General features: G+C 43.1%; 2 protein-coding genes and 1 long non-coding RNA gene across 6 annotated transcripts in view; 2 read left to right on the top strand and 1 right to left on the bottom strand.

Moving 5' to 3' along the window:
- The first annotated feature begins 13,493 nt into the window (after positions 1 to 13,493).
- On the top strand, positions 13,494 to 76,658 carry NIM1K (NIM1 serine/threonine protein kinase). 2 transcript variants are annotated; one of them, XM_025867327.2, is made up of 4 exons: positions 13,494 to 13,678; positions 58,561 to 59,575; positions 73,449 to 73,717; positions 75,789 to 76,658. In XM_025867327.2, exons 2-4 carry the CDS (start codon positions 59,284 to 59,286, stop codon positions 76,536 to 76,538), a joined length of 1,311 nt encoding a protein of 436 aa, XP_025723112.1. In that variant the 5' UTR covers positions 13,494 to 13,678; positions 58,561 to 59,283; the 3' UTR covers positions 76,539 to 76,658. The 2 variants fall into 2 exon arrangements, with proteins under 2 accessions (XP_025723112.1, XP_025723114.1); XM_025867329.2 differs by lacking the exon at positions 13,494 to 13,678 and adding an exon at positions 13,951 to 14,263.
- An 8,817-nt stretch (positions 76,659 to 85,475) lies between these two features.
- HMGCS1 (3-hydroxy-3-methylglutaryl-CoA synthase 1) lies at positions 85,476 to 105,433 on the bottom strand. 2 transcript variants are annotated; one of them, XM_025867326.2, is made up of 11 exons: positions 105,291 to 105,433; positions 99,627 to 99,687; positions 94,136 to 94,593; positions 93,697 to 93,822; positions 93,000 to 93,164; positions 91,717 to 91,882; positions 90,745 to 90,915; positions 89,967 to 90,073; positions 88,796 to 88,921; positions 88,405 to 88,568; positions 85,476 to 87,258 (listed from the first exon to the last, which is right to left on the bottom strand). In XM_025867326.2, exons 3-11 carry the CDS (start codon positions 94,581 to 94,583, stop codon positions 87,169 to 87,171), a joined length of 1,563 nt encoding a protein of 520 aa, XP_025723111.1. In that variant the 5' UTR covers positions 94,584 to 94,593; positions 99,627 to 99,687; positions 105,291 to 105,433; the 3' UTR covers positions 85,476 to 87,168. The 2 variants fall into 2 exon arrangements, with proteins under 2 accessions (XP_025723111.1, XP_025723110.1); XM_025867325.2 differs by lacking the exon at positions 99,627 to 99,687 and having other exon boundaries at positions 105,291 to 105,419.
- A 336-nt stretch (positions 105,434 to 105,769) lies between these two features.
- The window catches only part of LOC112820243 (uncharacterized), a 20,096-nt gene continuing 7,110 nt past the window's right edge, over positions 105,770 to 118,755 (top strand). The window contains exons 1-2 of one of the 2 annotated variants that reach the window (XR_012377593.1): positions 105,770 to 105,962; positions 116,415 to 116,706. This is a non-coding gene — a long non-coding RNA (uncharacterized lncRNA). Of the gene's footprint in view, positions 105,963 to 115,512; positions 115,618 to 116,414; positions 116,707 to 118,755 lie in introns of those variants that run through there. The other variant, XR_012377592.1, reaches the window with a different exon arrangement.

The following is a 118,755-nucleotide window of genomic DNA, read 5'->3' as shown; positions in this document are numbered from 1 at the left end:
AGGATACCTGCACTTCTGCCCTGACAACTACAAATGAGGGGTTCCCACCCTTGTCAGGTTCAATACACTAGAACAACTCAGACGTGAGGGAAGCACTAGTATAGTTTTATTATAAAGGATACAACCCAGGGGTGCCTGGCTGGCTCAGTTGGTAAAGCATGCAACTCTTGATCCCTGGGTTGTAAGTTCCAGCCCCACGTTGTGTGTAGGAATTACTTTAAAATCTCTTAAAAAAAAAACAACACCCAGGAACAGCCAAATGGAAGAGATGTCCAGGGCAAAGGGAGTGGGGGGAAGTGGGCAGAGCTTCCATGACCTCTTGATGCTCCACCCTCCTGCACATGGATGTGTTCACCAACCTGGAAGCTCTCTTAACCCCTTACTTTGTTTACTAAAGTTTCATTACCTAGATGTGATTGATTACATCATTGGCCATTGATTATTGAACTCACTCTCCAGCCGTTCCTTCCCTGGATATCTTGGGGTGTGGCTGATCGTTCTAGCCCTCTAATCATGTGGTTGGTTCCTCTGGTGACCAGTGCCAAGATCACCTCATGAGCATAAACTCGGGTATGCGCAAAAAGCTTACGACAAAAGACATCACTTGGAATTCCAAGGATTTTAAGAGCTCTGTGCCAAGAACCAGGGACAAGACTGAATACATATATATTTTTTTTATTATACCACATCTAAAATCAGATTCAAAGGAGAACTAAACCGCACCCTAATGGGAATACACTTAAAACCCAGAAGTCTTTTGAATTATGTATGAAAACAGAAGACTCTTACAGTCTTACTAGTTTAAACAGGCTGCCCTCAGTGTTCCTCGGGTCAGTCTGTTAGGTGTCTGCCTTTGGTTCAGGTCATGATCCCAGGGTCCTGGGATCGAGCCCCGCATCAGGCTCTCTGCTCGGAGGAAAGCCTGCTTCTCCCTCTCCCACTCCCCCTGCTTGTGTTCCCTCTCTCGCTGTGTCTCTCTCTGTAAAATAAATAAATAAAATCTTTAAAAAAAAAGTAAATAAAAAGGTTGCCATCCTCATACACTCCTGAAGGTGGGAATATTTTTGTGGAAATACTTGTTTCTGCTACATTCAACTTGAAATTAATCACTTTATAACTGGAATAAGCCAACAGTACTGAGGCCTAAATGTAGATAAAGTCTATACCAGAAAATCAAGCCCGTTTTAATGTACATCTTCAATTTAACATGGGTTATTTTAAACCCATGATCAGATAGATGGTCATTAACATGTTCACATGGAAACAATGTTTTATAACTATGCCATGCAAAATTATAAGGAAATGCCTGACCTTAAAAGCTTAGCCTGATTCTGTTGGAGAAAACTTAATAGCCTTGCATTCATTAGGTTACCACTGTAGTTACATTAAAAGAGGGGGGAACCTAAGCTCAACGTTTTTAAGATATAATGCGCTGAGTTGTGCTATGGCTCTTACACAGTTTGTCATAAAAGATTTAAATGAGAAGCAGCAGGAATTAAAACTTAAACCCTCACCACCACCACTAATTAATAGGATCCTTTGTAGTTGGAGGCCTAGAAGTGTACTGCTTTAAAATGCTAAACACAGAGACTGCCATTATAAATGTATCCTGACCTTATGGGGATATCTTCAAATTACTGTGTTGTATAAACATTACTTCATTAATCCTGTCGACATGATAAATAGGAAGGCAGGCTGTGAATTCAATATTTTTCTCTTCTCACCTTTCCTAAAACCTAATAGCACATAATTATGCACCTGAAGCAATGCCCACCTTGTTGGGCATTGTACCAAAACACAGCCTAGGATAGAAAAATCTCGTGACATGATAGCATCATTTATGAATCACTTATCATATCCTGAACATTGAATATTTTAATCCTCTCAATGACCTCCTGAGGTAAATATAAATGGGGGAAAGTAAGGGATGGAGGAAATGAGAAACCACTGGTAAAGAATAGAGCCAGTATTTGAAACCAGGGAACTGGACTCCACAGACTACAGCCTTGATCACTGAAATACAGTTAACCTTTGTATGAGATCTCTTTGTGGTTGACAACATTGGATTGCACAGAGCAAAAGCTAAACATCCATTTTTTCAGCATCCACATCAGCCCCTCTTGATGGGGTTTGGGGTGCAGGGAATGGGAGATCAGAAAAGCTGGCAAGATACATGCAGCAAATTGTCTTTTGATGTCTCCTTGCCATCTCCTGGCCCTAAGACAACACCATCTAGGCAATGGTTCTCCAACTTAGTGTGCATCAGGATCTTGTTAAGACATTGCTAGACGCCCCCACTCTGAGTTGCTGATTCAACTGGCCTGGATTAGGGCCCCCAAAAGTTCATGTTTAACAAGTTCCCAGCTAATACTAACACCCTTAGTCCTGGAACCAGGGTCAACTGGGGAACAAGGGGGATAGAGCACTTCAAAGAAGCACCGATGAGTAGCCAGTGGAGTGGACCTTTCTGATGGTCTCTTTTTTTATAGTGTAGCCAGGTGCTACTCTAAAAATATCCTGTTACCTATTGTTCATGTTTATCATTCAAGTAATGGACTGGGCGAAGGCAGTTGTCTTGGGTTTTTTAATTTCAAGCAAGAACATTCTGCTTATTCATTCTCAGTAAATAATTGCTTTTCTGCTTCTAAAATGAAAATGCCACAGAGACAAATGTTAGAGAATAATAGGAAATTAAACACCAAAAATCAGGGGCATCTGGGTGGCTCAGGTCATGATCCCGGGGTCCTGGGATTGAGCCCCACATCAGGCTCCCTGCTCAGCAGGGAGCCTGCTTCTTCCTCTCCCTCTGCCTCTCCCCCTGCTGCTTGTGCTCTTTCTCAAATAAATAAAATCTTAAAAAAAATCAGAATAGTTGACTAGGAATAGTTATGCTGCTTCTGAGTAACCCAAATATACTTTAGACACAAAATGTTAGCTAATATCTGCTGAGAAGTAAATGCCAATATATGAATTCACTTAAGAGACTAGCTGATCATTAGCTATGGTTTTGCGGTCTGGTAGACTGTCTATATTAAGACAGAAACTTGCCTGCGAAATAATAGTTACCTATTAGATACAGCTGTGAACTACTATGGAAGGAATACTATGGGTTCAGAACCCTCATCCAATTAAAATGGTGCCCATCAAAAACTAAGATTCAAACAAATGTAATGTGTCAAGTTTTATTTTTATAAATTTTCATAAGATAATTTTTGCTTATCAGTGGGCCCAAGGCTCTTAAGCTGTTCTTCATTGCCCAGTTGTAAATAATACGCAAAGGCCAATTATAAGAACATATTACACTAATTGCTATACGTGGCTGGCTACATATTGAAGAAAAGTTTGGAGTATAGTTGCTACTATAGTGAGAATCTCAGGGACTCAAATTTTATAATGAAAATTTCTCAAGATCACAATTTGTTTTTTTCTTTCTCTTATCTGTTGTATTTTACCTTTAGGAAGAAAGTTCAATATTGAACATTAGACTAAATGATGAGACAGGAAGATCTGAAGTGAATTAAATAAAGTACTGAGAAAATCGATAGAATTTAAGCTTACTGGCAGAGGGAGAGGTAGTGGCCCCTCAGCCACTGAAATTTGCCACCTCTTGCTTTTTCAGTTTGTTTTTGATGTTAAATTATACCTACTCAAGTAAAAGATTCACATATTTTAAGGAGTAAAGTAAAAAATCACTCTAAGACCCATTAACCAGAAATAACTATTGTTAACATTATATGAATATATGAATATCTAGGTCTACACACACACACACACACACACACACACACAAAAGAGAGAGAAGGAAGAGGAGGAAGAAGGGGAGAAGGAGGGAGAGAGATGTGGGGGGTACTTTTTAAAACAATATTGCCATGCTAGTTTTAATTCTTTCAGTTTAATTTTGCTTGAATTTAACAAATAAGCAGAATAAAATAGTAAAGCTCAGATAAATCTTTCTTTACTGCAAGAAATATTAGTTCTTTTTTTTTAAGATTTTATTTATTTAATTGACAGAGAGAAACAGCGAGAGAGGGAACACAAGCAGGGGGAGTGGGAGAGGGAGAAGCAGGCTTCCCGCCAAGCAGGGAGCCTGATGCGGGGCTCGATCTCAGGACCCTGGGATCATGACCTGAGCCAAAGGCAGATGCTTAACCGATTGAGCCACCCAGGTGCCCCAAGAAATATTAGTTCTTAAACAATTCTTAAAGGAGGAGGAGCAAGATGGCAGAGGAGTGGGAGACTTAAATTTCATCTGGTCCCAGGAATTCCGCTAGATAGGTATCAAACTATTCTGAACACCTACAAACTCAACAGGAGATCGAAGAAAAGAATAGCAGCAACTCTCTGAACAGAAAAGCGACAACTTTCTGGAAGACAAAATGACAAGACGGAAAAACTCACCTCAAAAAAAAAGAACAAGAAGAAGTACCGACTGCCAGGGACCTAATCGATACGGACATTAGTAAGATGTCGGAACTAGAGTTCAGAATGATGATTATAAAGATTCTAGCTGGGCTTGAAAAAAGCATGGAAGATACTGGAGAATCCCTTTCTGAAGAAATAAAAGAACTAAAATATAACCAAGTGGAAATCAAAAAGGCTATTAATGAGGTGCAATAAAAAATGGAGGCTCTAACTGCTAAGATAAATTAGGCAGAAGAGAGAATTAGTGATATAGAAGACCAAATGATGGAGAATAAAGAAGCTGAGAAAAAGAGAGATAAACAACTACTGGATCACGAGGGCAGAATTCAAGAGATAAGTGATACCATAAGACGAAACAATATTAGAATAATTGGGATCCCAGAAGAAGAAGAAGAAAGAGAGAGGGGGGCAGAAGGTATAGTGGAGCAAATTATAGCAGAGAACTTCCCTAATTTGGGGAAGGAAACAGGCATCAAAATCCAGGAGGCACAGAGAACCCCCCTCAAAATCAATAAAAATAGGTCAACACCCCGACATCTAATAGTAAAACTTACGAGTCTCAGAGACAAAGAGAAAATCCTGAAAGCAGCTCGGGACAAGAGGTCTGTAACCTACAATGTTAGAAACATTAGATTGGCACAGACCTATCCACAGAGACCTGGCAAGCCAGAAAGGAGTGGCATGATATCTTCAAAGCACTAAATGAGAAAAATATGCAGCCAAGAATACTATATCCAGCTAGGCTATCATTGAAAATAGAAGGAGACATAAAAAGCTTCCAGGACAAACAAAAACTAAAAGAATTTGCAAACACCAAACCAGCCCTACAAGAAATATTGAAAGGGGTCCTCTAAGCAAAGAAAGAGCCTAAAAGTAACATAGACCAGAAAGGAACAGAGATGATATACAGTAACAATCACCTTACAGGCAATACAATGGCACTAAATTCATATCTTTCAATAGTTACCCTGAATGTAAATGGGCTAAATGTCCCAGTCAAAAGACACAGGGTATCAAATTAGATTAAAAAACAAGACCCATCAATATGCTGCCTGTAAGAGACTCATTTTAGACCCAAAGACACCTCCAGATTGAAAGTGAAGGGGTGGAAAACCATTTACCATGCTAATGGACATCAAAAGAAAGCCGGGGTGGCAATCCTTATATCAGACAAAATAGATTTTAAACCAAAGACTATAATAAAAGATGAGGAAGGACACTACATCCTACTTAAAAAGTCTATCCAACAAGAAGACCTAAAAATTGTAAATATCTATGCCCCTAACTGGGGAGCAGCCAATTATATAAGGCAATTAATAACAAAATCAAAGAAACACACCAACAATAATACAATAATAGTAGGGGTCTTTAACACCACCCTCACTGAAATGGACAGATCATCTAAGCAAAAGATCAACAAGGAAATAAAGGCTTTAAATTACACACTGGACCAAATGGACTTCACAGATATATTCAGAACATTCCAATCCAAAGCAACAGAATACACATTCTTCTCTAGTGCCCAGGGAACATTATCCAGAACAGATCACATCCTAGGTCACAAACCAGGTCTCAACCGGTACCAAAAGATTAGGATCATTCCTTGCATATTTTCGGACCACAATGCTTTGAAACTAGAACTCATTCCTCAAGAATTTCCTCAAAAGGGAAGTTGGAAAGAACTCAAATACATGGAGACTAAAGAGCATCCTACTAAAGAATGAATGGGTCAACCAGGAAATTAAAGAAGAATTTTAAAAATTCATAGAAACAAATGAAAATGAAAACACAACTGTTCAAAATCTTTGGGATGCAGCAAAGGCGGTCCTAAGAGGAAAGCATATAGCAATACAAGCTTTCTCAAGAAACAAGAAAGGTCTCAAATACACAACCCACCCCTACACCTAAAGGAGCTGATAAAGGAGTAAGTAAAGCCTAAACCCAGCAGCTGAAGAGAAATAATAAAGATCAGTGCAGAAATCAATGAAATAGAAACCAAAAGAACGGTAGAACTGAGCAATGAAACTAGGAGATGGTTCTTTGAAAGAATTAATAAGATTGATAAACCCCTGGCCAGACTTATCAAAAAGAAAAGAGAAACAACCCAAATAAAATTGTGAATGAAAGAGGAGAGATCACAACCAACACCAAAGAAATACAAACAATTTTAAGAACATATTATGAGCAACTATCTGCCAGCTAATTAGATAATCTGGAAGAAATGGATGCATTCCTAGAGATGTATAAACTACCAAAACTGAACCAGGAAGAAATAGAAAACCTGAACAGACCCATAACCACTAAGGAAATTGAAGCAGTCATCAAAAATCTCCCAACAAACAAGAGCCCAGGGCCAGATGGCTTCCCAGGGGAATTCTACCAAACATTTAAAGAAGAATTAATACCTAGTCTTCTGAAATTGTTCCAAAAAATAGAAATGGAAGGAAAACTTCCAAACTCCCAGAATTACCTTGATCCCAAAACCAGACAAAGACCCCATCAAAAAGGAGAATTACAGACCAATATCCCTGATGAACATAGATGCAAAAATTCTCACCAAAATACTAGCCAATAGGATCCAACAGTACATTAAAAGGATTATTCATCACGACCAAGTGGGATTTATTCCTGGGCTACAAGGTTGGTTCAACATCCGCAAATCAATCAATGTGATATAATCCATTAATAAAAGAAAGAACAAGAACCATATGATCCTCTCAATAGAGGCAGAAAAAGCATTTGACAAAATACAGCATCCTTTCTTGATTAAAACTTTTCAGAGTGTAGGGATAGAGGGTACAAACCTCAATATCATAAAAGCCATCTATGAAAAGCCCACAGCGAATATCATTCTCAATGGGAAAAGCTGAGAGCTTTCCCCCTAAGGTCAGGAACACGGCAGGGATGTCCACTATCACCACTGCTATTCAACATAGTCCTAGAAGTCCTAGCCTCAGCAATCAGACAAAGAAAGAAATAAAAGGCATTGGAATAGGCAAAGAAGTCAAACTCTCACTCTTTGCAGATGATATGATACTTTATGTGGAAAACGCAAAAGACTCCATCCCAAAACTGCTAGAACTCATACAGGAATTCAGTAGAGTGACAGAATATAAAATCAATGCACAGAAATCAGTGGCATTCCTATACACCAACAACGAGACAGAAGAAAGAGAAATTAAGGAGTCGATCCCATTTACAATTGCACCCAAAACCATAAGATACCTAGGAATAAATCTAACCAAAGAGGCAAAGAATCTGTACTCAGAAAACTATAGAATACTAATGAAAGAAATTGATGAAGACACAAAGAAATGGAAAAACTTTCCATGCTCATAGATTGGAAGAATAAATATTGTGAAAATGTCAGTGCTACCTAGAGCAATCTACACATTCAATGCAATCCCTATCAAAATACCGTAAACTTTTTTCAAAGAAATGGAACAAATAATCCTAAAATTTGTATGGGACCAGAAAAGACCCCGAATAGCCAGAAGAATGTTGAAAAAGAAAAGCAAAGCTGGGGGCATCACAATTCTGGACTTCAAGCTCTATTACAAAGCTGTCATCATCAAAATAATATGGTACTGGCACAAAAACAGACACATAGATCAATGGAACAGAATAGAGAGCCCAGAAACAGACCCTCAACTCTATGGTCAACTAATCTTCAACAAAGCAGGAAAGAATGTCCAATGGAAAAAAGACAGTCTTTTCAACAAATGGTGTTGGGGAAACTGGACAGCTACATGCAGAAGAATGAAACTGGACCATTTCCTTACAGCACACACAAAAACCGACTCAAAATGGATGAAAGACCTCAATGTGAGACAGGAATCCATCAAAATCCTAAAGGAAAACACAGACAGCAACCTCTTTGACCTCAGCCGCAGCAACTTCTTCCTAGACACATCTCCAAAGGCAAAGGAAGCAAGGGCAAAAATGAACTATTGGGACTTCATCAAGATAAAAAGCTTTTGTACAGCAAAAGAAACAGTCAACAGAACCAAAAGACAACCGACAGAATGGGACAAGATATTTGCAAATGACACATCAGATAAAGGGCTAGTATCCAAAATCTATAAAGAACTTATCAAACCCAACACCCAAAGAACAAACAATCCAATCAAGAAATGGGCAGAAGACATGAACAGACACTTTTCTAAAGAAGATATCCAAATGGCCAACAGACACATGAAAAAGTGCTCAACATCGCTCGGCATCAGGGAAATCCAAATCAAAACCTCAATGAGATACCACCTCACACCAGTCAGAATGGCTAGAATTAACAGGTCAGGAAACGACAGATGTTGGCAAGGATGCGGACAAAGGGGAACCCTCCTACACTGTTGGTGGGAATGCAAGCTGGTGCAACCACTCTGGAAAACAATATGGAGGATCCTCAAAAAGTTGAAAATAGAGCTACCTTATGACCCAGCAATTGCACTACTGGGTATTTACCCCAAAGATACAAATGTCATGATCCGAAGGGGCACATGCATCCCAATGTTTATAGCAGCAATGTCCACAATAGCCAAACTATGGAAAGAGCCAAGCTGTCCATTGATAGATGAATGGATAAAGAAGATCTGGTATATATATACAATGAAATATTATGTAGCCATCAAAAAACACAAAATCTTGCCATTTGCAACGACATGGATGAAACTAGAGGGTATTATGCTAAGCAAAATAAGTCAATCAGAGAAAGACAAGTACCATAAGATCTCACTGATATGATGAATTCTTAATCTCAGGAAACAAACTGAGTTTTGCTGGAGTGGTTGGGGGTCAGAGGGATGGGGTGGGCTGGGTGATGGACACTGGAGAGGGTATGTGCTATGGTGAGGCTGTGAATTCTGTAAGACTGATGAATCACAGACCTGTACCTCTGAAACAAATAATACATTATATGTTTAAAAAGAAAAAGAAGAAAAAGAAGATAGCAGGAAGGGAAGAATGAAGGGGGGGAATCAGAGAGGGAGACGAACCATGAGAGACTATCGACTCTGAGACTGAGGGTTCTAGAGGGGAGGGGGTGGGGGATGGGTTAGCCTGGTGATGGGTATTAAGGAGGGCATGTACTGCATGGAGCACTGGGTGTTATACGCAAACAATGAATCATGGAATACTACATCAAAAACTAATGATGTAATGTATGGTGATTAACATAACAAGATAAAAAATAAGAACATCTGTAAAAAAGAACTAATGATGTAATGTATGGTGACTAACATAACATAATAAAATAAAATTAAAAAAAAGATTCTTATAAAGTGAAGGACAAAAGATTTTAGTAAATACTAATTGTGATCCAATTTTAAACTGTCAGTTGACCGCCAGCTGTGAAAGGATGAAATTGGCGTTCTCATACTTCCACCTCTTGATTTCGTTATTTGCGCTGTCAAGGTTTATAAAGTCAGTGTTCTGGTTAAACAGCTCATTAATTACAGCTCAAGAGAGAATTAGTGAAATACAAGATCGATCTGAAGAAATTACCAGAATATAAAAGAAGTTAAACTGAAGGTAAAAATCTGGAACACATGAAAAAAGACATGAGCTAGAATGAGGCATACATAATATCCAATTGGAATTTCTGAAAGAAAGGTAAAACATGAGATAGGGGTCACAGTCAAAGAGATTGAGAATTTTTCTGAATTGTTGAAAGACATGAATGATCAGACTTAGGTAGCACGCAGATCCTAAGCAGGATAAAGAAGACATTTTTTTCTGGAAAAAGATACTTCTTTTGAGTTGTAGATACAACCCTACAGCACTATGCAGTCTTAGAAAATTTTTGCTCCACCTCCTCTCCTAAGATTTGCCTAATATCCCTATGGGAAGAAAGGAGGAAGGAAAGTAGGGGCCAGAAAACCCTAGTCCAGGTTCACATTTGGTAGGGATGCAATGTACCAGCAACAATGTCCAGAAAATGAGTAGAATGTCCCTATATGCCCTAGAATAGTACCAAACGTGGAACAATCCCTCAGAATGTGAAATAGTAATAATAGCTATTATTATTAAGCACTTACTAGAGGAAGTACTGCCCTGTTTGTGGCCCCAGCTACTTAAAGATTGTGATGAAAGTATCCTTTAACAAATTTTCAGCGAGGGCTCCTCCTATTAACCACCCCAAGCCCATGGACTCCAGGTTAAGGCAGGCTAAATTAACTCTTTGCCAGAAACTTTATCTCATCAATTCTCACAATTCCCAGAGTACAGATGAAGAACCTGAGGTTAGAAGATGATTGAAACCAAAGAATTCATACAGCTAATCAGTGGCAGAGCTAGGAGGCAAGGTGTAACTTTATGTCTCAAAAGTCTAAAATTTCAGCCATTGCCAGTGTTTCTCGAAACATAGAACAAGTACCTCCTGTGTTAGAATCATGAAGGACTGTTCCTAAGAATGTATTTGACTTATTTTCTGCCAACACAATGGAGAAGGGGTTAGAAAACGGAGACTACCTACATTGACTAGGTCTGACTGTTTCATCAATTCTTTTGAAAATAGTATTTTTCTGACACATATGCCCATTGTAGAAAAAAGAAAAAAATGCTGGAAACTATTAAGTAACAAAAAACATTACTAATATCTAGTGCATTTCCTTCTACTCAAACATATCACAGATTTGTATCATTCTGCTTTGTATCTTTTGCTTTCACTTAATATGTTGAAAAATACTTCCCCATACTATTCAAAACAACAATTTTTAACTTCTGTATACTGCTACATTGTAATCAACCTACTGAATGGTCCTTTCGAGAAGAAAAATGACACTTTTTTCACCTGGAGGGAATTGAAATAGAAGTCAGTCCTATATGGCTGGGGATCCCAGGACTTCCAAGGGAAGGGAAAGAATGAAGGAAAGGTTCTGATTTTTTTTTTTTAAGATTTTATTTATTTATTTGACAGAGAGAGACAGCGAGAGAGGGAACACAAGCAGGGGGAGTGGGAGAGGGAGAAGCAGGCTTCCTGCTGAGCAGGGAGCCCGATGTGGGACTCGATCCCAGGACCCTGGGATCATGACCTGAGCCGAAGGCAGATGCTTAATGACTGAGTCACCCAGGAGCCCGGAAAGTTTCTGATTTGAAAGGGATCCGGCCCTAGCAGAATGGCTGCAAGAGAAATAGGGGTACAGGGGGGCTCCTGGAATGGAATCTGGCCAATGGACTTTGAAAGTGGTCTCTGATGCTGAAGTTTTCCTTTTCTGTGCATAGCCTAAAATCTTCAGTCACCTTCCAAGCCACTAGAATCTAGCATCTATGGTGCTCTATGGGGGCGTGATGAAAGGGTCTACAAGAGAGTCTATGTTAGGTTGTGAGCTTGAGGATCCTGACTTCTAGGCAGTTTCCTTATGAACTCCTATCCTGTGGGTTGCCATGTTATAGGATTCAAGGAGCATTTCATATTTTTAAACATGTAAAGTCTTACCCTGTATTTTATTGCTTTAGAAAGAAAACAAGGGGCACTTGGCTGGCTCAGTAATGCTCCACCTCGGTGGAGGTGTATCTTGCTTAATCTCAGGGTTGTGGGTTCGAGCCCCACTTTGGATGTAGAGATTACTTAAAAATAAAATCTTAAAAAAAAAAACTGATGGCATGTACTATTTTAAAAATCACTCTTAAAAGAAAAAGAAAACCCATTTGTCTTTTTAGGAAAGGGCCTCCCTTTAAAGACAAACCTTTCTCACAGAGAAATTTTATCCTACACAAGGAGATAACCCCTCTCATCAACCAAGGAAGCAATCATTCCAGGTTGTTTTGGTTGCTTGCCAATCTCAATGTCCAGTCCCTGGAGCTGTCCAAGGTTTTATTTCTTGCTGTTCCTTTTCCCAGACCCCTTAATCATACAAAGAGGCAGCAGGGTAAGGAAGAGCATTGACTCTGGAGTCGACTGTTTGGGTTTGAATCCCAGCACCAGCACTGGACAGCTCTGTGATCTTCAGCAGTCAAGTAACATTTCTGGGCCTCACTGTCCCCATCTGTCAAAACAGGAATGGTAACAAGAATTCCTAACTTATAAGGTTATTCTGAGGATTTAATCAGTTACTCTTGTGAAAGTATTTGTAACAGTGCCTGGCAAAAAAAAAAAAAAGGAATCTTTGGCTTCCCTAATTTCTACCATAAATAGATTTTAAAGTTTGTCTCCCTAGCACTTTTGCTTTTGTAAATATTGCCCTGGCAATCAGGAACACAGAATATGGGAGCATGAGGAGGTGGAAAGAGTGCTCACTGAGCTGTGACTTAGGGTGCCTGGCTCTGCCATTAACCAAGCTGTGTGACCCTTGTTAAGTTAACTGACTTCTCTGACCTCACTTTCCTCCTCTGTAAAATGAAGTATTTTAACTTCAGTAAATAACCTCTAGGCGTTTACTATTCTGTGAATCTCATTCCCTGCTCAGCACTCAATTCAGTGACTTGGCTTCCCTGTTTGTAAACTGTAAAAGTATTTGGCACCTACCATTAGCGGGAAGGCTATAGTTGGGGAGTAGGCAGGAGATAAGGGATTCACTGCCTAAGTGGTACCAATGGAACCGGACATAATGTCTGCGAGGGACCCAGGCAGAGGGTGGTATTAGCACTTCTTTCTGCAGAGCCTAAACCCTGCCAGACTCACCCGAAGGAGCTGTCACGGTGGTTTGCTGAAAACCCCGTTCTGTTGGGAAGATTACTGGGTCGCGGTCTCCAAAGGACACGGAAACCCTTCATCAGGAGGCTCGAGCGGCTCAGTACGAGGCGTGAGTTGACGAGAGCCGTGTCAACCCTCTTTGGGCGGTGTCGCCGCTTCCCATCCGTGCTGTAGGAGGGACTCTCTCTGCGAGAGGGTCAAACCCCCCTCCTCCCGTGTCTGCGATGGGTGTCCCCGCGCCGCGCACCCCCCTCCCTCCAGCCCCTCCTTCCTGGCTGCCATAGAAACCGGCCTACGAGGTCCTGGCCCGCGTCCCGGCGCCTGACCGGCCCCCGGCCCCCTCCCTCGAGCCAGCCCCCCGCTCCCTATTGGTCCTCCGGGAAACGCTGCGGGGCGCCTCTGTCCCCCCCACCCCATCCCCCCTCCCGCCGCAGGGCCCCGGCCTGGGCCAGCGGGCGGGGTTTGCCCGGGCCGCTGTCGGTCAGGTCGGCCGTCCCTGACAGCTCCGGGAGCCTTCCGCGCGGCCGCGGCGCCCGCCACCCACGCACCCACCGCGTGCTCCAGCGCCAACCGCTCGGAGCCCCTGGCCCCCAGCCGCCGAGCCCGTGAGCCAGGCTCGCCACGAAGGTAAGCGAGGGCCACGGGGCTCGCAGCCAGCACCCACACCCTGCCTGCCTCCTCCGCCAGGTTGCTGAGCTGGGTGGGGCGGGGGGACTGCGAGCGGCGCCCGTCCCTCCCGCGAGCCGAGCGGGAAACGGAGACACGACTGCCGGCGGGGCGGGGTGGAGGGGGAGCTGGGGTCAGGAGAAGGGTAGGCGCTCCGGCGGGACGGCCCCTCTCGGGCCGCTCGGCGCGCGCGAGCAGAGGGCGTTGGAGCAGTAGGCGCGGGTGCGCTGGCGCGTGCGGGGCACTGCCTGTGCGGTGCGTGGCGCTCCTGGGTCTGGGCGCGCGTGTGTCCCCGCGCCCCGGCGCCGTGCGGGCTCCGCGTCAGTGTGCGCGCCCGCACGGGAGCCCGGGAGGACCGCTTCGCGCCTTGCCCGGCGCACACCCGGCGCGGGGACCAGAGCCCCAGGGCGCGAGCCCAGGTGTAGACAGTTCGTACTGAGCGCTGGGGACTGGCAGCGAGGGCAGTGACCGCGAACGGCCGTGGCCCAGCACACCCCACACCACGACGCTCCCTAAAGAGTCGTGCTTCCTTTGAAGACTGCACAAGTAAGGAAGAACCTCGTCTCCTCTTCCCGAATGTCCCTTCAGGAATATTAGGAGCGTCAGGATGACCAGGAAAGGATGGCAAAGGGGTCTTTAAAATGTCATTTCTGGTCAGCTTTGACACCACAGTTGGGCAGATGGACAGGTCGAGGGAACAGATAAAGGTGCTCTTAGGGCAGCAAAGATTCAGCGGTCCGCACTTATTTCTTCCCTTCCTTCCCGCCCTCTTCCTTCCCCTCCTTGCCTCTCCTACCCCTACCCCCAACCCACCCCTCCCCCCGTTTTCGTCCTCCGGAGTTTAGTAGACAAGAGGGCTCTCTGTTCGACCCACCCTCCCCCACCCCATTTCCTCATCCCGTTTCAAAATGGGAGCAAATGAACCACATTCTAAGCTCTTCCCCGTGCAATTCAGACAAGTTTGGAAATTAAACAGATCGCGTTTGCACTTGAGACCGCGGGAATCCAAAAGGGAAACAAACAGAACCAGACCAAAAAATCTATTCCAAGTTAAGGCAAGATTTCAAGGGGGGAAATCTAAAAGGAATATTTGTTTATGGCAATATGGTGTGTGTGTGTTTGAAAAATATGTATCACTCAAGCTTGCATCATCAGTATTCAGTGTGATTCACAGAAGCGCTTCAAAAGCTGGTTTCTGTTAGTGTTGCAAAAGCACTTCTAATTTTGGTTGCCATGGTAACCGAAGAAGTCGCCCCGCACCGTTGAGACGCTGCCTGGCTGGAACCAGGAACTGTTCTTGAGATCTCCTCACGTCCCCTCCTGTCACCATGGTAATAATAACTGAGCTTATAAGATACTTGTTTCTTTTCCTTAAAGTACTAAAAGCCCGGGCATGTTGTTTTTAAATTTTATCTTTTCAGAGTTTGCAATTTGTGAGACAAATCTTCCCTCTCAGACAACTGAGTGTAAACACTGCCCTGCAGCCTGTCGGCCCTGCTGGCCCAGCTCGCTTCCCAAAGCGCACTGCACTAAGGGGAGAAGCCTGAAGAAGGAGAGTGTTTGATGTTAAAGGAATCCTGGCCTGGCACCAGGCTCCCTCCCCATTTAGCATTTAAATCTGGAGTCCTAATTAGCTCTCTAATTAGGAGATGGGGGAATGTGGGTGGGGGTCCTAGAAGGAGGCCAGTGGGGGGAAAGCTAAGTCCTGCTCTCCATGGACGCCTGTTCTGCGTGCTGTTGAATTTGCCTCCATGGGTTTATTTTTGGCTTGACCACCGTTCAGTGGTAAGCCTGGAAAACCCTTCAGAGAGGCCTCCTTCTGTGTTAGGAAAAAATGTGGATTGGATCTTTAGTTTGAGGTGTGTGCTTTTTTCTAATAACTAAACTGCATTTACAATAAAGGCAGGTTTGTATGAAATCTAAATTTCCTGGTAATAACTGCAGGTAGGCCATAGAGCCCTCTGTGCTCTTGGTTTAAGCTTTAGGGTTTCAGTTAAGATGGATTCATTTGGGGGCAGCAGTGACATCGTTCAGATCATTAGCAAATGTTGGTGTCTTTAAAGAACCATAATTATTTGCACATCCACAATTCCTGAGCAATGAATCCTATAAAATCAATTTTGTACATTGATGGCACATGACTGGAAAATTTGAAAACCTCTAGACTTAACAGTTTTAAAAAAAGAAAAAAATATTTCGTCCCACTAGGTTAATGTTTTCAGCCAAATATATAGTTTCATTTTGAGAAATTTAAAAATTAAAATATAATGTGAAATCCAACTTCATTTTTTGAATCTCATTATAGTATTTCACTAAGGACTAAAGAGCCTTAATTCATTGGCTGATTTCTTTCAGTTGTTGAGAGGACCAATTGTTTATAAAATTAGTCTCATTCTATTGTCATTTCCTATTGTCATTCTAGAAAAAGTTTTCTAGGGGCACCTGGGTGGCTCAGTCGTTAAGCATCTGCCTTCCATTCAGGCCATGATCCCAGGGTTCTGGGATGCGCCCACATCGGGCTCCCTGCTCGGCGAGAAGCCTCCTTCTCCCTCTCCCACTCCCCCTGCTTGTGTTCCCTCTCTCGCTGTGTCTCTCTCTGTCAAATAAATAAAATCTTAAAAAAAAAGTTTCCTAGAATTGAAGTTATATATTTCAAGAGAAAAAATATTCAAATTACTTAGGAAGGCAATAGTCTACAATTTGAATTAAGCAGATCATAGCTTCTAAAATTATTTTCTCCCGGGCGCCTGGGTGGCTCAGATGGTTAAGCATCTGCCTTCGGCTCAGGTCATGATCCCAGGATCCTGGGATCGAGTCCCACATCAGGCTCCCTGCTCCTTGGGAGCCTACTTCTCCCTCTGCTTCTCTCTCTCTCTCTCCCTCTGTCTCTCATGACTAAATAAATAAAATCTTTAAAAATAAATAAATAAAATTATTTTCTCCCAAGAACTTCAGGATAGCTCAGCCAGTATTATACAGGATACTGAGGAGTATTAACCAGTTTTACAGATGAGCAAGTTGCGTTCAAAAGACTCAAGTCATTTCAGCTAACCACATGAAAAACTGAGAGACAAAAATACATGAGGGTCTGCTAAGACTGAGAGAAAAATCAGGATGAGAAGAGAGACAAGGTAGGAATGGTGAGAAGAATTTAAGATTAGAGAGAAAAATAAAACTAGGGAAAAGGGAGTCTTCAGTGAGCAGAAAACGCACAGATTAAGGGAAAGGGAGTCAAAGAGAAAAAGTCAGGTGCAAAGAGAGTTGCACCGAAACAGACACACAAAACCAAGACAGAGAGCAGGAAGCTAAAAGGAACTCTTCATCTTCCAAGAACAGAGAGCTTGATGCTTTTCCAGAAAGCCCAGGGATCCCACTGAGCAAACTCCTCCGACTGATGTCAGAGAACCCGAGGGAGGCCTGATCTGGGCGCATGCTGGCCCACTCACTCCCTCCAGTCACCCCTCTCCGCTCACCGTGCTGTCTTCCCAGTCCTGAAGTCACCGAGAAAACCTACATCTCCATTTGTTGGGCTCATTTAGCTGGGATAATTTGTAGACACACTTGATTATGTAATTGTAATTTTTTACTTTAAATTACAAGTTTTAACTTTTAAAAACTGCTTGTTATCAAATAATATATTCATCTAATTTTATGAATTAGAGCATTTTAAAAGATTCTAACAAAAACAACAGTCCCCCTCCTTGGATACAGTCACTCTCCGCTCTTGGCTGTTTGATCACTTCCCTCCCTATTGCGGAATAATTTGCATATGTAGCTGATCTTCATTTATCAGTTTTAGACAGAATCTATGTGCTTTCTCTTATTGAAGGGGGGGATATAGCTCTCTCATCCCACCCCTTCCAATTTCCCTCCTTTTATTTTTGCAACAAAGTTGGTGGGAAGAAATCAGCCAGGGCACCGTTGGCATAACCTTTTATTTGAAAATGCCGGGCATGGGAAAGCCCTTAAGAGCATCTGGCTTGGGGCAGGAGGGCTAAATATTTCCTAGAACTTTAGCCAGATCAGCCAAAGTTCGACTAGTATCAGAAATAGTTGATCAAGGGTGGCTCTTGGGAGAGGGAGGAATTGCTCTCACAGATTAGCATCCATTGTTTGCGTGATTTGGATTTTATACAAGGGAATGGGGAGGAATAGTCAGGGGCTGAGTCTTGTGGGAAGGTAAGGAGCCAGAGCTGCAGGGGACAAGGCCTTTTTTGAATGATTTGGTTGCTGCTCTTTGGAATCATGCATGCTGCCAGGCCCTTTTGCATTCCATTTCTGTTTTCTTACCACTTTCTGTCTTTTAAAATTGATCAGTGCTCTCATTCATATAGGATTATTCCCTTAGGTCTACTAATAGTTTTTATACTCTGTGCATTTGCTTTATGGGACATGTGGGTTTTAAAATGTAAATTAAAGCACAAAGACAGCAAATTTGCTGTAGACTAATCAATGATGTGATGGCCAAGTCTAAAATGATGAGGCATCTTTCATGCCAACTATTGGTAACGAGCAAGGTAAATATTTCTCTAGAATGTAGTCTTGTTCACCCTCTTGTTTTGCAGGTGAGGTAACAAACCCAGAGATACTAAGTGTGGGGTCATTTCTCCTTACTCCATGCTGGGCATGGAGCCTAACATGGGGCTTGAACTCACACCCAGAGATCAAGACCTGAGCTGAGATGGAGTCAGACATTTAACCAACCAAGCCACCCAGGCGCCCCTCTCTTGACTCTCTTTTAAATACTCATTCTTTCACCCTCTCTCTTCTTGACAACCTTGTCTTATATTCCTTTTCTTTTTTTAAACCTTTTCTCTTTATTATAAAGAAAGATTAGGGATGCTGGGGTGGCTCAGTTGGTTGAGCATCCCCCTTTGGCTTGGGTCGAGGTCCCAGGGTCCTGGGATTGAGCCCTGCCTACATAGAGCCCCGCATTGGGCTCCCTGCTCAGCAGGAAGTCTGCTTCCCCCTCTCCCTCTGACTTTCCCCCTATGTGTGTGTTCTCTCTCTCTCTCTCTCAAATAAAATCTTAAAAAAAAGAGAAGAAAGATTATACTTCTTTATTATAAACTATGTATTATAAAACACTACATATTCTAGAGATAGCAGGAAATAGTGGTTAAGTCTTACTTTTTTAAAGACCATATTTATTTATTTATTTGAGAGAGAGAGAGAGGAGAGCATGAGCTGAGGGTGTGTCGGGGGGCAAGGGAGGAGCAGAGGGAGAGGGACAAGCAGACTCCCTGCTAAACCACAGAGTCTGACAGGGGGCCGGATCCCATGACCCTGACATCATGACCTGAGCCCAAACCAAGAGTCAGACACTTTAAATGACTAAGCCACCCAGGCGCCCCAAGTCTTATTTACTTTTTAAAAAAATTTTTATAGTTAATATACAGTGTTATATTTGTTTCAGGTGTACAATATAGTGATTCAACACTTCCATACAACACCTGGTGCTCTTCACAACAGGTGCCCTCCTTCATCCCCATCACCTCTTTCACCCATCCCCCTACCCACCTCCCCTCTGGTAACCATCAGTTTGTTCTCTATAGTTAAGAGTCTGTTTCTTGGTTTGTCTCTTTTTTTTTCTCCCTTTGCTTGTTTGTTTTGTTTCTTAAATTACACATATGAGTGAAATCATATGGTATTTGTCTTTGACTTAATTAACTTGGCATTATACTGTCTAGCTCCATCCGTGTTGTTGCTTATGGCAAGATTTCATTCTTTTGTATGGATGAAGAATATTCCATTGTATATACGTACATTATTTCTTCTTTATCCATTCATCTGCTGATGGATACTTGGGCTGCTTCCATAATTTGGCTATTGTAAATAATGCTGCTATAAACACAGAAGTGCATGTATCCCTTTGAATTAGTGGGTTTTTTTTTTTTTTTTTTGTATTTTGGAGGTTAATACCCAATAGTGCGATTCCTGGATTGTATGGTGGTTCTATTTTTAACTTTTTGAGGAACCTCCATACTGTTTTCCAGAGTGGCTGCACCAGTTTGCATTTCCACCAACAGTGCATTTTTCTCCACATCCTCTCCAACACTTGTTTCTTGAGTTGTTGATTTTAGCCATTCTGACAGGTGTGAGGTGGTATTTCATTGTAGTTTTGACTTGCATTTCCCTGATGATGAGTGATGTTGAGCATCTTTTCATGTGTCTGTTGGCCATCTGGATATCTTCTTTGGAGAAATGTCTGTTCATGTTTCCTGCCTATTTTAAATTGGATTATTTGTTTCTTGGATGTTGAGTTGTATAAATTCTTTATATATTTTGGATACTAACCCTTTCTTGGTCATGTCATTTACAAATATCTTTTCCCATTCAGTAGGTTACCTTTTAGTTTTGTTGATTGTTTCCTTCACTCTGCAGAAGCTTTTTATTCTGATGTAGTCCCAATAGTTTATATTTGCAGGTGGTTAAATCTTAATTCTGGAAATAGCTTGCTGTGTTTGAATCCTGGCTCCGTGACTCACTTACTATGTATGTGACCTTGGGCAAGTAATTTGATCTCTGTGCCTCACCTTTCTTTGGCATAATAACAGCACCTACATTCTAGGATTATTGTAAGAATTAAATGAGTTCATTCATGTAAAGCTCTTAGAATGGTGCCTGGCACACAATAAATGTCATTGTTGCTAGTATTATTATCAAAAATAGAGAAATAAATATTATTTTTTATTTTATTTTTGAAGATTTTATTTATTTGTTTGACAGAGAGAGACACAGCTAGAAAGGGAACACAAGTGGGGGAGTGGGAGAGGGAGAAGCAGGCTTCCCGTGGAGCAGGGAGCCCGACATGGGCTCGATCTCAGGACCCTGGGATCATGACCTGAGCTGAAGGCAGACATTTAACGACTGAGCCACCCAGGTGCCCCTAAATATTATTTTTTAAATAATTTTTTACTTACTCATTTGGGACAGAGAGAGAGAGAGAGAGAGAGCATGAGCAGTGGGGAGAGGCAGAGGAAGAGGGAGAAGCAGATTCCCTGCTAAGCAGGGAGCCCGACGTGGGGCTCGATCTCAGGACCTGGTGATCATGACCTGGGCCGAAGGCAGACGCTTAACCATCTGAGCCACCCAGACGCCCACAGAAATAAATATTAAAATGAAAGAAATAATCATCTATAATTCTATCTCTAATCCTATCTTTAATCCTAGCCAGAGAGATTACCATTAACATTTCAGAGGGTTGTTTTTTGGTAGTTAAAAACAAAGCCAAAAAAAATTGAGATATTGTACATACAGTTTTATTTGTTGCTCTTCCCACTTATCTTTCTGTTTTGAGCTTTTCTCCCATGTTGTTGGATAGTCAATATTCTTCTGTATGGCATATTTGTTTTCTGTATTGATCCTAAGACAGAGCCTTACAAATTGCGTTCTCAGTAAGTACTAATAGTCTGGTAAGCCAACCTTTCTTCTGGACCCTTTGGGCTTGGACAGGTGTAAAGAGAGGTCCTTCCATCATGAATTTGAGAAGCCCCCCTGCAACTAAGACAGATCTTATCTTTTCCTATGCAGTAGAAACATTCTGGAAATGGCACCTGAAAAGTGTGGACACAGCAGAAACAGAATAAAGGAATACTCATGTGGGAAGATGATGGAGGAGTATGGGGGTGACAGGGCAAGAACCAGAATGGAAGTAGCGAGGCATGACTCAGTGGGGCCACCAAGCTGGGAGGTGTGGGTCTCCGTACTGCACAGCAAAGGCCAAAAGAAATGTAGGTCTGATGTTTTGGTTTTTCCTTGCAACCTCAGAGATTAGGTGAGGCTGGGAAGCCAGTGAGAAAGCTTCTGTGTGTGGACACCTCCTGAAGGCTGGCCTGCATTGATCTCCCCAGTCTCCTTCTAGGAGATCTGACCCAGTTTGGCTCTTCCACAGTCCATGACAGTCACTTGCCTGCTTTACTCACGCAGGACATGTGTGACCAGAAACAGCCACTTAGCAACACTTTCAGGGTTTTGGAATTAAGCCTTGAGCAGCTCCAGTGAGGATTCATGCCTCCTAAGAGCACTGCATGGAGCACTGTGGCAAATTTGTGTTAGTGGGTTTGTGTTCTGTCAAGTTGCACAGGCCAGAGAATTGCTATCTTCCCAAGAAGCAGAGACGATGTTCAGAAGAGTGTAGGCTGGGTGGCGGGCTTTGGCTAGAGACATTTTGTAGGTAATTTAGAAGGTAAAGAGGTGTACTTCTGTCTTGCCTAAACTCAGGCTTCCTTAAGAATCACTCTCTCTGTGTAGCACATCTCATCCACATGAAAGCCACTCTGTGTGGTTTGTTGATTACTGTCTGCCAAAGAAAGTAAAAAAGATTTGCCAAAGCTCTAAAACAATTGCGTTGGTTAATATCTAGAGAAAGCAGAGAGTCTCCTTACTTAGCACTGCTGTATAGTAACTTCTAAACTTCTAAACTTATTTGTTGTTAGGTTTTTTTTAAAGATTTTATTTATCTATTTATTTTAGAAATAGGGAGAGCAAGTGAGCAGGAGTGGGGGGAGGAGGAACATGAGGAGGGAGAGGGACAAGCAGACTCCACACTGAGTGTGAAGCCTGACACAGGGCTCCATCTCACAGCCTGAGACCACGACCTGAGCCGAAATCAAAAGATAGGCGCTCAACCAGCTGAGCCACCCAAGGACCCCTGTTGTTAGTCACACGTTTAGAAGTTACTATATAGCGGTGCTAAGTAAGGAGACTCTCTGCTCTGCCATTCTTCCTCCTGCTCTCATATTTATCATTTCACTGTCTTTAGGTGACCACTACACCTCGAGACAGTGTCCACACAGGAAGAAAGGGAAAGGAGCTGTGCTAGTTACTTGGTGTAAGCCAAGAGTCTCCTTACTTAGCATTGCTATATAGTAACTTTAAAAGTGTTATGCCCTATTTTATCAGGAAGAACAAGTTATCAGAAATCCCTTACTAAGGTCCCATTATCCAGAGCTGTGGCTCCTGGCCAGTGTTAGCTGTGGGAGAGAAAGAGAAAGTGGGCTTTCCAGCTTCTATAGCAGAAGAAGTCAAGGAAGGGAGAAAAGAGTTCATAAAGATGTTGAGTGAGCCAGCCTGTAATGTTTGCCACACTGTCACTTAATGATAGGGTGCCCATATGTCCACATATTTGAGGGATAACCCTGGTTTACACATGTTGTCCCAGTGTGATTATTAATAGCAACCCCTTCTATTCTCAAAAGTATCCTGGTTTAAATGACAAATTCTGTGTTCACTCTACTTAGTGAGCACTAGCTATTTATTGTAGGCTCTTGTTAAATAGTGGTTATTAATAAAAAAGATAGAATATAACCATAAGATAAATAATAAGCCAAGATTACATGTGGTGAATGCCTGTGTGGTACAGGCAGCAGATATGTTGGGTTTATAGGAAAAAGAAATGAGTGAATCGGTAAATGGGTTGGGGTGAGTTGATTGGGGTGGAGATGAGTATAGGGGGAGATGTGACACCATGGCATGAAAAATAAATGGATTGGGCACAGTTTGCAAAATGGAAAAATTTATGTGCCAGGGTTTGCCTTGAAAAGACTAACAACAGGGGTCCTTGGGTGGCTCAGTTGGTTGAGCGCCTATCTTTTGATTTCGGCTCAGGTCGTGGTCTCAGTCTGTGAGATGGAGCCCTGTGTCAGGCTTCACACTCAGTGTGGAGTCTGCTTGTCCCTCTCCCTCCTCATGTTCCTCCTCCCCCCACTCCTGCTCACTTGCTCTCCCTATTTCTAAAATAAATAGATAAATAAAATCTTAAAAAAATAACTAACAACAAATAAGTTTTAATGCTGCCTTTGTTTGAGTGATGAACACTTTGTAATATGGGATATAATACTAAGATATTGATTTGACCTAAGAGTATTTTGAAGACTTACAACACAAAATAAAAAGCCATTTATATATTAAGTCAAATATACTCTTCTGCCATCACAAAATTTATCAGAGGAATTTTGCATATGTTTCTACATTAGTTTCTAGATTATTATCTTGCAGAGCATGCAGTAGAGTATGACCTTGAGCTATTTAGTAACAAAGTCCTCCTTAATCAAGATAAAATATTGGCATCTTCCAAATTTTCTTTTGAGTTGATTTGAAGTGAAAATATTTACTTAGCTGTTTTTTTTTTCCTTAGCTTGGTTTTAAAATCCCAACAATTTGTTTTACATATTCATTCATTCTGTTGGGGGGTTGGTGGGCTGACATAGTGGAAATAAACAAAGTAAAGAAATTTGGATCTTGTCTTGTCCCTGGCCACTAACTAGTAAGTCTCCTTCCTCTGTGGATCCGTTTCTCGAATACAAAACGAGAGATTAAATAATGCTGTGGCTCCTCTACTTTGTGTTCCTAAGAGTCCATGAGTGTATTTGGGTTATCAAGGGAAACCATGAAACAGCCAATCTGCTTGTAGTCTCAGGTCACTTTGGTTTAAGGAGGTGTTAAGAAGTAAGACTGCAAGGAAAACTGACATGAGGCCACGAAGTGCCTGACTGTCCATCTAAGCAATTTGCCATTCATTTTTGGCAGAAGGAAGGATTTCCTAAGAATCATGGAAGGTCAGTGGCACTCAGTGCGTTGGAGGGAAGAAAGACAAGGGAGGGAAAGACTTGTTTTATTCTAGGTTCTGAGCTATTTTGCAGTGTTCAATGACCTAACACGGTTCAAAGAGCAATGAGGCTTAGCTCAGCTATTTCTGGGTTTATGTCCTGAGAAGTTCTAATGGCACATCACGGGTCTAATCATTCTGACACAGTCTATTGGTGATGGTCCAACACCAGCCCTCCCACTCCCATTCTGCTGCTACAGATATCCCCCACTTTTCAGAGTTCACGGTACACCATTCCGCCTTTACAAAACATCTACATTGGTACCTGTTTCGCTAACCCAATGAAATCCAAAGAGGATTTTGGCTTTTATGAAAAGAGGCAAAAAGTGAAAATGCATTCGGCATTGGTTTTGCAGTGAGCCATTCTAGAGGCAGTGCACCTGGAGCGGTGGCAGAGGCCCCACCCAGCTCCTTCCCTGGGAACTACTCCGCATCTCAGCTTCACGCCACCAGAGCTTCCAACAGTGGTCTGTGAGCATCTGTGCTTTATCTCAATTTATTTTGTGCATCCGCTAGCAAACTGTGTCCAAAAGTATCAGAAAAGCCCAAGAGAAGCTATTTTTGGGAGTCTGGGAATGCTAAAAAAAAATCCCATAAAATTCACTGGTAATTGCTCCTTTATGCCATTTCAGCTCATGAAAGGTTTCGTAGCATCCCTCTACTTTAGAAAAGTGGTGGAACCCTGTATCTCCTTTCTAAATGACATCGCCAATATTCTACAGCCCCATTTCCCTATTACTTTTATTTTTGAAGGGAAAGATTTAGAATCTAGATAATTTGACTGTTCAGTCACCCCAACCACTTTGTGTTCAGGTTTTCTCTTGAGAAGAAATGTTATCAAAGAGCTGAAGAGAGGAGCACTCCAGTGTCATGCTGCCACTCTCAGGAGTAACCACACGGCGGACTGTGGTCTTTAAGTTGCCTGTTGCGATGGTTATCCTGGACTGATGTCTTCAAGGTTCCAAAGACTGCTGGTCCTGACCCGTTCCACGATCCCATCTCTGACCACCTTTAATGTGGTTTGGAATTATTTTGGATTTTTTTTTCTCCCTCTAAGTCCTCATCTTTACCTCCTATCCAAGTATCTTATCTTCCCCATTCCTAAAAACTCGTTTCTTTTTATGAAATCTTCCTTAGGTAGATTTTTATTTTCTCAACTTTTCACTTGTCAGATTTAGAATCATCTGCTGAGCACTTCCTACTTTAGCTAACTGATGGAAATGTTGAAAAAGATTCCTCCCTGTGCCATTCCTAGGACAACTCATTGCTTTGTCCAAAATTGCTCAAAGTGCTGGGCTTCTGTGGCTCTTCTGAACCACTCATAGGTAACAGTTGTGCTCACACCTCTTTCAGAAGCTATGAAGATGTTTGTAGTACCAGTATACATTGTGATATTGCAACAGGTCTGCTCGTATGTGGGTAGCACGTAATACAAGACCAAATATACCATTTTAAGCATTTCCACACAGAAAAACAAAAACAGTTGAGATTTCAACTGAAATCCATTAAATTTATAGATTCGTTTGGGGGAGAGTTTACGTCTTTATGATAGTGAGTATTCCCTTATTAAACATGGTATGTCTTTCCATTTATTAGATCTTCTTTTATGTTTTCCAATAAGCTTTCATAATTTTCATAATTTATGTCTCTCTCAACTCCTTTGTTGGATTTATGCTTAGGTATCTCAAGAATTTTATTGCTACTCATGTCAATGAAATATGTCTTATTATTTCCTTATTATTACCAGATTATTATTGGTGAATACAAATGTTATTGAATTTACACTAATCTTGTCTCCAGCGACACTGTTAAACCTACTTAGTAGTTCTAACGGTTTATGAGTAGGGGCTCTGGGATTTTCTATGTTTAAAACCTGTGTCTGCAGGGACGCCTGGGTGGCTCAGTCGGTTAAGCATCTGCCTTCGGCTCAGGTCATGATCCTGGAGTCCTGGGATTGAGCCTCACACTGGGCTCACTGCTCAGCAGGGAGCCTGCTTCTCCCTCGCCCTCTGCCACTCCCCCTGCTTGTACTCTCTCTCTCTTTCTCAAATAAAATCTTTTTTAAAAATTAAAAAAATAAAATCTGTGCTTGAAAATAAGAACAATTTTATTTCTTCCTTTTCAACATTTAGTTATTGTCTTCTGTCATTGGCCAGAGGCTCCAATAATATTGAATAGAAGCAGTGTTAGCAGGCATCCTTTGTTCTCCTGATGTTGTAGAGAATGCTTTTAATACTGAGCCACTTAAAAAGATATTTGCTATAGGTTTTTGGTAGATAGCCTTAATTTGCTTGAGCAAGTTCCCTTGTACACCTAGTTTGCTAATATTTTTATTAAGAATGAGTGTACAATTTTACCAAATGTTTTCTCTGTATCTCCTGAAATATCCTTTCGCTTTTCTCCTTTAACTGATTTACGTGTTGAATTAAATCTACACATCTTCTATTGTTAAGCTATGCTTATATTCTTGGAAGAAATTTTACTCAGATAAGCTTTTATAAATATATTGCTAGCTTTGATTTAGTATTACTATTTTATTTTGCATTTTTGGTATCTATGTTAGGGAGTGAAATTGGCTTATAATTTCACTTTCTTGTACAGTCTGCCAAACTTTCAACAGGTATTCTGTTCCCAAGAGGCCTGAGTTGTGCTTGTAGCTTAAAGTATAGTTTGTTTCTTCTGTGGTGTGTGCATATACAGCAAACAATGCTATCTCTTCTTATTCATTTATAACTTCCTTTGAGGCATTTGGAATCATTTAGTAGTAATGATAATAATCATGACTTATTTTGGACTTTCTCTGTATAGATTGTCATTCAAAAGCACAGGGTTATCTAGTGTTTCATCAGGTCAGTTTGGATGCTTGCAGTGGTGATAACAAGTCCATTATGAAGTTGGGAATAAAGAATAATTTAATTTGTGTATTAACTATCACTGATGTTCATCAGGCCCAATGGTTTATCTAAAAACAAAGCACTTTAAAGAATATTCCTTGCTGGGGAGGCGTGGGTGGCTCAGTCGGTTAAGCGTCTGCCTTTGGCTCAGGTCATGATCCCAGGGTCCTGGGATCGAGTCCCGCATCGGGCTCCTTGCTGAGCAGAGAGCCTGCTTCTCCCCCTGCTTGCTCTCTCTCTCTCTCTCTCTCTGACAAATAAAATCTTTTCTTTTTCTTTAAAGAATATTCCTTTCTGATTCTCCTACCTGCTTTTGCTACTGACACTGATTCATGTCATGCCCAAGCTTGGACTTCATGGTGGTTGCTGGTGCCTTAGAGCATTATGTTCCACAGTAGAATACACCAAATGGAGGCAGCAAGTGGAATCAGGCAGGCTTGGATGCCATGCTGGCCCTGTGATTTTGAGTTTGGACAAATTCCTTAACCTCTCTAAAACTTTAATTATTCCATCAGTGCAATGGGAATTTTAATATGTCTTAAAGAGTTTGTTATAATGATTAAATCTGTAAGAGAGCACAGTGTCTGGTATATTGTAAATGCTTAATAAAAGTAGCTTTTAGTATTTTTTTCCTGTTAGAGTGAATAAAATGCTAACAATATATGCTGGCACCAACTAAAAATATGGCTTCTTTCAAATGTCCTCCAAAACATGCTATTAGTTTCTAGATTTTAAGTTTATGTTATAGTGCCTTTCATATATTGTCTTAATTCTTTTTCTTTTAACAAATATTTATTTGGTGCCTCCTATATCCTAGGACTAGATGCTGGGGAAAATTGAAAATATGAGACAAATAAGTAGCAGAGATCAGTCTAAAGAGACCAAACACAATTAGAATATGAACTGATAGAACATAAGATGTGAAATATCAAGATGGACTATAGGGTAAGATATGAGATACCAAGATAGGAGTTCAGTGGGACTACTGAGGAAGAAGCAACTAACTGTCTAGGTAAGTAGAAGAAAATACCAAGAAGATGATATTTCAGCAGGGTCTTAAAGGCTGAAAAAGGTAAGGAGCAAATGTGTTCCAGGCCGAGCAAGCTGGGTATATAAAACTACCCAGGCATGAAAAGATACTTTATGATAGGAAAGGTAAAACTTTAGGAGTAAATTGCATAATTGATTCAGATGTCAGAACTTCCCTTCAGGACTGGATATGTTGCTCTCAGTCTTTTGAGCTTGGGGGAAGGGGACCAGGGATGCTTTGGAACCCCCGGTAAACACTGACCCTTGAGTGTCCTAGAGGTAGGATTTAATTCACTGCTAATTAGTGCTGGTTTCGGCTCCCTTGGGGAAGTGTAAACATAAAGAAGGAAAGGAGTCGGGAGCAAGTGCTGGATGTGAGTATTTGCTGAACTGTCAGAGGAGTTGAGAAGTGCAGAAGCGGTCTTGAAAACAGAGCAGGGATTATTTGGCATGCTTTAAAATAAAGCAAATTCTGCTGGAGGCTGCTAACATATCACACCCTAAAAATAAAAACAAAGGGATATGGAACCTTTTTCACTCTTACTGTGATCATTTTAACCTCAGTGACCTTCCAAAGGAAAGCCATAACTGGGTTGTTTTTATAGTCTGTGGGCTGGAGCAAATGCTGGTGTATAAACATTTTGATCCTTCCAACTCAAATAGCCTTCTTAGGAATGTCTACCCACATTTGAGGTGTGCTTCACTGGGAACCTTAGAATGTTGTATAAAAGCAACAGGGCATCTCACCAAACCCCACGATGTTTCAGAAATTTTCCAGCCAGAGGTGCTCTGGTTAGGGGCACTTGTAAAAAACCTGCCCTTCTTTCAGGTGAGAACACTTGAAAGAGTTTTGGGGGTTGTGTTTTTAAAATTTTTTGCCTTTATTTTTTCTTTATCATAGAACAGTTGTTAGTAGTGGTGTTGTTGTTTTTCCACCAGAGAAGGATATGAAAGAAATATCTATGTCTGTATCTTCTGGGATCCATGCTACCTTTTAAAATATCTGTACAACTCAGATCAATTCAGGCAGCATGTACGAACTTCTCCTGGGTATTTGGTGTCCAGAATCATGAAGTTAGTACGTTTGAGGACCTGCCCCATAGAAACCTCGTGCCAGTGGGGAGGACAAATATGTGCACAAGTAGCACAAATACTAGACAGAATTTGAAGATGTTCAAGGAAAACACAGAGTTCATGGGGGGAAATACCAGAGGGAGAGCTGAATTCTGCTTGGAGTATCAGGAAGGGAAGAGAAGGGAATTGAAGTTACATTTGAATAAGTAAAATTTTAACCATTAGATGATTGAAATAAGAAAAAGAATGGAATGAACCTCTTGTAAAACAAGAATTTAAAATAATTGTTGTGCTTAACAACAAAATAAATCTGTTATGATTTGTTTATTCATTCATCTATTCCATAAACAAGTACTGACTACCTGCGTTGTGCCAGACAACACTTAGAGAGAGAGGTGAATACAACATCCTTCGTCCCTGCCCACAGTACCCTCACTGTTGACACAGACCAACAGAGAGGTGCACACAAGAGACAGATGTCCACAGAGGGGTGTATGAAGTACTCTGAGAGTACCTTGGACTTAAAGGAGGCAAGGATGACTTCACAGTGGGAGAGAGTTTGGGAGGTTCAATGGTGAATGGGTTGAAGAAAGCACTCCTTGTAGAAGAAATGCCATGTACAAAGGCGTACAGGCGCGAAGCAGCATGGGATGCTTGTGGGACCTCAAGTATGGCGCTATATCTCAGATACAGGGCTCCATGGAAAGGAGGAAAAGTGCTCCTTGACCTTCGTAGAGTCCTTGGCTGGGTCTGAAAGTTAAACTGACAAAGATTAACAGGAGAAAAACATGCATGTGTATTCAATATAAGTTTTATGTGACATGGGAGACTTTATAAGGAAATGAAGACTCAAAGAAGCAGTTGGACCTGAGTATTTTATGGTAGGTTTGATGAGGAGTGGATAGTCATGGAGGAATATGATGAACTAAGGAGTACAGAGGTTCCCCCTTAGCTGCGAGTTTGCTTTTCATGGTTTCAGTTACCTGAGGTCACATGGGGCCCAGAAGCAGAGGATTCTTCTGGCTTACTGTCAGAAGCAGCCCAAGGCTCCATCGCCACCCTGCGTCAGTCCCCTCACCACACCTCCTCATGTAGGCCTTTTATCATCTTACGTCATCACAAGAAGGGTGAGTACAGTACAGTAGGATATTTTGAGAGAGAGACCCCATTCCTATAACTTTTATTATAGTACATTGTTATACTTGTTCTATTTTATTATGAGTTATTGCTCTTAATCTCTTACTGTGCCTAATTTATAAACTTTACCATAGTTATGCATGTATAGAAAAAAACATAGTACATATAATATAGGGTTCAAGTGTTATCTGTGGTTTCAGACATCCACTGAGGGTCTTGGGACATATCCCCCAAGGATAAGGGGGGACTACTGTATGAGGTAAATGTAGTAAATTGGGGGAAGCTTAGCAAGCCCCATTTGTTAGGATTCTAATTGTTGCTCCTTGTCTTCAGAGGTAAGGATGCTCCTTTCTTCCAGGTATAGGGAGGGTACCTCTCACCTGAAGGTTTTATAACAGGTTTCAGGGAAGAAGGGCAAGGGGAGATGGAAGTCAGACTGACTCTCCTGCTTAAAATATTCAATATATCAAGGTGCCATATTTGGTGTAGCAGGCCCTGAACCCTATCAGGGCATATGGAGGAGGGCAAGTGGGAGCAGGGAAGATGAGAAATGAGACTAGGAAGAAAATCAAGAGCCAGATGTTGAAGAGCTTTCTAGACGATGCAGTGGAGATTGAATTCTATCCAATATTCATTTTAATGAAGTTAGTTTAAGTGGAGCAGTAATACCTATATTTGAGAAAGATCCTGCAGGTGGTTTCCTGGAGCATAAAGTTGAGCTGGGAAAGACAGGAAGTAGGAGGCTGTTTCAGCCAACCAGGTCTAGCATGGGATTGAGACTATGAGAGGCTATTGGCCCTCAAGAGCCCAAGATGCAATTTCGAATTTAAGCAAAGATAACCATAAGACGTCTAATAAAACAAAGATGCCTTCAAAAAAATGTATCAGATATCAAAATATTTTAAGACTTCTGTTGCCTCCTCCCCGCTGGTGCCCTAAAGCATGTGCATCTCTACTACTGTGGGACTCTGCCCTGCTCAGGAGGCAGCAGTCAGGATGATGGGCAAAAGAAGGGGGGTGGTATCGAAGTGGGAGAATTTATAGCACTAGGTGAAGGCAAGACAGAAACCTGGGATGGCGCTTAGGTTTCCGACTTGGCTGACAGGGTATTGGCCATGGCCTGCCTTTGGATTGCTACGACACATCGTTCCTGATGTCCGGCAGAGGCCTCCTCCAAGGCAGGCATGCCTCTGACATCAGTTACCCTTGCAGAGTTCCTCCATTTTTTGCACTTAGTCCAGGCTCCAACAAGTATTTTATAACGCCCTCCTCTGAGGGCCCCAAGCAAATCCCTCACAGACCATCAGATCCTCAGGACAAGATTCGGCCTCTTGAGATAAGCACCATTTCAGCACAGTCCTGTCAGCGGGCTTCTGACACAAGCTTGGCTCAGGATAGGAGGGCTCAGCAGGGGCAACCAGCTCTCTCACCCACCTCTTGTAGTCCCCTGGCTAGCGCTCCTCCATGCAAAGTTATACTGGTCCCCTTACTCACTGTAGGACTGTGGCTCAGTGACAAAAATTAGAAGATGCCGCCTGATGGAGACAGGTCTTTATCCCAGCGTCATGCGTTAATTAACCCACTCCCAGCCCCCAGATCTGTCTGGGGACAAAGCCCCAGGCAACAGCCAAATGTATCTCTGGGATTGTTCCTGAATATTCCGAAGTGTCAAGCACTGAGAAGAGAATTTCCCTTATCATCCTGGGCCTCATGTTCACTACACTGTTTTCTTCAGGTTTCCCAAAGCCCCAGCCTCAAAAGAAACAAAATAATATTTAGAGATACATTCTCAAATAGAGGCTTAGCTCCTCCTCCGTGTTCGTCCAGGCCCAGGGCAGGAGTCGGGCTCCACTAGTACCACTGATTTTCATGACCAGTAATTGACGTCTACTTTTGCTTGGGAATATATTCTGTAGTTAGTTGATAACTATGTCACCATTTCAACTGCTTGATTTACTATGGTGCCAGGTTTCATTTCTAAGTCATCTTATTTCTGGATTCAAAACTAAAAAAAATCTCAGCTTTGGAGTGCTGGGCTAGACCATTTCAGTCAGGGGGCCCGGTGTATGGTACTGGGGATGAGTCACTTTTACATACATGGTCATCAGAAACCGACCACAATCCCTGGATATTGGTGGAGATAAATGTGTATTTTTATCCCGTAAGGCAAGAAAATCTCTGTTGTAATCATAGTCAAAATAGGATCAACAACGAAGGCACATACAGAAGAATATAGAGTAAAATATGATGGAGCTCTTTGAATTCTTCCCCTTTCCCCCAATTTCATTTCCCTCCTCCCTCTCAACAGTTGGGAACTCGTGCATCCAGAACTTTTCCTGCACTTTGCAGATATCTTTCCTTATACATGAATAGATCCCTGCTTAAGTGAATAGTGACTCTTTTCATGAAGAAATGTATGCATTTCGTGGACCCTGTGGCTGTTCCCTCATGATCCCTTATCCTTACAACGATGAGTAATTCATAAAATTCTCAAGTAGTAGAGGGCAGGGAGAGGGGAGTGTGGGCTGAGAATCACAGTGGAAACCTTGATGCGTCGTTCTGAATCTTTTCATGTTCAATCTTCGACCTTCTTGCAGTTTTATGCATTGAAATAATATCTAGTCTGTAGAGCTCAAGCTTTGTTTCCGAGCTGCCCTGGGAGATGAGAGATCCTCATTGTCTACTTTGACTTGCCTCCTTGGGGAAATGGTTTCAGCCAGAAATACCAGGTCAATTAGCAAGCACTACGGAACAGCATGTAATTCTCAGGACTGGCTTCGAAAGCCTCCAGGCTCCCTGGTGGGCAACACTTAAACTGCCTCCTCAGCACCATGTAATCACTTCTTCCATCAGCCCCAGAATGGTGCCCGCTCTGGGGAAGAAAGCATCTCTAATTACATTTGCCTTTCTCTTCCTCAGTCGCGAAGGTCCTGTGTGTGGATGCCTGTGCCAAGCAGTTCTTGGAGCAGTAAAGGCACAGCCAGATGCGGGAAGGCCCTGCCTCTCCTCTTAGCAGTTTCTTTTGCTTTTCCAAGCCAAGTAGGCCTGCAAGATCTTTGACTTCACCACTCCTGTTCTTCAGTGGATTTACATCATTATTTACCAGGCTCCCTGCAGATGAAAGGCCAGTTTGGTTTTGATGAATTTTCTCTTTACGTGAAGTCCAGAATGACTGCATGATTTATGAATTTCCTGCCCCCCACCCGAGGTTTTTCTGTTTCCCATCAAGATGAATACTTTTTTGTTTTAAAAAAGCAACTTAATCTTTGATCTCGGTATACTTACAGGTATAAACCAGAAAGACATGTACATGCCCTTCGTAACCATTTTCTTTCCTGAGAGCATTTAAAAATGTAGAGAGGCTGTATTTTTTGTGGACTGAATCTCTCTTTTCTGAAGACCTTAGGAATGGTTTTCTGTGAGGTGAGTTGAGGGATTATCCTTTATGGAAACCGGGCAGGGAGTTTGTCCTGTGTCTGCTGCTGGCTGGCCCTAAGCCAGCCTCCTACGAATTTTGAGTTGTTCATGACAACAGAGGAAAAGCTGCAGCAGCTGAGATCAGATGTAGTGGCCACGGAGATGAAGGAACTGCTTTTTCCCCCTGGAAAGTGAGACTGGAGTTTAAATGTGAATGGTGTCTTGAGATCAATGCGTTTGATACCTTTTAGTAATGCAGTAAAGAAATGTATCCGAGATTGGGTAGAAAGATAAGGAAGAGTTTGCTGAACGAATGAATGCTTTTTGGAGGAGGTGAGCAAGGACAAGCTGTTTTGGGGAACTGTGGACAAGTCATGTAACCTCTCTGGGCCTTTGTCCCCTCATCCCTAAAACGAGGAGGTGGGAGGAGAGGAGCACTGAGGTGTCTTCCATTTCTGACCTTCCAGGATTGTGTAATTCTTTGTTCTAGCCATTTTGGACAGTCTGGGCAAACACCAGGAGGCAAAAAAGGAGAGAAAGCTGTTAAGAATGCAAGCAGGAGGGGCGCCTGGGTGGCTCAGTCGTTAGGCGTTTGCCTTTGGCTCAGGTCATGATCCCAGGGTCGTGGGATCGAGCCCCGCATCGGGCTCCCTGCTCAGCGGGAAGCCTGGTCTCCCCCTCCCACTCCCCCTGCTTGTGTTCCCCCTCTCACTGTCTCTCTCTGTCAAATAAATAAATAAAATTAAAAAAAAAAAGAATGTAAGCAGGAATAGAAGTTGCAAGCAAAGATGTGAATGGCCGAAAAGGGAACATGAATGGTCTGCAAGCAGAAAGTTTTTAATCCAAAAGCATGGTCAAGGTAGTTACAGAAAAGATATGGAGGCAACTGGCTGGGTAGTTTGCATTAAGAGAATATTTTCTGGTGTAACATTTTAATTCCTTTCATTATTTTAAATGTATTTAAAAGCATACATTTAAAGTGTACAGTTCAGTGGCCTTTCGTTTATTCACCGAGTTGTGCATACATCACCACAATCAATCTTGGAATAGTTTCATTACCCTAAAAAGAAACCCTGCTCTGCTTAGCAGCATTCCCAACCCCTTCCCCAAACCCCAGTCTGCCACGAATCTACGAATCTACTTTCTGTTTTTATAGATTTGCCTATTCAGAAGAGTTTATGTAAATCAGATCATACCATATATGGTCCTTTGTGACTGGTTTCTTTCACTTAGCATATGTTTTCAAGGTGTTTCCATGTCATGGTGTATATCAGTACTTCATTTCTTTTTATTGATGAATAATATTCTATTGTCTGTGTATACCACTCTTTATTTCTCCCCTCAACAGTTGATGGATATTTAGGTTGTTTCCACTTTTTAGCTATTATGAATTATGTTGCTATGAACACTTGTATAAAAGCATAGACATGTATTCATTTCTTGTAGGTATAGATCTAGGAGTGAAATTGCTGAGTTATGTGATAACTATATTCAGCTGTTTATTTATTTATTTTTGGTGCCAAAAGGTGATTTTATTAAGGCATGGGGACAGGACCTATAGGCAGAAAGAGCTGCTGCTATTCAACTGTTTTAAAAGTTGACAGATTGTTTTTCAAAGTGCTGAACCATTTTACATTCCCATCAGCAGTGTACCAGGGTTCTAGTTTCTCCATATCCTAGCTAACATTTGTTACTGTGTCTTTCTGATTCTAGCCATCCTAGTGGGTGTGAAGTGGTGTCTTGTGGTTTTATGCTCCCTGATGACTGGTGATGTTGAGCATCTTTTCATGTGTTTATTAACCATTTATATATCTTCTTTGGATAAATGTCTATTTGGATCCTTTGCCCATTTTTAATTGGATTATTTATCTTTTTATTATTGAGCTTTATTTATAGATTCTAGACACAAATCCCTTACCAGATACATGATTTGCAAAATTTTTTTCCCATTCTGTAGGTTGTTTTCTCACTTTCTTGATGGTGTCCTTTGAAGCATAAAATTTTTCATTAATGATGGCCAGTTTATCTATTTTTTTGCTGTTGTTGTTGCTTGTACTTTGGTATCACAGCTAACAAATCCAAAGTTGTGAAGATTTATGCCTATGTTTTCTTGTAAGAGCTTTATAGTTTTAACTCTTACAATTGGGTCTTTGATGCATTTTGAGTCAACTTTTGTTTATGGTATGGAGTAGGGGTATAACTTCATTCTTTTGCATGTAGATAGCCTTTTAATTATTTTTAACTTATATTTCTAGTTATTTTCTGAGTGGTTGCTCTAGGGCATAAAATATATATTTTTTCAACTTATCAGAACCTAATCTAAATTTATACTAACATAACTCCAGTGAGATCTAGAAATTTTACTCCTTTATAGCTCCATTCCCAGCTCCCCTTTGTTTTGCTATTGTTATAATTATTACATCTATATGTGTTAAAAACATAACATATTGTTATAATTATTTGTATAATTTTATGTCCTTGAAAGAAACTGAGAGAAGGAAAGATAGCAAGTATAGATAGACTTGGGGGTTATTAGGAGCCCCTTAGGTACAGAAATGATTTCTGCTTTGCTCGTCGTCTTATCCCCTGCACCTAGAACAGTGTTTGTCACGTAGTAGGTGCTCATCTAATATGTAAATCAATGAATAATGATCTCCATACAGATAATAAATAGACTCCCAGAGAGAGAGATCATCCCAAAAAGATCGGGAGATGAATAATGACGAGATTAAGAGAATAAGATTACATGATTGTGGTGGTGTTGTGGGAGAGGTAATAATCACAGTAAAAAGTAAGAAGTCTTTCTCATTCAGTGTCATGTATCTAATGCTTAGCACAGTGTTGACATTTGGGAGATACTCAGTAAAGGTTGGATGAATCCCATGGCTAGTGCAGGTCTTAGGGGATGAGGCAAGAAAGTTTCAGTCTTAGGCATTCCTGGGCTCCCCAAATGGACACATTCTCTGCCTCTTCTCAGTGACCGTGGCTCTGCACTGATGCTTCTTCTGGGGTTTCTCACCTTGTATCTCATATCCCCACTGGACTGTCAGTTCCCTTTGTATGTTCTCATCAGGGTGTCCAATCACTGAAGGAAGAGAAGTATAAGCCCTTTGGTTAGGACTTAGCAGAGGGAAGAGAGGATAAATTTATCATTAACCAAGTTTGTAGGGTGGAGGGTGGCCTATGAGGAAGAAGAAAACTATTGGTAATAGACAGAGACAACTGAGATTCTAGACTTATTTAATTCATTCATTCCCCCACAACACCTAAAGAAAACCTGCTTTGTACTAGGCTAGAGATGCACATAACAAAGTGTTCAACTTTCCTTACACCAAATATTAAATCCAAGACATAAAGAAATTTACTTCATTGTAGTAAGAACATTCTGGAAATAACTATATAGTCCTTTATAGTGGCTAAGATGTCTGAGATTGGAGCCTCCCTGACTGGGCTTGAATCCCAGCTGGATGGAGTCACCTAATGACCTCCTTATGCTGACTAAAGCTCCCTTTCCTGTAAAATTGAGGTATTAGTACTTACCTTCCAGACTTCTGGATTAAACATACACATAGAGCACCTAGGACAGTGCCTACCACATAACATGTAAGAGCCAACTACTATTATTGATATAACAGTTACTATTAAACAAAGACCACAATAGTTAATTGAGATCATCTAGTAAATTTCAATACAATTTTAGACTTCCCATTATCCATAGTACCTAGCAACCTAGAAATCTTCTTAGTAGCAGCCATTTATGTACATAAGAATTTACTTATTTAAAAGCTTGAGCTGTTAAGAAGGAACAACCCTCTTCTTATCTATGTTTGTTTCATTTTGTTAAATGATTACTATGGCAAAGAGCTGTTTTTTACCTTTGAAAACCAACTCCATTCCAGAGGTTACCAGAACAGAGGGGAACCCTCTGAATTATCCAATGGATAATTCCAGCCCTCTGAATTATCATCCAGTTATCCATTGGATAATTCAGAGGGCTGGAAAGAAGGTGCTTTTTTTTCAAATTAGGTTAATATGAATGAATTCCCATCTGAGATTGCAAAGCTGTGGCAGATCAATGGGCTCAGAAATCAAAGGCACCAAAGGTGATGTTGCTACTGTAAATGTATAAGCCATTCAGAACCCTAAAATTAAAGACTGTTCCTAGTTGGTTTTATCATGTAAAAGAGCAGCATCATGAAAGATTCTTTTTGAGGCTTAAAAAAAAATCTTTAGATTAGAAAGGTACAGTAGAAAAGTTGAATGATTATTTCCATCACTGTATGCAAGAACCTCCCCCCCTCCCCATCTAGGTGTTCATAACCCACTATTGCTTCGACCCCTAAAGTACAATTCAGGAGTACAATTAAGATTTGTTTTACTGTAGAACTGCAGGTTCCCTTCAGTCAGTTGTTTTCTAGTAGAAGCATAGAACTTACCTCAAACATTAGTACCTGATGTTCTTTTCTCAGCAACAGATTGCCTCTGTTAAGTCATGCATGTGCAGTGAATGTTCAGAACTTTGGGTCCTGAATGACGCATCACGTGGAGAGGAAGTTGATGGCACATAATAGGTGCTTAATTTTTTAAATGAATGAATGATGGTGGTGAAGGTGAACTGAAAATAAATTGATCATAAATAGGAGTCTCATCTAAGTAATTTTACCCTGAATGATCCCAGACAAGTCATTTAGCTGGATCATCCCATGCCTCAGCTTCCATGTCTTTAAAAGAGTATTGATTAATATATTGTGGTTTAAAATGAAATTGTCAATTAAAATATTGATTAAAGGGGCGCCTAGGTGGCTCAGTCGTTAAGCATCTGCCTTCGGCTCAGGTCATGATCCCAGAGTCCTGGGATTGAGCCCCTCATCAGGCTCCTTGCTCAGCGGGAAGCCTGTTTCTCCCTCTCCCGCTCTCCCTACTTGTGTTCCCTCTCTCACTGTGTCTTTCTCTGTCAAATAAATAAATAAAATCTTTAAAAAAATATATTGTTTAAAAAGTTGGTGCTCTTAGGAGAAAATAGAGCTATGTTAATTCAAAATAATAACATTGAAGATTCCTACTGTCCGGTTCACCTGGTTACAGCAGGGAGCAGGGAAGCAATCAAAAAATACAGTTGCTCAACCCAGTCATACACTGATCATCAGGAGAAAGCACTCCCTCTTATTTGGCCTGAGATTCCTTCCAGGGAGTGATCCTACCTAACAAGTAAAACAATACAATGGATATGCAACTATGTGATTATTCTTATCCTCAGGGACTATCCAGAGGAAGAGGAAGAAAAAAGTAAAGTAAGAGGAAGAAATAACACATATAAGTAGGATGATCACACTATGTATCATGCAAACAAAGACACTTTTGAGAGTGAAAAAGCAGCTAATATTGATTACATTGGGAAATGCTTAGATAGTCTTAGGCAAACAGGAATGTCTGGTTGGCCTGGGTCTATGCCATGCTCAGAAGCACACTCAAGCATATAAGACCAGTTTAACCCTTTTTACCTAACTTTTTCCCTTCCTGACCCCATCTTTTGTGATAAAACTCCTCCCAGCTCCTCTGGGTAAAACACTGGTAGTTCCACCTTCATTTGCTAGTTACAGCATCTACAGTTCTCATTATAAAATCATTAGCATCACTGAGGCAATGAAGAACGAGATATGTGCCTTCTGTTCCATTTGGTGAAATTCCACCTGTATTTTGAGCTAATTTACTTATGTGAATGTTCTGTAGTTATCCACTCCTTATCTTGTCTGATTCACTGTAAGTCCTCATAATCTGTAGACAATCTCTTGAGTTTGCTGACTTGACACATTTTATTTCTACTAACAAATCTTGCTGCTTTTCTTTCCTCCAATACAATAGATTTTCCCTCTAGCTACCACTGTCCCCTCAACAGTCGAAGGGGGTTGACAGCTCCGCTGGCTGTACCCGTTAGAATAGCTGTGTGTTGTGTTGGGAAAGAGGCAGGTCTTTTATACGTTTGTTCAACAAATATTTAATCGAGCATTTATTGTGCGCCAGATACTGCTTAGAGCCTTAGATTTGTAGTGTAATCTGTGATTTGTCTGTCGGCTTTCTAAATGGTATCTTTTGATACCCAGAAATTTTTAGTTCTGATGAAGTCAAATTTACCAATTTTTTTCTCTTTTATGGTTTGTGTTTTTTGTATCTAGTCCAAAACCTTGCCCTACTTCAGGGTCCTGGATATATTCTCTTATGTATACTTCCAGAAACTCTGTGGTCCTAGGTTTTATGTTTAGGTCAATGGTCCATCTCAAATTCATTTTGGCATATGATCTAGGATAAAAGTCAAGGTTCAACTTTTTTTAAAAAAGATTTTATTTATTTATTCATGAGAGACAGAGAGAGAAGCAGAGGGAGAAGCAGGCTCCCCGCGGAGCAGGGAGCCCGATGCGGGACTGGATCCCAGGACCCTGGGATCACGACCCGAGCCGAAGGCAGACGCCTAACAACTGAGCCACCCAGGTGCCCAAGATTCAACTTTTATTTGCACAGATATCCAGTAGATGCAGCACCATTTGTTAAAAAAAAAAAAAAATGTGTTCCCTCTCTCCATTGAATTGGCTTGGTGCCTTGGTGGAAAAACAATTTACCATGTATATGTAGGTCAATTTCTAGACCCTTTATTTTGATCTATTGGTCTATCCTTACACACTTTCTTGATTACTACAGCTCTCATGAATATAGTCCAAATAAGTCAAACACAATCACTATCTTTATGGGTTTACAATCTGATGAGATAAACAGTCTGATGTAGAAGTCATAATTGTGCTACAGATGTTGGAAGTGCAAAGGAAATGTTGGAAGTGCAGAGGAGAACTCCAGCTGGTTTAGGGTGAAGTGGGTAGGGAAGCTTCCTGAAAGAGGTGACACTTAAAGTGGACCTTAAAGGATCAGTAGGAGTTTGCAGAAGGTGGAAGCAGGCCTGCTGCCCTCCAGGAAGAGTGAGGGGGCTGGTGTGGCTGAAGTGCAGTGAGTGAAAGGGAGACTGGAGGAGATGATGCCAGAGGGAAGACCACCTTGGGCAGAGCCTGGAAGGCCATTTTAAGGGTCTTGGCTTTTATTCTGAGGAAGGAGAGAAGCCATCAAAAGGTATTGAGTAGAGTAGTAACATGTTCTGACATCTTTTAGAAGGATCTTCCTAGATGCCCTGTTTGAGACAGACCATGTTGGGGGTTGGCATGGGGCAAGTAAAGACAGAAGCTCTGAGACCAGCTATAAAGACCGTTACTATAATCCAATTAAACCTGATTGTGGCTTGGACTCAGTGGTCATAATGGGATGATTGTGATTTGGGTAAAATGGGATAAAGTGACTGTGTTGTGGACATATTTTGAAGGTAGAGCCAATAGGATTTGCTGACAGATTGAAGATGAGATATAAGGTAAAAAGAAGAATCAAGAGTTGGCTTTAGCTGGAAGGATGTGTTATTTACCAAGGTGTGAAAGAAGCACATTCGAAGAAGACAATCAGAAGCTTGCTTTTTCTACTTTAGAGTAAATATGAGAGATTACTACCCAAAATACAAGCAATTTCCCCTACAGAGGGAGTAACTGGAGGATGCAGTAGAGATAGTCATATTGTGTGTTGTCAAGCCCAATGTGAGCAGCACTGTTCTCGGTGATGGAGGCATGATGCCCTGCACATGGATTCTGCTCCCAAGGAGACTTTGTGAGAAGGCTTGACTCACACGAAGTGAAAAAATCTTGGAAGTCAAGGACCAGTTAAGGAGATGCAGGTCTCCTTAGTAGCGGTGCAGGAAGAAGTAGTCAAAGAATGCATCTAGAAGGAAATGGGAAGGGAGCCATCTTCATAGGATGGGGAAAACTTAGAGGAAAAAGGGCAAAATTGTGGGAACAAGCAGGAGCCACTCAGGACACAGATATTCTTGGCCTGGCTGGAAGAGTTGTTGGAAGGATTTTTTAAAATTGGTTAAAAAATTAGTTCTTGGTACATAGTAGACATTTGATAAAGGCTAACCAATAACATTTATTGTATTGGAGGAAGAAAAGGTGATACTACTGTGTGTAAAACTCTCCTGAGTCCAGCAACCCCCCCACCGTCAACACCTATGCCTTTGATGCCCTTTGCCCTTTCTCCTTTCCTGTGTTGTCTTGTAATAATTCTATTGGAAAACCTTCAAATCGGGCTTTCTAAACTGTTTGTGAGGGGGAAAGAGTTGAGCTACAATATTTCAGCGTGTCCATGTCGGCTTATGGATTTTTAATAATCTCATTCATGTGAATGCTACAAAGGTCCAGAAGGGGGCAATGTGACACTTGAACTTCAAGAGGGTTTATTTTCACAGATGCTTTGGAATTCATCCGATATTGTTAAAATCAAGAATCTTAGGTCAAGGAATGATTCTGTAGACCTCACGGGGTCCATCACTCTCACTTGCCAGTAAAGAAACTGAATCTCAGAGAGGGGAAGGGATTTGCTTCAGGTCACACAGGCATTTAGTGGGAAGGTCTAGACCCTAACCTCGTTCTAACCCTAAGTCTTTATACTTATAGCTTATGTACAGCTATAAAGCAAAACAAATTTTATCAAGTTAAATACAAACAAAACTTCAACCAGTGAAATTTAGGTTAACAATATCACTTGAAAAGTATGGATGATATTATTCTGTTGAAATTAATTTGTTCCTCAAAAGTAACTTAATTATGGTGCTTTTAAAAACAATGACATAGTGGCAGAGGCTGCTGGGAAGATGGCGAAGTAGGACCCTCGGCTCACCTCTTGCTGCGTGGCCGCCTAGAGAGCACCCACGTCAGCATAAATAACCCAGAAAGCAGCCCGAAAACTGGCAGAACAGACTCTCCACAGCCCGGCATAGACAAGAGGCCACAGCGAAGCAGATCCACCCCCTCTGATCGCTCTTGGCAAGATCCCGTCAAAGCGGTGCCACAAGCCTGGCAGTGGGCACGCGGCCCAGACGAGGGTCAGCACCACTCCAGAGTGAGTCCTGCCCCAGGGAGAGGGGAAGATAACCACACACCGATCTGACTGTGATCCCAGCAGTGGGCTAGGGGCAGGCAGCAGGCCCCACCCACCAACAAAAGCTTCTCCGGGGACGACACAGGGACAGTGCCTGCAGTGTGGTGCTACTGCATCTCTGGCAAACGCCTGGTCTGACTCAACTCAAGCCCGAGGCAGCCCCGGAGCAGCCCACTAACACCACGGGCACCAGACTCTGCCCACAAGGGGCAGACAGCCATTGCAGACAACAGGACTGAAGGCAAACACATCCTAGCCACAACGGTAGGACACCCCCTGGAGCAACACACATAGGAGACACCCCCCTCAAGCACCAGGTTCTGGGGAACAGACATTGCACTGCAGGACCTCTTCTTCATCGAGCCACTACTTTCAAGTGCAGGAGACGTAGCTGACTTTCCTAACACAGAAAAACAGACAACGCAAGAGACAGAATGAGGAGACAGAGGAATGTGTCCCAAATCAAAGAACAGGACAAAATCAGAGCAGGAAACCTAAGCGAAACGGAGATAAGTAATATGTCTGATAGCGAATTTAAAGTAACGCTCATAAAGATTCTCGCTGGAATTGAGGAAGGACTGCAGGACTTCCTTGAGACCCTCCACCAAGAGCTAGGAGACGTAAAAAAGAACCAGTTAGAGCTATTGGATTTACTAAATGGAAATAAAAATAGACCATCTGGAATAAATAGCAAGCAAGAGGAAGTAGAAGAAAGGACCAGCCACCTGGAGGACAGAGTCATGGAAAGCAATCAAGCCGAACAGATGAGAGGGGGGAAAAATACACAAAATGAAAATAGACCCAGGGAACTGAGCAACTCTGTCAGGCCTAACAGTTGCATGATAGGGATCCCAGAAGGAGAAGAGCGAGGAAAGGGGGCAGAAGATTTGTCTGAAGAAATAATAGCTGAAAACTTCCTGAATCTGGGGAAGGAAAGAGAAATCCAGATCCAGGAGGCACAGAGAGCCCCCAACAAAACCAACCCAAAGAGGTCTGCACCAAGACACAAAGTAAATAAGACGGCCAAAAGTAGTGAGAAAGAGATAATTTTAAAAGCAGCAAGAGAAAGGAAAGCAGGTATATACAAAGGAAACCCCATATGGCTATCAGTGGGTTTTTCAGCAGAAACTCTGCAGGCCAGAAGAAAGTGGCATGATAGATTCCAAGTGCTAAAAGGAAAAAATCTACAGCCAAGAATACTCTATCCAGCAAGGCTTTTGTTTAGAATAGAGGGAGAGATCAAGTTTCCCAGAAAAACAAAAATTAAAAGCAAAACCAGCCATGTCCCTGTCACACATGATGCCATTGGCCTGTGGGTCCCAAATTCACGGTCCAGCCGCCCTCCTGCCCGAGTCAGCGTGCACAGCCTGCCACCTGCTAAATGCCAAGTCAACACACCTTCACCTCAGATTGCCAAGGGCTCAAATTGACACTGTTCCCCTCAAATTTCAGCCCCTGTACCCAAGTTTGTGCACAAAAGTGGGAATAATTATAACAGCAGAATGAAGCAACCCAAACATCTATTTCTGTGGAATACAGAATGGATAAAAGGAGTGTGCTAGGCTGAGAACATCTCCAAAAAGCACATGAACAATACATACAGCATGATTCTGGTTAGTTAAAAACAAAAACAAAAACCTGGGAGGAATAAAACAAGATGAAACCAGAGAGGGAGACAAACAAAACAAGATGAAACCAGAGAGGGAAGAGACTTCTTAAGCATAGGAAAGAAACAGGCTTGCTGGAGGGGAGGTGGGGGGGGATGGGGTGACTGGGTGGTGGGCATGAAGGAGGGCACGTGATGGAATGAGCACGGGTGTTGTATGCAACTGATGAATCACTGAACTCTAAAACTAATAATACACTATATTGTTAATTAATTGAACTTAAAATTAAAAAAAAGGAAACCTAAAAACAATGACATAGTTATTCATATCACACCTTAGTTTCTTTCATATGACCAGACCTCAATAAATATTTGTGAATTTTCTTTGTATGAAGGTATAAATAATTTGAAATATTTTGATATATCAGAAAACCATTATCTGAAGTCTCTGCAATTTTTATTCTCTCCTTGACCCAAGTACTTTCTCTCTATGGATATATACACTTCTCATTTTTAAAGTAGTTATACATGTTATAAGACAGTCAAACAATATGGTAACATAGGGAGTAAGAAATGAAACAAGTTCATTTTGTAAACACTATAAATATTGTATAACATCAGGTTGTAAAAATATTAGGTTCTTTAACAGAGGTCAAAACAATGGAGGCTTAAAGAAGGCAGAATCTTAATTCTCTCACAACAAATCTACAAGTAAGCGATCCCAGGCTGATACTGTGGCTGTGCAGCAAGGGGGGCCCAGGTTCCTCCTCTCTTGTGGCTCTGCCATTCTCAATGCATGTCTTCCATCTTGGTCCAGATGGCTATTTCCATCTACATCACCATATCCATATTCTAGCCAACAAGAAGAAAGGAAAAAAGAAGAGGAAGATGACATGCTTTTTCCCTTTTAAATGCACAATCTGGAATTGCATTTGTCATGTTTGCTCACAGCTCATGACCAGAACTCAGGCACATGGCTAAACTGAACCAGAAGGGAGACTGGGAACTAAATCATCAATGAGATAACATGGTGCCCAGATAAAACTTTTCTGTTGTAGAATAATGGCTTTCAAATCTGGTTATGCAACACAGTCACCTGGGAAACTTAAAAACAGACCAAAACAAACAAACAAACAAACAAACAAACCAAAAACAGACAAAAAAAATTATGCCTTCTCCCAAGATCACTGAAATCAGAATCTTTGGCAGCAGGGCCTAGGCTTCTGCATTAAAAAAAAAAAAGTTTGGTGGTGATTTTGATGCGGGCTGGGGCTAAGAATCAGTGCTATGAGAAAGGGAAAGGAAGAAAGGAAGAAAGGAAGAAAGAAAGAGAAAGAAAGAAAGAGAGAGAGAAAGAAAGAAAAAGAAAGAAAGAAAGAAAGAAAGAAAAAGAAAGAAAGAAAGAAAGAAAGAGAGAGAAAGAAAAAGAAAGAAAGAGAGAAAGAAAAAGAAAGAAAGAAAAGAAAGAAAGAAAAAGAAAGAAAGAAAGAAAGAAAGAAAGAAAAAGAGAAAGAAAGAAAAAAAGAAAGAAAGAAAGAAAGAAAAGGAAGGAAGGAAGGAAAGTGAAAGAAAGAGGGAAGGAAGGAAGGGAGGGAGGGAAGGAAAGGGAACAGATAGAGGGGGTACAAATAACAGCCTCTACCACACTCCTCTTCACTACTCCCAACTCTGCACTACCCACGCCCCGTCTCCATCCCTGCCAGGTTGTCATCCACTAGTTCAATCTGTATTCTTCCAGACCTTTTTCAGTGAATACACAAATGGACACATATATGCATATGTGCGTGTCCAAACACCCAGTAGTGACTCTCAAATTTCTATATGTATGGGTCTTGGCGTAGTAATCTTACCAGAAAAGTTGTCAGCCTCTGTGTTTTTTTGTATGGAAGTTTACATTAATTTAAGAAAACATGAATATCAGAGAACAGGGGAGTCTGATGGGAGAATCTGGGGTGCTGGGAGAGCGAAAGCCTACCTGAACCACCTGTTGGCTCAGTCTCCACAAGCATCACGTATGGAATCATTTATCTTTTGCCAGTGGTTTGGAATGCCATGTCTATTACATGGGAAATTTCCATAATCCACAAGATCTTTTTTTTTTAATTCTCTATTCTCTTAGTTCAGATTGCCATTGTATGCTGACATAGGCTCACTTTTTCATATTTGATAACTTCTGTCCTGTTCCCTGTCATCACTACCCTTACTTACCTCTACTACTGGGTAAATATTTAAGAATTCTCGGTGTGAAGGGATAACTGAGGTACGGGAGGCTCGTAATAAAGGTTCCAAATCCACCTGAACTTTTTATATGGTAAAAGTAAGAGCTTTTGTTCTGGAACACTGTTCTCCCTTTCCCTGACCCTCACCCTCCAGCTTCCTGTCAGGCTAACTTTCTTGAGTTCTGCTCAAATAGAAAAGGACAATGTTTTCCTATCTTCTCCTGAGGCCAACACTCAAATGTTATTCCCTACTTCCTAGTGAACATACTATATAAGAGTTGAAGAAAGTTCTAAGGCAGCAAAAGAGCAGTTTCTGTTTTGACTTGCAAATATTTTTAGACCCCTAAAAATAAATGAGCTGAAAATAGGCATGAATGTTCCCACACTGTGTTTCCTAAATTCATTATTTCTGAGGAGACAAAGAAAACATTGTGTTTTTCTGCTCAGGACCACCTGCTTGTGAGTCAATCCATGATTCCATCCTGCACCTTAAGGCTATTCCTTATCCATCCTGTACCTTAATGTCATTTCTTATTTGTTTAGAGGCTGGCATGGTTCCTCAGAGGAGGTGGGAAGATTTGTGTTTTGAAAATGAATTACAGATGAGATTTAAAATCTTTACGGGGAAGGCCTTGGGTTTCTGCTATGTCCTGATTGGAGCATGACAGCATTCTCTTCCTTATGTGTTTGAAATTCCTGGTTCTACATGTTACAAGGCTTACTTAACACAATCTTCACCCTCATGGAGCTAATGATCAAGAAATCACAGGCAACTTCCTTTTTCTTTTGACTTAAATATGTATTTCCATTTTTAAAATAATTTTATTTTTTTCATCGCGGTAAGTGTACTCTTGAGTCCTCTTCTGTTTCCGCCATCTTCCCACCCACCGCCCCTCTGCTAACCATCAGTTTGTCCTCTGTAGTTAAGAGTCTGTTTCTTGGTTTGTCTTTCTCTTTTTTCCCCTTTGCTTGTTTGTTTTGTTTCTTAAATTCCACATATGAGTGAAATCATATGGTATTTGTCTTTCTCTGACTTATTTTGCTTAGCGTTATACTCTCTAACTCCTTCCATGTCACTGCAAATGGCAAGATTTCCTTATTTTTTATGGCTGAATAATATTCATGTACATATTCAATAATATGGCTGAATGATGGATTATTCAGTGAATTATATAATTATATAATATTTTATAGTCCACATCTTCTTTATCCATTCATCTATCAGTGGACACTTGGGCTGCTTCCATAATTTGGGTGTTGCAAATAATGTTACAATAAACACAGAGTGCATGTATCCCTTTGAATTAGTGGGTTTTTTTTTTTTTTTGTATTTTTGGATAAATACCCACTAGTGCAATTTCTGGATTATAGGGTAATTCTATTTTTAGCTTTTTTGAGGAACTTCCATTCTGTTTTCCACAGTGGCGGCCCCAGTTTGCATTCCCACCAACAGTGCACAAGAATGTGCTTCCTCCACATCCTCCACTTACTGTTTCTTGTGTTTCTGATTTTAGCCATTCTGACAGGTCTGAAGTGATATCTCATTGTGGTTTTGATTTGCATTTCCCTGATGAGTAAGGTTGAGCATCTTTTCATGTGTCTGTTGGCAAAAGCAACCCTAACTTTAGTCAGGCTTAGTTTTTGTTTTGTTTTGTTTTGTTGTTTTGATCTATGAAAAGGAGGTGACGATACCCCACATCACAGGACTGTCAGGTCATGTCATGTCATTCATCCATCCATCTATTTATCACTGTTGTAAAATATCTAATATTTTAAAATTACAAATATATTTTTGATCTGGTAAATTTTAACAATCCTTCTAAAAATAGCATTATAGAAAATTTTAGACAGATACAAAAATGGTACAAAGAATGTTATAAACTTCCATGTGCTCATCACCCAGCTTCAAAAATGATCAATTCATGGCCAATCTTGTTTCATTTAAATTTCCATTATTCCCTCCACTCCTGGTTATCTTGAAGCACATTCCAAACGTATCATTTCATCTAACAATTATTTTTTCTGGAACTTTGTTTTTATTTAATTGACTTAGAGTTGACACACAGTGTTACATTAGTTTCAGTTGTACAACATAGTGATTCAACAAGTCTATACCTTATGTTATGCTCACCACAAGCGTAGCTACCATCTGTCATTATACATTTTTACAATGCTATTGACTGTATTCCCTATGCTGTACCTTTTATCCCTGTGACTTATTCACTCTATATCTGGAAGCCTGTATCTCCCACTCCCTTTCACCCCTTTTCCCATCCCTCCACCTCTCTCCCCTCTGGCAACCATCAATTTGTTCTCCATATTTGTGGGTCTGTTTCTGTTTTTGTTTATTTGTTTTGTTTTTGGATTCCACATATAAGTGAAATTGTAAGGCATTTGTCTTTCTCTGTCAGATTTATTTCACTTCGCATTATACCCTCTAGGTCCATCCATGTTGTTGCAAATGGCAAGATCTCATTCTTTTTTATGGCTTAGTGATTTTTATGGCTTAATAATTGTATATATAAGCCACATTTTTTTCCATTCATTTATTGATGGATACTTGGGTTGTTTCCATATCTTGACTACTGTAAATAACACTGCAATAAACATTGGGGATTCATATATCTTTTTGAATTAGTGTTTTTGTTTCCTTTGGGTAAATACCTAGTAGTGGAATTACTGGATCATATGGTATTTCTGTTTTTAGGGGAACCTCCATATATTGTTTTCCACAGTGGCTGCACCATCCTTACCATCCCACCAATAGTGCACGAGGGTTCCTTTTTCTTCACCTCCTCGCCAATATTTTTGTCCTTTTGATTTTAGCCATTGTGACAGGTGTAAAATGATATCTCATTGTGGTTTTCATTGGCATTTCCCTGATGATTAATGATGTTGGGCATCTTTTCATGTGTCTGTTGGCCATCTGTATGTCTTCTTTGGAAAAATGTCTATTCAGGTCCCCTGCCGATTTTTAACCAGGTTATTTGTGTGTTTTTTTTCCCTGTTGCATTGTATAAGATCTTTATATATTTTGGATATTAACCCCTTATCATTTATATCACTTGTGAATATCTTCTCCCATTCAGTAGGTTGACTTTTTGTTTTGTTAATGGTTTCTTTCACTGTGCAAAAGCTTTTTATTTTTGCTTTTGTTTCCCTTGCCTCAGGAGACATATTTAGAAAAATGTGAGTTGCTAAGGCTGATGTCAAAGAAATTACCCCCTATGTTTTCTTTTAAGTTTTACAGTTTCAGGTCTCACATTTAGGTCTTTAATCCATTTTGAGCTTATTTTTGTACATGGTGTAAGAAAGTGGTCCAGTTTCTCACCTAACAATCAATTTTATTTTTTTAAAAGATATTTATTTATTTATTTATTTGACAGAGAGAGAGAGACAGCGAGAGAGGGAACACAAGCACGGGGAGTGTGGGAGGGAGAAGCAGGCTTCCCGCGGAGCAGGAAGCCCGATGTGGGGCTCGATCCCAGGGCCCTGGGATCATGACCTGAGCCGAAGGCAGACACTTAATGACTGAGCCACTCAGGCGTCCCTAACAATCATTTTTATTTATTTTTTTTTTAAAGAAATTTTATTTTATTTTATTTTATTTTAAAGATTTTATTTATTCATGACAGACAGAGAGAGAGAGAGAAGCAGAGGGAGAAGCAGACTCCCAAGGAGCAGGGAGCCCGATGCGGGACTCGATCCCGGGACCCCGGGATCATGACCTGAGCCGAAGGCAGACGCTTAACCATCTGAGCCACCCAGGCGCCCCTAACAATCATTTTTAAAGATTAATGTTTGATCCCAGTTAAAGTTTTAAACCTTTTTAAGCATTTTAAACTGTATCTATTATTTCATTTCCTTTTAAATAAAGTATTTTATTTGATTAACAAGATACTTCCAAAATACTAATAATTTTTATAAATATAATGATTTACACATATAAACAGGGTAAACCTTACATTTTCTTAAATACATTCCTATGCTATTTATGAACAATAAAATTTCAACTCAAAACCACAAATCGAAACCAATTATTCAATTCTTCATTTAAAATTAGAATCACCAAGCTTTTTGTTATTTATTGTTAACTTTTCTTCACATTACAAATACATAAAATACCAACTCCATACATCATCAAAAGTATTAATACTATAGGATTTGAGTCTCTTAAACATTTCTGGTTTTGATGATAAATCTTCCCAAGGTTAAAAGATACTTCATCACCAAGTAACTACGGCATTCTAGATGTCACAGAAGTAAGCATCTCCCAGCCAGCCTGCCACATTTGTGGATGAAACTCAACTAAATCCGTTTTTTCTTTGTTTGTTTCATTCTGTACTGAATAGTTTTACTAATTTTCTTCTTGGGACCCAAATTCCTACAGGTATTTAATGGACAGTTGAGCATTTTATAGCTTTGTCTAACTCTGAGGGCAGAGTTGTAAGAAAAATACCAATGACATGGCGCGTCTGGGTGGCTCCGTCATTAAGCATCTGTCTTTGGCTCAGGTCATGATCCCAGGGTCCTGGGATAGAGTCCCATGTCAGGCTCTCTGCTCAGCGGGAAGCCTGCTTCTCCCTCTCCCACTCCCCCTACTTGTGTTCCCTCTCTTGCTATGTCTCTCTCTGTCAAATAAATAATAAAATCTTTAAAAAAAAAGAAAAAAGAAAAATGCCAACAACAAAAAGATATTCTGTGAGAATGAATTAGATAGTTAAATAAGCTTCAAGAACACTGAATCAAACAAGCAAATGAACAAAACAGATTGTGTGTGTGTGTGTGTGTGTGTGTGTGTATGTTAAATATCACAAGACTGTAACGTACTAATGCAGATAGCTGAGTGGTATCACATGTGTCACTCCCAGGTGACCTTGACTGTGGACCTTTGGATGACCCTCCCCTTTTCTTCTGGTGATGTTCCTAGAAAACCTAGAGCAGACTCAGCAAATTGACAACCTGAATGCCAAATCTCACCTGATGGTTCAGTTTTCCTTGGCCACAGGGTATTTTTAAAATATTTAATCCACCATTGAAAAATTGAGAGCGTTCACCAAAAATTTCTTGATTTCCAACTGCTTTTAAACAAAAGTCCAGGCGAAAATAAGCCTGCATTCTAGCATAACTACTCTGGCTGGAACTGAATGTGGGCTTCATCATCATACTTGGGATAGGCACTAAGCAAGGTTTGGGCATTACACTAAGCCCCATAGAACACCTGCTTGGCCCTCTAGGTATTTGAGTCTGTGACCTTGATGGTTGAGGTTGACCTTGATGGCTGAGGGAACCTCAAGTGTGGTAGAACTCCATGTGGGAAGAGCTGATGTAATACGTTCATCAGATTGGTGGACTGAGCATGGATGGTGGATGTAAGTGGAATGGGGGAGACCTGGGCTGAGTGGCCGGTAAAGTAGCCTGTAAGATCAAGCAGGGTGAGAGGTATTGTTAGGAACAACACTGCTCTTCATCCCTAGGGCACGCCCAGTTCATACTGATTTTCCATTTGCTTCAAAATTTCTCAATGGCCCCCCCCTGAAGATCTTGACATATGTGTTGAGAAATAAAGAGCTAAGGCCAGAAGCTATGGCAGTACAAATGATTTTTAAGTGGTAAAATATATTTTTAAATGAAATCTATTTCCTAAAGATCCTCCCTGAGGGTGCAACGTGCCTGAGAAAGGATTAAATGGGATTTGTCTATCATTGGATCCTGTGGCCACACAGAGAAAACCCAGCTTTTCCTCTAAGCAAACCAGTACCTGCCCTTGCCGGCCAATGAAAAGGTTGTCTGAAAGCCTTGCTCAGAAGTTTAGTAATTTAAACTCAGACAAAGAGAACAAAGGCCAGACGGTTTTCTTTGATATACTCTTCCCAGTGGGTTTCAAGTCAAGAGAATGAATTACTAAGTAAGTTCTGTTTTCTTTAATCTTATTTAATGCATTGCTATTCAGCAACAGTAAGCTAATAATTAAAGACCGGTCTGCCTCCTCCAGAAGCTTTGATCTATAGTGATGTGACTCCATGTTTTTGGCTGGTTGGGTTTCTAAGCTCTCATTTACGTCCATAAAAATTGGTCAAAATCAAAAGGGCAAAAGGTAAAGCCCCCAACAAATGCATCTGAGAAAAGGGTGATTTCATCTGCAGTTAGGTATGTCATCATTTCCATCATTTGTGTATTTTCAGCATGATGTAACTTGATGTTTTGGAACACTCCTAGAAAGTAATCTGAAAATAAGCTATTTATAGCAACCCCACAACCTATAATCAGGATTTCTATTTCCAAACATCTAAGAAAAGTCTTTAGGGGAAAAAATTATGTAAAATAAAAACAATATTCATTATGCACATACCCAAATGGTATTTATCTTTCCATTAGATTTTTTTCTTCTATGTTTTTATTCTATTGGAATATCTGAGAATTTGGAGTTTTCCCTTATTCATTACTATTTTTGAAATTTCTGAAATTTGTTGGCAATTCAAGTACAATAGGAACCATATGTCTTACTTTACTGGGGATACAATAGTGCAGCTCTAGAAATTCTAATAATTAGATGTTAGATTTCCTGAGTTGATTACCTAATTTTCTTTTTTTCTCTATTGTTCATGTCTTCTAGATTTTTTTTAACAAATCTTTAATCGAATTATTTAATTTCACTTTCAAAAAGAGCTCTTTTTGTTTCTCTGAGGGTTTGTGTTTGTTTCTTTTAGCATTTTGTCCTGTTTTTTATAGATGCAATATCTTTTCTTTGGTCTTCTGCTTCCTGCATCGCTCTGTTTCCTTCATGTTCCTTTGGTTTTTGTTGTTTTGGTTGAGGATGGTTTCTTTCTTTCATTTTGGAGCCTTTCCTCAGGTGTCTGGTGCTTCTCGACTGGACATTCATTCAAAACAGAAGGCACTAAAATCTGATTGGAAGCCCCCTGCCTGCAAGTGAATCGGGACACCAGGTGGTCAGGCGGCTTTTGTGTTGAAGAATCTGCAAATACTGGTTTCAGGAGATCTTTCCTCTTGAGCTATTTAGTTTATCCAAAAGAGGAATCCAGGGCACCTGGCTGATGACTCTTGATCTCAGAGTCATGAGTTTGAGTCCCACGTTGGGGATAGAGTTTACTTAATAAAAAAAAAGAAAGAGAGAGAGAGGGAGGAAGGAAGGAAGAAAAGGAAGGAAGGAAGGAAGGAAGAAAAGAAAGAAGAAAGAAAGAAAAGAAAGAGAGAGAGAGAGAGAGAAAAGGAAGGAAGGAAGGAAGGAAAGAGAGAAAAGAAAAGAGGAATCCCCTACCTGGAAGATTATACACGTGTTTCCCTCCATTCTGGAAACTCGGTGCGGGGGTATGGAGAGAAGGGGATGGGGGACCCGACAAGTCGGAGTCTGACTGAACCCTCTGTCCTGGGCCTTGCACCCCTGAGCTGGGCTGTGGGTGGGAGGAGAAAGCAACAAGCTGGCTTTGAAAAAGGGCTGGGGATCTTAACTGTCCCACATTTCAAACAATTCCCGTTGTGTTTTAGTCTGCTTCATTCCTCCATACGTGGAGGCACTTGGTCTTTCAGAGTATGAAGTCTTTCGAGTGTTCAGAAAGGTGAATCTCGGTGGCATGCCAACGAGATAGACGTTGCAGTTTTTGTCACTGTCTTTGCCAAGTTACTCACTGCTCCTCAATTTGCTTACCAACCCCATAGAAACATGTTGACATCTCACATCGGCTGCTCTCCTGTCTCTTATTCTTTTTGTCCTTGTGAGTTTACACCCTTTTTCCTCCTATTCTTATTGTGGTTTTTGGAAGGAAGTAGAAATAAATGAAAGTATAAAGTTTTCTGTATTTAATCAGAATTCCTAATTATGTTTTGACTTTAAAAAGCAATCCATTAGATATTAGAGAATTAGGTGTAGTAATTTCTCTGCATAACCAAAACATCTTACTGTGTAAGATGACAACACATTACATATTTTTAATTGTTTTCTTTTTTAAGTGTAAATACATGCACATGGGGAAAATGTAAATCAGATAAAAGAGTAAATAGTGAGAAGTACACCTTTCTCTCACTTTGGACCCCAGCCCAGTCCTTTTCCTCAGACGCAGGTCCTTAGGGGTGCCCTCCTCTCTCTCTCGCTCCTGACATCACATTTATATATACTCTACTGATCTCTTCACAGGGCTTGTTGGATATTGTAACTCATTCTTTTCTGCAAGTGCATAGTAATCCATTATATACAGATGGCCGTTTATTTAACCAGTTCCCTATTGATGGTCACATACACAGTTTCTAGTTTTTGCTGCAAAACAATACAGTGGTGAATACCAATCTAGCAATTCTTGTATTAGAAATAGGTATATTTTTGTACAGCGTGCATAAGTTAACTCTAGAAGTGGTATCACTGAGGCAAAGGGTATGTACGCTTGCGCTTTCCTAGTTACAGCCAAATCGCCCTCCAAGCACTTGTACCACTTTATACTCTCAGTAGCAATGAATGAGAGTCCCTGTTTCCCCAAAGCCTCTCTTGCCGGTGCATTATCAAAAACGTTTTTGTAGGGGCGCCCGGGAAGGCTCAGTTGGTTAAGCGTCTGCCTTCAGCTCAGGTCATGATCCCAGGGCCTGGGATCGAGCCCCCGCATTGGGCTCCTTAGTGGGGAGCCTGCTTCTCCCTCTGCTGCTCTCCCTGCTTGTGCTCTCTCTCTCTCTGTCAAATAAATAAATAAAACCTTAATTTGTAAAAAATCTAATTTCAGTGTAGTTTTATGTGCATTTCTTTGGTTGTAAGTGAGGCTGAGCATCTTTGTCTATATTATAGACCCATTGTATTTTCTGTGAAATGTCTGCCTATGTTCTTTATCATTTTTTTTTGGAGATATTGGTATTTTTCTAATCAATTTGTAAAAATTATTTATCTAAAAATCAGACCTTTGTCTATCATATATGTTCTCAAGCTTTTCCAGTTTGTCATTTAAATTGCTTTATTTGGGGCACCTGGTGGCTCAGTCGGTTAAGTGTCCAACTCTTGATCTCAGCTCAGGTCTTGATCTCAGGGCTGTGAGTTCAAGCCCCACACTGGGCTCCACACTGGGCTCCACGCTGGGCATGGAGCCTACTTAAAAATAATAATAATAATTTGCCTTATTTGTTTATGCTACTTTTTGGCAAACAGAAAGTTATCATTTTATGTAGTCAAATCTAATGTTTTCTTTTATGGCCTTCTCTGAGATCATAAAAAAACTGTTTATTTTTTTTCTAGTATTTTATGGTTTCATTTGTTTTACATTTACTCAGGTGACCTATTTGGAATTTGTTTTGGAGTAGGATGAGTTAGGGGTTCAAAATTTTTCTAGTTGGCTTGCTACATGTTTCAACAAGTTGCAATTCATCCTCAATACAAACCCATCCCAACATTTTCAAAATTGCAAAAATGTCTTTTATCTGATCTTAACAGAAGATAAACTATCTCCTTAGCCATTAAAGCAAGACAATTGGTTTCAAGGCCATTGTGTAAGACATTTAATTTGCACGTAGAGGGTATGTAACGCAAGATAAAGCCTGACACTTGACAATCGTGCCTGACCCTCTATGTCAAATTAGGAGGAGAGAGGGGAGGAATTCCTGAGGGAGCCTGAAGTTAATCAGGGTAGCAAGTCTAAATCCCAACGGTAAATCCCCGGCTTGAATGGAGTTCAAGAAACAGAGCCCAAATCAGGAGAACCTGGGACCCAGGAAAGCAGAAAAGTCCTGGCCAAGCATGGGGAGTCAGAGAGCAGGCTCCAGGAGGCATGGGTGAGGCGCAGGTGCTTGGGGAGAGCTGATCCTTTGGAATGAACAGGAATGGGGGAGACTTTGCGTTTCTAAGCAGCCCAGTAACAACTCCCAGCGCTGCTGATGGTGGAATTCTGACTATGCTTTCACCTACACAAGAAGGTGGGGCCAGGAATCCTAACAGCCAGTAGAAGGTACCTCTGGCCTTGGAAATATGGACTGAAATAAGCTTTCTGAGATAATTCAAGTAAATGTTGGGACAGCGTGACTAGTTTATAAATAAAAATATTTACCTCTACTAAATCATACCCAAATGTAATGGCTGATAAATTGGTAAATTAATTCATTCCTTCTTCATCGAACATTTATCATCTAAGTGGCGGCAGTGTGCTGAGCTCTGGGAGAGAGAAGAAGAAGGTGCAGGTCCTTGCCCTCCGGGTGCTTACCCAGTTGGGGTACAAGTAGGTGAGCTGCAGAGACAGCATAGCGGTGAGGTGTCTCAGAGAGAGGCCCAGGAAGGACACAGAGCCAAGAAGTTCTTCATAGAGCCTGCTGGAACATGAGATGCTCAATCACTGCTACCTGTCTAAAATCCTTATTCTTTTTATATAGGTAAAGCTACAGAATTATAATGTTATAATTAATGTTACTCCACTTCTCATCTGTGTGGTAACTGTCTGCCAGGGATCTGAGGAAATGTAGGGCCACTTGATCTTCATAGAGATTCTTAATCTGAGGTTGGTTTTCAAAGGGTCTGTTAACCCCTTAAAATTGGATGCAAATTATGTGTGCATGCTTTTTATTTCTAGGGGATTGGGTCATAGATTCCATGAGAATCTCAAAGGAGCATGTGACCCCAGAAAACTTAAGAACCAGTGACTAGATTTTCCTCAACTTAATTAAGGATCTTTTATCTTAAGAACATCTTTTAAAACATCCTAATCAGACTCTAACCTAGAGATGTGTGTGGTTACTAATACCTGGTCCCTTTTAAACCTTTATCCCTTACCCTTCTTCCAGCTTCCTGTCTCCCTGTCCCAAAAGGGGAACAGAGCTGGGTGGCAGTTTGCTCTTTCCTGTCCTTATCTTATTTGGCAACCCCATATTTAACCACAATAATAATATAAGCAACTCTGTACTTAATTGTAATAATGTGATATCATCAAACAGAATTCAGAATTCACATTTCCAAGGTAATCTCTCACGTTCACTCGGGTTTTGGTTCAGAATGCTCAAGTCCCAAAAATCAAGTTCAACATACTTTCTTTATGTAGAACATTGTGCTCCATGCTGAGGGAGGGAGGAGAGGAGCAAGACATACAGATGAATTAAACCCAGTGCCCACTTTCATGGATATAAGGCATTTTGGAAAATGTACAAAGGGCAGTGGGAATTCAGAAAGTGATTATTTTTTCCTGGAGGGTGGAGTAGAAAAAGTCATGAATACTGGACAGTATTTCTTCACTGAGGATGCCATAGGCTTTAAACCCTCCAGCAACACTACCCTCGGTTTCTGCACCTTCAGAATGAACTCTCAGGCCTGGAGGCTAACACCTGGTCAGAAATACCCAGAAAATAAGCCTGGGAGAAAAATTAGCCTTTGTCATCAAATGGCACATAAAGAGAGAGTGGGAGCAACCAATATAGGAAAAATTGTACAAGAACATACAGTGTAACAGGAAATATAACACATTGTTATTTGAATCAATGTAAGAATTTTTGAAAACTGATATTAATAGAAAATCCTTATCATCATTAGTGCCATATTATTATTTTAAAAGTCTGGCTTTAAAGCAATTCAAGGCAACATGCATATTTTCCTAAATGTCAAGAAACAGAAAAATAGTTTTGCTAAAAATATTTACAGGCTGTGAGGGCTTTTCTAAAATGTAGATTGAGGAGTGTGTGTGTGTAGGGGGGTATACATTTTCTTCTTAGTAAATCATATATAATCAAGCATTTACTACTGAGAGTCATAACTGAAATTTGTGGTGTTTTTTTTTTAAATCGATGCTTACAAGGCAGTTTCATTTCATTATAAATCCTGTACAGTACATTAGCGTAGGCTAATAAATTTTCTTATTCTCTGTTCTTAGGATGAATCAGCACCTGCCAAATTTTTGAGACAGCTCACGGCTTAGAGGAAGGCTCATCTAAATAAAGGCCGGCTAAAGTGACATTGCAGGGACTTAATCCTTCTCTGGTAGCCCGTGTGACCAGAAGGCCGATTTGCAAGTTTCTTCTTTCCTGGGGTCCAGATCATTGGGTCCCCGGGGCCCTGTGACTTGCCAGCAGGAGAAGTGCAAAATGAAGGAGGTGGGAGCAGAAGGCCAGCAGCAGGGACCTGGGGGCCTCCCCGGGGCTCTCACACACCAGAGTGGAAGATTCTCGGGCCATCAAAGGAAATAGCAAACTGGAGCCTTTGTCCTGGGACGTGGTCACCTACCACAGAGCATCGGACTGCATGGGCAGCCAGAAGGTTCCTGGAGCCCGATCAGGGAAGTGGTTATGGTAACTGGATGTGTGCGTGCCGGGACAGTGAGAGCTGGGCAGTGCACTGTGAAGGAAGGTGCGAAATGTCTGCAGTGAGGGGGGCAGCTCTCGGCTTGGCTGGGCAAGCTCTGCACACCTGTTCGCCTCTGCCCTCCTCTCCCTGAAGCCAGGAGACTGCGTGGTTCTGCAGGCCAGCTGCCAGGGACACGGGGCTCTGGCAGGCCCTAACGCCCTGCACCCACGCCCTGGGCCCTTGGCGCTGCTCCCCACACGGCCTTCCATCGGTGCCTCTCGGCCACGACGGAGATGTGAGCCTGTGGTGGACGATGACTGCAGTGTACGCGAATGGAGGCGGCCTGGTGACCCCCCACTATGCCAGGTGGGATCGGCGGGAAAGCGTGGGAAGCGGAGGTGCGGCAGAGCGCAGCCCGGACGAGGAGGAGGGGCAGCCCCGTCAGCTGACACCCTTTGAGAAGTTGACGCAGGACATGTCCCAGGATGAGAAGGTGGTGAGAGAGATCACGTTGGGGAAACGGATTGGCTTCTACCGAATCCGAGGGGAAATTGGAAGTGGGAACTTTTCCCAAGTCAAGCTCGGGATTCACTCCCTAACCAAAGGTAGGATCTGACCTTCCAGGATCATCTCCCGTGGCATTGGGAGCTGGTCTGGGGAAGGGGTTAGGAGGCCAGGACCAGGGCAGCAGGCGAAGCGACATCACTGAGGCCCTGAGGGTCACACACCTTCCATTGTTACCTCAGTTGATTTTCACAGGAACACTGTGAGGTCAGTATCTTTATTTCCATTTACAGATAAGAAAAAACTGAGATCCAAAGAAGTTAAATATAGTGTCGGCAGTTCAACCTTGAAAGATTTTAACTCTAAAAACTCTCCTATTGTACCATGTGGATGAACTCGCTCAACGTTGAGGGGACCTTGTCCTTTCCAGTTTAGGCCTTGGAGAACTGGAGTGGGGTGTGGCTGGTTCCCAGGCAACTCGTCTTCCAAGTCCTTATTTTTTTTTTAAAGATTTTATTTATTTATCTGACAGAGACAGCAAGAGAGGGAACACAAGCAGGGGGAGGGGCAGAGGGAGAAGCAGGCTTCCCGCGGAGCAGAGAGCCTGATAGGGGGCTCGATCCCAGGACCCTGGGATCATGACCTGAGCCGAAGGCAGACGCTGAACGACTGGGCCACCCAGGCGCCCCCCAAGTCCTTAGTTATAACCTCTGTGTGTGTGTGAGAGAGAGAGAGAGACAGGATGGCACAGGAGACTTCCCAGGTCACCACAGTCAGTGGATAGCAGGGGTCAGACCCCCCTTCTTACCCAAAGCTGCTACTTCTGTTATATTTGGGGAAAAGGCTTTGGATCTCAGGACCTGCTCTGTTCTGGTCTACTCTGTACTACTTCTCATTGTTGCTTGGCTCCTTGCTTCTACCAAAGACCCATCCATGCTGGCTTGGCTCCGGACACTCTGGATCCCAGACCAGCAGCACCCACCACTCTGGCCTCAGGCAAGAACTATGCAGAGAGCCCAGCAGCCCTTTGCTGGCCCAGCTTGGTGTGGGCATTTCCCCATGTCACCTGAAACTTAGCTGAAGCCTGGAGATGATCATAAGGGAGTTGTAAGGCAGAAAAGAACACTTGCAACTTGGTATAATTTACCAACTTCCTAAAGCCCACAGACTCCCCTGTCCCTGCGAGTTCTGTACCGACATTTTCTCACCTTAGCCCCAGTCTGCTACCATAAATCCAGGGCCGCTTTTTTTTTTTTTTAAGATTTTATTTATTTATTTGACAGAGAGAGACACAGCGAGAGAGGGAACACAAGCAGGGGGAGCGGGAGAGGGAGAAGCAGGCTCTCCACTGAGCAGGGAGCCGGACATGGGGCTCGATCCCAGGACTCTGGGATCATGACCCAAGCCAAAGGCAGATGCTTAACGACTGAGCCACCCAGGCGTCCGTGGGGCTGCTCTTTTATATTAGAGTTGTCTTTTTTTTCTTTTCTCCTCTGACCCCCAATCCCATCCCTACATTCGGCCCCTACATAAAAAGCACTCTCACATACACACACATGTGCACACAAATTCCCAAATCACTGGAGCTCCAAGTCTCCTTCCATCTTGCTCGGAGCCCAAGTGTCTGGGTCCACACGTCCTCACGTCTCGGCTGCTCACCTGACTTGTCCTGGTAAATGCCAGTGCTTCTGGGAGCCTCCGCTTCCTCACGTACAGAATGCAGCCAGGGACCGCGCTGACTTTACCCACAGAGGTAGATCTAGTGCTGTAACACGAGTCTGATTGGGACCCGTGGTCTGGAGCAAGAATGAAAGACGGAGCTAAGACACAGGGAGAGGAGAAGGTGGGTAAAGGCAAACTGGGAGAGGAACCCAGAAAGGAGAGCGTGTCCAGTACAGCAGAGAGGCTGTGAGGCGAAAGTCCGAGCGAAGGCCACCGAGCGTGGCCAACTTGGAGCTGTTTCCCGAGTGTGGGTTCAGGTGTTGGATTCCAGTGGTGAGGAGGCAGCATGGGGCAGTGCAGAGAACAGGCACTTCAGAATCGGGCAAATTTGTTTCACCTCCTGCTTCAGTCTCTTACTGGGCACTTACTCTGTGGTCCCTAGTTGCCTCAGCTGTAAAATAGAGATAATGATTCTTTTCTTAAAATTGTTGGGAAAATCAGAAATGACATGCAAAGTACATGTATGGCACAGAGTAACCATCATTGGTACAACTTGATTTTTTACTTAAATAAACTTACTTCAAAAGGAAATGTAATATTATTTAAATAATGAAAAACCAATGTCACTTGCTATGAATAGAAGGTAATGGTAAAAACAGGTAGAATGCAAAAATGTAAAAGTTTTATTATTTATTTATGTATTTTCCCGGTTTTATTGAGACATAATTGACATGTAACATTGGGTAGGTTAAGATATGCATCATAGTGATTTTCTATCTGTATATATTGCAAAATGATTACTGTAATGAGGTTACTTAAAACACCTGTCACCTCACAGAGTTAGGATTTTTGTGTGTATGGTGAGAACTTCTAAGATTGACTCTCGCTAATTAGAAACTTTCAAGAAGTTGTCAAGGAAAATCGCCAAGTAATAGAAAGCAAAACATACCAACAACCAATCTGAGACTTTCTCTTTGCCTTACTTAGGAGAATTAAAGAATAATTCGAATGGGGATGATGTTTTCATGCTGTGATTCAGTGCTATTTAAGGCAGTTTCCCTGCGTGAAAATCATTCTGCACCCCATGAGTGTTACAGGCTCCACTTTGGGAAGCACTGACCTCATCTAGTCCTCCTGCTTTGCAGAAATAGCGCGGGTTCATCTGGCAGCCTCCTTTCTGCCAGTCCTTTTCCCTGTTCAGGGTCTCAGTGACAGCTGTGTCTTTAAGTAGCAGAAGGGCATGCAATAAATATTGTGGAAAGATCCTAGCTTTGGAATCAGTGAGACCTGGGTGGAACTTCCTATTCTTTTTATCTCTTGCTGCGTGACACCGAACAAGTGACCTTATCATTCTGTGCCTCAATTTCTTCATGAATAAAATTTAAACATGCAATGTATTGAATATCTACCATGTGCTTAGACAGAGCACACAGTAAATATTCATTAAATGCTATTATTAGTCTGATTTCAGAAAAGTCTAGGTTCTTTGGGCCTGCTGAGTCACACATCATTGGGTTCATGGAACAGAAGGCTACGCAAATTAGCTCACGTGGAAAGGGGGGCATCGTGGACAGGGGAATTCTGTGCACCCACAGCAGGGAAGCAGAGTGAGTGGCAAGATCGTACTCTCTCCATCTTCTCTTTCTCTGGGTCCTCACGGTTTTTCATTTCTACTTCCCTTGATGAAGGTGTTCCATCTTCAAACTTCGTTCTGCAGAGCGGCTTTCTCTGTGTAGCTATCACAGGACTCCTGGCCAGGAATGGTGGTTGCCAGTCCCATGTTTACATGGTCTCCCGGCATTGTTACCCTTCTCCTTACCACTAGTTTCATTCTGGGCCAGCTCCCATTTTAAAGAGAGAGAATGTGATTGCTCCCCAGCCAACCGATGACAGGCTACCGATGAGAGGCCACCGCTGAGTTCAAGGGCACGCCCACGTCAGGTCAGCGGCAGCCTCTAGGGTGACACGCCCCACAGCCGTGTCAGCAGAGCCTGAGGTCCTAACCAGTGTCTCTGGGAGGGGAGAGTAGTAGAGAGCACAGCAAATCGACGGACACGTCCGCCGTGGAGACAATAACAGGCTGAGTAGAGAAATCACAAGCCAGGAGCAAGCGTCTGAGTCTGCAGACAGCCTGTTCAGTGAGGAGGGCAGAAAGACGAGCAGCAACAATGGAGATTGACGTAGTGACCTCCTGCTCGAATGCCACAGGCTTCTCATCTGCGGTATTGCAAATTAACTGAATCCTAGCTCCCTGAGTTCCAGAGAACATGGCATCTTCCTGCTGTGCAAACTGGGTGCGTCAGTGGCCTCACCCACATGCACTCCTCACTGCCGACCTGCCACAGCGTAGCCCTACTGTCAAAGGTTCAGTGTCACCCTCTGGCTATGGGACATAGTGCAGAAGAGGGGGGTGGGGCCCAAAGCACAGGCAGTGGGAAAATCAGGTCAACGAGCAAGTTTAAGCAACAGAAAACGCAAGGGCGGGTCACTGAGCAACAGAGAAATGAATCCTGGGCCTCACCTGTAGGCCCATCCCGTAAAGGCCTGGTCCTAGAGCTGCACCCCTCCTCTCTTCTGCGGTTCTGCCTTTGGTGAGCCCCCTAATCAGGAAGGAGCAGGAAGGTGACAAAGCAGTTGAGAAGGGGGCAGGCGGGAGCCCAGATGCAAACGGATGTGAGGGCTCCGGAGAGAGGGGGGGTGCTCGGGTACTGGGAGGTGGAGTCTCAGACTGGGAGACTTGGCTGAGAGAAGGAGGGGGGACATTTGGCCACCTTGAGCTGACCGGGGTGGAAAGAGATGCCACCTGCCTCCAAAATCTTCACCGCTGAAAGGGGAGAGAGAGTGGAGTGGCCTAGAAAGCCACGCTGGGCATTTCAAATAGCTGCCCCACTGCCTGCCACATCAGATGGTGTCGCTTGACAGAGCTTGTATAAATCGGGTCCCCATTCAAAGCCAGCTGATCCAGAATTGTCATCAGGTTGTCTAGGAAATGGACAGCCTAAATGAGACAGTGGAGGGGTTCCCAGGAAAGCAGAGGGTTTGGGTGCCGGGAGCAGCTTCCAGGACGGTCGTTTTTAAAGGGCCCCAGCTGTTCTGGATGGATCTCTAGAAAGAAGGCTCCAGGAGAGGCCCCTGTTGGCTGGAGTTTATTTTTATAGCTACCAGCTCAGATTCCCCTGGGCCTTGCAAGCTGATAGGGCAGCTATGAGTCCCCTTTTAAGCTGATTAGAAATTTCTCAAAAGAGATGATGCACTCAGCTTCTGAATATTTTATGTTCCATCTGTTGTCCCAAACAAAAGTAGACGAGGCCGCGGGTGCCTGTCCCTTTCTCTGTTGCTGTCCTTCCTGGCTGCTGCTTCCCTGGTCTTCCTGTCTGTCACTCTGGTCTCACATTTCTAGAACCCTTCTTTTCTCTCAGTTTACTTATTCATCCGTTCATTCATGCCCCTGCCACCTTCCTTTTTAAAAATACAGTGAACTCTCCTGGGCCCATATTTTGTTCTGGGCCTTACAGAGATGAGTAAGATACAGTTCTAGCCTGTTAAGAACTCACAGTAGGTCACAGAGACAGGATATAATTGGTAGGTGCTGCCACAGGGTAAGGCCAAAGAGGGTGCTCCGCCGTGCCTGAGGGCAGAAGGAAAGGGTCATTGAGCAGGACAGGCTCATAGTAGGTCTTGAGGTTTATGAAGGGCATGGAGCTATGAGCCAGGGAATGGAGTCTTTGGAGATTTAAAAGGAATTAAGCAAGGGGGACACAGAGGGTGATGCAGGCAGTGACTAGATAGATCATGGAGAGTTTTCTTGCATATTTGGGGTTTGTCATTTAGGTACTGGGGAGCCACTGAAGAGCTTTAAGCAAGCAATTTACACAAGTGATTTATATGAGTTTTCAGTGAGGAAAGCAAATTGAAGTTGGGGCATGACAAAAGTCAGAGAAGTCAGAAAAAATATTAGTCTAATTGTCCAGATGAATGATGATGTCCATCTCAACTAAAGAAGCGACAGGTGAGCACCGGGATGGCTCAGTTGGTTGAGCCTCTGACTCTTGATTTTGGTTCAGGTCATGATCTTGGAGTCGTGGCATCAAGCCCTGTGTTGGGTTCCACGGGCATCTGGGAGTCTGCTTGAGATTCTCTCTCTCCCTCTGCCCCTCCCCCTGTTCTCCCTCTCTCTCTCAAATAAATAAGTAAATCTTAAAAAAAAAAGATTTGTTCACCCCACAAAAAAATTTTTTTAAAAAGAAGTGACAGAAAGGATGGAGAAAAGGGGATGCATTTGAGAACTATTTCAGAATATTGGAAAACCCTGTGGTGAGTTGCATGGGTAAGAGCAGGGAAGGAGAAAAAGTATTGAAGGTGACCCCCGGGTTTCCAGCTTTAACGACTCAGCAGTGAAGAGTGACTGTAGGAGAAGAAACGGATTTGAGAGTAAAGATTTGGAAGCACTGGGGGCGCCTGGGTGGCTCAGACGTTAAGCATCTGCCTTTGGCTCAGGTCATGATCTCCAGGTCCTGGGATTGAGTCCCGCATTGGGCTCCCTGCTCAGCAGGAGGCCTGCTTCTCCCTCTCCCTCTCCCCCTGCTTGTGTTCCTGCTCTCGCTGTGTCTCTCTCTGTCAAAGATATAAATAAAATCTTTAAAAAAAAGTTTTGGACGCACTGACTTGGAGGAACATGAAGGTCATGGAGTCCAACAGCCACCTTGGAGCCCAGAAGAAAGTATGAATGGGAAATAAGACTTTGGGGCTTAACAAATCCAGGGAATAGTGAAAATATTGGGTGTTCTCCTTACAGGCTCCTTGGTGTCATTGTAGCATTTTGATCCTTAGAGTTTCCCCACATGGGTTATAAATAATAACTATTCAAGAAGTATTCGGTGAATTAAATTAGTATAGAATTTCTCATGAAAACCTAGAAATGGCAGAGAAGAGATTTTCAAGGGAGCAATGCATAGCAGTATTCTCTGGTAGGTCCTCTCTCTGTCCCCTCCTGGCAGATAGGACTGGGGACTAACTCAGTCTTGAGTCAAGCTTCATAGAGAAGGCCCACAGACTTTAAAGAAGTAATATCTCCTTTGAACAACATTCATTAAAACAGCAATTAAAGCTTGTTTTCTTATTTTAAAAATTGCTGCTTAGTGGCTTTGGTGAATCCATCCTAAAAATAAGTCTACTATTAGAAATACTAGAACCCAAAAATGCTCCTTGTGGTCTTATTTATAGTGCAAAGGACTAGAAATCACTGATGTGATCCAACGACATAAGAATGGTCAGGTAAATAAAAGCATATATGCTGGATGGGAGGTTATACAGCCATTAAAAATCAGGGTTTGAAGAGTCTATGGTAACATGGAAGGTGCCTGGAACAAAATAGTAAATGAAAAAGCCAAGTGCCAAATTGAGTTTACTCTGCGATGACAAGACTCACCCTGGTTCTTGGGGGGCTGGTGAGAACATTCATTCAACAAGTACTTGTTGAGCACCTACTGTGTATGTAACAGGTAGTCTTCTAAGGACTGGGGATACAGCAATGAACAAAACAGACAACAATCTCTGTCCTATGGAGCTTATATTCTAGTGGGGAGAGACAGACAAAAGTAAGTCAGGAAAGTATTCACTCTGTTACATAGTGATAAGTGATAAGAAGGAAATCGAGGAGGGCATAGGGAACAGTGAGGGCCACATTTTAAATAAGTTGGCCAGGACAGCCTTACTGAGGGGGCGATTACTGACCTGAAAGAAATACGTTCTCTGGCCACCGATGTGGGGGAGAGAGTGGTCAGACAGAAGGGACAGCAAGCCTAAGGAGGGAGGGTGCCTGTGGTACCCCAGGAATGGCCAGGGGGCTGAGGCCAGGGGGCAGCAGTGACCAGATCATGTGGGGTCATTATGTCATAGGAAGGGCTCTGGCTTTTCCTCTGAGTGAAACCAGAGCCCTCTGAGGGAGCAGAGAAGTGACATGATCTGGCTTATGCTTTAATAGGATCACCCCGGCAGCTCTGTTGAAAATAGACTGCAAGGGGTCAAAGGCAGAAAAAGAGAGATCAGTGAGGAGCCTATTGCAGTTATCCAGGCGAGAGAGAATGGTGGCTTGGAGCAGGAAGGCAGCAGTGGGGTTCTGAGAAGTGGCTGGATTCTGGCTGTGTCTAGAAGGTAGGGATAACAGGATCTGCTGACAAATTCAAAGTCAGATGTAAAAGAGGACTCAGATATTCAAAGATTTGTGGTCTAGACAAGCATAAGACTAGAGTGTCCATTTGCTGACATCAGGAAGACTGTAGGAGGGGCAGGTTTGGGGTGGGGGGAGATCAGGAGCACAGTATTGAACATGTTCTGTTGTGCATGCTTGTTACACATCCATTACACATATATGGCAGGTGCTGTGGGTGTCTCCCCGCCTCCACACACATCATGTCTCCTAGCACCTTACCAAGTCAGTGCATGCGAGCCTGGCCTCCACGTGCCAGTCTCACCATCTCCGAGCCTCTGGGCTCTCTCTAGCTGCTGGAGCCTGCTCTTCCCGCATGCATGGGAGGCCAGAAATAGACGGAAATTTATATCCCCCAGAGCAGCCGACACCAATTACTGGCAGTCGTTGATATATAAATACCCCAGTTCTTCTCGTGATATTTAGGCACAGTAACTCTTAGCAGGTCTGACTGGTAACTTGCTTGGTAACACACCATTTCCTGACCATCTTTCTTTTCCCATCTCTGTTTCTCATTCTTCTACCTGTATTTCCCAGGTTACCTCCTTTGTCCACCTGAATCCCTGCCTCAGGCTCTGCTTCAGGCAGAACCCAAACTAAGACAACTAAGGGGAGAGATCATATAGGCAGACATGTTTATGCATCTGGAATCACTAAGGAAATGATTGTAGGGAAGGAGTCCAAGGACGATGCCTTCAGGTAGCCAACATTCAGGGGCTGCAGAGATGAAAAGAACACAGCAAAGGAGCCTTGGAAGTAGGAGGGGCAGGAGAAAAGACAGATACCATGTGATTTCACTGATATGTGGAATCTAAAAACAAAGCAGATTCTTTTTTTTTTTCCCAAAACAAACAGATTCTTAAATACAGAGAACACTGGGTGCCTGGGTCGCTCAGTGGGTTGAGCATCCCATTCTTGATTTTGGCTCAGGTCATGATCTTAGGGTCATGATCTCAGGACTGTGAGATCGAGCCCCGTGGGCTCTGCGCTCAGCAGGGAGTCTGCTTGAGATTCTCTCCCTCTCCCTCTACCCCCTCCCCCACTTGCACACACGCACTCTCTCTAAAATAAATAAATAAATAAATACAGAGAACAAACTGGTAGTTGCCAGACATGAGGATGGGGAATGGGTAAAATAGGTGAAGGGGATTAAGAGCTACAAACTTCCAGTTATAAAATAAATAAGTCATGAAGAGGAAAAGCACAGCATGGGCATGTAGTCAATGCTATGGTAATAACGTTGTGTGGTGACTACTTACCGAGGTGGGCATTAAGTCATGTGTAGAAGTTGAATCACTGTGTGGTCCACCTGAAGCGAATATAACATCATATTCAGCTATGCTTCAATAATTAAAAAAAAACAAAATAGAGCTAGGAGAAATGCCAGGAGTGTGTGTTGCCCTAGAAACCAAGTGGTAAAGGTGCTTCAAGGGGGAGGGATAAAGCCTAAGAACTGACCATCAGTTTTAGCAACTTGGAGGTCATTGGTGACCCTGAGTGGTCTCCAACATAGGGTCTGCATTCCCTAGGGGATGCCCAAAATGATTCACTGGGTGAGGGAAGGCAATATTAGAATTTCCATCTATATTTATTTGTCATTCTATCTTTTTAATTTCTATGATTATATATATTTAAAATGCATATATTAGTAGTACATGTATATAATTTATATATATATATATATATTAGAGTAGTGCTCAAAATATTTTATTGATAAAGAAAGCCAATCAGAAGGTATATAGACAAATACCCTAAGGTATCAAGGTCTTTCCGGCTTCCGAGACCTTCTCTCTTACACATCCTTACCATTAGAACCTCCCCTCATCGCCTCTTCTCTACTTTCCTCTAGCTAACGGTCAGATTCCAGAGAAAGCCTCCAAGTCTCCCCTGACCCCAGACTAGGGGCACACCCCCTTGCTTTATGCCCACATTGCCTCCCACACACTTACCCTGTAAGCCTCCTTTGCCAGCGACCTTCCAGATCCACTCTCCTCCCTCATTCTGCCCTCTGCCCAGGCTACCTCAAGTCTCCTTAGTTCTCTGGGTTCCAGTTGGCTTTGGTCTCTTGCAGGGGACCAAAGGATGGAGAGGGAGGGCCTGATCTCTGTTCTCCCAGCCTCTCACCATAAGGTTGGCTCAGCCTGGCTGTGTGTCTGGAAGGAAGGTCTCAGCTCCTCTCACGGCAGGTTTCTCTACACAGCACTCTGTGTTCTAATATCTGTTTTCTCCCCTTGTCCCTTTAGTCCTACAGACATATTTTGTTTGGTCCATTCGAGGTCTAAAAATTTGAATTTGTTGCTGACATTTAGTGATTGGAATATTTGCATAAAAATTCAGATGTCTGTGGCACTTGGGTGGCTCAGATGGTTAAGCGTCTGCCTTCGGCTCAGGTCATGGTCCCAGGGTCCTGGGATGGAGCACTGCGTCGGGCTCCCTGCTTCTCCCTCTCCCTCTGCTACTCCCCCTGTTTGTGCTCTCTCTGTCAAATAAATAAATAAAATCTTAAAAAAAATTTTTTTTTTCATATGTCTGGCTTCTCTTGAAAAAATCAGAGATTTGACAACACTGAGTCTACATTCCAAACAGGGACAACTGTCTGGGTGGAGTTTGCACCTGGCCATGTACTCCTCAGGACTCCGGCATCCCCACCTACTCCCTATTGCCTCACAATAAGCTTGCCACCCTCTCCCCACCCTGGCCTCTCGAGATATTTGAGTTTGCAAGTCCTAGTTTAAGGAATGTGTTGCCCACTACACGGGACCTGTGTCAGACTCTTTACTCTATTGGAAGAAAGGGGAAGGCTACTCTCAAACGTGTCTATTCTCTCTCCCCTGGCAGCACCAAGAGAGTCCTGTCTGTGGGATTGTCATAATCACCTCCTAAACCACGAACCTGCTCTCAGGCCCATTTGTCTATCCGTTCCCCACAGTGTAGCCAGAGTACTCATTCTGACATGGAAATCAGATGATCATACCCTCCCTTAAAACCGTGGACCGTCTGCCACTGTCCTACAGATAAAGGCTGCCTTTCTTGAAACTGCCTCCAAGGCCCAGGATTTTCCGACCCTGCCGACCACACAAGGCTGGTTTGGGCCCACTCCCCTCATTCTCTATGTCCAGCATAGTGGGCTCCCCTCCCGTCCTCAAACACACAGGCCGTCCCTCGCTCAGGCCCGGCACACCTGTGGCTCCCACGGCCACGGGCTGGGCCTCCCTCCTCACCTCGTGGCCGCGGCTCAAGTGTCCCTTCCCAGGAAGGCCTTGCCGTTCTGCCTGTACTCCTTCCTCCCCTGGGCTGCACTTGTAATAGGGGCTTTTCTCAAAGTCCCTGTCCCTCACCGGACTGTAGGGACAGTGTCTTCATTGCCTGGTGCACGGTAGGTGCTCACTTGTCCTCACTGAACACTTGTGGAAAGAGTGGATGTGAAGACCTCGCTCTTGGCAGAAGAGCAGTTTCTGCCACTTAGCAACCATTCCGAATACCAGGGCTTTTTAAAATGTGTTCTATGATTTTGCATTTATGTTATGAAGCATGGCAATAATCTGATTTAACACAAAGTAGAGGGAGAAGTGGGGAGGAGCGTGAGGCCAACTCTGTGCCCAGGGCACAGAGTTCAGAGAAGTCTCCCCCCGCCCCCCCAGCTTCTCTCCTGTCCTACTCTGGTCCAGGCCCTGGGATTGCAGCCTTGCCAAGAACCACTCAAACACAGAATAAAAATAAGGCTAGGATTGCGCTCCAGGGAGGCTTGTGACATCAGCCTGACCGCACCATGACCTGGTTGTTGGGTGCTCGCAATGTGGGAGACAGTGTGTGGCCGCCGGCCAAGCAGCAGCAGAGGAGCTGCGCGCCCTCCCAGAAGTTGGGGTCAGGATCAAGGGGGGCCAGAGCGGGCTCTTCTGCAGGCCATCTGCCAGATTCAAGGATGGAGCTCTTTATTCCAGCCCTTAAAAGAGCAGCTCACCTAACAGGCTACCCAAACCAAAAGTTTCTGTTTCTGGTAAGCAGGTGTAGTGAATCTTAATCCTAAAAACTGAACAGTTGAAAAGCCACGAGCCGGGCGGCGGCATGCCTCCGGGCTTTGTGTGTGTGCTGCGGGGGCGGGAGGGGGGGGTCTGTCCCTGGGACTCTGCCTGCAGAGGTTATGTAAACCCCAAGGGTTCTGCTCGCTTATGGCTCGTCTCCTTCTTCCCCAGTATTGCCTCCACCAGAGCAAGTGTGGTCACATCAGACGCCAGTGGACCCTGCCCCTTTCTATTCCGGAAGCGCTAACGGACCTACGTTTAGTACCAACAGTGCTCCGATTTCAAACCAGCCGCATCTGTTTTCATGCCCACAACCACTGTGCCAAAGTTCTTCAAAACAGTTGTTTGGCAAGTGGGTCAAAGGGGGTCTTGCAGTCCTGTTTTCCCCTTTACTTGCCTGGAAACTTCTTTCCTCACCTCATAGAAAGGCTGGTCCAATTCGAACCAAAAAGTGAATTGTTTCACTTTGGAGTAGATTCATCATTTTCAAACATTAACCACTTTTATTACACAATTTATGTTAATTGTATAAATTAATCGTAGGAAAATTAGAGAATACAGGTAAGTGAAAAATTTTTTTAAAAACCACCCATGATCCCCTTATTTTTTTTAAAGATTTTATGTATTATTAGAGAGAAAGAGAGTGAGAGCGAGCACAAGCAGGGTGAAAGGCAGAGGAGAAGCAGGCTCCCCTCCAAGCAGGGAGCCCAATGCAGGGCTCGATCCCAGGACCCTGGGATCATGACCTGAGCCAGAGGCAGATGCTCAACCGACTGAGCCACCCAGGCGCCCCATGATCCCCTTATTTTTTTTTTTTACTTTAATTTTTTTATTGTTATGTTAATCACCATATATTACCCATGATCCCCTTATTAATAAAATAACTATTATCTAAACATTTTGGTGCATAAGTTGCCAGATTTTTTTGTATGCAGATGTATATTTATATAAATGTAAATGTATGCAAATGGATATTTGTATTTTTTTCTCACTTGTTCTCTATTGAACATCTCTTCATTTCAATAGATAAAGATCCACATCATTATGTGGATAGCTGCATGGTGTACTGTTACAGAGATAGATGAACCAGACTTCACTTTAACCCTCTGTCTTGCTGGGTGCTGTTCTCAATATCACAGAAGTCTCCTTCCACATCCTGTCTTGTACACGTGTCAGATGATTTAAGATTAATTGCCAGAGGTGAAATGGCTGGGTCAAAACGTGCAGCCATTCTTAGGACTCTCAATACATAATAGCAAACTACAGTCCAGAACGATCGGACTGGCAACCCCTCCCTCCAGCTGCGTGTCCCACTGCGGGTCCATCTGCTCGTGCCCTCCCTGGGACTCTGCACACGCTGAGCGCCGCTGTGGCCTGCACGTGACATTATGTGCCTGGCATGGACAAAATCAGATAAAATATAACCACACAGGAAGGGGTAGGAGGGGGAGACAGACAAGGAATCAACATTTAGAGGCCAGTGTGCTGAGATCATTGGACAGAGAATACACGGAATCGGAGTGTCCTGGAAGAGGCTGGTTCTGAGGCTAGTCCGCAAGGCTCATCAGCAGTTACCTGCATAAAGAACAGGGAAGCAGTGGTGAGCCAGGCAGAGGACATGATCCAGGTGGGGGAAAGGCCCCAGACAGGGATGTTCAGTCCCTTTTTAGCAACGACAAACAGTTGTGTAACAGTTGGACTATAGCTGTGCGTGTGGTGGTGGGAACTGTTGAACAGGGGTGATGCCTGAGGAGGCAGAGGGTGTGGATTGGGTCTGATCTGGGCTAAGCAAAGAAGCTTTAACTTTATCCAGAAAACTGGATAAAGATCAAACTGAAACTTCCTTGGAAGGCAGGAGTTGGCATCAAAATCTGTGCGTGGAAGACTCACGCTGATCCAAGGGATGAGCACTGATCTCAACTCAAGAATTGCTGTCATCACGCTCTGTGAGCTTGGGAACAGCCGTTTACCTTCTGTGTCTAGTGAAATAAAGGGGCCAATCTAGGTCCCCTACAGTTCTAAATCTCTCTATGCGCCTAGGAACACTGGCACATCCCCTGACTTTTTTTTTTTTCCTTCCAGAAAAGGTGGCCATTAAGATCCTGGACAAGACCAAGTTAGACCAGAAAACCCAACGGCTACTATCCCGTGAAATTTCCAGCATGGAAAAACTGCACCATCCCAACATCATCCGTCTGTATGAAGTTGTGGAGACTTTATCCAAGCTCCACTTGGTGATGGAGTATGCAGGAGGTGGGGAGCTCTTTGGAAAAATTAGCACAGAAGGGAAGCTCTCAGAGTCGGAAAGCAAGCTCATCTTCTCTCAGATTGTGTCTGCCGTGAAGCACATGGTGAGTGGGGGTGAGGAGTGGAGTCTTGCTCCCACACTCCCCACAGTGGGAGCATGGGCTTTGGTTCACCTCCATCCAAGCATCCCAGAAGGCTTTAGTCCAAAGCTTGGATGAGATCACACTCTCAGCCTCTGAAGCAACGCCCAGGGATCTCCAGTTACACGGCAGCCTCCTGCCTTCTGAGGCAGTTGGCAGGAGTTGCTCCGAGTAGCGGGATGACCCTCACCAGGTCCTGGCCACAGCCATTCCTCCACACCCATCCTCCATTACCAGAGAGCTGGCTCCTCGCTGCTGCTTGGCCCTGTCTACCTGCCTGTGTGTGTAGGATGCTCTCTCCCCTCTTACCATGTCTCACATTCCAAATCCTATCCACCCTTCATGTCCCTGCTCAGCTCTGTCTGTGTCTGGAATTTTCTCCAATCTCACATCAGCTCATACAGCCCCTTCTTGCCTTTGGTGAATCCCTCCAGCTCTGGCCGCCTCCGTGCTCAGCAGATTAACACTTGGTGATGTCATTCTTACTTTAGTTCTCCGATTATTTCTTTAGGTAAGTCTGTACTCCTAAAGCACACGCCCTAGTTCCTCCAAGAGCTGGTTCTCCTGTGCCCTCTCCGCCATTGGCCATATTGTCACACACACAGAGGAGCTTGGCACGTGGGCCTGACCACCACCTCTGTGGCTCCATTAGTCCAGAAGTCTGGGCGGTCCTCTACCCAGCTGGCAGAAAAGACACACTTGTCTGGGCTCTGTGTGAGCTGAGAGGCTGTTTCTAGTTTGTTCCTCTGACTGGATGCTGTGGGGTAAGGCTGGGATCAATGACTTTCTGGAAAAATTACTAGAGGGAAGTTAGTGACCTAGGGACCCAAGATAGGCATCAGGAGAGAGAAGGGGAGGAAAAAAACTGAGCAAGAGAGAAGAGCCTGACTGTAATGGCAGTGGGTGTTTCAGACCTGAGGTGTTGGCATTCAAGTGGTCCTATGCTGCCGTGAACTTTCCCAGGGCCAGGGAGTAGGCAGGACCCACATGGAGCAATAGAACAGATGGGAAGAGTCTTCCACATCCTCCATAGAAAAGAAATTGGGCGGGAGAGGAGAAGAGAATCAGGCTGAGTCCTCTGCAGCTCTGTGCCCTGACATTTCTCCCAGTTACCTGGTCTCTGAAGAGAGGAAGAGAGAATCATGGATGTAGATCCAGGTTTCATGGAGTGTGTTGACTCCGTGCCAGGACCTTGCTGAGCACTGCAGATACAGCACCACGCGCCCTCCTCACAGTGATCTTGTGAGGTGGTGGCTGTCGGTATCTCATTTTACAAAGAAAGAAAACACATCACACAGCTGCTACTGTTGAACCTAGAGTTAACCAAACCATCATGCTCCAAAGCCTGGATTCTTACCCCAGGAAGCCCAGCAAAGTAACATTAAACCATCTCCCAAGATCCCCTGGGACTAAGGAGGCCAGGGGTCCCAAGGTTGTCTGTCTGGATCCAGAACGTGAGAGTGGGGGTGGGGCATGCGCTTGACACCCTCAGTGGGACCTGCTGCTAGAACCTTGCCAAATATAGCCTCTTTCTTTCTACTGAATTCTATAAAGATAAAGGAGAACCCTGACCCCCCCCCAACCCCCACAAAGGAGCATGGTTGAAAAGTTGGGGGAGGGTTCTAAACCTTCTTGGTATTAGCCCTAGTCAAGAGACTGCTTAGCCAGGAAAAAAAACATTTACGGCCTCAAATATGAAGGATTAGTTTCACTGTGTTTCAGAACATGCAGTTTCGAAAGATCCAGACCTCATTTCCGCACTAATTCCTGAGTCACATGTGTGGGACAGACTCCAACCTTTGCCCCACTGAAGAACAGAATCTTTGGTCTGTTTGGGGGGTGTATGGGTGTTATGTTTGCTCAGGGTTAGGACAGAGCAGCTCTGGAGGTTTGCAGATCTGAGTCAAGGTGACATCCATTGAACTCCTGTTATTACCCCATCATCACCTCACTGTTTCAAGCAACTGATGCATTTTTTTTTATGTTGGTATTATACCCTGAAAATGATGACTTTTCCCTATGTCTTCTACCACAGCATGAGAACCAAATTATTCATAGAGACCTGAAGGCAGAAAACGTATTTTATACCAATAATACTTGTGTGAAGGTGGGTGATTTTGGATTCAGCACAGTAAGTAAAAAAGGCGAAATGCTCAACACTTTCTGTGGGTCACCTCCGTACGCTGCACCCGAGCTTTTCCGAGACGAGCATTATGTCGGCATTTATGTGGACATCTGGGCCCTGGGGGTGCTCCTGTACTTCATGGTGACGGGCACCATGCCCTTTCGGGCAGAGACCGTGGCCAAGCTGAAGAAGAGCATCCTGGAGGGCGCATACAGCGTGCCTCCGCACGTGTCCGAGCCCTGCCTCCGCCTCATCCGCGGCGTCCTCCAGCCCGTACCCACCGACAGGCACGGGATCGACTCCATCATGAACAACGAGTGGATGCAAGGGGTGCCCTACCCCACCCCTCTGGAGCCTTTCCAACTGGATCCCAAACATTTGTCCGAAACCAGCACCCTTAAAGAAGAAGAAAACGAGGTCAAAAGCACTTTGGAATATTTGGGTATTACAGAAGAGCACATCCGGAACAGCCACGGGAGAGGTGCCCGGAGCTCCATCACGGGAGTCTATCGGATCATTTTACACAGAGTCCAAAGGAAAAAGGCTTTGGAAAGTGTTCCGATAATGATACTACCAGACCCTAAAGAAAGGGACCTAAAGAAAGGGTCCCGTGTCTATAGAGGCATCAGACACACATCTAAATTTTGTTCAATTTTATAAATTGCGTTAAACTGGTGGACATTAACCAAGAGCATTCTTGCTGCTTTTAAATTTTTTCATGGACAACTTGTGTGGAGACATTTTTGTAATTTTTAAATAAATTTAAACTTAAGATATGCATTCCCCCCCAAAAGTCTAGATTTGTTCTCTTGTTCTCAAACTCGAGCATTCATTCATTTATTTAATCAAGAAATATTTATCCAGTACCTCCCATGGGCCAGCACTGTTCAAGGTACCGAGGAAAGAGCAAAGAATGAGCTGGGCTGGGCCCTGGCTCTCCTGTGCAGGATATGCTAGGGCTGGACAAAGGCACTGACGACAAAAAATGCTGTAAGAAAAACATGAGATAGTGACAGATGCTATACAGAGAATTCAAGTCAGGTGATCTGATATCAGAGGCTCACTCCGTGGGATGGGACCATTGTGAAAGGCCACGCTGAGTAGAGGACAATCTGAGATCTGAGTGGGAAGCAGGGGTGGCCCTCAGAAAGCCAGCCAAGAGCATTCTGGGCAGCTAGGAGTTCTCGACTGGGTTCCTCCCAAACAGAGCCTAGTAGCTTATTGGGGAAACGAGCCTGGAGAGGAGGGAGCGGCGGGGAGGGAAACAGGAAAAGTCAACACAAATCAGCCAGTGCTCCGGGTAGTTGGTGCTCAGTCCTGCAGGACGCTCTGACGGGCCTCAGGAAGCACCTCTCGGGTGTCTGACTCCCAGAGTGCAAAAGGGGAAAGCATTGACGCACCAGCTCCTGTTCACCCCTTGTCAGGAGTGGTCCCAGGGGGTCACCTGCCCTGCAGTTCCAGATTGTGTTTAAGTACTACCCCACCCCAGGGCACCACTGGAGCATGTTTTGGAAAAACATCTGCAGATGAGGCTGTGCTAGTGTCAGATGGGCTCCTGGAGCTTCCCACGCCTTAGTGTCAGGAAAGCCCAAGGGACGGAAGAGTCCACAGCGTTGGCCCGAGACAAGATGCAGTCAAGTAGGACCTGCATGACGCTGTCCAAACTCGCGTGGAAATGGTCACGGCCTCCGGGGCTGGAGGGAGAAGTGCGGCTGAAAGGACCTGAATGGTGCCTAGCAGCTGACACAGCCCAGCCCAGGCCCCCCTCCGAGCAGCCCTCTGTTCCGTCCAAACCACCGCAGGCAGCTCCTTCAGGGCGCTGGGGCCTGGAATGACTCCATGCGGTGGGGTGAGTCGGACAGCTTACAGGGGTGGCTCTCAGTTCCAGCACATCAGAATCTCCTGGAGGGCTGGTGGAAACAGACCGTGAGGACCCACCCCCCGAGTTCTGATTCAGTACATATGGAGTGGGGCCCAAGAATGTGCGTTTCTAACAAGTTCCTAGGTGATACTGCTTCTAGGGACGGACCAGGCTTTGAAGACTACGGAGCCACGGTCTGCATCCTGTAGCCGGTCCCGAGGCTACCGACTCGTCCCTCCCTCCCTCCTTCACCCATTCTAAATTTGCGTTACCCGTGGCCAGCGTTTTTGCTGGTCTAATTGGGTAGTATCATGCACACCTTTATCATCATAGACTTGAGTCGGCAAGGGCCCCTGGCTGGTTCAGCTGGTGGAGCATGGGACTCTTGATCTCGGGGTTGTGAATTCAAGCCCCACGTTTGGTGTAAAGATGACTTTTTTAAAAAATCCTTAAAAAACAAAAGATTTGAGCCTTTAATTGCCTTGCCCGTGTCAGGCCGTGTTTGCTACAATCTCTGTTCATTGGTATCCTGAGGCCCCAAAGTTACGCTCCAGGGAATCTCTTGGGTCCGGACATACTCCTCTTTATCTCCTTATGATCATCAGGGTCAATAATCTCCACCAGTATAATAGCTCCTTTCTTTGCCTGATTGTCAACTCACACAGAGACCTCAACGTGACCATGCGATAGCCACGGATTCCAGTTCACTGGACCCTTATTTGGTCCCCTGGGGAAAGCATCCCCCAGCCCCAGGAAACCATAACCTCCGATCTAACTGACCCTGGGATGTAGGAAAGAGAAGTACCAATTTGACTGTGATGGCAAGAGAAGGCTATCCCACTTCTACCCATTGGTGCCCAGGCCTGGGTAGTTTTGTTTAAGATTTTATTTTTAAGTAATCTCTACACCCAGCGTGGGACTCAAACTTACAACCCTGAGATCAAGAGTTGCATGCTCCACCGACTGAGCCAGCCAAGTGCCCCCCAGGCCTGTGTATTTTAACAACAGGGCACACTATCCATCAGGCACTGGAGACTGTTGGGATGCGGCCACTGCCCCACGGCACCGGAGCCGTAGCGGGCCCACCCCTGTCCTGTGAATGCCGGCTGCTACTTGTGCTGAGGCATACAGGAGGGTGAGTAGGTCCCATGGTCAAGGGTCCGTGGCCTTTACCAAAAGAGTCTTTGAGGCAATGTTACGAGAGACCACGGAAACGGATTAGATATTCTCTGGGTTGGAGCCTGATTGTATTAGAGGAGAGACACTGCAGTCAGGACAGGCAAACCCCTTTCTCAGTAGATGTCGGTTCCAGTGAGGTGAGTCGCGGCGGCGCCCATCTGAATTGCTGACTCCGTGGGTCTGGTAACGGCCAGCTCCTGAGGAGACAGCAACATGGTCTCCTAGTGTCACATCACCAGGGGCTCCGGCTCTTCTAGGGCCCAGGAGCCCCCCAGGAGCAGGAGCAGGAGCAGGTCTCTGCCGTGGAAAGCGCGGCTCACTCCAGGCCCCCAGAGCGCTGTGCTGTAACCTCCTATGGGGATGGCCGGAGACCCCACGGTGTGCTTCACTGCCCTGTATACAGCCCGGGGGGCACTGCAGTTTGCAGCAAAGCCTGAACCTGGATCTGCATGTGTGGGTGTGTGGGATCCACTTGAAACTGGCAGCCATGACCTGGGGGTTGGAAGACTATACTAAGTACAATGCATGTACTTCCCAAACCCAGACAGGCCTACCAAACCCTGTGCCTCTGTCTCAGTACTAAGGGGTAGAAGGTGCAACAAATGGTCCTTTACCGTGGAAGGAATGTGTAGCCGTGCCCCCAGGTCACTGGTCCTCTGAATACTCAGTGTGGCAGGTTCCTGATTCTTCCTGGAGTTTATCACCCCCACTCTGGCACACACAAGTCCTACTAGGGGTCTGAGTTCTTGCCACTTTCTGATGCTAAATCCACCCAGCACGTTGTCACAACCCAGTGGACTAGCAGACTTTCGGCAGACGGGCAAGATAATTAAGGTGCTTCGGACTCTCCTGTGACACAGAGCAGGAGATTTACAACTGCCTAGCGTGAGGACAGTAGCTGCCCATCCCTGGGGGATATGAAGTGCTTGGACCCTCATCTGTGAGGGAAATTGAGAAGAATGCATTTTCCAAAGTAACAGCTGCAGATCGATACCAGAGGCTTCCAGGAAGGATACCACAGCCAGCATGGCAGCTACCACTGACTGCCCGCTGTCGTCCTCTCTTCTCCATCACTCTCTTTAGAAGCCTGACGGAGAAGTTAAAGGAGGTTATGATAGACCCATCACCTCTGTGTCCTTAAACATTTTTGATGATCATACTGAGTTTGAATCGTAATACTGACAGCTGCATTTCCTCATGTGATTGCTTGTGATTTACTAACATGACCTGGGAGAGGGTAGAGTTCCAGAGGTTTCCATGTGGTTCTTCCTCCCATAATGTCTCTTCCTCCACAGGTCAGTGGTCTAAATATATTCATCCCAAATATATGCTTGGAGATTGGGGAAAGAACCCCAAGGTGGGACCCACTGTAAGACAGACTTTGGCCTGAATTCCACCCATCACCTGGTTTCCAAAGACCCGCATCCCCACATAAGGCCAGAATAGTGTTTAGGATTCCCTGTGTCTGTTCCAGTGTAGACTTTTTATCCAACAGTCCTTAAAAATTCTGGGTATGTATATTGTATATACTCGTGCCCCAGGGCTCTTCCTCAAGAAGACCTGGCCTTCCCTATTCCTGTGCCCTGGGTCTGTAAATTAACTGAAATCTGGGCCCATGATTTTCCCGTCGTGACAGGCTTTGTCAGTCTCCGCTCACCAGCTTGCCTCTTTTTTTTTTTTTTTTTTTTTTGGTTACACAAGTCAAGTAACACTCTAGCTAGCTGTCCACTCAGAACTCTGACCTATTAGCCCTTGTCACAAAGCCCGGCAGATCAAGGTACCTTGATTTCCACTCCAGCCTGACTGTCCATTCTATTATGTCCATCTTGCCCCTGACACTGAAGTAGTAATACACAGCCTCTGCCGTTCTAGAATCCCATCACCCCTGCTGAGAGTAGCATGCCCGGTTCCATTTCCTACTGTCAAGGCCTGCTGGCAATGGGCAGCCACCACTGACCTTTTCACAGGTGCTGGGACACCCCTCCCCAGAACATTCTTTATTGCCTCAGTGAAGGCAGTGTCCGCCTGGACAATGTAGGTAGGTGGTTCTTCAGTCGACGTTTTCCTTAACACTGCCATCTCCGACTCACTCACTGTGTGCCTTCCTCCCGTCCAAAGCTCTGTAGCCAGCCCAGCTGCACATGGGGACCAGCTTCGGGTGTCCTTCAGGCCAAGCCATGGCTAAATGCTCCTGTGATGATGAACTCTCCCTAGCCAGCCTAATAGTTTTCCCTCGACCTCCACCCCTGGCCCAACACCCTCCAGATCCACTTGAACACATTTTGCCCTGATTCCCGAGAGTACATATTAGCCCGATTCTACAATTCCTTCAGCAATCAAGCTATTTCCTCCCACACAGAGGTGTATTTCTCTGCGCAGGCTGTGTTGACACCATGTTGAGACCTGACTTGATTCTGGGTTTACCATTGGAGGAGGACCTCAAGGAGGTCATTCACCATCTTGCAGGCATCGGCCTCACCAGAGTTCTCGGCAGGTCCTCAGGTGAGGAAGGACAAGCCACTCCTGCCAGCCCCACGTTAGGGGAACCTTGTTTTCAACATGTTCGGGTACATCTACACTGTGTTATTAACCTAAGTTACTTAGGCCCCAGTGTCCCAATCTCTTCCTATCAAGGCTCTGACTTTGATAAAGAATTGTCAAGACAGTATTTTATCCCATCTGCAGCTCAGCCAACCTTACCATTAGACCCCAGGCCTCTTTTAGGTACTTTTCCCTCTGATGCAGGAGATCAGACTCTCCTTAATCCCTGCCACAGAGGCCCCCGAGCTTCCACAGTGGGCCTCGGGGTGAGAGTTGGCTGATTTATGCCTGCATTTTTTTTTCCCCAGGCTTCCCAAGCTGTTAATAAAAACTAGCCAAATGCACAATCTTTCTCATGGGCCTCCTACTGTTCAGGCGCCATAGGTACTTGAAGATCCGGTCAGTTCTCATCCACCCGCACCAAGAGAGGAGTCTGGGGGGTAATCGTGCTGCTCCCACACGTCAGGGCCGGTCAGTATCTGCTTACCAACCGCCCCTTAGTGTTCTGGTGTTAACAGATTACTACAAATGTTGCTGCTTAAACACAAATTACTATCTGACAGTTCTGAGGTAGAAAGAAGTCACAGGTCTCGCCAGGCTACCATCAAGGTGGCATCAGGGCTGAGTTCCTTTCTGGAGGCTCTAGAGAAGAATCCATTTCCTTGCTTTGTCCTGCTTCTAGAGGCTGCCCCCATGCCTTGGCTCGTGGTCCCCCCTCCATCTGCAAAGCCGGCAATGTTGCATCTCTCTGGCCGTCTATACTCACATCTCCCTCTGATCACAACCCAGAAAAGTCTCAGCGTTTAAGGACCTACATGATTAGGGTGGGCCTATCCAGACAATCTAGCATAATTTCCCCATCTCAAGATCCTTAACCTTAATCATATTTGCTTTAGCCAAGCAAGGTAGCATATTCACAAGTTCCAGAGATAGTCATCTTTAGGGATAGGGGTGGGGGGAGTCCTATGGCTACTACATTCTGCCTACTACAAATGGCAGTGGGGGTGACTGCCATGACAGGTGAGTAAATCAGCTCCAACCTCCTATCCCGAGGGTCTGCATTATAGAGCTGTTCTGGGTACTGATTGTCTTAGCCTGGATTCGCAAAAAAAAAAAAAAAAGCCTAAGACAAAAGCTTACATGCACCTCTCTTATTTGGGAGATGATCCCAGGAAGCAGAAGATGCACAGGAGTAAAAACAGAAAAGAGGAAAGCCAATGTAAGGATACACTGCCAAATTGGCCACGGGCAACTGGTAGCTGATTCTACAGAATCTTCAGAGGAAACTTCTGGAATGCTGCTCAGAACTGTCTACCCAAGGGATGAAAGGAGGAAACATTTATCCACCAGCCAAATGTCCACTATTGGTCAAGGGTGGCTCCATGGGAACTTAATTCCTCTGTACTTCCAGGCTATGAAACTGTACCAAGTGAATTCTGTGAGAATCCCACATCACAGTGAGGCTAACGTGAAAGGTACGAAGCAGGAATCCAAAGGAAGGTGCTAGGTCTTCTCTGAGATTCTGGTCGAAGACTGAGTGGGAACAGTTACCACACCTGTGGCTGGAATTGAAGGCAGGGCAGAGAGCATCTGATCCGGGGCCCGAGGGTTTGGATATATAGACCAAAGGCTCTAAGGCTGGAAGAATAAACTTGGCACATTTGAGGAATGGAGGAGACAGGGTAGATGAAAACATTGTGAGCCTCGGTGAGTGTGGTACTGACTTGAAGTAGGCAGAGAACAGATCCCCTCGGAGTTTGCAAGCCTGAGTAAGAAATTTGATACATAGGGTGAAATGTGCTTACTGCAGAGTAAGGCAGTCCAGTCAGCCTTCAAGGAGGAAGCAACTCTTGAGATGAGGCCCCAAAGATCGACAAAGTTTTGCTAAGATGGGTTGGAGGTGCTAGTTTAACAGTATCTGAAAGACATGGAGGCACGGGGACACTTTTGCAAAACTCGTCTAACAAAACTTCTATTCTCTTTTTAACTATAGCTGCCTGCACAATGATTAAATTGGACAAAGATGAATTCCTTTTTACTTCTAAACATTTAAAATGAAAATGTATTTTTTATTATTATAAGCTGGAGCCCTGATGATCTATAAACTTTCTGAGGATTGGTATTCATGATCTTCAGCACCAAATTACTACCTTTATAATAATTTTTTGTGGCGGTGGGGAGGAATCACAGGTCAACTATTTACTTTGACCACCAATTAGTGAAAAAATGAGTGTTTAACTGGTAGCTGATTCTACCAGGGTTTAATTAAAAGTAGTTGCTAGATTTCTTCCCATTCAGTTGATGATGTACTATATGTTGGCTAATTGAACATAATAATAAAAAAAGGTAGTTGCTAGAAATTTTAAAGTGTTCATTTTTATGTCATTACCTAGCTCTAAATTATTTAAAGATCCTGTTAACGGTCCCTGCTCTTCTGACCTCTTTAGTGTTTTTTTCAGGACATATCAAATAGCAGACATGAAGTGTTTCAACCGGGAAGCCTGGGTGGCTCAGTCATTAAGCGTCTGCCTTGGGCTCAGGTCATGGTCCCAGGATCCCCTGAGATCGAGTCCCGCATCGGGCTCGCGGTTCGCTGGGAAGCCTGCTTCTCCCTCTCCCACTCCCCCTGCTTGTGTTCCTGCTATCGCTCGCTCTCTGTCAAATAAATTTTTAAAAAATCTAAAAAAAAAAAAAAAAAGGAAGTGTTTCAACTGAGTCACAGGAAGATCAAAAGTAGCTGTTTGCATCTGTTTGAGTTTTATCTATTAATCTTAAACTTACTCATTAGTGCTCATAAAAACAAAAACCCAGAAGATTAAAAAAAAAGTTAAGTGCCCAAATAGAGAAAGCACAAATTCCAACAAGCAGAGAGGGAAGGATAGAACTCCTAGAGCACATTAATTAGGATAGAAGAATTTGCAAAAGTGATCTTAGAGAAAGAACACTAGCCCATTTTCTAAATGACCCAGAGGGATAGACTGGCCCAGAAAATAAAAGAAATTATCACTAAGTATTGAATCTACACTTGACATGATGATGTGAGCTGAACGGGGCTAGAAAATAATCTGGGTTAATTCCTAATTCATACAATCCTGAGAGTGGATAGGCTCTTAGAGGTGACCTAGTCCAGTGTTACTGCCACTGCAAAAACTCTCTATAAAACCCCTGTGAGCACCATCAACATGTGGCTCTTAGGGGCGCCTGCCTTGTTCAGTTGGGTGAGTGTCCAACTCTTGATTTCGGCTCAGGTCATGATCTCAGGGTCATGGAATTAAGCCCCCAGGTCAGGCTCCACGCTCAGTGGGGATTCTGCTTGAGTCTCCCTCTCCCTCTCCCCTGCTCATGCTCTCTCTCTAAAATAAATAAATCTTAAAACAAAACATGTGGCTCTTAGGTCGGAGGCTCTTACTGATAGTAGGCCATTCTATATGGGCTGTTTAATTTGCTTTTAATCTTTACTTGGCAACCCTTAATCTTAGGTTGTTTTTAGGAAAACATAGTAATTCTCTTCATAAATACGTACGGCAAAGTTTACACGTTTCCTACCCAATTTGGGAGTTAATGTCTTTGTTTGAAATTTAAGAATAATAAGTTATCAGTACAAATTCTTCTATACTAGATGAATAGCTCCTTGAAGCCAAGACCATATATCTTCTCTTTTAATTCAGAGTATCTTGCTTATATCAGGTTTTCAAATGTCTGTTAAATGATAAATGAACAGAGGCGCCTGGGTGGCTCAGTCGGTTAAGCATCTGCCTTCCGCTCAGGTCATGATCTCAGGGTCGTGGGATCGCGTCCCACGTCAGGCCCCTGCTTCTCCCTCTCCCTGCCGCTCCCCCTGCTTGTGCGCTCTCTCTCTGTCAAATAAATACAAAAATCTTACAAAAAAGGTGAATGAATAAATTAGTGAGTGAATGAATAGAAATGAAACACCCATATTTAAAAATAGCATATTAGCTGATTTCTTGACTAAACTGTTAGTTCAAGAGGGAAAAAGAATACGCAAATATCTGAAATGTTTCTCTAAAACTTTATTCAAAGTTACTCACCTCACTGCTAATGAGGTGTACAGTTAATGCTGTGCCAGTATTACTGGGCTTGCCCATTGCCGGCAATGGGATTTGACAAAAACCCATTTCCTGACACCCAAAAGTTAAATTACTCTTTTCAAAACATACCAAACTCCCAATACTTGTGAAAGTATGACATGCACCACTTCCCCATTAATCTTTAAATGTGAACTTACATTATTAATCTACATCAGTGGATGTTAAAATGAAGTCATTTTAACAAATTATGACTGTACAAATCAAAATACCACTAGTTAATATTAGACAAGAGAGTATTTTACAAACACTACATTACATATTACCTTGCAGTCTGAAACATTACAGTTCATATTTGTGTAAGTTTTAGATAACTGAAACTTCACAGAATTTAACAGCAAATCAAGTTTAAAAAATTTAGTTCTGTACATTAGTTCCAACTATCTCTATTTTACAATCTATAAGGCTCATGTCATAGATCAGCACCAAGAAAATCTACAAAACTGTCTAACCCATCAGCTTATTCATCCCATGTGCTAGTTTTTGTTGTTTTTTTAACGTGACAGTCTGAAAAGAAAATGCTTTATAAATCCTACTTCCAGACCTTGAAATGGAATACTTTTTTTCGCTGGTCATACTATATAAAACTTGGGTTGTACTTTTTAATGTTCATTGAAAAGATACCCCCAAAAAAAGGGAAAAGAAAGGAAAAAGAATACTTACACCATGAATTTAGGCTGTCAGTCTTTAAGTTGAATTTATAACACTGAAGCATCAGAGGTAACCTAACAATGCCCTGCACCCCATCCTTCCATTTTGTTTTAAAATTTTAAAAGGCAGCCAGGAAAGTGTTTTATTTATTCTTCAAACTAAGGTGCAAAGAAGGCTTGCACCAACTTCCTCATACACTGCTCCGCTGACCTCTCCACCTTGAACCAATGATACCGGAGCGGACCACAGCTACGTCCGTAGCTTCCCGACGTGCCCCGTTGTCTGTACCAGACGCCCGCTCAATGCGAGCATCTCTCTGTTCACAGAGCTCATGGCAATAACTCGCCACTGCCGGCCAGGAGCTGAAACAACATTCCAGCTTCCAGAACCAGTGCTACCATCCCATCTCTTCTCCCTCTTCAGGATTTATAAATTATAGAAAAAGAGCATGTTTGTCTTGCCATTTTTAAACAGGGTTTGTGCGTATCACATTTTAAGACTACGTTCCCTAAACTAGAAACTTTTTTTCAAAAACCACAGGTACTTTCAGTAAGCTTGTTTGTTCAAAGTACAAAATTCTTTCGTGTTTAAAAAAATTAAAATTGGAGACTAGTACCTCTGCTTTCTTCACCCGAAGCACACTTCATCAAAGCACATTTAAAAACTAAGCTTCATGCATACAAATGGCCAGAGAGGTATGAAGTTTACAGAGCCCTTAAACATTCCCGTACATTAAGCATTGGCTAGACCACAAGAGGAAGCACGTTAGCAAATTGAGCAAAGAGACTTTCCCAAGAACACGATAGTTTTCCAGGCTCCATGTCAGTCACATAAAAAGTCATACAACATGTAATCCTTTACAATTGTCCCCAGACATCCCACGTTCCCAGAACTGTTCCCGTACACCCCCCAACCCAACCCACACTGAAGTCTTCCACCTCACGGAAGTATCTCAATGCTCCCCATTACTAATGACAGCCACTTCGGGTTCTGCTGCTGTGGCAGGGAGTCTTGGCACTTTCTTGGCAGGACTTGGAATATGCTAAAATCAAAGAAAACAAAGTTGTTGACTCTTGAAGTTTTTTTTGTTTGTTTTTTGTTGTTTTTTTTTTTTTTTAAAGAGTCATGGTGCCAAGTTCTAGTCAAAAAACTGAGAAAGGACAATTTTGGAGAGGTTTATGCTAAATGTATATTCTCTAGAGCTTTTCATGGAAGGAACTAAATAGCTATTCTTTACTTTCTAATGGAGCTATTATAAAAATACAGAGCAAGGGAGAGAAGGCCACAGAGAGCCACCGTACACAGTATTCTCCTTGTTACTTTCACATCCCCAGCTCTGACTCTGGTGGCCTGCCTAGCTAACCTAATTGGTGTAATAGCAAGAAGCAAGACTATGCATTCATCAAATCTGTGCTGAGCAGATAAAATAAACAACTTCGGGGTTATAAAGTTTTCAGTTTGAATTGTGGCCATGATCCTTGGCAAGCAATTTACTTTCTTGCAGCTTTGTCTCTAAAATGGGGATAGTATCATTTACCTCAAGATGGATTTTGTAAGGATTAAATTAGAAAATGTAAATAAAGTTCCTAGCATATAACAGGAATTCAAATTATTACTATTAGTGTTACTTCTTCACAATCTGTAGACAGATTTGACAATGGCCTGAGGAGAGATGAGAAGGCCTCCAAATTCTGCCCTCACGCAGGCATGACGGGCCTTCTCTCTACACGAGTCCTCCTTTAAATGTTGGTGTTATTAACAGAACCTAGTATTTACTGCACGTTTTAAAAATGCTAGTGATCTGGGGCACCTGGGTGGCTCAGTCATTAAGCGTCTGCCTTCGGCTCAGGTCATGATCCCGGGGTCCTGGGAGCGAGCCCCGCATCGGGCTCCCTGCTCGGCGGGAAGCCTGCCTCTCCCTCTCCCGCTCCCCCTGCCTGTGTTCCCTCTCTCGCTGTGTCTCTCTCTGGCAATTAAATAAATAAAAGGTTTTAAAACTGCTAGTAATTTAAGAAATTAGAAAATGGCACAGCGGGAATCCAGTGCCAGATCCCTTGCTCTGAAGGACTCTGCTTTATCGACATTCCTTTACGTGGCTCAACCTCAGGTCCCCTAAGCCCTGAGATCTGGGGATGGAAATTTCTTACCCTGTCAGAGGCCGAGAGCAAACACGACGCGCTTTACCTACCTCAGTGGCTGTACTTGAATGGACAAGTCCCACTCCTTCCCCCAGAGTGTCGTCACTGGGAGAGGGGCGCCGGGCATAGGTCCTCCTGTGCTTCTCATCCACTCTGACTAGGTACCATGTTCCTTCGAAGAGTGAATCTACTGAACTTTGGGGAATATAGTTGACTAAAGGAAAGGCAGAGAACATGAAAAATTAGTTATGATATACAAGTCACCCATAAAACTAGAGGTAAGAAGTTACCTATTTCCCCACAATTTTCACTGACATCAGATTAGTACTGAATAAAGCCTAGATACCCTTATCTTATATGTAACATGTTTCAGGTTATTAGCACTCTCTGATAGGCTTTGGGTGTATACCTATATATTTAAACAAAATTTAATATTTTTACCCAAGTGATGAGTGTCCTCTCTGAGCTTCATGTTTTCAGCAAAGACATCTGGTGCCACACAAGTTCTTGAGTCAAGTCTTGATTTAAGATCACACAAACTTGCTGTTATTTTATCAAGAGCAGACCCTAAAACAGTAAATCCCAATATTAAAAGACAAAAGTAGGGGCACCGGGTGAATCAGTCAGTTAAGTGTCTGACTCTTGACTCAGGCTCAGGTCATGATCTCAGGGTCGTGAGACTGAGCCCCGCATCGGGCTCTGCGCTGGGTGTGGATCCTGCTTAGGATTCTCTCTCCCCCTCTCTCTCTGTCCCCCTCCCCACACCCCCTCACACTCTCTCTAAATGAAAAAAAGAGAAAAAGACAAAACTGGCATACCCCAAAACCTGAACAGGATGCTGCCAAATGGAAAGACAACTTATCATTTCTTATAGAACCACCAGATACTATTTAGTCGAAAGAAAAAAAGGTATCTGTTTGGCGCAGCTTCCTATGATCTCTGACTAGACATTTGTTCAGTGTCAGCCAGCAGACAAATTAGGAAATAGATGGGATTTGAAACTATAAATAACTTGTCTCTGGTCAATCCATGACACAGTTTTCAAGTAATGCCAAGTGTTCCATCAGTTTTTCTCCATGTTTTTGCTCCTTCCTGCTCAGGAATATAAGCCAGAACCATAAATCTATAAAAATTAGATATCTTGTATAAGACCAAACCAACAAGGAAAGATTTGGTATTACTCACTCATATGATCAGACTCAATAGCTGCCTGCATTAGACAGACACATTCCCTTTCCCTGCCTGCATCATCTCCCTGGTTATAAATGCTTTACGAACGAGATAAAAGGTAAAAATTAAAGTTACTTGCTGAAGAAGGAAAAGTCAAACATAATGCCATCAAGAGATTTTTTTAAGCTCATTATATATTTTTTTCTGACTGGGAAAAAAGGAAAGAGATCCTGACTCGGACAAAATCCTGCCATTTACCCGGTTAAGGCAGATTCTTAGAGTACAGAGTAAAAATCTGGCTGTGCTGAAAGAAGTGATGAAGACACAAATGTAATGCTCTATGGGATGGAGTCCAGTGCTCCCTTGAGAAGGCCACTGAGTCAGCCTTAGCACTCAGCATGGAACGTTCCCAACACATTCCAGCTGGAAGAGTCGGCATTACCTGGTGTGGCGTCTTGCGTGACTTTAAGGGAGTACAGGGTGGCAGCCAAACCAGAGCCGTAAGAGAACACGCCAATCCTCTTTCCTGCCAGCTGCGGAGGCGAGTGCCTGTGTAGGGGAAGAAGAGCTACGAAACAGCTTCCCCAACGGGCGCCTGGGGGCTCAGTGTTAAGCATCTGCCTTCGGCTCAGGTCATGGACCCGGGGTCCCGGGATCGGGCCCCGCATGGGGCTCCCTGCTCGGCGGGGAGCCTGCCCCTCCCCCAGCTCGTGTGCACGCGCACACGCTCTCTCTCTCAGATAAATAAATAAAATCTTTACAAATAAGTAAATAAAAATAAAGAACAATAAAAAGTCTCACTGATCCAAAACTATAATGTGTGGGAAGACAGAAGTTGGGAGTAAAAATTCATCCCGTAGCCTTAGGAAGCTGACCTGAAGCTTTACAATAAGCAAATTGAAAACAAGAGTTTCTGTCTCTTTGGGAATGATGGGGCTTATGAAAGTTACCATGCCATAAAGTAAGTTACTTTGTCAACTAGGGATTTACAGCTCAACTGCAGGTCAAGCATAAGACAACCATGCAAACAGCAGCCAGGAAGGCCGGCATGAGCCGAAGTACTCGGGAGTAACTGGAGCGTTGTCCTACTCATCCTTTAAGTCAACGGACAGCAGGCTAGAGAACCTGGAAATAAATGCCACCAACATGCCTGCCACCAGCTCTGGTGTTCAAAATCTAACAGCCCCCGATGAGAGGAGGCAGAGGAACTATGTACTTACTGTGCTAGAACAGAAGCAAGGGAGCCGTACACAGACGATGTGTACATATTTCCATTCTGGTTTGACACAAGCAAAGATGCCTTTGTCTTCTGATTAAAGAGTTCAGAACTAGCCTTCATAAATGCTTTTTCCACATCTCTATCAAAGTAGGTATCTTCCAATTTAACATCCCTGAAAGATTTAGAAAAGGCCATCTTACAATGTTCAAAGACTACATTTTTATTATACTAGCTGACGTAACTAATATTCTAATCTGCGTGTACAATTCGGTTTGCCTATTTATTAAAAGCCAAGTAGCAACGTGCTGATTGTCAGGGAAGATGTAACAGTTGCACACATATCGTCCTTTTTGTCAAAGCTTTTTATCAAGTTGAGACAACTGCATTCTCACGGGTCAATAAACTCACAAAAGCTCTGTCGTCAGCAAACAGAATACACTACTATTTCAAGTCCATCATTATGTCTATTTAGTTACAAAAGTCAGGATATTGCAGGAGCCGAGTCTCAAAACGCTGAGTAGAGTTTTACTAGATGCAGAAGGGACAGAATGAGTTTAACAAGCATGGCGTGTTAGGGAGCCTTCCAAGTGGGGAAATGTGGAAGAAGCAGGAAAGCCGACTTCAGTTTGGCGGCTGCAGGACGGGACGGGGCACAGGGGCTAGAGAGGCAGGAGAGCTTTCAGAGGCTGTCGTAGTAAATACAGGCACTCATGGGGCTCTACTATCATGGTGACAATGGGAACAGATCGAAAAGGACAAAATTCGGAAAATATGAGTAGAAATGACTAAAGAATTCATGGAGATATGCTTCTACCTCTCTGGGACTCAGTTTCTTCACTGATGACATAAATGGCTTAGACTTGAAGACTTTTAAGATTCTTTTAAAGTGTTCATGTCTATAAAAAGAATAGTTTAACAGATGGGTAAAATATTCACACACAGAAGACAAAAAATCCTAATAAACTTCTCTTACCCAAAGGCTTCCAGGCCACTATAGATACTATTTTTATCTCTGTTCTGGTCATTAAGGAAGTCATTCAGCAACATCCGAGCTAGAGATTTCTGAACCAGCTTACAGTAGGGCGAGTGGAAGATCATGAAACCAAAATCATTCAAGGTAAAATCTTTATCATTTCCCTCTGAAAGAGAAACCCAAAGAAATTATGAAATTCATTTAAAACACTAACTTTTGAAGTCTGATTTTAAAACAAGGCTAGGATGTTCTTCTGTCTTTAAACAGCAACAAACATATACTGTATAATGAAATACCTCTAGGACTTAAAATGCATATCAAAAAGACATCCAGGGACAGAACATCACTGTTTTCAAACTTTAGAGTCTTAAGAGTCTGTAATTCAGTTAGTGGGTTGGGGCCAGTTTTGTTTTTTTTTTAAATCTTAGGGTATTTTTTTAAATGAAATAGAATAGGGTAGAAAACAGCAAACTGCATAACTTGTGGCATGGTAAATGTTTTCATGGTATTTTTGGGTGAGTTGAGCACGTACAGACAAGGTAGAGTGTACTTCTCACTGTGGGGCCTGATAACGTCAGAAAAATCACTGTCCTGTTCAATACTGGCAAACAGTGTGACATTTTACATGCTGCAAGAATGCTTCTTCTCCAGGGCCACTATGAATTTTATTACATTATTCACTACTTTTTTTAACTCTCTCTTACAACCTCTATAAAGCAAAGTTGGTCTATGGAAAAAGCCTAATTTATATGATACTGTGTGTTTTAATGGCACTAATTCAAATGCTGTCCTTTTGAGTATCTCAAGAACTTTTTCAGGGTTAAAGACAGAGATTAATGAGGACACTGGAAAAGCAAGTATTAATTCACAGGTCAAATGCAAACAATCTGTGGGAGGAAAGGGGTCACTTCAGTAATTTATTTTCACTAGAGTTTGCTCTGGATCACAGCTGCAAACTAAAGCCTTGTACAGGTACCTCCCTCAAAAGATGAAAATAATTCAAGTTACTTTCTTTCACCCTATTTTTTTTTTTTTTTTTTTTACTGGGGGTAAGTCTAAATAAGCGTTTTTGCATAGATATACCTCATTTCCAAAGCTTCCCTGTATCCCTAAATTACACATTCCCCGAATCTGTGGGGAAATGCAATCTGGTGGGTGAGGAAGAAATAGTTTGAGGACACTAATGAAGGATGCCCACAAAGTATTATCTCACTGAAGACACTCAGCACACCACACTGCCCCCTCAACAGATACCCAAATCAAGGCACATGGATGAAACCCACCCTTCTGCCACTGGGCACGGATCTTTTTGCGGTAGACGGAATAGCAGCGGTCTAGTGCACTGAGGTAGCACTGTATGGAGAGTTTCCCATCTACTATAGGATATTCCGAAAGCATATCAGGCTTGTAAAAGTCATAGGCGTGTTGCATATGTGTCCCACGAAGTCCTATTAGAACAAAAAAGGAAGATGACATTATTTCTGCTCCTTGATGACTGTATGTTAGTCAGCAGATTGCATTATCTGGGGACATTCCTAAACTATCTAGTCAACTCTTGCCACTTGCAGCACGGAAATCACAAGGTTAAACCGACATGTAATTGAAATGAAACATAACAATATCCATGGACAGGCCTAAGACTCCTTTGATATACAACATTTTATACAAGTTTCCTATCTCTAACTGGGAGATCACAATTGCTCTACTGAACTGAAAACAAATTAAACTTGTCACTAATGAGTGACTGTGGGCAAGTTACTCTTTATTACTCAAACCCATTTTACTGCTCTGTAAGATGAGAATGACATTCTTAGCTCATAAAATTGCTATAAAGACCAAATATGCTAGCACATATAAAGCACTGAGCAGGTAGTACCTGCATTTAATGAACACTCAGTAAGTACTAGCTTCTATTTGTATTTTCAACTTCCTCAGCATACGTTGCTAATAAAAAAAAGAAATGCTCTCCCGAACACTCACCTCGGTCAAAAATTAAAGGAGCATTTGGCCCAATCAGCAGAGCAACAGCTCCCACTCCACCTGTAGGTCTAGCATTTCCTGTGGCATATACAGCAATATCTCCCGCAACTACCAGGGCATACCGTCCTGAAAAGGATTTTTGTTAGTACACAAGAAGGCAATCACCACTGTAAGTATCATACATATATACACTGAAGTCTTCTATTTTCCTAGAATATGCTTTCTCATTTTTGGCAAAGCAAAAAAAATTCTAAATTTTTATAATTTTGTCCTATGTGATAAAGATAGCCCGTTTATAATTCAGATAAGTTGAAAGAGCTACATTTCTGACCATACTCAAACAAGCATAACTGGTAAGTCTGCATGGGGCATTCACTGAGAGGTCATTGGGGCCTATGTATCCTCAGGGAGAGTTTCTTTGGAGTAACATGTAACATACCATCCCAAGAGCTGGATTCAACCCAATTAACAGCATTGAAGACAGCAGCTGTGCCTCCATAGCATGCATTAGTTGTATCTATTCCTTCTATATCTGTGTTCCCAGACTCCTCAAAGAGCTGCATCAAATTAGTCTTCACGGACTTTGATTTGTCGATGATTGTCTCTGTTCCAACTTCTAAACGCCCAATGCAATTGTATGAAAGGCTATGTCTCTCCATAAGATTCTGAACCACAGTCAGGCAAAGAGAGTTGATATCTTCTCTATCTGTGCAGAAGCCCATCTTGGCCTGGCCCAAGCCAATAGTATACTTTCCAGCATCTACACCATCGTATTTTTCCAACTCTGCTTGATCAACATATTGAGAAGGAAAATAGATCTCAAGGGCAACAATTCCCACATCTTTTGGCCAGCAGGCTTCTGCGTTCAAAGGAAGTGACCCAGGCATGGTGAAAGAGCTTTAGAAAGAAAAACAGAAGAAAACATTGTTTTAGGTTATAAATTCCAGATCGTCAAACTTGAGAAATCAACATTTAAAGTTCAACTGCAGACTGAAACGTTAATTTAGTTTCTAAGTTTAGTATATTTTGTTTAGGATGATGTTATTTTATTATTATTTTTCTTAATCGAAGTATAGTTGACACACAATGTTACATTCGTTTCAGGTGTACAACATATTTTATTTGACGACTCCATGCATTATGCCATACTCACGGTAAGTGTAGCTACCATCTGTCATCATATAATGCTATTACAATACCACTGACTATATTAGGGGCAATTTTAATATGTGAAAGTAGCAATTACAGTATGAATGGAATATTACTATTTAAAATTACCGTCTTTTAGAAAGATTTGCACTTTTTAAAAACTAGACCTCTTCAGGGGCGCCTGGCTGGCTCAGTCAGTGGAACATGTGACCCTTGATCTCAGGGTTTTGAGTTCAAGCCCACATTGGGTGGAGAGAGTACTTAAAAATAAAATCTTTTAAAACAAACAAACAAACAAACAAAAACCCCACCTAGGTCTCTTTAGATTTAAGACAGGAACTCAAATAAGACTCTTCTATTGTAAAACACTGCAAGATAAAATACAATGACAATTTAGTAATATGGTCCACAAATCAGAATCCAAGTACCTGATCTATTCCTGGCCACCCAAGAAAGTTTAAATCGGTCAGTCAGTCATTCATCATAAGTATATTGCATTCTTCAATGATCTAAACGATTTCAGCAAGTAGAAAAGCCACACTACAGAAGTCTACCTAGTAAATCTCTACAAACCCCTGTTATAAAGAAGCCCCCCACAACCCAAATGATGAAAATTTTAAGCAAAAGTAAGTTCTAGGACACAACACAGGGTCATATGCAAATATCCTATACTTTCTACAGCTAGTCTATAGGCAATAAATGATCATAGAACCACAAGGTATCACTTAGCTTCTAAATCAGGGGGAAAAAAAAAACTCTGATTCACATTTGAAAACTGGTAATCCACATATTATTTGTGTGGCATCTAGGTAACACCTTTTAAAACCACCCCCCTCTCTTTTTTAAAAAGGGCACTAAAAAAGACTGTTGCCACACTGTAAATACTTCCAGGAGTGTCTAGATTTATTTGCTAACAGTAAAATAAATGTGCGAGCCACTCAAGAGCACTGCTGTGTGCGTATGGGCAAGTCACATAACCTATCAGAGCCTCCTCAATTTCTTTAGAGACTGTATTCATCGGGAAAAGAGAAGTCATTCTAGATACTTCAAACAGGGGAGAATTTAATACAGGGAACTGGTTACAAACTTGTTGGCAGGGCCAGAGGAGTCAAGGGGGAAGGGGGCTCTTTAGACCCCGAGAGCTCACACTCCCACGGAAGCTTCCGGAGCTTCTAGGACCAGGACTTCTAGGACTCCTCTGCTGTGGAGCTGGAGCCTCAACCCGCCTCCCCTGCCCTTCCCGCTGCTGCCACTGACAAAAACAAGCCAGCCTCGTCTCCCATCTTCTCTCTCCTGTGAGCAGTTCCATGGGCAGTCTACCCGACCCCAGGTAGCACAGGAGTCCGAAGTACCGAGGTGTCAGGCTTCGAAGAATGGCACAGCCCATTAGTTTTAGAGAAAGAATTTGTTTCCCCATTTAAACTTCTACAACTCAATTTCCTTTTTAGGCATCGCATTAACTGGAAGGTGCACCTTCCATGACAGAATTTCAGGTCTTCATTCACCTAAAGGTCTTGGCTTAGGAGAGTTACCTGGGTCCTACTGGTTCACGAACGTTCTTTAGCATTTACCAACTACGACTTTGACTCCTAAAAATGAAAAGTCAAATCCTATATTTATATCATTTGTGCAAACTCTGGTATAGTATTAGGTATAATGAAATTACAGACTACTGCCTTGGTGAGTTGTTAATTATTGAAATCTTGAGAGAACATCTAAAGCAGAGAGGTTATCCTTAAATCATGTAATCTACCCTTAGCCCATAGGTCATCAAGTCATAAGTATCCTAGGATGCCGGGGTGGCTCAGTCGGTTAGGCGTCTACCTTCAGCTCCGGTCATGATCCCAGGGTCCTGGGATCGAGTCCCATATCGGGCTCCTGGCTCAGCGGGGAGCCTGCTTCTCCCTCTGCCTGCTGCTCCCCCTGCTTGTGCTCTTTCCCTCTCTCTCTGACAAATAAATAAAATATTTTTTAAGAAGTTATAAGTATATTAAAACCTAAAAAATAAGCACCTAGAAATATAATCACAAAATCTAAGTTAAAGCTCCCAAGGGATACCACTGAATCTTCCTACTAAATATAAGAATCTTATTTATATGTTTTTTCATTTATTCAAACAATGACAACATGTTACATGCCAAACATTTGGGATAAGTTTCATAGGCGATAACCCTTCCCCTTTCAAATAGTCACCATCTCCGTGTGTAGGATACAAACACCTAATAATAAACAAGTAAAACAACAGAGACAGTCACATTGTTATGAGAACTACCTAACCCAGCCTGGAGGAAAGGGAAGGAGTGGGAAGAAAGGCTTCTTGGTGCTGCCTTGAGTCTTCAGAATGAGTAAGGAGTAATCAGTAAAGCTCTGCAGAAGCAAACAGTGGTAGGAGATTTTCAACAGGTGGACAACATACAAAAAGGCAGAGTACAAAGAGCTATGAAAAGTTTTACTGATTTCCTGAAGTGAAATGTGAGACCCAGTGAGTAGAGCAGGCAAGCAGGAGGTCAAGAGAACTAGACCCGAGTCAGGTCACAACGGCTCTAGTGCGCTGCTGTCAAGGGGCTTCGAAGGCTTCATGAAGACAGTAAGAAGCCATCAGGGGTTTCGCAAGTAACATGGTCATATTCGTGTGCGGGTCAATGTTTTTCCAACTCTGGAATCAATTTAGTGGATGGCGAACATCTTTTAAAACATAGTAGAAAAGAACAGAAAACATCAAATTGCACGGCACACAGTTAACTTTAAGAATTTTTCCATGAAAAATGTTTAGATCATTCACACCTATCCTAGGTTGCGATATAAAGTTAAAAGTCTCTACTTTTAACCATCCTATTAAGTGTAGGCTCTTATGCTGTCCTCTCAAATGCTCTCTGAAGTAGGCCAGATACAGTAAGAAAAAGGCCAGCTGAAGATCCGAGATGTTCACATTTCTTACTGAGGGTCATAGTCAAAAAAGCTTGAGAGTCACCATTTTGCACAATCACTGGTACCGTGTGGAGAATGGGTTTGGGTGAGGGGGCAGATAGAGCAGTCCAGATAAGACAGGTCATGTACTAGAGCAATTACGACGTGAGGGGGAAGAAGGGACAGCTTCAAAAGCTATGGAAGCAAAAAACTGGCAGAAATTGTGATTGACTAGAAGCCAGCAAAAGGAGGAAGTGTTTAGGATGGCTCCCAGATTTCTAGCCTCAGCTGGTTTATGACTTCGCAGGCTCACTGTCCAATCAGCTAAGTGAATAGAGAATCACCTCTTTACTCTGTTCTACCCTTTCCCATCTTCCACGAAAACCTATCTGTTTATGGTAATCTAAACTGTGCTATACCGACCTTGAAATAAAGACATAAAGGAACTAAAATGTCAGGAGGCAGATTCTAATTTTATAGTAAAACAAGATTAAGTCCTCTGCATAATCCATAGAAAAGAGCTCTACAACTAGTGTCCAAAACCAAAGACCAGTCCATATCCTTGTAAGAGGAACCCCTCCTATATGCTACCCTCTAAGTCGCCAAACCAGAAGCAGGGGGATTAGCCACCTTCCCAGCTTTTCCCACAGGGTTATCCCTTCGGACTCTTTCTACTCTTCAAACTGCTCCAAACACACTGAGGACAGTGTGATTTTCTCTGCCTTGCCCAGCAGCTTGCAATGCTTTTGGAAATAAAATGGACAAGTATATACAATCTTCCTGAACATATAAACCAGTTTATTAAAAGCCACAATGCAAGGCTTTGATTCCAGAATTAATCCATATTTACCATAATCTGACTAGCTCTGATCAGTTCTTATATTATTGTACTTAAGAAATAAGGCATAACTCTGTTATGCTTAAACCTCTGAGAGGTTAAATAAGTGCCTTATTTCATTTGGGGGAAAAAAAACGTAGCTAACTAACCCACACACATCGAGCTGAAAAGTGAATCATGACTCTGATCTTAGTGTGGAAAAAATGTTTACATTATCTAATTCAGTCGATATTGCTCATTCTCTGAGGGGTTTTGACGCCCAAGATGTTCTCATTATATTCCTGATAAAAAGCTGTCCAATTTGAAATAGTTTTTGGTTGAAATTAAGGAGGAGTAAGATTAAGTAGGAAAAGAATGGAAAATTAATACCGGGAAGTAATTGTTTCCATGGCATTTCAAACAACAAAAAGTTTGATATAGTTCGTGATCTGTAATCTCTACTTTTAACCATCCTATTAAGTGTAGGCTCTTATGCTGTCCTCTCAAATGCTCTCTGAGGTAGGCCAGATACAATAAGAAAAAGGCCAGCTGAAGATCTGAGATGTTCACATTATGGCGTTAACTCCATACACAATGGGGTATTCCAGTCAATTCACTAAATATCACAAAAAAAAATTCTAAATAGAATATAGTTTAAAAATCTGACAGTTTAAAAAACTACCTGCATAACTTTTTGCTGATAAAAAGGTACTTCACTACTTTTCAGAGCATTGTATCCACAATAAAAAAAAAAAATCTAAGGATAATGGGGACTCTGTATTTATAATAAAATGTGTAAACTTTCTTTTAAAATTTTATCTTTAAAAAGTTTAAAAAATTAGTTTCTAGATTTCAAACATTAGTCTAATCATCACAAAAATTGGACAGTCTCCCAAAGCACGATGGCATTAACTAATATTTAAAGAAACATAACTCTGTAATGGGTTTTAAGAATGTGTGGGGCACACAAGTGGGTATTTGCCCAGGGATAAAAATTAAATTTCCCCCTTCCATTAGAGAGGAAGGCTTTCTTTAGCAGCATGACAGGATGCCATACCTGTGTGAGGAATAAAGAACTGCAGTCTCCAGGTCTGTCACTCTGTTTCCTCCTTCAGGCACTAGGAATTTCAAATAAGAACTTCTTTTAAAGTCATAAATCACCGCACAAATTCAAATAATGACTCCAATTCAAAATAAGTTAAAATAAACATTTCTTTTTCCCATTACAATGCATAGAACAGAATTTGATTTTGCTTAGAAAAATGGTACTTAAAGCTTTAAAACTTTTTCCCCCTAATTTCATGAGTGCTTAGAGTGGGAGGTTCAGTCCTGGTAATGAATGAACTGACATACGAGGTTCACATCACTGATTCAGGCTTGAAACCAACTGTGATGCTAGGGGAGTTATTAGTTGTCTTTACTAAATTTGAATTATTAAGAACTGAAGGAAAGGAATATAAATAAGTTGTACTGGACTAGCAAGCTCTGGAGTAATGAGACTCCCACATTCAAGGGTTTGCTCTAGGGGCACCTGGGTGGCTCAGTCAATGATCCCCGGGGTCCTCGGTGGGGAGTCTGCTTCTCCCTCTGCCCCACTCATGCTCTCTTTCTCTCAAATAAATAAAATCTTTAACAAAAAAAAAAAAAAAAAAAAAAAAAACGAAACAAGAGCTTGCTCTACCCTTAGGAGTTTGTGGCTTTAGCAATGTGTGCCTCTCTGAGCTCCAGTTTTCTCATCTATAAAATGGAGTTAAACTGCCCTCCCAAATGGCTGAGAAGATAAAATATGTGAATTACACTTTGTAATATAAAGTACCAATACATCATTATCCTAGTTCTTAGTTTTCAACAAAACACGCATCTCTGTAGCAAGACCCAATTACCCTCATTCATTTAAATCTTATGCTCCTACTTTTCAACATGTCTACCTCCACCCTCCCCATCCTTTTAAAAGTGGTTTTCCCTACAGTGCTTGTATTAAAAAGATAAGCATGTGATAGCAAGATAAAAGAGCATTAAGCGGGGTGCTTGGGTGGCTCAGTCGTTAAGCTCTGCCTTCAGCTCAGGTCATGATCCCAGGGTCCTGGGATCAAGCCCCGTGCTGGGCTCCCTGCCCCGCGGGAAGCCTGCTTCTCCCTCTCCCACTCCCCCTGCTTGTGTTCCCTCTCTCGCTGTCTCTCTGTCAAATAAATAAAATCTTAAAAAAAAAAAAAAAGAGCATTAAGCTTTCGCATCATTTAAATTATGTGGAAATAAAAAGGGAAAGTGACACTGGAGCATTTTCTTCAGTCCATCTGTTCTGAAGGATTGTTACTTGAGACAACAGTTTCTATGCTTTATGAAAACACAATTACCTTTGCTCTCTACTTAACTGCTGGCAAATTTAGCTTCTGCCCTTGCCTGATTAACCAGAGACTATATTCAGTACTCTGAATTACTTTTAGTAAATAATTTAGTAAGCTTTCTTTTACATGATTAGATCATTTAAGAGCTCTTTACAGATTCAGTTCCTTACTTCATTAAGTTGACCTGCCCCCCAAATAAACCCTGAGTTTTGTAGGAAAAGATAAAGACTTCTACATTCCAAGAAACCTCTTTGATTACAGAATTATACATATACTTTGAGAAAATAACCTTTATTTTGTTCTTTATTATCTCGAATTACGCTTTTGTAACTTGCAAATTAAGCAGACCACCGGGACTGGCTCTCACTGGTGAGGGGAAAACATGATTCCCCCTCCATGGTGAGACTAAACAACTTAGTAACATTTCTTCTTGAAACCATGTACGTATATGCGTTTGACGCTATTTTCATCAAGGAAATTTCTCCAGAACTGCCAGTATTCCCTCTTTCAATTTTGATTATTTCAACTGGGGAGAGCCGGGCCAAGAGAAGAGGAGGGGAGGGGGAGAAGGGGAGGAGGGGCAAGAGGAGGAGAGCGAGAGGGGAGGACCTTCGAGCAAAGAAGAAAGAAAGCGAAGAAAAGAAGATCCACAGAAGACTGCTGCAGAGTTAAGCCCTCAGGAGAAAGAGAGGCCTGGAGACCAGGGATGGAAATGGAGGCGGTAAATGCCACTCTCGGAAATAGTCCATTAGAAAGCGGGGAGGCTTTCCCTCCTCTTCTGCAACTGCCAGGAGGCTTCTCTATCCTGACTGAAACAGCGCTGCCACCGTCTCCCCCAGGGCATCAGCTTCTTTCCAACAGAAGGTCTTTTCAGAGCACTGGATGGAGGGCAGGGGGCCTGGGCAGGAAGCAGGTAAGGAACCGCAAGCGACTGGGCAGGTGACCACAAAGCATGTGTGGAGCCTCTGGAGCCACAGTATAGGGATTCCTGCTTTGGCAAAGATAAACACTGAGGACTGCGGAGACTGCGAGCCCCAACCGGCCCGGTTCGTGCAATGACGCTTTCTCCTGGGGTTGACTCAGAGTTCTGAATTCCTTCTTCTGGGTCTCTCCTCAGCCTTGATTCAAACAAGTAGTCAGAGAAGTGCATCAAGCACACCTCCAGGTACATGGCAACCCAGAAGCAGGTGCCTGCTGATATTTTTCACTATAACAGGAGAGAAATCCAGGACATCCTTTTTAATGAGAAAAAGCTGGCAACCTTTCCTCTTTAGGAACAAGCAAGTACGACTACTGGTAAGGCTTTGCGCATGCCCGTACACTCCGCTCTAGTCCTCTCAGTAAAAAACAGACATTCCTGGCTCTCCCCAGAGTTCCCGGGCTGCTTATAAATTCTACTCCTACTTCAAGGCCCTGTTCTAAGCTACCTCTTCCAAGAAGGTTTCCTCAAGTTTCTAATCAGGGCCCCGCACTTCTACAGCAGGTATAAGTCATTCACACAAAGTCCTCATCGTTTACTCTCAAAGAAAACTAGTTATGGGCAGTCTTCCTAGCCACACTTGATTCCTAGACTCCTGATGGGAGAGGGGCTGTATTTTGATTTTTTTGAAATCCCTTTGAGATCTTGGAGTACCGGGCATTCAACTGCCATTTTTTTGAGGGGCCAAATTTGGAGTTATCATAGAAGACAAATCTTTTAGATTCGAGTACTTGTAGCAGCCCTCATTAGTAAGTTCTTTTTGCTATCACTTTTTAAATGAGCTGCTGCACCAAACAGTGCTCAGAAAGTGTTTAAGCAAATTGGATTTCTACTGAAAAATGTAAGAGATCCAAATGGAATGAGACAACATTTGCTGTTCTTACCATCATTTCCATAGGCACACATCCCCAATCACAAGACTTGCAAAGATGAAGGCTTTGAAAAATTAGCTTCTCCTCTACTGCTCTAACTACACTCAGGTGACAGACAGCAAGTGAGCATCAGCACATATCAAGATGTCTCAGAAAGAATAGATTTGAGTTGAGTCCTACTATACTCTCATTCGATTGGGTAACATGTTTTTCAACCTTCTGAATCTGTACCACCATCTTGAGAGACATAAAATATCACACAGGCTCAGTTGGTTAAGTGTCTGACTCTTGGTTTCTGCTCAGGTCATGATCTCAGGGTTGTGAGATCAAGCCCCACTGAGGGCTCCATGCTCGGCAGGAGAGTCTGCTTGCGATTCTCACTCCCTCTCCTTCTGCAACCCCCCTAAAATAAATAAATAAATCTTAAAAATAAAAATTACACCCTTCTATGATATTTGGATTGTTAGTAACCCAACATAAAATTATAAGCCTCTGCTCTTTTGCACATGGAACTATAGATTTCGATACATAGCCCATCAAATTCCTCAAACCAGAACCTCAACTATATCTCCCCTCATGCAGTTCCACTGCTTTATGGTTTTAAATAATTCTAGGGCACTGAGGAAATAGCTATCTATAATCTCAATCAACAAATCTTAAAGTCTGGGGCACCTGGGTGGCTCAGTCGGTCGAGCGTCTGCCTCTGGCTCAGGTCATGACCCCAGAGGCCCTGGATCGAGCCCCGGGTCGGGCTCCCTGCTCAACAGAGAGCCTGTTTCTCCCTCTGCCCCTCACCACACTCGTGCTCTCTCTCTCTCTCTCTGAAATAAATAAAATCTTAAAAAAAATATCTTAAAGTCCATCCTGCAGTTAAGAGAAAGATGTAAAAGCACTCTGGAGGAATATGTAAGAAGAAAACAAAATCAAAAGCAAGGCTCAGAAACAGCCAGCAGATGACATGGCCTTCTACGGTCCCAAACAAAATATCCCATAATTTCTCCCCATTGGAAACATCTTCCTAAGAACTGGGGTTACTGATTAAACTAGAACTGAATAAAGGGCAAACCTACAAATTTAGGAGAAAGAGACCTACAGAGGTTAAACACCAGAAAATAAAGTCTTTCTTCTCTCTCATAAAACACGCTATCCCTGCCCTCCTTACCCTTACAAAAATAAATGAAATCTTAAAAAACAAAGTTTTGCTCAAAGAAAGAAAACAAACTGCTTAGAGGTCTCAAGATACAAAGAACCATTTGGACAGATCCATGCTAAGGACTTTCAATCTGACTCTAACAGAATCTGCACAGTGGAAGTCCAAACTCCATCTCAGAAGGAAAAACCTGTTAACTATACGAACACTTCCATTTGTCTTAATTTCGTCCTTTATCTTGGCATTGTTTTTCACAATTCATCAGTGTGATGGAGCAAATGGTACTCAGCAGCAGCCAGAGCACATCATCCTACTGCAGCAGGCTGACAAGAACATCAGCCGCTGAAAGGAGCTGCGGCAGAGGTGGGCAGTCAAAGAAGCCTGGGATGGTCTAAGGCCAAGGCCACAGGGCAAACATGACAAGCAGAGACAACCTCATTACCTGTTGTCCAAATCCCTCCTCCAGGGTAGGTCAGAGTAATCCTTTTCTCTACCACTGGTCAAAGAAAGACACACGTTTTTCAAAGACACCTTATACTTGGCTTAACCCAAAACCCCACTGTGTGTGAAGGCCCTCTGGGTGCCTGCCCATTACATCATATCAGGTCAGGCTGACCCTGAAGCTCTTAGCAGGAGGGAGGGGTACGGGATTTCAGAACACCAAGGAAACCCATTTCTTCCTTAATATGGGCATAAAAAATATGGAGGCGGGAAGGTGGGAGGCAGGAATCTGTGAGATATGAAGCAAGCCGACTGAAGCAGTCAACAGCCCAAGTATTCAGTCAGGTTAAATCACGGTTTTGATGCTTTCTTGAACCTGAGCTGGGGAAGAAAAGTTATGCTTGCCCCCTCCCTTTCTCCCAGCAACTCTCTAGATGTGGCTGCAAGAGGACACACCCCCTGCCAACCTACAAGCCTCCATCTAATTAGGCGTGATCTTCCCCATCCCTCGGCGTCCACCCCTAACCCAAAGCTCTGGGAACGCCCAGGCAGCGCAGCTCCTTCCTCGTCCCCTCCTGATGCGCCTCCCCAGCCCTAAACCCCTCAAGGAGATCACAGCCACGTCCCTGGCACCTCCAGCCCCTGGCTGACTATGTCACTAGAACCCTAGCCCTCAACGCCCTTTCGCCTTCTGCCCCCCGCCACTCCGCAGCCCCTCGTCAAACCCGCCGCAGTCGGCCGCAGGCCCCTGGCAGGGGAGGCCCCGCACGGCCCTGTTCGCGGCGCCCCCCTCTTCCCGGGCCGGGTCCACGCGTCCGCCCCACCCGGACGGAGCTGCAGCTCCTTCGGGCCTAGTCAAGGACACCGCCTCCGCCCAGCCTTCACCCCGCCCGGCGCCGCAGCAGCCCAGCTCTCCTCCTCGCGGGGCACTCACCCAAATGTGACCGGGCGGTGGCCGTGGAAAAGAGTGAGGCACGAAAGGCCAATACGCGGCGCCTCCCCTCCGCCACCAGCTTTATAGCTGCCGACCCACCCGACTCCGGCACGGCCGGGAGTCGGTGGGAGGCTGGACACGGGTTCCAGCAGCCAATCGCGGCCCGCAGAGTAGTCCGGCAGCGCCCGCCCCCTGGTCCGGCTTCTACCAATCCGAAGAAAACTAGAGGCGGGCTCTTGCTAGGGTTTTCCCTCGTGGCTGGAAGGGCGGGCGAAGGGGCGGGGACAAAGTTGGAGGGCCGAGGAAGTGGGGTGAGAGAGTGACGTGGGGTGGCCCGAGAGCCGGCCTGCCAATTACAGAGCGGCGAGAGACAGCGAGAGCCAACGGGAACGGAGTGAGAGCTTCTCCGACCAATTGGAGTTTAGTGAGAGGAGACGGGAGCCAATGAGGTCTCCGCGTCCCACCACTGGGGAGAGATGGTCAAGTGTGGGAGGCAAGTTGGTCCCCACTTTGCGAGTCTGTCAGGTTGCCTAGCAACAGAGCTGGGCTTCACCTGTGAGATTTCTGCAATACTTCGTTTGAATTCAATCTTAACGTCTTCTAATTTCCAGAGCAGCCAAACGCGCCTGCATGACAAGTTTGAGCAGGATGTCACTCAGAATTTGTAAATGTGTAAGTATTCTAAACACCCGATTTATAAATGCCTAATACCTCTATTCAAAACTACCTTGACTTTTTAAGAGACTGCTATTGGGACAATTCTTCCTAAGTAAGCTGGAAACAAGATAGTTTGGGGTTAGACACACCAGTGAGGACAGTAAGGGGCCTTGCCTGAGCAGGGAAATTGATCCTGATTCTAGGAGTTTTACTAGCTCATGCACTCTGAAGGAAGGGGCTCCATCTGGCCCCAGTGTATCTTCTGAGCTAGATTATGTGGTAGGTGCCAAATTGTTGAAAGCAGTAGGGGCCCCATAATTGTTGGTACAGCAAATCCATAGGATATAAACTGCCTAGCTCCCCCAGAAAATAGAGAGGAGCAAGTTGGAGGAAATCACTGGAACACCGTGAGAATCCAAAGGAGGACAATTATGGCTTTAAATTAGACTCTACCTCATCTCCTCCTCAGATCGAGAAACTGTAAAATTTAGCTTTGATGGGGGAACCGTGAGAGATTCAGAGTTGTTTATATCTCTCTCCCTCTGTTTTATTGAGACCCAGGAATGCTGTTGATAAGAGGCCATTGATGATTCTGTGCATCACACAACTACCGTAATAGGAAATTTATTATCCACCATAGATACTAACCTAGTAAGGACATTCTCAGCAGCAAAGTGGCAAAATATATTGGCAGTGGAACCGCTGTGAGGTGGTGGCATAAGTTACTCATGGGAACAGACCACTCAATGGTTATCACTCCGTAGTATTATTGCCCGTTTCAGACTCTCATAAAGTAACTGGTGATAAAGAGAGAGGAAAATTGCCTGGTTGTGACCATCAGTAATTGTGAGGGGGGGAATTAAACATTCTTGGCATATTAGAATGTACTGAAAGGCATTGAGGACAAACACAAGAAAGTAGATACAGCTTTGTCCTTAGAAAGGGATAGCAAATGGTACCAACTCCAGGAGTTCATAGTAGGAAATGATAGCCAGATAGCTGTGGGGATGATCATCTTGAACAGAAAAAAAGTCCCACAAGGCACAGATTGTCTTTTTGATCAAATTAATCTTCAATTAAGCAAAGTGAACATGGTACTGGGAAGCTAAGCAATGAACAATGAAATGGGTTAATAATTAGATGTAGAGCATCTCAATTGAATTTTTAAGAACAAGCCTCTGAGATTCTGTGGAATATAATAGCAGATGATACCAGGCTACGGAAATATTAGCTATGGCCCATGCAAATGAGGACAAAATATACATATATTTATTTTTGAAGGGGCTGCAAGTTTTTTGAGCCACAATTTTACACAAGCACAGTGGAGTCAATGTCATACTAGAATGTGCATATTAAGATCTTTGTTTTATTATAGTTTCTAAATTTAATGCTAAGTCATGTTGGTCATGCACTATAGATGCTATACATCAAAGGCAAAATATAGTTTATTGTTCTGCCCTACTTTGAAAGGAACAAGTTTCTTAAGAGGCAGGAAGACATAATGATAACATTTTGTATTATAAGTTCATCCACTGAACATTTATGTTTTACTTAACTCTGTGGCAGGGATTGTGCTAGACCCCTGCTGTCCAATGACAAGCATTAGTTACATGTGGCTCTTGAGTACTTGAAAGGTGGCTAGTGCAAAGTGAGATGAGATATAAGTGTAAAACACATACCACATTTTAAAGACTTAGTACAGGGGCGCCTGGGTGGCTCAGTCGTTAAGCGTCTGCCTTCGGCTCAAGTCATGATCCCAGGGTCCTGGGATTGAGCCCTGCATCGGGCTCCCTGCTCCGCAGGAAGCCTGCTTCTCCCTCTCCCACTCCCCCTGCTTGTGTTCCCTCTCTCGCTGTGTCTCTTTCTAATAAATAAATAAAATCTTTGAAAAAAAATAAAGACTTAGTACAAAAACAGGAAATATCACCTTCATTATTTTTATATTGATATATGTTATAATGATAATATTTTGATTATATGGGGTTAAATAAAATATAATACTAAAACTAATTTCATCTGTTTTAGTGTAGCTGCTAAGAAATGTAAAATTTTATATGGGCTCCCATTCGTGGCTCCCATTTGTGCTAGACAGTGAGAAGACACAATGAAAGACTCTTTCCTCAAAGAGTTCATAGTCTAAAGAATGGAAAAGAGAAAAGTAAATACAGCAAAAGGCTGGGTTTCCAGCCTTTTTCTCACTAGGTAAAGAGTAGGAAAGAGTGGAGTAGGAGGTAAAAGGAATGTTAATAGAACAGCATCTGATATTTTTTCCTTACCGCTTGGAGGGAAAGGAGTGAGTTCAATGGAGTGTGATCCTGAGGTTAATCTCCTTCTCACTTGTCAACATTTGTAATAAGAGTTTCCCGAGTATCAGCTGTTTTTCAGGGATGGTAGTATGTGTCTTGTATACACTGTCCCTCCAGTTTACCACTGGGGAAACTGAAGTGCAGGGAGGTTAGTTGACTTGTTTCAAGTTACTCAGTTACGAAGTAGAAAAGATGAATTCATATCCAGGTCTTGTGATGTCAAAACCCATGTTCCTTCTACTATTCTATATACAAAAACACGGTTGTGTTCAAAAAAGGTAGACTGGGGTGGGTGGTAGATGTTGAGTAAAGGAAGGTAAGTAACTTCTCCCGAGAGGCGTCAGAGGACAGCACTTACTAGCCTGGGGACTCTTACCATACAACAGTTTGGTGCCTGGCTCATGGGCTCCGCAGACTTCTTTCATCAGCTTGCTAAGAACAAGTCCATCTCTGAGGGTTGCACTACACTCACCAAGTTTATGATGCATAAAATCAGAATGCCCCTTTACTATTTATACTACAAAAGGGACCACAGCCTTTGAAGTCTACATGACTCACCCTCTAGGTTAACCACATGGGAAGTCATGTCATCCTCAGAACATTGATTGGTAAACATGGAATTGGGAAGAAAATTAGAAACACAGTTCTTTCAAGCTCTTCTTCTCATCAGGTTAAGATAACATTATGTATCCATTTTTCAATAGGATGGTCTTCCCAACAGGAGATCTGCCAAGGCCATGAAACTACCAATGAACTTCACCCATGCCACCTTAAGACTGGCTTTGCCATTGACTCAAAAATACTTAAAATCCACTCCTAATCTCTTTTTTCTGTGACCCATCCTTAATTGGACACCGTTTGCATTTGTATCTATCTCCTTTTTTATGAGTCCATGGCTGACCATCTCTACTTCCCCTGTCTGTTCTCTAAACAAGTCAGTACAGTCAATCAGATTAAAGTCTAGTCCTAACTGCCTGAGCAACATTTGGTTTATTTTTTTTAAAGATTTTATTTATTTATTTGAGAGAGAGAGCACATGAGAGGGGGGAAGGTCAGAGGGAGAAGCAGACTCCCTGCCAAGCAGGGAGCCCGATGCGGGACTCGATCCCAGGACTCCAGGATCATGACCTGAGCCGAAGGCAGTCGCTTAACCAACCGAGCCACCCAGGCACCGAACATTCGGTTTCTTTAAAGTGACTTTTATTTTTTATCTCTGCTTCAGTGTGCGTCAACTTTTTAAAGCTTATTCTTTAGCAGATGACCCTGCTTCCAGGGCCTTAGAGGACACCTCACAGAAGACTCCACATCCTGAAAGAACGCTCTGCCTTCACTCTCCCTCACAGCAGTGTATGGAAGGAATGTATTAAGACAGTGCCCAGGGCGCCTGGGTGGCTCAGTCGTTAAGCGTCTGCCTTCAGCTCAGGTCGTGATCCCAGGGTCCTGGGATCGAGTCCCACATCAGGCTCCCTGCTCAGGGGGGGCCTGCTTCTCCCTCTCCCACTCCCCCTGCTTGTGTCCCTGCTCTCGCGCTCTCTCTCTCTCTCTCTGTCAAATAAATAAATAAAATCTTAAAAAAAAAAAAAAAGACAGTGCCCAGCCCACAAATAGCCTGAGTAATGCAATGTGGTTACAAGTGAGTAATCCTAGATTTGGAGCACACAGCAGGCATGAACACTGAGGCCCAAAGCTGAGAAGTGAAGAGACACTAAATACTTCACACTGTAAAGAGCCATACGGAAGCCAGTTTCATTCCTACAAAGGGCTTTTGAATTGGGGAAAGAAAAACCTTTCTACCATTAACCACCACCTGCCCTCACCACCATGGGGTGGTGAGGGTAGGAAGAGAGGGAGGTCAAGAGACATCAGTCCCGGGAGGAGTTTGGGATTCTAGGAAGTGGACAATATCTTCTTGCCCTCTGGAGGAAGGGTGGTTCTCTCTCCATTACTACCAGGTTAAATCAAAATTTCGAGTTCACAAGAAGAGGAGACTGGCATTCCCCTCTCCCACTGCCTGACTGCTGAGCTGTAGAGCCTAAAGTCCTGTTCCACTGCTGCCTTAGGAACACTTTGGGGGAAGGAGGAACAAGTCCTGGAAGAATTTTACATATATCCCGGGGGAGGGGAGGAGCACATTAAATATAAAGATTAGGGTCTGCTATTGGTCCGTAGATTTTTGAAAGAAAACATGTTGGGCCCGTTGCATGAGGTCGCATGAGGAAGTGCCTGGGAAGAAGACAGGACCACCCCTATCCTGACACTACAACAATAAGGGAGTATGAAAGAGAGCCTCAGAGGTTCCCACAGCTCCATGTAAAGGTGTTCATAATACACAAGAAGCAAGAGCTCTGTGGCTGCTGTGTACCCATCTTGCCATGGTTTCGCTCCACTAATCCCGTGGCTTTGGTTGGCTTTTATCTCAGGCTTATTTAGTCCCGTCACTAGATGGTTGCAACAGGTCTAAGCATGTCCTTGCCTAACAATATTCAAAGGCTGGAAGAAGGAAAAAGGGCATCCTTCCCTAAATCCCTTTGGAAGAGCAAAGACAACTTTTCCAGAAGCCACCTTAGACTTCCTCTCATATTTCATTGGGCAGAACTGCATCACATGCCTATTCCTAAATCAATCATGATGGGAGAATGCCATTATCATTATTAGCTTCAGCCTTCCGAAAAAGAATTTCTGGATTCTGGGGCACCTGGATGGCTCAGTCGGTTGAGTGTCCAACTCCTGATTTCAGCTCAGGTCATGATCTCAGGGTCACGAGATTGAGCCCCGCATCAGGCGTGGAGCCTGCTTGCGATAATCTCTCTCTCCCTCTTTCTCTGCCCCTCCCCCCACTGCTCAAGTTCTCTCTCTCTCTAAAACAATTTTAAAAATAAAATAAAAAAGAATTTCTGGATTCTATTTATAAGGAATGTGGATCAAAGGACTGAAAGAGAGGCAGGAACTGTGTCTGCCATGTGGAGGAGCCCCCAGCTGGGAGCTGTACCACAGTCACCTTCCTATGTGTGGATATGGGTGTCTGGGAGCTGCATGGAGGCTGCGTAATCACAGAACTCTTCCTACCAGATGTGGGATTTTATGGCAAGACACTCCCTTTAAGCCCTAATTGGTTGCTGGTTGATTTAATTTGGAGATGCCATTTACTGGTGTATTAGTTAATACTCTTTTGGTTGCAAAGAACAGAAACCAACATAAACTAGGTTAATCAATTTGTTTGCATAATGAAAAATCAGGAGGTTGGTTTTATTTCAAGGATTATTGGATCCAAGAGGTCAGTTGATGTCTTTTACTATTACAGTGCTCTCCAGCTTTGAAGAGTGTTTTCCTTGGTGTTGGCATTTTTCTCAGAAAGGCACCCTTTCTTGCTCAAGATTCCCATCCCACAAGGTTAACAGGTGGAAACAAGACAAGCAAAGTCCTAGTTCCCATAGAGCTTTCTTTCTAGTGGGGTGGTCTAAAGCAAAACATACTCCTATGTGTTTCTTCTACTCTCAGTCCTTGAACACTACTTCACTTCTGACACCAGACATGTGGGTTTCCCACACATTAATTCTTTGACACCAGCTAGCTGTCCTGCAATTTAACTCAATTCTGACACCAGCTAGCTGTCCTGCAATTTAACTCAAATAAACAAATAAAATCAGATACTGGAAATAGTATCTGATCTTGCAGTTTCAAGGCTCCATCTCACGAGACTACCCCCCCTCTCAAACCACTTCAGATCCCAATCACAAGTCCTGGTTATTACCTGTGCTTCTGACCCACCACCTATACATCAGAGATTCCCACAGCACCTTCCTTAGGTTCCATTAATTTGTTAGAGCAACTCACAGAACTCAGGAAACCAGTTTACTTACTAGATCATTGGCTTGTTACAAAGGATTTTAAGGATACAAACCAATAGCCAAATGAAGAGATACACAGGGCAAGATCCAGAAGTGTCTCAAGTACAAGAGCTTCTGTCGCCACGGAGTTTGGAGTGTGTCATCCTCCCAGCATTGGGTGGGTTCTTGTTCTCTAACCGAGAAGCTCTCCAAATTCTGTCCTTTTGGGGTTTTATGGAGGCTTCATTTCTTAGGCATGGTTGATTGAATTCAATCTCCAGCCCCTCTCCCCTCCCTGGGGGTCGGGGAGGGGGGGACCAGGGCGGTGGGGAGGAATGAAAGTTCCAGTCCTCTAAACACAATGTTGGTTCCCCTGACAGACAGCCAGCGTCCTTAGGTGCTTTCCAAAATTTACCTCATCAACATAAACTCAGGTGTGGTTGAAAGGTTTTGTTATGAATAACAACTTTATCACTCTTATCACTTAGGAGATTCCAAGGGTTTTAGCTCTGTGCCAGAAATGGGACACAGACCAAAAATACATTTCTAATTATAAATCACAATATTAAAGTTGGGAAGGAGCCAGAGAAATATGTAAGCAAATATATAAATTAATTAATAAGCTGAAATGTTTCCAGATAGAATACTATTAAGCAAATAAAGCAGGAGAATATTATTGGCTGGGAGGAAGATGGTGATACATGAGGTGATGAGGAAAACAGTCATTTTTTTTGTGACGGTGGAGCTGGGAAATGATCAGAAGGAGCCAGCCATATGAAGCGCTGGGTGTTGCAAGAACAGCAAGTACGAAGGTTCTGAGACAAACATAAACTTCTTGTGTTTGAAGAACAAACAAAAGACAAGGGTGACTGAGCTGAGTTTAAAGAACTAAGAGGTGTTAGCCAGACTTGGAGATGGAGAGGGGGGATAATCGTAATTTATTTTAGGCAAAGAGAATAGTAGCAAGCAGGGGAACCATAACTTTAAGCAGTACACTCAATGTCAACCAAGTTTTCGATGCTTATTATGACATACTCAGAATGCCAGTTTCAACAATGGTTGCCTGGAAAAGTGCAGGCAAATAAAATATGTAATCAAGAATATGGAATGCCGGGCGCCTGGGTGGCTCAGTCGTTAAGCGGCTGCCTTCGGCTCAGGTCATGATCCCAGGGTCCTGGGATCGAGTCCCACATCAGGCTCCCTGCTCAGTGGGAAGCCTGCTTCTCCCTCTCCCACTCCTCCTGCTTGTGTTCCTGCTCTCGCTGTCTCTGTCAAATAAATAAATAAAATCTTAAAAAAAAAAAAGAATATGGAATTGCAATTCACAAACATGTTTAAAAATATATTTTTGAAAATATCTTTGATGCATGCAGGCATGTCCTGTCCAGGATTGATGTGTTTATGTGGGGAAAGTACAGAGAGCTCTAACTTTCAGGGCTTCCAACTGAGCAAAGGAAATGCTACTATGCAAAAGTTGTTTTAAAATAATAACTGTTTGGGGCGCCTGGGTGGCTCAGTCAGTTAAGCGTCCAATTCTTGGTTTCCGCTCAGGTCACGATCTGAGAGCAAGCCCTGAGTCAGGCTGTGCTCCTTGCTCACTGGGGAGTCTGCATGAAAGATTCTCTCTCTCCCTCTGCCCTTTCCCCGACTTGCTTGTGCGGGCACATGCGCCCCCTCTCTCTCCAATAAATAACTCTTAAAAAAATAAAATAAAATAGTAACTGTTTATGTTCCAGAATACCCTTACTCTCAAAATGAGAGTCCTAAATTGTAGCAAATGTTAAAATAAAGAATAATTAAGGGTCAATATGCCCAGAATGGTTATCAACATTGTTACTGAAAACTGAATATTTAAGAAAAAGGCAGGAAGAAATAAAAAAGTTTGGTTGCCATTTTTAAATATTGGCTTGAGGGGAGCCTGGGTGGCTCAGTTGTTAAGTGTCTGCCTTCGGCTCAGGTCATGATCCCAGGGTCCTGGGATTGAGCCACACATTGAGTCCTGCATCAAGCCCCACATCGAGCCCTGCATCGGGCTCCCTGCTCAGTGGGAAGCCTGCTTCTTCCTCTCCCACTCCCCCTGTTTGTGTTCGCTCTCTCGCTGTGTCTCTCTCAAATAAACAAATAAAATCTTTAAATATTGGCTTGAGGCTCAGTTTCTGAACACAGAAAGGGATGTTAAATTACTGTACCCACATACTGAATGCTTCTAGTTTAAAAAGTAGAAAAAATATGATATAATGAGCATGAGAACGTCAATATTTCTTGTTTTAACTATTTTCTTACTTGATTCTCCTACTTGGGACCAAGATTTATTGTGGTATTAATTTTGGTTTTGTGGACTTTAATTTTTATATATATATAAAGATTTATTTATTTTAGAGAGAGTGTGTGCATGACCCTGAGATCATGACCTGAGCAGAAATCAAGAATCAGATGCTTAATCAACTGAGCCACCCAGGTGCCCCTGGGCTTTAATTCTTGATAAGTTGAATTTTGTGTTTGATCTCTCCGGTGATAATAAAAGCACTATAGAATATGAAACTGTTAAGTATGACCTATTTTAATACATAAAACTATTTGGTTATTTGCCCTACTGCCAAAGATTGTTGTAGTACACATTTGTCGCTTTTTCTCTTACTTTCTTCGCATGTGGACCTCTTTCCCATATTTAAGGAAATCCCCATGAATTCTTTTCCTCCCACAATCAGATGAAAACAGCAGATATTTGCTTTCCCAGATCACCTAATGAGGAGAAAGCATGTGACCTGGATTTAGCCTCTCAGATGCATCCACCTGGGTCTTCGAATCTGAAGTTAGTGCTGCAAAGAAGCAATGCAAGGAGAGAATTCTTTCTGACAGTGGCTGCACCACCCATTTTCTGGGGGCCAAAGGCCAGAAGTGTGCTCAAGAGCAGTGATGCAAGCCACGACCCTTGCACCCATGCAGCGGGCACATCAGGCCCCTCCTGACGGGCGAGGCTCCTTTCGTTTCTGTCCATTTTCCAATCCTGCTTTTTTAGCCTTCCCTGAAGGTCTCCAAGACGCACCCTATCGTTGCAGTAAATCCCTTTTCTGTTTAAACCCAGCCAGAACTGGTGTCGGATACAACGGCTGACTTTCTATGGTTGTACTTTGCTGAATTAATTGTACTTTGCTGAATTTAGGTTTTAAAAAAACCTCTGAAGTTATTTCATTCTCTGTGTTGTTATCGGGAGATTTATGAGTGTGGGATTTTAACTGATAGGTGTTTTAATCCAACTGTGTCTGTGTCTTTTTAAAATTGGTCCTTGTGAAACTCAGAAAGATTACACAAAGATGGTGTAGCCCTTGTTGAGGTTGGGGGGATGGCATGTGGAGGGTATGACTATATAATTCTCCTGGCCTCTCCGTACCCACTTACTGTCCCCTCCCCTGACAGGAAGGAGTGACTTAAACCTAACTAGAGGCTTTGAAAGAAGACACTAGGGATATACTGCCCCCTTCCTGTTAAGATCCGCGTACCTGCAGAAAGAGGGTGCTCCCGGCGGTTCTTCACCAGGTAGGAACGGTGCACTGTCAGCCTGGCCCTTCTGAAAAAGGCCTGCCCTGGCCCGCCACAGGTTCTGCTAGGATTTTTACCACTCCTTTATTTGCTTGCCCACGAAATTTTGTTCCTTTTGTCTCTTTTTCGAAGCTTTCTATTTTTATGGATGTATGGCTTTTGAGAAAGCCCCCATGTGATCATATTAGTCAGTTTTCACTAGGAAGCAAATGTCATGTTGCTTCATTCATATCTGTACTTGGAAGTCTCCGTCCTGGTTTTGGTGGCCGCTCTGCTAAAGGAGCAAGCTCACCAGCTCTCAGCCTCGACCGTTGCTATGGGTCCAAGCTGCCAACACATCTCAAAATCTTGGGGGTCCCACCACAGCTGCACCTCAGTTGAGGTAAGATGGTCAAAGCACACCTCTGTCCAAAGGAATTCTCCTCACTAAATGGTCTTTTGAGTACTCCTCTTTCAACTTGTTCTCTCAGTCAGGGTTCAACCAGGGAAACAACCAATAGGGGATACATATTAAGAAATTTATTGCAAGCGTTGACTTACATGACTGTGGAGGCAAATTCATAGGGCAGGCTGTCCAGAAGGGCAGGCTGGAAATCTCTGGCCGCAGCCAAAGCTGCACCCCACAAGCGAAACTTCTTTTTCTTCGGAGAAACCTCAGCTCTGCTCTTAAAGCCTTTCAACTTTAGTTGACTGAATCAGGCCCACACAGATTACCTAGATAATCTCACTTAAAGTCAACTGATTTTGGGATTGGGTTTTTTTTTTTTTTTCAAAGACTTATTTTTTTATTTCAGAGAGAGAGAGCATGAGCAGGAAGGGCAGAGGGAGAGGGAGAAAGAATCTCAAGCAGACGCTGAGCCCCACATGGAACTCGATCTCACGACCCGGAGATCACAGCCTGAGCCAAAACCAAGAGTCAGATGCTTAACCGACCGACCGTGCCACCCGGGTGCCCGACTTTGGATTTTAATTACACCTACAAAAGACCTTCTCAGCAACACCTAGATTTCTGTTTGATTGAGTGACTGGGGACTGTAGTCTGGCCCTACTGACACATAAAGTTGGCCATGACAGCCTTATTATGGGGTGGGTATTTTTAGAATTGTGAAACTAGTGTTTGAGCCTTTCCTTTGAAAATCTCCAACTTATTCTAGCGCTCATTTTGGAATTTTGTGTCTATTATACCAATTTAATTTCCTTAAGTACCCTCTTGATGCTCAGCATGAGAGAATATTCCAGACCAATGAGCCTCTTATTTGTAGTTTCCTGACCCTCCCAGCCTCACCCTCATCTTGCTGCATAACTCACTTCTCATCATATAACCGGCTAGGCTTGTATCGGTCCACTTAAGCCCCATGCCCTCTGGGTCCCTACGCTGGAAGTAAAGTGTGGCTCTAACCTTACTCCTCTGTAGTGACAGACACCACGCCAGGGGAAGTCCCACATCTTCATTCCCCGTGGCACAAATTGGGCATCCTTATTCCTTTTTTTTTTTTTAAGATTTTATTTATTTATCTGACAGAGAGAGACCCAGCGAGAGAGGGAACACAAGCAGGGGGAGAGGGAGAGGGAGAAGCAGGCTTCCCGCTGAGCAGGGAGCCCGACGCGGGGCCCGATCCCAGGACCCTGGGACCACGATCTGAGCCGAAGGCAGACACTTAACGACTGAGCCACCCAGGCGCCTCTGGGCATCCCATATTCCTTACAGAATTAAATACCAAAGCCACGGTCACTGAAAGCCCTTCATCAAACTATTCTAGTCTATTGAAGAATCTTCTTACCAAACCCAATGGTTTGTTTTTCCTCAAATGCAGACTATCCTTTTCCACATTTCTGACGTGGCTCGTGCTCTTCTGTTCCCTATGTCTCGCCCACTCCCCACCTCTGCCCTCAACTCCCCCTACCAAGATCAGCCATCCTTCCAAGTCCACCACAGGTGAAAGCCCCTCCATGAATCTTTTCTTGATAGGCTCAGTTGGATGTCATGCCTCCCTCCTCACAGCCTTATACTACTTATGGCACATACATTATTCTTGCTTCTATTGTATTTATTCCACATATGGGTGTTATTTTCTACCCATCCCTAGAGTGGAAGCTCCCTGGGAGCAGACACAGTTCTGGCTCATGTTTCTATTGCCTCCAACATCTAGCACAATGCTTTGCCCAAAGTAGCTACTTAATAACTATTTCTGATATGAATGTAGTTGATCTGGGTTGTTATTTCTCTAACAAGTTCGTGTAAGGAACTGCACATACAACGTCTGAATTAGGAAACCTGATTTTGAGCTTAACCCTGTTAACTTTATTTTTTCTGGCCCTCATCTTTAAAATGAGAGGTGTAGGCCTGATGATTTTCAGAGTTCCTGCTGTGATGTTCTTAACTTCTAAGATTTTTTTGGTGCCTAGAAGGAGAATGCTGGGTTGTTTTCAGAGTTCCTCAAAGAAATAATCTTTGCTCAAAGGAAACAAGATACGCTCTTTAAGGTGACAAAGTTCGAGTGGCTGAGATGATGGTGGGTTGGTTGCCCTGACCTGCCCTGTCTTGCCCTGGCCAGGGTGGCATGCTATCGACGCCCACAAATCAGGGAACAGGAAAACTGGTCAGATGTGCTAGGATGACAACAGGTGACATGGGAGCAAATGAAGGGCAAGGAGAGAAATTGAACACACTATCTCAAAGAGAGGTGAGTGAACTGGAATTTCCAAGCCTTAAGGAAAGAGAAGGAAGCGATATCAATGAGTGAAATCAAAGCAAAAAAAAATTTGAAAAGTCTTTGGAGGGAAAAGTGAGAATTTGGTTAAGAAAATCTTACTTTTCTAATTGTTAAAAATATACTTTTAATTTAGATGAGTTTTAAGTTTACAGCAAAATGCAAATATTGTACAGAGTTCTCCTGTACCCCGCACCCAGATTCCCCTATTGTTAATGTCCTACATATGGTACATTTGTCACAACTAATAAATCAATATTGATACATTATCATGAACTAATTTAGATTTCCTCAGCTTTTCTTTTTCTCTTCAGCATCCCATCCATGATACCACATTACATTATTATGTTGCCTTAGGCTCTGACGGTTTCTCAGACTTTTCCTGTTTTGTTTTTGCTTTTAAATATTTTATCTTTCAGTTTAA

This window comes from Callorhinus ursinus, unplaced genomic scaffold (genome assembly GCF_003265705.2).
Source record: "Callorhinus ursinus isolate GAN/ISIS: 27379988/994484 unplaced genomic scaffold, GSC_fseal_2.0 scaffold3, whole genome shotgun sequence".
Classification (NCBI taxonomy): domain Eukaryota; kingdom Metazoa; phylum Chordata; class Mammalia; order Carnivora; family Otariidae; genus Callorhinus; species Callorhinus ursinus.
The sequence above is the reverse complement of the archived record's forward strand: the minus strand, read 5'-3'. Positions and strand labels throughout refer to the sequence as shown.

Coding starts and splice junctions, on each gene's coding strand:
- NIM1K (XM_025867327.2), top strand. CDS start 59,284: ATGACTGCAGTGTACGCGAATGGAGGCGGCCTGGTGACCCCCCACTAT. Junction 59,576..73,448: donor GATTCACTCCCTAACCAAAG/GTAGGATCTGAC, acceptor TTTTCCTTCCAG/AAAAGGTGGCCATTAAGATC. Junction 73,718..75,788: donor TGTCTGCCGTGAAGCACATG/GTGAGTGGGGGT, acceptor CTTCTACCACAG/CATGAGAACCAAATTATTCA.
- HMGCS1 (XM_025867326.2), bottom strand. CDS start 94,583: ATGCCTGGGTCACTTCCTTTGAACGCAGAAGCCTGCTGGCCAAAAGAT. Junction 88,922..89,966: donor CACGCAAGACGCCACACCAG/GTAATGCCGACT, acceptor TTACTGTTTTAG/GGTCTGCTCTTGATAAAATA. Junction 88,569..88,795: donor AGAGGACACTCATCACTTGG/GTAAAAATATTA, acceptor CCTTTCCTTTAG/TCAACTATATTCCCCAAAGT.